This window comes from Neoarius graeffei, chromosome 16, assembly GCF_027579695.1.
Source record: "Neoarius graeffei isolate fNeoGra1 chromosome 16, fNeoGra1.pri, whole genome shotgun sequence".
In the NCBI taxonomy this organism is placed as follows: domain Eukaryota; kingdom Metazoa; phylum Chordata; class Actinopteri; order Siluriformes; family Ariidae; genus Neoarius; species Neoarius graeffei.
The window spans coordinates 37,458,299-37,602,477 of NC_083584.1; the positions used below are offsets into that span (position 1 = coordinate 37,458,299).

Here is a 144,179-nt window from a genome sequence, read left to right on the forward strand (position 1 = left end):
AACTGTCGCCTAGGACAGCATGAAGGATAAAATGGTAATCTGCTCTTACCAGCTGGCAGTGTCGTGACATTTTTACGAGCATGTCTACGAAGTTAAGTGGTTTGTCTAACAAAGGCAACATTTTAATAATATCTTTCAGGTCTGATGCAGAAGGCGGAGTGATTTTCAGCCCCCTGCCCTTCTGAACCCATACGCAAGCGGTATTCATGGGGGGAGGCGGCAGTGGAAGGGAACCTCTATCTGGTCCCACATCATCATCGTCATCCTCATCAGAGTCGTCAGTCTCGTTTTTTATTACCGGCATATTTGAGCTTACAGAGGGTTTTTTACCTACCTTGGGTTTCTCAGGTTTAGCACCTGTCTCAAGAGATGCAGGCAAAACAGGTTTTGCCTTGTCTTCAGGCTTAGGGCGTGGTACTGATTTTCTTTGTTCCTTAGTTTCTTTAATTCCGTGAAAATCGTCCCATATTGGTTTCATTCTGACCCATTCTAAATAGCCTTTAGTCATATAATCATAATCCCATTCTGGGTCGCCCAATCCCTCATATATTTGTCTATGTGCCGAGGCAAGATATTCTGGTTTAAAAGTTCCTGCGCGAGGATAAGTCAAAAACTGAGCCTGGGATTCAGTCCAGCCGGCCAAGTTGTCTAACCACGGACTGGTGTAGAATGCTAAACCACAGCGATTCATCCAATCCCGTGGGGTTTCCTCGGGGTCCGGTCTGGGCACCTTAACACAATTTCCCCTCATGGTGACACGAAAGGACCATCTCGAGATAAATTATTCCGTGGTAACTCACACGGACACCGCCGCACTAATCATCCCGTGGCAACTCTCACGGGGATACACTAATTATTCCGTGGTAACTCACACAGACACGTGCGCACTAATCATCCCGTGGCAACTCTCACGGGGATACACTAATTATTCTGTGGTAACTCACACAGACGCGCGCGCACTAATCATCCCGTGGCAACACTCACGGGGATAAATGGGTTTTCGGATACTACCAACCAGGCGGAAGTCCCTTAAAATAAAAGAGATTTCTTACCTGATCAGGAGTATCCCAGACAAGCCCCCAAAACTGTTAAGACAGAGATTCACCGTCTCTTCCTCTTGCGCCAACCAGAGCGATCACCCTCTCGCAGATCAGTCCCCTCGTGTCACCCAGAGCTCTGGGGCAAATCGTGAAACAGACAGGAACCCAGAATATAGTTTCACAGTCTTTATTCACAGCTTCGCAGAAAAGACAAAGACAACAGGAGATTTTATATGCAGGTGTGTGTGTGTGTGTGTGTGTGTGTGTGTGTGTGTGTGTGCAGACTGTGTGTGTGTGTGTGTGTGTGTGTGTGTGTGTGTGTGTGTGTGTGTGTGTGTGTGAGTGAAGAGACCTTGGTCTGAGCAGGTCACATCTTAATTACATCAATAATAAGCAAAATGTTCAGACTCATTTCTGATCAATAATAAGTAGAATGTTCTGATAGAATGTTCAGACAGATATCAAAGGCCATTTCCCACACATAGCCCACTCTTTATAGCACAGGACAATATGTTCTTATGATAGCAATGGAACACCAAGCAAAACACTGTCTCCAGCTGAACAGAGGGTCACAAAATAGATTAATGCCTTCCTGGTCAAGAATAAATCCTTACATAAATAAAAACAGAATGCAATGATGTGGAAGTTTCAAAATTCCATATTTTATTCAGAATAGAACATAGATGACATATCAAATGTTTAAACTGAGAAAATGTATCATTTAAAGAGAAAAATTAGGTGATTTTAAATTTCATGACAACAACACATCTCAAAAAAGTTGGGACAAGGCCATGTTTACCACTGTGAGACATCCCCTTTTCTCTTTACAACAGTCTGTAAACGTCTGGGGACTGAAGAGACAAGTTGCTCAAGTTTAGGGATAGGAATGTTAACCCATTCTTGTCTAATGTAGGATTCTAGTTGTTCAACTGTCTTAGGTCTTTTTTGTCATCGTGTTTTATGATGCGCCAAATGTTTTCTATGGGTGAAAGATCTGGACTGCAGGCTGGCCAGTTCAGTACCCGGACCCTTCTTCTACGCAGCCATGATGCTGTAATTGATGCAGTATGTGGTTTGGCATTGTCATGTTGGAAAATGCAAGGTCTTCCCTGAAAGAGGCATCGTCTGGATGGGAGCATATGTTGCTCTAGAACAGGGGTGGGCAAACTTTTTGGCTCAGGGGCCACATTGACTTTTGAAATTTGCCAGGTGGGCCGGGCCAGCACCAAATTCATACATATCAAACATAAACCAGAAAAGCTTTAGTGGTATTGTAAGGCCTTCATTGACAGAGACCCAAATGCAGATCAGATTGACATTTATTTTAGTTCTCAGTCAACAAAGGCAGAGCAGAAAAATGTTTGTAGTTCAATAGATTGGCACTGGATCCATCCAGAAAAGTAATACACACACACACACACACACACACACACACACACACACACACACACACACACACACGTGACAGTAAGAAAAGTAGCACACTTAATTCTGAAATTACATCTTTGAGCTGCCAGGATGAGTAGGATGCCAGTGTATTTGTATATTTGTATCATTTTATACATACAACTAAATTGCATATCATTAAATTGAACTAAATTACATATCAGTACATATCATTTTTGTACATTTCACTGAACTCGTAGATTTACACCTGAGTGTTTTTTTTTTTTAACCATCCACTTCCAGCCTGCCAGTACAACCAACCACCATTAGTAGGAGAGGTACCACACCATTCCAAAATGTTTGCAGTTCAACAGTTTGGGTACCACACCATGCCAACATGTTTGCAGTTCAATGGTTTGGCACTGGATCCATCCAGCCCACAAAATCAAACAAAACAGCTCAAGAAAGCAAAAAACTCCAAACTGGTTTTCAGGTTCAAAGTCACTCACTGAAATATTTCCAGTCCTCAAAAAATCAAAACACAGGTTCCAAACAGGTTTTCATATTCCAAAAGGCTACTCATAGATCAGAATAACCTCCACAGGCAAAAGTCCAGGAACAGATATAAGCAGAAGCAAGGTCAGCTGCTCATAATACACCTATAATAGCAGACAGGGACATAAATGTGGGGCGGAGCAGACACCCAAAAGCACATGGTACTTAAAAACAAACACCAGCACTACAGCAGCCACCCACGACAACAAAAATTACTAAGAGTTATACTTTTTATATTATTATGTCTGTAAACATATGACTACCATCTTATTACAGCTCCAACATAGTTTTAAAAAGAGAAAGTGTTAATACTCACATTCACTTTTAGTGGGAGCAGTGTTGTTGATCGCCCTTCTTTGCCAGCGCATCAAAGTCTGGTGTTAGTTTTGTTGTGGCAAGTCTCAGAACAGATCTGAGGTGTTCATCACCCAGCTGGGATCTGTGGGGTGCTTTGCTTATGTTCATCACACTGAAAGTTTGCTCACACACATACGTGGAGCCAAACAACACCAGCATCCTCTGCGCCATCATTAGGATGTTTGGAAATGTGTCTGCACTCAGTGAAGCATAAAACTCACGCAGTGTAACTGAGATGAACTTTTCTTTCAAGACGGGGCCACTCTGAAGATCAATGAGTTCTAGCTGTAACTCCTGTGACGCCGTTTCAGGGTTCTGTGTGAAGGGACATGACACCATCTGAAGCGACTTGTCAATTTTGTTGAAGTCAGAGACCCGACGACAGAATTCTTTATGCAGGTCGTCCAGTAATCCCGTGTATTTCTTCACATGTTGAGGGGCCTCTGTCAACGTAGCCAGTGTGGGGAAATGAGTGAATGACTTCTTTGACATTTGCTTTGAGAATAAATCAAGCTTGGTTTTGAAGGCTATGAAGTTTCGGTGCATTTCATGAACAAACTGCTCTTTCCCTTGTAGCTTCACGTTCAGGTCATTCATGTGAGTCAGTATGTCCACAGCAAAAGCGAAATCACAAAGCCAAGCTGTGTCACTCAGCTCAGGAAAGTTGTCAGAATTCCCATGCAGCTCCAAAAATGAGATGATCTCCTGTTTGAGCTCCCATACACGTTGGCATACCTTCCCCAAACTTAACCAGCGGACGTTGGAGTGGTACAGCAAATCCTGGTGATCGGCGTCAGTTTCTTCCAGAAACGCAATGAACTGATGATGCTGAAGTCCCCTCGCTCGAATGAAGTTGACAAGTTTGACAACTGGCTTCACTACGTGGTCAAGCTGCAGTACAGATTTACACAATGCTTCCTGGTGGATAATGCAATGAAGGAAAATAACTTCTTGCTCAGGATTATCCGCTTTTACTTTGTCCTGAATTCTTTTTAGCAGTCCTGTGTTTTTTCCCGTTAGGTTTGATGATCCGTCTGTGGTAACGTTGGTGAGCTTACTCCACGGTAGCTTGAGCCTGTCGATGACCCCCGACACACTGCCATACAGGTCCTCTCCTCGCGTTGTCCCTTTTAGCGATTTCATGGCCAAAAACTCTTCTGTAATCTCAAACTGGTCGTCAATCCCTCTGATGAAAACTAACAACTGAGTGGGGTCTCTCACGTCATTGCTCTCGTCGAAGGCCAGGGAATATAATGTGAATGACTCCACTTTCTTATTCAGCATGCTAGCCAAGTCATCATCAATCTGTTCAATGTGGCGAGTCACTGTCCTGCGTGATAAACTAATTTTTTCAAATTTGTCCTTGCTCTCAGGACACAAGATGGCTGCTGTCTCAATCATACATTCTTTAATAAACTCCCCTTCGGAGAAAGGCTTGCTGGATTTGGCCAATTTAAATGCGAGTAAATAACTTGCCTTTGTGCTTGATTCTTGAATGGCAGTTTGTCGGATGAAGGTGTTTTGCTGAGCCTGCAAACCAGCTAGCAACCGCTGAGCTGTATTCATCCGTTCTTGCGCTGACTGGTTGTTAGCATAATTAGCATGCTTGGAGGAAAAGTGCCGTTTGATGTTATATTCCTTTAAAACTGCAACGGTTTCTTTGCAAATAAGGCATACAGCCTTTGATTGGACTTCAGCAAAAAAAAAATTTAGTTGTCCATTCTTTATTGAACACCCTGCACTCACTGTCCACTTTAATTTTTTTAGGACCACTCATTGTAAAGTTTTATCCTGTGTTCTCGAGATCATCAGTGGCACGGGCGCCAGAATTACTTCCATGGCACGCGCTGCACCACTCTGCAAATGTAATCTCGCGTGAATACGACTGACTGGAAAGACGGATCTCTAGAACACCTGTCTACGTGATAACACTGAAGCTTATATATATTAAATATAGATCTGCTCAATCGCGTTTATATGATTGTCTTCCGCGGGCCGGATTAAAAACGCCAACGGGCCGGATGTGGCCTGCGGGCCGTAGTTTGCCCACCTCTACTCTAGAACCTGGATATACCTTTCAGCATTGATGGTGTCTTTCCAGATGTGTAAGCTGCCCATGCCACATGCACTAATGCAACCCCATACCATCAGAGATGCAGGCTTCTGAACTGAGCGCCGATAACAACTTAGGTCATCCTTCTCCTCTTTAGTCTGAATGACACAGCGTCCCTGATTTCCATAAAGGACTTCAAGTTTTGATTCGTCTGACCGCAGAACAGTTTTCCACTTTGCCACAGTCCATTTTAAATGAGCCTTGGCCCAGAGAAGACATCTGCGCTTCTGGATCATGTTTAGATACAGCTTCTTCTTTGAACTATAGAGTTTTAGCTGGCAACGGCGGATGGCACGGTGAATTGTGTTCACAGATAATGTTCTCTGGAAATATTCCTGAGCCCATTTTGTGATTTCCAATACAGAAGCATGCCTGTATGTGATGCAGTGCCGTCTAAGGGCCCGAAGATCACGGGCACCCAGTATGGTTTTCCGGCCTTGACCCTTACGCACAGAGATTCTTCCAGATTCTCTGAATCTTTTGATGATATTATGCACTGTAGATAATGATATGTTCAAACTCTTTGCAATTTTACACTGTCGAACTCCTTTCTGATATTGCTCCACTATTTGTCGGTGCAGAATTAGGGGGTTGGTGATCCTCTTCCCATCTTTACTTCTGAGAGCCGCTGCCACTCCAAGATGCTCTTTTTATACCCAGTCATGTTAATGACCTATTACCAATTGACCTAATGCAGTGGTTCCCAAACTTTCTCTGCTGGGCCCCCCTTTGGTAGATAAGAAAATTTTTGCGCCCCCCCCCAGACAAAAAGAGAAAAAAAAAGATAAACAGGACACACATACACATATTTTGTTTTCAGACTCCATTGCAGTTTATTAATACAAACCTCAACCTTTTTTGAACAAATAAAAGTAAACTGCCATAAACTACAGGTTGCAATATAATTATAAGTATAACTGTTTTCAAGCACCTTTACTGTGTAACAGGTTTCTTTTTTTAATATTCAACATTATCAATGCAGTTTTCAAACATTGCCTCTCTGCAAAAATGGGTTTTAAAACATGACCAACTCCCTGAGAAGAAAAAAACAAAAACCTAAAGATTTGTTGTGCAAAAATGACACCTTTAATCCTCGCATCTTTTCAGTGACTGGTGTGGGCCTGCTTCATGCTGCAGATCTTCTCAAATCTGGGTTGCAGTTTTGAGATTGCCACTCTGAGTTCATTTTCAATGTCCAGCTTTGATCTGTATTTTGTCTTGATGGAGGCCACAGCAGAAAAACCTATCTCACATAGGTAGGATGTGGCAAAAGGAAGAAGTATGGCCAGGGCTCTCTTACCTAGCAGTAGGTAATCTTTCTCCACTCTAATCCAAAATGCATCCAGTGTCTTTGACTGAAACAGCAGCCTCATTCAGTACGTTTACATGCACGTCCAAATCGAGCTGCTGTTGGTAATCGAGCAAAGGGTCCCAGCAGGGGTGGCAGAGAAATCCAATCCTACATGCACAAGTGAAATCGGGCTATTGTGCAAGGTGCATTGTGCACCCGAGCCACACGTGGCGCTACACGCCCCATCGTGTTGGTACACTTCCGGTTGTCGTCATGAAGAAGAGCTATAGTGTTGCCAGATACTGTTGACGTTTTCCAGCCCAAAACATGTTCAAATCTGCTAAAATGCACTTAAAACCCCCAATCTGGCAACACTAGCAGTTCCGTGTTCAAGCTGTTAGGCTTGCTCTAACAGACTATGGCTACAAACTGTCCGGCGCAGACCACTGTTTTGTAAGACAACTTATTTTGCACAATAATATTTTTCTAAAGTCCATTTTTTGCTTTCAAAAAATATATATTTTTTTGCTTACAATTTAACTCATGTCTTAATAAACACACAAAAAGTTCAATTGTTTTTATTGACATTCTTCAGATGTTGGACATATATATATATATATATATATATATATATATATATATATATATATATATATATATATACACACAAATACAATGACTTGTTTATGTACACAATTCACAGCTATGCAACAGCTGTACAGATGTATTTGGTGATACAGTAAGTGAGCTAAATTTTAACAGTGCAAACAATGCCACAAAAAGAAAAGATTCATGCCGTTGTCATGATTCGTTGTCATGCCGACCGAGGCTGTTGTGTTTCCCGCTTGTGGTCTCGTCGCTCGTCACTTCTGGAAGTAGCTTGACAAGTAGCTCGATAGGGTATACATGCACAAAGTAGCTCGGCAGAAATCGCATAAACTAGGTCGTGTAGCTCAATTCCGAGAAATCAAGTTCGGTTCAATTTCAGCCGAATTAAGGTGTATACATGGCATTTTGAACTTCGATTTCAGTCGAGCAACGGCAGAAATTCGATTCTCTCTATGTGCATGTAAACGTAGTGACAGTTGAATCAGAGGTGACATCAATGAACTGTTCCTCCTCTGAATTGTGCTGGAGTCAGCAGGTGGTGTTGCACTGAAGGGGTCACGGATCCAGTCATATTCTTTGGGATTCTGCATCAGGAAATATTTCTGGAAATGGTTCTGAAGGGCAGAGATGTGTGCTTTCATGCATGGGATCACTGTGTTCTGCAGTTTGTTGTCTTCAATGAATGATTTCAGGTTCTCAAATGAGTCCACATTTCCAACCTTCACTCGCTGCAGCCACATCTCAAGTTTTCTGGTGAATGATGATTTTATCTGCCAGATGTGGGAGGTGTGTATTTGTGCCCTGCAACTGCAAATTCACTTCATTGAGTTTCAGAAACATGTCACTGAGGTATGCAAGTTTCATGAGGAACTTGTTACAGTAAAATTTGTGGGCAAGATCATTGCCCTCTTCCTTCAAAAAGATGCGGATTTCATCTCGCAGTTCAAAGACCCTGGACAGCACCTTCCCACGTGACAGCCATCAGGACTCACTGTGTAACAGAACAGCTGTGTGGTTGGAGCCCATTTCCTCGCACAGTGCCGAAAAAATCCGGGCTTTGACAGGTCGTGTTTTGATGTAGTTGACGGTGGCAATAATGTCGGTCATTACATCATTCAGCTCGGGACTCAGCTGTTTAGATGCCAGTGCTTCGCGGTGTATCATGCAGTGCGTCCACTGCACATTGGGGGAGACGCGCTTGATGAGCGCTTGCAGCCCTGCCCGTTTCCCAGCCATAGCCTGCGCCCCGTCAGTGCAGATCCCCACACAGTCCTCCCATTTCAGGTTGGCCTCTTTCAAGTAAGAGTCAATGATTTTAAACAGTTCTGCTGTGGCTCTGCCAGTAACTTTTTTGCAGAAAAGCAATTCCTTCCTCATGTCATCTCCATCTATGAATCTGACGTAAGTAATTAATAAACAGTCTTTGTTACTGTCAGTGGCTTCATCCATCTGAAGAGAAAAGCGGCTGTCACGCACTTTGTCATTAAGCTGCTCCTCTATGTCCTTTGACATGTCATAAATGCACCTGCTGATGGTGTTGTTGGACAGAGGAATAGCCCTTAGTTTGCTGGCTGCAGTGTCATCAAGCATAGTTGATACCATGTCCATAGCACAGGGAAGTACTAATTCCTCCGCTATTGTGTGCAGCTTTTTACACTGTGCCACTCGGTAGGCAACTTTATATGAGGCGAGTTGAGCATTTGCCGGCACGGATGCAGCTTTAGTAAATAGGGACTGTTGAGCATGGCAGTTTACGAGTTTTTGTCTGAAAAACTCAACTGGCTTCTCTTTGTGCTCTGGATGTTTTGTCTCCAAGTGGCGTCTTAGCTTGTTCGGCTTCAAGCTGACACAAGCTAGCACTTTAAGACAGACAACACACTGTGGTCTCTCCTCATTACCCACTGTTGTACAGGTGAAGCCAAAGACAAGATATGTGTCATCATATTTTCTTGTCTTTGCCTTGGAATGAACTTGCTTTGGAAGCACATTTGGCGATGCTTCATCCTCTGATTTGCGTTTACGTGGGAGCCACGCGCCCCCCGCCAAAAACTTCTCCATGTTATGCTAGCAGTGTAATTTATTGATTCATTCATTAATTCATTCCATCCGCGCCCCCCACTTTGGGAACCACTGACCTAATGAATTGCAATTTGGTCCTCCAGCTGTTCCTTTTTTGTACCTTTAACTTTTCCAGCCTCTTATTGCCCCTGTCCCAACTTTTTTGAGATGTGTTGCTGTCATGAAATTTCAAATGAGCCAATATTTGGCAAGAAATTTCAAAATGTCTCACTTTTGACATTTGATATGTTGTCTATGTTCTATTGTGAATACAATATCAGTTTTTGAGATTTGTAAATTATTGCATTCCGTTTTTATTTACAATTTGTACTTTGTCCCAACTTTTTTGGAATCAGGGTTGTAGGTTGACGTGGGGCGGCCTTGGGGTGAAGCACCCTTGAGCAAAGTACCTGACCCCTGACTGCTCCCCGGGCGCTCTGGTGTGGCTGCCCACTGCTCTGAGTGTGTGCATGTGTTCACTGCTTCAGATGGGTTAAATGCAGAGGATGAATTTCACTGTGCTTTACGTGTGCATGTGACAAATAAAGGTTTCTTCTTCTAAAATGATCCATAACTGCTTATCCTGTGCAGGGTCACAGGCAAGCTGGAGCCTATCCCAGCTGACGATGGGCAAGAGGTGGGGTACACCCTGGACAAGTTGCCAGGTCATTGCAGGATTGACACACATAGAGACAAACAACCATTCACACTCACATTCACACCTATGGTCAATTTAGAGCCACCAATCAACCTAACCTGCATGTCTTTAGACTGTGGGGAAAACCGGAGTACCCAGAGGAAAGCCGCACAGACACGGGGAGAACATGCAAACTCCACACAAAAAGGCCCTCGTCGGCTGCTTGACTCAAACCCAGAACCTTCTTGCTGTGAGGTGACAGTCTTAACCACTACACCACCATGCCGACCCGTAAAACAAAATACATATGTTAATCCAATATTGCTGACAAAGGAATGCAGGTGTAAATTGACCTTTCCGCATCTAGCATTAACAGCAACAAAATTAGTACACAGCACAAGATGACACAAAAGATGCAGGCTGCATTAACAAGGGTTCTGCTTGTAGTAAGTAGCTTTGAAAATGCATCAATGTGGTTTAACAAAATGTCCTGACATTTTTCAGATTGAGATAACCACTGCCTTACCATCACATCTGTCTCTGATAAACAACCAACCTGACTATCAATGGCTGTTGCAAATGCTTCAAATTTAAAACATTTTTGTTTACCATTACTGGAGTATTATTTGCCCGTATTACATACACAACAATGTACTTTCTTTACAAAATGTAAATAAGATTCACAATTCAAATGCTATGATGATGATGATGATGATGATGATGATGGCTGATTCCCCATATCCTAGGATCACTGGGAAGAAAGTCTCTGATGGCATGTACTCTGATGGCTGTGAAGGCCAAGCCTTGAATGGCACACTCTTGTACACACAGGGCATCTTTGGGCAGGGGGGCTGCTAACAGCCAAAGCTTTCCTCTAACTGCATTTCTCCTCTGCTGCTTCTTCCCTTGCTGTTTCATAGGCCTCAGCTCATCGTTTTATGTTGCCGTCCATCTGTCTCTGTCACTGGTGATGTTCTCCCAGTTCTTATCTGGGAGACTGGAAGAAACCAGAGGTTTAAGCTGTGATACATGAAAGGTGGGGTGAACACGTCGCATGGTGAGTGGTAATGCCAGTCTAATGGAACATGGGTTGATTACCTTCTTGATGAGGAAGGGTCCAAGGAACCTGGGTGCCAGCTTGCAAGAGGCAGCCCTAAGTGGCAGGTGGCGTGTGGAGAGCATAACTCATTGACCCACTCGGTAGGTGGGTGCCTTGGAGCAACATTTGTCGGCCTGTTTCTTGGATGCGAGTGCAGAGTGAATGAGTCTTCTCCGGGCCAATGCCCACGTTCTCCTGCAGCGGTGTATAAAGGCCTGGGCTGATGGTATGGCGACCTCCTCCTCCTGGCTGGGGAACAGTGGTGGTTGGTACCTGTGGCAGAGGAAGGGAGAGTGTTGTGTGTATTCGATCCAAGGTAGGTACTTGCTCCAAGAACTGGCATCCCTGGACACCATGCACCTGACTGCAACCTTCAAAGCCTGGTTAGCCCGTTCTGCCTGGCCATTGGTCTGTGGGTGGAAGCCTGAGGAGAGACTACAGGTGGCCCCAATGAGTTTGCAGAAGGCTCTCCAGAACTGTGCAGTGAACTGAGGACCCCGGTCAGAAACTATGTCAGTAGGCAGACCATGTAGGCGGAAAACGTGGTGGATGAGTAGTTCTGCGGTCTCTTTAGCTGAGGGTGAGCTTGGGCAGAGGAATGAAATGGATGGTCTTAGAAAAACGGTCAGTGACAGTGAGGATGCATGTATTGCTACCTGAGTTGGGGAGTCCTGTGATGAAGTCCAGGGTGATGTGAGACCAAGGTCGATGCAGAGTAGGAAGGGGTCTTAGTAAGCCGGCAGGGGGTCGATTGGCTGTCTTGTTCCGGGAGCATGTGTCGCAGGCTGCCATGAACTCCTGGACATCCTCCTTGATGGATGGCCACCAAAAGCACTGCTGGATGAGAGCCAGGATTCAGGCGGCTCCCGGATGACAGGCCAGCTTGGAACCGTGACCCCACTGCAGCACCTGAGTTTGCACATGACAGGGAACAAACAGATGGTTATGAGGAATATTGTTGGCATTACCTTCACCAGGGTCCTGCTCCAGGGCCTTCTGCATGAGCGTCTCAACCTCTAGAATAGCGGCTCCCACCAGGCAGCGTGGAGGAAGGATAGTCTCGGGTGGCTTGGACTCCTCTTGGTGGGAAGAGAACATCCTGGACAGGGCATCGGGTTTTCCATTCTTGGAGCCTGGGCGGTAGGAGATCATGAAGTTGAATCGGGAGAAGAAGAGAGACCAACGGGCTTGACGAGAGTTGAGACGTTTGGCAGACCTGAGGTACTCCAGGTTTTTATGGTCGGTCCAGACTAGGAATGGGAGGTCAGACCCCTTGAGCCAGTGCCTCCACTCCTCCAAGGCTAGTTTCATGGCCAGTAGTTCTCGGTCGCCGATGTCGTAGTTTCGTTCGGCTGAGGATAGCTGGCAGGAGAAGAAGCAGCATGGGTGGACCCTGTTGTCGTTGGCCCTCTGGGATAGGATGGCTCTGACCCCTGACTCGAAGGAGTCGACTTCGACAATAAACTCCTTGGTAGAATCGGGTATGGTGAGAATGGGTGCTGTGGTAAACCTGTGCTTGAGACTGGAAAAGGCTTTCTCTGCTTCCTCCCCCGACTTGAACTTGGTCTTGGTCGAGGTCAGGGCTGAGAGAGGTCTGGCTACCATGCTGAAGTTGTGGATGAAATGCCTGTAAAAGTTGGCGAACCCCAGGAAGCACTGGAGCTCTCGTCTCGAAGATGGGGTGGGCCAGTCAGCGACTGCTTCCAGCTTGAGGGGGTCCATCTGAATCTTGGCTGGTGAAATGATGAACCCCAGGAATGAGACAGAGCCTTGGTGGAACTCACTCTTCTCTGCCTTTACGAACAGCTTATTCTCCAGCAGGCATTGAAGAACCTACCAGACGTGACCCCGATGTTCCTCCGGGGAGCGAGAGAAAATCAAGATATCATCCAGGTAAACAAAGACAAAAGTGTTAAGAAAGTACCTTAAGGGGTGTCGTGGCTCAGGTGGATAAGGTGCCATACCATAAACCCGGGGACCTAGGTTTGATTCTGGCCCGAGGTCATTTCCTGATCCCTCCCTGTCTGTCTGTCTCTCTCTCCCGCTCATTTCCTGTCTCTACACTGTCCTGTCCAATAAAGGTGGAAAACCCCCCCAAAAAAATCTTTAAAAAAAAGAAAGTCCCTCAAGACATCATTAACCAACGCCTGGAATACTGCGGGTGCATTAGTCAGGCCAAAAGGGACTATGAGGTACTCATAGTGGCCTGTGGTGGTGTTGAAGGCCGTCTTCCACTCATCCCCTTCCCTGATCCTAACTAGGTGATAGGCATTGCATAAGTCCAGTTTAGTGAACACCTTAGCTCCCTGGAGTAGTTCGAAGGCTGTGGTCATGAGCGGTAGTGGGTAGCGGTTCTTGATTGTGATGGCGTTGAGACCTCAATAGTCAGTCAATGCAGGGGCGGAGCGACTTGTCTTTCTTCTCCACGAAGAAGAATCCTGCCCCTTATGGGGAGGAGGAAGGGTGGATGATCCCAGCTGCCAGAGACTCCGCGATGTATTTCTCCATGGCTTGTGTCTCAGCGGGGGAAAGAGAGTAGAGACGTCCCTTGGGTGGCGCCATCCCTGGCAGGAGGTCGATACCGCAGTCATAGGGCCTATGAGGGGGAAGGGACACAGCTCGGGTCTTACTGAAGACAGGCTTGAGGTCCAGATATTCTGGAGGCACATGAGAAAGGTCGGGAAACTCGAGGGCTGAGGTGGTTTGGCGGGAGGCAGAGTGGAGTTCAGGCAGGCAGGAGGCCAGGCAGGAAGGACTCCAGCCTAAGATGGTGTGGTCAGTCCAGTTTAAGTGGGGGTTGTGCTGCATCAACCAGGGTAATCCAAGAATAACGGGAACATGAGGGCTGTTCATGACGTGAAGTTGTATAGTTTCAGAGTGATTGCCTGAAAACCTTAGGGTGAGCAGGGTGCTGAGGTGAGTGATGGTAGTCAAGCCAGTGCCACTGAGTGTCAGGACAGTGAGAGGGACCTCGAGGGCGAGTAACAGGATTCCGAGATCCTTGGCAGTGGTGGAGCAGATCAGGTTCCTGTCCACCCCTGAGTCAACGAGCACCTGAAGATGGTGATGCCGATTGTTGAGAGTGATGATGATGGGGAGCAACAGTCAGTCGGCAGGGGACTGGTTCCGAGCATTGCCCACCAGGGCCCCTCGATTCACTGGTGGCCTCATCCTTTTAGCAGGCAGGCTCGGCAGATGTGTCCCTGCTGACCGCAGTAGAAACAAGCCCCCGTGCTCCATTGACACAGTCATTCCTCCACTGACACCCATACCCGATCTACCTGCATGGGTTCAATGGACAAGGTGGGTGGTGGAGAGGGGTTGAAGTTGCGGCGGCTCCTCTCTCTCCTCCGTTGTTGGACCCATGCGTCAATACGATTGGCAAGGTCCATCAGGCTGGAGAGGTCTGATGGCAGTTCCCGCGAGACGAGTTCATCCTTGATGGCATAGGATAAGCCATGTAGGAATGTGTCGACCAGGGCACTCTCATTCCAACTACATGACGCTGCCAATGTCTGGAACTCTATGGCATAATTTGAGGTAGCTCGGGACCCCTGCAGCAGCTCCATGAGCTCTCTTGCTGCCTCCTGGCCAGACAGAGAGCAGTCGAATGTTCGCCTCATTTCCTCAGAGAATTCCTTGAAGCTGGAACAACAGGGTGCGTCGGTGTCCCAGACCGCCATCCCCCATTCCCTGGCCTTGCTAGTGAGGAGGGTGATGGTATAGGCTAACCGGGAGCATTCTGTGGGGAAAGCCAGAGGTTGAAGCTCCAAGATCAGCGAACACTGTGACAAAAAAGATCTGCAGGTACCTGGTTCTCCACTGTAGGGCTGAGGCGAAGGGAGTCTTGGTTCGTGGAGAGCAGCGGTGGCAGGAGGTGAAGAAAGAGACAGCTGGGCAGGGGTAGGCATGACTTGGGAGTGCTGGAGTTGTGTGGCTAGGAGGTTGAGTGAGTCGGACAGGGTGGCCAGGTTCTGGGTGATCTGCCTGAGTTCCTGTTGGTGGGTCCCGAGGAGGGCTCCTTGCTGCTGCATAGCCATTCTCAGATGGATAAGTTCTGCTGGATCCATGTTGGCCAGAACGTACTGTTGGGGTGGCAAGATGTGGTGAGTTAGGATCCAATAGCAGAACACAAACCAGAAAATCCAATGAATAAAAAATGATTTAATTAAAGTCCAGAAAGAGTCAACGAACAAAAATAGCAAAAATAATCCAGACAACAATGAGGTAGACAAAGACAAAGTGCTAATATGAAAAACCATGAAAAATAGTTCTGACAAAAAATGGAGACAAAAAACATAGTGCAAAAAACATGAAAAACTGACAAAACGTGAGTGCAAAGAACTGTGGCTAAGACTAGGCAAAACAGAGAGCAAAAATCCAGGGAGCAAAAAATGGCACAGAAATGACGTGAGAAACAGACAAGATGTTTTGGCAAAGTCCCCTTCTGAGGACGGCCTATTTATACACAGCAGAGCAGACCAGGAAGTGAATGCTGGCAAGATGGAAGTCCCGTCCTGGATCCAGATTGCGCTGAGCTGGGAGATAGTAAATCTCCGGAGTGGAAGTCCAAGGCGGATCATGACAGCTGTACAATCCTGAGGAGTTTAGGTGGGCAGCCCAATCTTGAGAGAATCTTCCAGAGCCCAATTGGCTGACCGTATCGAAGGCTTTGGTCAGATCTATGAATACTGCATATAACCCCAAGTTTTGCTCCCAGCATTTCTCCTGGATCTATCGCAAGATGATGATCATGTTGGTTGTTCCACGATTTGCTCTGAAGCCGCACTGGCTTTCTGGTAGATTTTCCTCTGCAACTGTAGGGATGAGTCTGTCCAGGATGACTCTAGCAAGTATCTTTCCTGCTATGGACAGCAGTGTCCATAGCAAGACACAGGGATGGTAACGGCATGATAATCACTTTCACTCTTTTGGTTTTGATTGGTTTCTCTTTCGCAGTGGGAATGGCCACCGTAAACAGGATAAAATCTGTCTGACATAGTTTTGGGCTATTTGGAGGTAAAATATTTTGCGAGATGGCATGCGGATTTTATGTGCTTCGGATGATTCAGGACAGTGATTCAATTCCAGTGAATCAATTCATGATTCAGTTCATGATTCAAGACAGCAATTCGGTTCAATCTTGAGAACTGTGACACTGATGATGAATGGTGCCTTTTTTTTAACTTTGATTTGATCAACTTGAGTAAGTGTAAATATTTATTTTATTTCTTATGAGCAGATTGGTTGATAATGTGTTATCTTAGACTGATGTTTGCAACATGGGGTCAGTGACCAGTCCACTGCAGCCCAGACAATCGGACAAACCAACGACTGTGCGTCACTACCAGTGCCAGAACAGCCCATGAAGGAGGCAACATGTCACTGACCATGCCTGACTGGCACAGCAGTGACTTAAAACTCACGCGTACTTAACAAGAGCTTATGATGAACGTTACATGACAGAACCACTGGCATCATACGTGATCTTTTGAAATAGCTAGTTATTAAAATTCACTACAGGTACACTTTAAGGGGAGGGGAGACCGAAACTTGGCTGGTAAATTGAGCACAACTCAGTAGACAGCAGTAATCGTATGGATTTTTCTAGATGTCCCCAAAGGATTACATATTTCAAAATCATCTATGTAAAGTTTGATAGAAATACTTGTTTCTTGCACCCCCCCAGGTTTATTGTCTTTGAAGTACTGACTGTCTTGACCTGATTTGTCTTCTTCATTAAACACCAACCTAGCTAAAAAATCTGACCGTCTGAATAAATTCTCTTGAATCTGTATATTCAGCTGGCTCAATTACAGGGAAATGATCCTTAAAATAGAGAGTCCTCCTGTGATCAGTGGACAGTGTACCTTTTGCTTCAGTAGTTAAAGCCAAACAAAACCCAAAGAATAAACTCTGTTTGCCGATCACAGCAAGTGCCCTGCATGTTTTAATTTAAAAAAAAAATTATAACAACAATTTATCCATTTTAAAAGTTCCAATATTGCTATGAATAGGCTTCCCTGGGCACGGATATTTGTACTGAAACTGGATATCCACTTGTGATGTAGCTTACACACTAGTACACCTTAGTAATACAGAGCCATCAAATATAGGCTTCTAATGAAAAAAAATCAATCCCAGGGTGCTGTAGTGCAGCTGCCCACTGCTCTGGATATGTGTGTGCTTGTGTGTGTGTTCACTTCTTCAGATGGGTTAAGTTGCCACACTCTCAGAGAGGGCCAAGAGACAGCTCAGGACAAGGTATGTAGAAAAGAACAGAGAAGTGAAAAGGAGGATAAAATCAGACAAAAGGAGATGGACAGAGAATATCACAAGTAAGGCAGAAGAAGCTGCAAAAAGCCAAGTGGAGAAGTGGAGAGACTCTGTGAAGGCCTTATGTGCCAAGACACATGAAGCAGATAGATAACAGGTAATAGTAATTTTTTTAAAATGTAGAAATGTTTAATTTCATTATTTTGAAGAGATATTTGTTCTACAGTATTTCTTTGCATGTGCTGTATAGTACTTTTTTAGGGTACAAGATTTTTGTACAGTACTGTACTTATAATACATACTAGCATGACATTCAACCAAAAGGGAAAAACAGGAGCCTTGATTCCAAAATAGATTAATCTTTATTACTGTAGTTTGTTCCAGATACTAGTTAGTGATAAGAACATGGTGTAGCCCTAGCCCCTTTTAGCAATAACACTTAGCAGATTACAGTGAAAGACTCTTTGCAGTGTTTTGAGTTGTTATCAGTGCAAAAATGTTTTGGTTGGCACAGTGGTTAGCACTGTCGCCTCACAACACAAAGGTTCTGGGTTTGAACCTCACAGCTGATGGGGGCCTTTCTGGGTGGAGTTAACATGTTCTCCTCATGTATGTGGGGTTGCACAAGCCAGTGCACACTTAGTTCTGGTCCCAAGCCCAGATAGATTGGGGAGGGTTGTGTCAGGAAGGGCATCCAGTGTAAAAACAAAACACCCCCCCCCCCCCAACCCCTATGCCAAATAAAATATGCAGATCATGATGATCTGCTGTGGCGACCGCAAATGAGAGTAGCTGGAAAAAGGTCAGTGCTAAAATGTTCATTGTTGTCATACTCTTAGAGTGAGTGTTCACACAAATTTACAAATTCATAATGAAATATAGCTTATATAATATGCTCGTAAGTGTACGAAGGTCACACTATTTATATCATATTTCAGAATCGTCTGTGTAACCGCTATCTAGTTGTTTAGCTCCCCAACTAACGAGTTGAACCTTCCGTGTAACATAGGTAGCTGTACCTACCTTGCAGTTATGCATTACTGACTAGACACATAGCTTCATATGGAACCTGAGAACAGCCATGCTTGCAATCATTTTTTAATTCCATTTTCTTGTAATAACGAGTTAATTATTTCATTATCTCGAGATAACAAAACTCATTTTATCATGATAATGAGTTAATGATTTCGTTATCTCAAAATAACAAAGCTCGTTTTCTCATGATAATGAGTTAATTATTTCAAGATAACAAAGCTTGATTTCTCTTGATAAATTAATTATTTCGGTATCACGAGAAAACAACAGGTTGTTTCCTCTTATTAGGCCTATTTATATTTATGAGAGATCTGGACAGCCATAACTTCATAAAACAAAATGAATATCCATCCATTATCTGTAGCCACTTATCCTGTTCTACAGGGTCGCAGGCAAGCTACAGCCTATCCCAGCTGACTATGGACGAGAGGCAGGGTACACCCTGGACAAGTTGCCAAGTCATCGCAGGACTGACACACAGAGACAAACAACCATTCACACTTACATTTACACCTACGATCAATTTAGAGCCACCAATTAGCCTAACCTGCATGTCTTTGGACTGTAGGGGAAACCAGAGCACCCAGAGGAAACCCACGCGGACACGGGGAGAACATGCAAACTCCACACAGAAAGGCCCCTGTCAGTCGCTGGGCTTGAACCCAGAACCTTCTTGCTGTGAGGCGACAGTGCTAACCACTACACCACCGTGCCACCCCACAAAATGAATAAATAAGTAATAAAATAATTAGTCATCATCATCATCATTTCCCTCTTGGCACGAGATCGGCCTAGCGGTGCGGTTGCTTGGAGCAGGAGAACCTCATCTCCAACATCCGCTCGAAGTCTTGTTTGTTCATCATAGTTTTTAGGGCCTGATGTTTGTCGACCCCAAGCAGTTCCTCAACCTTCTTCCAGTTCCTTCTCTTGTTGAACAAGACAACTTTCTGGATGGCATCGTTAGCGATTCTGCACACATGTGCTATATACTTCAGATACTGAATGTGGCAAAAATCATCAATAGGTTGTGATTGGGTAATTTGATGGAGCTTCGTATTGGAGATCTTGAAGGCCCAATCCAAATCTCCGTCAACTAGGGATACAGGGTCAGTTCTCTTCTTACATTAGCCTTTGGGTGGTGCGTTTTTCCTTGCATAGCCCCCAGCGATAATTTTTCGAATTCAGTTTCTGGAGTTTAGTACCTAATAGTTCCCCCATCTGCACACTGTACAATAGGTGGGACTGCACACAAGTAGTCAAGATCTTCATGCGAGTGTTGAGGTGGATTTCGCGGTCAGTCAGCATGTGCTTCAGCTCAAGCCATTTTTCAAACACCAATGCAATCCTGTGATGCAAAAACATCAATGACTTCCCAGTGTTGGTAATGAGATGGTCAAGATAGCGGAACTGCCTCACATTCTTTATTTCTACATTGTTTACCATCAGTAGGCTTGTTCTAGATTGTATGCTTTCGTCAACATTAAAGGCCATTGTCTCCGTCTTCTTATATGACATCTGTAGACCAAATCTCGAGAAAGTGTTGTCATATATCTCTAAGATCTTCTTTAGCTCGTCCAGGTTCTCAGAGAACACTGCAATATCGTCAGCGTACATGAGTTCTAATATTCTGGTCACACCATATGACGTCTTAGTGCGAAGTTCTCGGGGAGACACTTCATTCGGTGTAACAAACTTAAATAAATAAATTAGTGATTAGAAGAAGAAGAAGAAGAACTTTATTTATCACACATACACTTAAGCACAGTGAAATTCCTCTCTGCATTTAACCCATTTGAAGCAATGAACATACACATACCCACAGCAGTGGGGCAGCCATGCTACAGAGCCAGGGGAGCAGTTGGGGGTTAGATGCCTTGCTCAAGGGCACTTCAACCCAAAGGCGCATGTCTTTGGACTGTGGATGAAACCGGAGCACCCGGAGAAAACCCACGCAGACACAGGGAGAACATACAAACTCCACACAGAAAGGCCCTCGCCGGCGGCTGGGCTCGAACCGTTCTGCAATGAGGCAACAGTGCTAACCCCTACACCAACGTGCCGCCCAGTAATCATTAGTGATTAATAATAATTAATTCGTTATCACGAGAAAACAAGCTTTATCCCGAGATAACTAAATAATCGACTCGTGATCTCAAGAAAACGACATAAAAAAGTTATTGCAGTCATGGCCTTTCTCGGCTTCCATAGGCGGCATGGTGGTGTCGTGGTTAGCATGGTCGCCTCACAGCAAGAAGGTTCCGGGTTTGAACCCAGCGGCCGGCGAGGGCCTTTCTGTGTGGAGTTTGCATGTTCTCCCCATGTCAGTGTGGATTTCTTCCGGGTGCTCTGGTTTCCCCCACAGTCCAAATACATGCAGTTAGGTTGATGTGGGGCGGCCTTGGGCTGAGGTACCCTTGAGCAAGATACCTAACCCCTGACTTCTCCCTGGGCGCTGTGTGTGGCTGCCCACTGCTCTGTGTGTGTGCGTGTGTTCACTGCTTCAGATGGGTTAAATGCAGAGGATGAATTTCACTGTGCTTGAAGTGTGCATGTGACAAATAAAGGCTTCTTCTTCTTTCTTTCATATTTTCTGTAATCCCTGATGCTTTCTTGGTAGGAAAGAGATTGGGAATGAGCTGTAACAGAATCGATATATTTAGAAAATAAATCAGTTAACTAACACAGCTAATTATACAGTTCAGATTACACTAAAAGCACATTTATTAAATAAATAAAATTAAAATAGAATTAAATACCGAACTACTTTGAAACTCCGGACGTTACGCGTTTTAATCGGGGGATACAAACAAAATACTCACATTTAGGATTATGGGTGCTGAATATCTACTTATTCATCTGCAAACGGAATATTAAAGGAAAGATACTTCAGGATATCTGAAATAAACAGGGTTAGCTAAACTAGACATGTACATGAGAGGAAGTGGAGACAACACTCTGCACAGCTAAAAATAAATAAATAATTAAAAATAAAAAAAAGATCCAACAAAAAAATATATGTCACTTTTTGGATGATGGATGCCGAGATGCTCTGGGAATATTAGTCACTCAGAATGAAAACAAGATAGTTTTGTTTTCGGCTAGCCGTTTATCTGTTAGCTGAACTGGATTAGCTATGGTACGTTACCATAGCTACCCATTTAACAAGAAGGGCATGAAACAAGTATTTTAAATGGATATATCAATAAGTAGTATGTTGGATAAAGCTCTGTAATTAATAGCAAAAGTGTGGTTTTGTTTGGTTAAGACAGCGTGTTCACTCCAGTAAAATGTGTGTAATGATAAATATACTTAGTTAAAACATATCTGTTAGCCGCCCAAGCTAGCCACTCTACTTGCTAGTTCCTGTTTAGCATGCTACAGCTAGTAGCATCAAACTCCACAACTAAACAACACATAATCAGTGACAGTAATAACAAAATAATTTATTAAATACAGATAAATATACACGCAGTCCAATTTGACATGGATATTATAATGCTGGTAATTTTATTTATGTTTCTGATATTATTTAGCTCTTTTTGTGGTTAATCTGAACTGTCAACTGTACTTTAATGAATGTATTGGTATTTTAGAGCTACGAGCAGTTGGACGTCTACTTTTGCATATGAAAACTCTTCATCTGCTTTCTTAGACACAACGCTGCCTGTAGAAGAGTTATCAGAATATTTACATATACTCAGATAATTTGATCCTTTTCACTCTATAAATTGTATTATGAACGATTATCCCGCCCCAAGCCCAAAGATCGCAGCCAATCAGCGTGCCGGTGAGAGGTTGTGGAAGTGACGTCACACTCCGATCACCCTACCAGTGCGCGCGAGCTGGGGTAGTCAAAACGTCCGCACACCTCAGATCATTGTTTTTTCTTTCTGATGGCAAACCCCGCGAACTAAGAAACTGTCCGGGGAAAACTGACGCCCTTTGTCGGTTTGCAAGCTCGATAAAAAGTGTACGAGGTAAGGTATTAGTCGCTTGTCTCATTCATAGTCGCGTGCGCGTTTGTTTGCAAGTTGTTGAACTCGTGTAGTCAGGGCAGCAGAAAGCTAATGCTAAAGAGTGCGGCTAACACAGCTGGAGGAGGAGGAGGAGGGTCCGTGTAGGAGGAATCCACATGCAGTTAGCCGCTGTGGCTAATGTTAGCCTCGGACACTGGGGGGAAAGTGAGGAAGCGCTGATCGGGAGCCCGTGTGGGTCACAGCGACCATAAAAACTGAGATTTATTAAAGAGAGACTTTAAACTCAACACGACGATCCATCAAACTTTATATGATCGACCGAGCTCTAGGAGTGCACGTGCGCTTATCGTGACTAAACAGATAGGCAAAGTTTTATATAACATTTAAATGTGAAAAATATATAATTGTCAATATTAGCAAATATAAGCATTGAAATAAACTTGGGAACAAAATAGTCTGATTGCACTTTATTATTTAAAATTAACACATACGAATGAGCACCATTTTTTGGCCAGGCACATACTGTGTGTGTGTGTGTGTGTGTGTGTGTATATGGGTCCGTCTCAGAAACTGGTCTCTCATTTGGGACATTATGGTCAAAAAATAAATTTTCTAATTTTACTTTTTTTTTTTTGCATTTACCATGTTTCTTTTGTCATGTTTTAATAAGAATAAAGATAGTATCTTGCTGTATCTGGACTCCACTGTGGAAATTTTTTTTATTACAATTCAAATGCTTTTGTAAAATTGATTTACATATAAAATAACCAGGGGGGCATGGTGGTGTAGTGGTTAGCGCTGTCGCCTCACAGCAAGGGTTCGAGCCCCGTGGCCGGCGAGGGCCCTTCTGTGCGGAGTTTGCATGTTCTCCCTGTGTCCGCGTGGGTTTCCTCCAGGTGCTCCGGTTTCCCCCACAGTCCAAAGACATGCAGGTTAGGTTAACTGGTGACTCTAAATTGACCGTAGGTGTGAATGTGAGTGTGTCTATGTGTCAGCCCTGTGAATGACCTGGCGACTTGTCCAGGGTGTACCCTGCCTTTCGCCCGTAGTCAGCTGGGATAGGATCCAGCTTGCCTGCGACCCTGTAGACCAGGATAAAGCGGCTACAGATAATGAGATGAGATGAAGAATTAAAGCCCCTCCTTCACAGATGAGTGAAAATATTGAATAAATTTCCTCTTTTTGATTGCTTGGGTTAAAAATGCCAAGTTATGATGACTGAATTGATTATCCACTTAAATATGAATAATATGATACATTTTGGGTATTTGATATGGCAAAATAGGACACAATGGAAAAATCAAGAACACACCGGAAAGATGAGAAAAATGGCGGTGGTAAAAGAACAGCGACTGTACCAGCTGAAGGGCGCGCGGGTCTCTGCTGCGGCGCGCGAGCAACAGGACATCACTACCGCGCTGGACGGAGTGGGGGCGGGGCAAAATGACTGATCGTAGATTCTATCAAAAGTTTGATCTAAATTGACCATGGTTGCAAAATATTGGCCAAAAATACGCAAACACTACGAAATATGAAAGTAAGATGAAAAAGAAACATTCTATTGCCTTATACTGCAAGACTAAAACAAAATAAAACTGTCAAAACTCACCTTTTCAGTGATAAAGTCTGAACAGATCACCTGTGTAACAGAAAGACCGCAAATGGAAGCATGATCAACTTCTAACTGTTGGAGTGGAAAATTCCATTCTATACATGCAAATTGTTAATGTGTGTCCTTCTCCCCACACAAATAACACGCCAGGGCTCGACATTAATGGTTGTCCGCTTGTCCGGGACAAGTGATCCTTTATATCGGACAAGTTCATCGTCTCAGTTACTTGTCCAATTGGACAAGTGCCAAAATACACCGATATTCGGGTTACATATCAAATTTGTCAGTTTATTCACATGATTTCCGAAGCATCTCACTCGACATATTGTTTTGATGAATCGCCAGATGTTTCTCTTCGGAAAGAGCGATGTGCGCATGCGCAATATTCCACTTGCGAAACCGGCCAATACCGCTTCGTGTATTTGAGCTGAAAAGTAAACGGTCGTTTACCAGAACCTCCAGGATTTTGCGATGTTGCGATTTGCAACTTCAACGCAAATTCAACCAATTCCCGTGAATTCAGGGCGGTGTTGCAATTATATCCAATCACCGCAACTTTCCCGCAAATTTGACCAGTCGTTGGCGTCGTCTTGAGGTGACGTCGACAACCTACCTTCTGCCTTACTTCCATGTTTCCGTTCAAGAGAAGCAGCATGTGCGTGTCAGTGTTTTATATAGGCTTAAATTCTGTTACTGAAAGTGTTATGTTTACAGTGAAGGACTGTGTGCACTTTACATTATTTTTTACTTAATACAAGAAATTAATGGATGCCAACATTTTTGCCAAAATGGTATTTTATTTTCCATTGTTTAGGCAGCTTCAGCATCATACTGTGAGATTCTGTTCAAATTGTTTTTTTTTTCTTCTATGAAGCCTGAGCCATTTATTTTATTAGTTTATAATTAGTTTAATTTAGTCTTCAGGAGAGACTGCCTGCACACAGTACTAGTATTAATAGGTTTTTTTTTCTTACATGAAAGCTGAGGCATTTATATTATATTTTAAGGTAACTTCATGTTGTGCTGTGAGGTTCTATGCACTTTAACTTTTGAACCAACAGGTGCATTTGGATAAGTAAAGCCTATTTTTTCTGCATTTTTGTAGTCCTGGTAATCTTTTATATTGGTAAAGTTGTTTATAGGACCATTTCTCAGTGTCTTTGTTTTTTTAATCAATAGTTTTTCAGTAATAACTTAATATTTAACATATCACTCAATTTTAATCACAAAAAGAGAAAACTGCAACGATTTCTCGCAACTTTCACTTCCTCCCGCAATGTAATCACAACAAAAACCTAAAAAACACTGCAACTTTCATCGCAACCATTAAATACCATACAGGAGCCACAATTAATAATTAGACAACAACAATTAATCAGTGGAGAATATATATTCAAAGTTAATAATTTTAAAATGAAAATATACTGTATAATTTTACTTTTCTGGTTTTCAATTTCTCATAAATAAATTAATGATTGATGGAGTCCAATTTTTTTCTGCAGTGAATAGATTGTGTTAAAGTAATTCTGGTGAAATTAGTTTATTACAAATAGTTTTTGTGTTTTTTTTCTCAAATTTTTCTTCGGACAAGTCAACTTCACATTCGGACAAGTAAATTTCCTTTCAACTTGCCCAACAGGTCAAGTGGTTTCAAAAGTTAATGTAGAGCCCTGCACGCTACGGTTAAAAATGGACCACAATTCATTTTATAGCTCAGAAATTCATACAAGACCAGCTACCATCGTAACATATTCTGTAAGAAACATATTCTATACCTAACTTTCAGCTTTCGTTTTAAAAAACAAAATCGGAGATTTATAACTACATTTTTACATGGCGTAGTGATTTTAAGTTACTACTTTTGGTGAGGTAGTGACCTTGACACCGAGGCTTTCCGTTTAGATCAAAACACGATCGTATTGGTTTTGGGTATGCGGAAAATGGAGTTACAACAGTGATCAAGTATTTTGCATGAATTTTATTATGGTTATGATTATTCTGTGAGTGCACCAATCCCTAGGTGCATAAAATTACAACTTAAAATACAATTAGTGATAACTGTAGACTTTTCAGTGGACTACAACCTTGTAGCGCGTATAGAGTGTGGGTGGAGCACAGAGGACGGCAGGACAACGCTTTGAGGCAGATAAGGCTATTTATTTACACCACTTTTCAGTCGGAGTAAGCCCATACACAAACATATACACACACACACTCTCCGTCTGGTCCCAGGTTGCGCTCCCTCTGCTCTCTCTCAGCCTCCTTAAATAGGGAGCGGTTTACTGGGGAAAACACACACAAAACACAGGTTAATTACCGTCAGGTGTAGCGATTCTGCCACTCACCTTCCCTGGCTCCACCCTCCTGTCACAGACTGGCGCTTGACCACGCCCCCGCTGCCACATACCCCCACCGCCCGACTCAGGCCGTGGGGAGTCGGCCCGCAGCCGACTCCCCCCCCCCCCCCCTTGACGGGAGAGGAAGTCCGCCACGACCATCTGCGCCCCCGGCCTGTGGACCACCTTGAAGTTGAAGGGTTGGAGTGCCAGATACCAACGGGTGATCCGCGCGTTGGCATCCTTCATGCGGTGGAGCCACTGGAGGGGCGCGTGGTCCGAACAGAGGGTGAAAGAGCGCCCCAGCAGGTAGTAACGGAGGGCGAGGACCGCCCACTTGATCGCCAGGCACTCTTTCTCAATTGTGCTGTAGTGCCCCTCACGCACTGACAGCTTCCGGCTGATGTATAGGACTCGGCGATCCTCCCCCTCCACCTGCTGGGACAAAACGGCCCCCAGCCCTCTGTCCGACGCATCCGTCTGTAACAAAAAAGGGAGAGAGAAGTCAGGGGAGTGTAAAAGTGGCCCCCCACACAGTGCAGCCTTTACCTCAGAGAAAGCCCGCTGGCACTGCTCCGTCCACTGGACCGGATCTGGCGCCCCCTTTTTAGTGAGGTCAGTCAGCGGGCTGGTGACGTCCGAATAATTAGGTATAAACCTACGATAGTAGCCAGCCAGCCCCAGGAACTGTCTCACCCCCTTTTTGGTCTTGGGCCTCGGGCAGGCCGCAATCGCTGCTGTCTTATTAATTTGGGGACGCACCTGCCTGTTACCCAAGTGGAAGCCCAGATACCGTACTTCCACCTGCCCAATCGCACACTTCTTCGGGTTGGCAGTGAGCCCCGCCCGCCTCAGCGACCTAAGGACAGCCCTCAGGTGTTGCAGGTGCCGCTGCCAGTCATTACTATAAATGATGATGTCGTCTAGGTAAGCGGCCGCATAGGTGGCTTGGGGCCGGAGGACCCGGTCCATCAGCCGCTGAAACGTAGCGGGCGCCCCAAACAGCCCAAACGGAAGTGTGACGAACTGGTGTAAGCCGAACGGTGTGGAAAAGGCCATTTTTTCCTGGGATAATGGAGTCAAGGGGATCTGCCAATATCCCTTCGTCAAATCCAGTGTCGAGTAAAAGCGAGCCGTGCCTAGTCGATCGAGCAGCTCATCAATACGAGGCATTGGGTACGCGTCGAATTTAGACACCACGTTGACTTTTCTGTAGTCCACACAGAACCGGACCGAGCCGTCGGCCTTGGGAACCAAGACCACCGGGCTGCTCCAGTCACTGTGGGACTCCTCGACAATGCCCGTTTCGAGCATGGCCTGAAGTTCTTCCCGAACCACCTTTTTTTTGTGTTCGGGTAATCTATAAGGATGGCTACGCACTACCACCCCCGGGGGCGTCTCTATGTGGTGTTCTATAAGGTTAGTGCGACCGGGCAGGGGCGAGAACACATCCGAAAACTCGGCCTGCAACTGGGCGACCTCCGTGAGTTGGGTCGGGGAGAGGTGGTCTCCACAGGGGACCGGAGAGGTACGTGATGCCAATGTCCCTTTTTGGACCTCCGGCCCCAGCTCCGCCTTCTCCGGAACTACCGACACCAACGCCACGGGGACCTCCTCGTTCCAGAGTTTCAGCAGATTGAGGTGGTAGATCTGTAGTGCCCCCTCCCTGTCCGTTCGCCTAACCTCATAGTCGACGTCCCCGACTCGCCGTGTGACCTCAAAGGGTCCTTGCCACTTGGCGATTAATTTGGAGCTCGACGTGGGCAACAGGACGAGTACCTTATCTCCCGGAGTGAACTCTCTAAGGCGCGTGCCCTTGTTGTACAGGCGGGTTTGCCGTTCCTGGGCCTGCCGCAAATTCTCCTGAGTTAGGTGGGTGAGCGTGTGGAGTTTTGCGCGCAGATCTATAACGTACTGAATTTCGTTTTTGCTCTGTGAAGGTCCCTCCTCCCAATTTTCCCGCAGTACATCTAAGATGCCGCGCGGCTTATGCCCATATAATAATTCAAACGGGGAGAACCCCGTGGAGGCTTGGGGGACCTCTCGCACTGCAAACAGCAAGGGTTCGAGCCACTTATCCCAGTTACGTGCGTCCTCACTTACGAATTTTTTGATAATATTCTTGAGGGTGCGATTGAACCGTTCAACTAAACCGTCCGTCTGTGGGTGATAAACGCTGGTGCGGATCGGCTTAATACCCAGTAGCCCATACAGTTCGCTCAGTGTTCGTGACATAAACGAGGTGCCTTGGTCAGTCAGAATCTCTTTTGGGATTCCAACCCGGGAGATGACGTGGAAGAGGGCCTCTGCAATACTGCGTGCTGAGATATTGCGAAGAGGCACCGCTTCCGGGTATCGCGTTGCATAGTCCACCAGAACTAATATAAAGTGGTACCCTCGTGTTGACCGATCTAATGGCCCGACGAGATCCATCCCAATTCTTTCGAACGGGGTCTCGATTAATGGTAGGGGGCGCAAGGGCGCTTTTGGAATGGCCGCTGGATTTACTAACTGGCATTCGCGGCACGCCGTACACCACTTCCGGACATCGCCGCGAATCCCTGGCCAATAGAATCGGGCCATTATCCGGGCGAGTGTCTTTATCCTGCCCGAGGTGTCCAGCCATGGGATTAAAGTGAGCCGCCTGGAATACCAATTCCCGGCGGCTCTTTGGAATTAACAACTGGGTGACTCGCTCTTTTGTCTGAGTGTCCTGCGTCACTCGGTATAACCTATCTTTCAAAATGGAAAAATAGGGGAAGGACGGGGTGGCGTTCAGCTGGAGCGTTTGACCATCGATTACTCTCACTTGGTCAAACGCGTGTCGCAGAGTCTCGTCTCGCGATTGTTCCAGTGGGAAATCCGCGAGGGATTCCCCAGTAGAAAGAGGAGGGGCCGGGGGCTCCTCGCTCTGTCGCGGAGATGACGTAGACGGCTCTGCGACCGCAGCTCCAGCCAAAGCGACACCGGGACCTTCCCCTGTCAACCGGCAGGACCCACTCTTTACTAGGCATGCCATTAAACCCCGAAATCCCGGCCAATCAGTCCCCAAGATCAAAGAGTGGGTAAGGCGAGGATTAACCGCCACCTTCACTATCGATTTTTACCCTCTGAAATGTATGTGGACCGACACCAACGGGTAGCTGTGAATATCCCCGTGCGCACACAACACCTTCACCCCTTGTGCTCCCCCCAATGCCTCGTCTTGCACCAGGCTTTGGCGGATCGAGGTCTGATTGCAACCTGAATCCACCAACGCCTGATATGTAACCCCTTGTACACTTACCGGTATGTGATACGCTCCGGCCCGATCGAGGGCAGCTTCTGGCGCGTCGGGGATCCGCACCACCGCCCCCACCTCCATCGCTGCACACTGTTGCTGCAGGTGGCCCGGTTCCCTGCAGCGCCAGCAAACCGGCCCGGGCCTTCCCTCTGCAGCTGTGTTCTGGGGCTCACTCACCTGAGGGGGGGGAGAGACAGACACAGAAGGGAGAAACGGGAGGGCACCACGGGTGCGGCGGGCCCGCTGGGGTGGAGCCGGCCCCCGCCTCCGTGGTGGGGGAATGGGGCGAGGACGGGACACGGGAGGAGGGGGGGGAGAAAGAGAGAGAGAGAAGAGGAGAGAGAAGACGATGCCGTCAGTTGTCCTGCCGCCGGAACAGCCGCCAGATGATCCTCCGCCAGTCCTACGGCCTGATCCAGCGATGCCGGGCGGTGGCACTGGACCCACTCCGCGGTTCTGGCTGGTAAGCGGACGATGAACTGTTCCAGCGCCACCTGGTTGATGATTCCCTCGGCGTCGCGATCTTCGGCCCTCAGCCATCGCCAGCAGGCGTCCCGGAGCTGCTGGCCAAACGCAAACGGGCTGCCGACTTCCTCCATCCGCAGCGCGCGGAAGCGCTGATGCTGCTGCTCCGGCGTGCGCCCCACGTGCTGGAGGACGGCCCGGCGAAGGTTGGCGTAGGCCAGCCGGCGGTCGGCGGGGAGCTGTAGTGCGGCCAGTTGCGCCTCTCCTGTCAGGAGGAGGAGGAGGCGCGCCGCGCGCTGCTCCATCGGCCACCCCGAGGCTTCGGTGACCTGCTCGAACAAGGTGATGAAAGCCTCGGGGTCGTCCTGCGGGCCCATCTTGGTCAAGGTGAGGGGAGACGGGCCCGCGGCCGGGGCGCTGGTGGACCCCGTTCAAATTAAAACCATCACCATTCAAAACCGTATAGTTTATTGACTGTGAGTATATTTAGTGGGGTACCCCCACAGTATCCAGTTTCTGAGACAGACCTATATATATATATATATATATATATATATATATATATATATATATATATATATTAGTGCTGTCAAAAATGTCGCGTTATTAACGCGTTAACTTGACTCAATTTTAACGGCGATAATTTTTTTATCGCGAGATTAACGCTCTGTGACATGATGCCACGCCCCGCACAGCCAGAGTCCTCTGCCCTCCCCCGAAGAGCCACGGTGCTCGGCTTAAGTTTCGTTTTCCCATCGGCGGCTCCAGCCCCACTTTGCAGTGGCTGTGACAAGACGTGTTATGCTCTGCAATAAAAAAAAAAACATTGGTACAACCAGTTTTCGAACTATGCCGATATTTTCGGGGGGGGGGGTGTCCCTTATTTCCCTTGGGGGGAGGAGGGGGAGCTTGCGCTTGTCTCAGAGCGCGGCTCTCCATCGCGCACTCACTTCGGATATGCAAATGCTTCCCGTTACACACGATTGCTATGTCAATAAACATCATTTTGCCAGTATTTTATAGACCCCCCAACATTTCCCAAATCATGTTTTCAAGGGATCTCATGTCTGTTTCAGGGGATCTCAGATCCCCCGTGTACCCCCGTAGTTCGAACGGTGACAGCCCATTCACTTTTTTATGCTGATAAGAGAATTACAATGGTTTTTCATGTGACAAAAATGTGCGATTAAATTGCGATTAATCGCGAGTTAACTATGACAGTCGCGACATTAATCGCGATTAAATATTTTAATCGCTTGACAGCACTAATATATAATTTTTTATATATCATCTCATTATCTCTAGCCGCTTTATCCTTCTACAGGGTCGCAGGCAAGCTGGAGCCTATCCCAGCTGACTACGGGCGAAAGGCGGGGTACACCCTGGACAAGTCGCCAGGTCATCACAGGGCTGACACATAGACACAGACAACCATTCACATTCACACCTACGGTCAATTTAGGTGGGGTTTACATTAGACCGTATCAGCGGATCATCAGATTAACGTTTTTAAAACGATTAGCGTGCACACAGCAACGCCAATACACGATTCGCGTGCACACAGCAACACCAATACACGGATACGCTCGGCTCCGCAGGCATCCTGCGCTGCAAATCACTCCACCCTGAACAGCGAGTGCCCTCTGGAGGGTGCGCACTCCGGCCCTGTGCAGCTCACAGAGCGCGCGAGTGAAGTGCACGAGCAGTGATTCGGGACTGAGCCGCTGTGTGTGTGATCCTAGTGCATATCGGGCATGCGCGTCACTTACCACTTGCAAGTGGAAGGATGGCAAGCCTAAAGACAATCATAAGTACACAATGGGCAGTATTTGCATCAGTATTTGCAGTATTTTCATACTTTTATACTCTTTAATGAAAGGTGATACAAGGCGGAAGTCCGCGCCGTTTTTCAGCAGTCACGTCACATGACCAACGCCAGCGAATCAGGAAGGTGGATGTCACAGTGACGTTGTCCAATGACGACGCCAGCTAGAGCTCAGCACAGCGTATCCGCGTATTCTCAATGTTTACACAGCACCGGACCAGACACGATCTGGATTGAATACGTGGACCCTGGCGGATTCCCGTTTCCCGGCATTTCCATGCGTTTTAATGTAAACGGACAGTGCATCCGCGAAGAAAACGAGACAGATACGGTCTAATGTAAACTTGGCCTTAGAGTCACCAGTTAACCTAACCTGCATGTCTTTGGACTGTGGGGGAAACCGGAGCACCCGGAGGAAACCCACACGGACACGGGGAGAACATGCAAACTCCACACAGAAAGGCCCTCGCCGGCCACGGGGCTCGAACCCGGACCTTCTTGCTGTGAGGCGACAGCGCTAACCACTACACCACCGTGCCGCCCGCAGCAAAATATATAAGGAGAAAAATATAAGGCAGTGAAGGAGTAATGCAAAAGTACTAAGTATACAAAAAAGTATATAAAGAAATAAACTACAAATTTAGAGATAAAAAAAATTAACAAATTTGCATAAATTAACAGGTTTGCAGATATATACTAGTGCATCTCAAAAAATTAGAATACCATGAAAAAGTTCCTTTTTTCATAATTTAATTCAAAAAGGTAAACTTTCATATAATCTATATTCATTACATGTAAAGTGAAATATTTAAAGCCTTTTTTGTTTTAATTTTGATGATTATGGCTTTATAGCTCATGAAAATCAGAAATCCAGTATCTCAAATTATTAGAATATTCCCTAAGATCAATCAAAAAAAGGATTTACAATCCAGAAATGTCCAACTTCTGAAAAGTATATTCATTTATACACTCAATACTTGGTTGGGGCTCCCTTACCATGAATTACTGTATCAATGTGGTGTGGCATGGAGGTGATCAGTCTATGGCACTGCTGAGGTGTTTTTGAAGCCCAGGTTGTTTTGATAGCAACCTTCAGCGTATCTGTATTTTTGGGTTGGGTGTTTCTCATCTTCCTCTTGACAATACCTCATAGATTCTCTATGGGGTTCAGGTCAGGCAAGTTGGCTGGCCAATCAATCAAACACAGTAATATCATGGTCAGCAAACCATTTGGTAGTAGTTTTGGCACCGCTGGTAGGTGCTAAGTCCTGCTGGAAAAGGAAATCAGCATCTCCAAAAAGCTCGTCAGCAGATGGAAGCATGAAGTGCTCTAAAATCTCCTGGTAGATGGCTGTGTTGACTTTGGACTTGATAAAATACAGTGGACCAACACCAGCAGATGACATGGCACCCCAAATCATCACAGACTGTGGAAACTTCACACTGGGCTTCAAACACCTTGGATTCTGTGCCTCTCCACTCTTCCTCCAGACTCTAGAACCGTGATTTCCAAATTAAATGCAAAATGTACTTTCATCTGAAAAGAGGACTTTGGACCACTTGGCAACAGTCCATTTCTTTCTCTCCTTAGCCCAGATAAGACACTTCTGACATTGTCTCTGGCTCAGGAGTAGCTTGATATTAGGAATGCGAAAGTTGTATCCCCTTTCTTGAAGATGTCTGTTCGTGATGGGTCTTGATACACTGACACCAGCCTCAGTCCACTCCTTGTGAAGCTCTCCCAAGTTCTTGAATCAACTTTTCTTGACAATCCTCTCAAGACTGCGGCCATCCCTGTTGCTTGTGCACCTTTTCCAGCCACCCTTTTCAGCAATGACCTTTTGTGGCTTACCCTCCTTGTGGAGGGCATCAGTGATCATCTTCTGGACAACAGTCAAGTCAGCAGTCTTCCCCATGATTGTGGTTGTGTGTACTGAACTAGACCGAGAGATACACTGTGTTCATACTGTTTTACTCAAACTCGAAATGAAATATTCTAATAATTTGAGATGTTTTTTTTATGTTTTTGTACTGTATGCCATACTGATTAAAATTAAAATAGAAAAATGCTTGAAACATTTTAGTTTATGTGTAATGAGTCTATAATATATAACATTTTCACTTTCTTCAATAACTGATGGAAAATATTGAACTTTTTCACAATATTCTAATTTTTTGAGATGCACTAGTAGTTAACATAAGGGTATTACAAAGGTGGTATTGCATGTGTAAGTATTGCACAGGTATTATTACCAGTATTACCCAGATAGTATTGCACAAGTAAGTCGGTATATTGCACAAGAGCCATTTTAACAGTGTGTAACTAGCAGTTTGCTGTAAAGTAGTGATGCTGATGGTCAGTGCACATAGTATACGTTCAGAGGGGTTTCTATGGATGTAGAGGTGATCTGGACAGTATTGTTCATTATTGTGAGGAGTGACTGGTGCTGTGCTTGGTGAGGTGCCGGTTGTACAGTCTTTCAGCAGTAGGGAGGAATATGAATATATATATACACACACATACACATATATATATATATATGTGTGTGTGTGTATATATATATATATATATATATATATATATATATATATATTAGGGCTGAACGATCTATCGTTTTCGACCGAAAATCGCGATCTCAGACAACACGATTTTGGGATCATCAAAGCCGCGGTTTTTCTCAGTGCTCCTAAACGGACCCATGTTTTGTTTCGTCAATAAATTGTCCTCATTTTTTACACTACAGACAAAAAAAAAATTACGTTCAGGAAAGCCTTGTGGCACTGTCAAGTGTATGTGAGCATCAGGGTTTCCCACACTTGAAAGGGAAGGACTCGGACACAGGATTCCACTCGTCTTGTATTTTATTGGTTTTCAGTGGAACTGACGTTAGAATCAGAAGTAGAATCAGAGGTAGAATCAGAAGTAGAAGCTAGAAGCTTGGAGCTTGAAGCCGAAGCTAGAAGGTGAAAAACCTTTAAACATACAAACATAAAATAAATGTATGAATAAATGCCTGTTTTTCTACAACAAAGCATGTATGAATAAATGCTTGTTTTTCTATAACAAAACCCAAGTTAATTAGGCAACAATATATAAATATTTATGTATAAGGTAAATTAAGTATATTTTAACCATTTTTAATCATTCAGGTAATATGTTGCTGAACAAATATAAATGAACAGAAAACCAGTTTTAAACTAAGAACCATTTTAACCATTAGCCCTTTCACAGGCAGTTTGTTCATTTTAACTGAAGATATTTTACTACACGCCACTGAGAAAGAAAGTTTAAACCATTAAACCAATCACAGGTAAGGAACAAACATTTCTCATGCCCACGGATTACTGCGAGCGCAGCGTTTGCATATAAAAAAGTTCATTGGGTTTACCGGTAGCCTTTTTTGTCCTTTTTCCCTGATGTGCTGTAAAGTTTGTGTTAGTAGCGAATTCTCTTTGCAACTGCTGCGCTGCTGCTTCGTTACAAACCGAATGTCAATTCTGCCTATCGTTCTAGAACGACCGCTGCCCTGCTAACTAGCGTTGTGATTGGCTGCCCTGCTAACTAGCGTTGTGATTGGCTGCCTGTTCAGCGCAGCAATTCAGCGTAGCAGGAAGTGGCGGAGGCAACTGTCAATCATGTGAGCCTGCGTTCAGGCACTCCTTGTGGCAGGTCGCCGCAACAGGCACTCACTGTGAAAGAATTTTGTGAATATCTCCTTCCGTTTTCGTGTAAATCCCCGTTGTTTGGAGGGAGCACTGTGAGGAGAAACTGCGCTGTCTCTGTGTCTGAGCGCGCGGGTGGGGGAGGGGCTGCTCGCTCACTCTCACACACACAGGAGGGAGGGGCCCTGCAATAGTCAGTACGTTTACATGCACGTCCAAATCGAGCTGCTGTTGGTAATCGAGCAAAGGGTCCCAGCAGGGCTGCCAGAGAAATCCAATCCTACATGCACAAGTGAAATCGGGCTATTGTGCAAGGTGCATTGTGCACCCGAGCCACACGTGGTGCTACACGCCCCATCGTGTTGGTACACTTCCGGTTGTCGTCATGAAGAAGAGCTTATAGTGTTGCCAGATACTGCTGACGTTTTCCAGCCCAAAACATGTTCAAATCCGCTAAAATGCACTTAAAACCCCCAATCTGGCAACACTAGCAGTTCCGTGTTCAAGCTGTTAGGCTTTTTTTTTTTAGACTATGGCTACAAACTGTCCGGCGCAGACCACTGTTTTGTAAGACAACTTATTTTGCACAATAATATTTTTCTAAAGTCCATTTTTTGCTTACAAAAAAATATTTTTTTTTTGCTTACAATTTAACTTATGTATTAATAAACACACAAAAAGTTCAGTTGTTTTGTTTTTATTGACATTCTTCAGATGTTGGACATATAAACACACACACACACAAATACAATGACTTGTTTATGTACACAATTCACAGCTATGCAACAGCTGTACAGATGCATTTGGTGATACAGTAAGTGAGCTAAATTTTAACAGTGCAAACAATGCCACAAAAAGAAAAGATTCATGCCGTTGTCATGATTCGTTGTCATGCCGACCGAGGCTGTTGTGTTTCCCGCTTGTGGTCTCGTCACTCGTCACTTCCGGAAGTAGCTCGACAAGTAGCTCGATAGGGTATACATGCACAAAGTAGCTCGGCAGAAATCGCATAAACTAGGTCGTGTAGCTCGATTCCGAGAAATCAAGTTCGGTTCAATTTCAGCCGAATTAAGGTGTATACATGGCATTTTGAACTTCGATTTCAGTCGAGCAACGGCAGAAATTCGATTCTCTCTATGTGCATGTAAACGTAGTGACTGACTGCTACATCACTCTTATTTCCCACAGGGGAATTGTTGGCTCTAGTTATAATTTATAATGCTTATCTACATTCTTTTACAAAAGTGCAATATTTTGATGCTGCTGAGCCATTGATCAACCTTTTTTATGTCTGATATGTTGTAGATGGGAAAAGTAAAAGAAGCAAAAGTTTACTTAAGAAAGATGGCTCTCTTTTTATTATTTTAAGTTATTATAACTTGTTCCTCAGGCACTCAATGTTAATAAACAGGCCTACATTTGAAATCTGTTGACCTCAGTTTTCATTCTTGCATTAGCTTTATGGAATTCATTGTATTAATTAATTTGCACTGAAACTTGATTTAAAAAAAAAAATCGTGGTTGAAATCGAAATCGCAATATCTGCCAGAAAAATCGCAATTCAATTTTTTCTTAAAATCGTTCAGCCCTATATATATATATATATATATATATATATATATATATATATATATATATATATATATATATATATATTGTGTGTGTGTGTGTATATATGTATGTATGTATGTATGTGTGTGTATATGTGGTGAAAGTAAAAAGGAGGTTGAGCTGGGTTTGGAGAGATGGAAGTATGCATTGGAACAAAAAGGAATGAAGGTGAGCAGTAGCAAAACAGAATACATGTGCATCAATGAGAATGGGGATGAGAGTGTAGTGAAGATGCAAGGAGTAGACATAAAGAAAGTTGGTGAATTCAAGTACCTGGGGTCAACTGTGCAGGAAAAAGGGGGCTGTGATCGTGAGGTGAGAAAGACAGCGCAGGCAGGGTGGAGCAGTTTGAGAAGGATTTCGGGAGTCATTTGTGATAGGAAAGTCCCAGGAAAAGTGAAAGGTAAGATGTATAAGACAGTAGTGAGACCAGCTGTGATGTCTGGATTGGAGACCGTACCCTTAACGAAGAGACAGGAGGCAAAGTTGGAAGTGGCGGAGTTGAGGATGTTAAGGTTTGCGATGGGAGTGACGAGGTTGGACAGGTTAAGGAACGAGCACATCAGAGGGACAGCACATGTGGCGAGCTTGGGAATTAAGCTAAGAGAGATGAGACTGAGATGATACGGGAACACATCCTGAGAAGAGATGCAGAGCATGTTGGAAGGAGAATGTTGAGGATGGAGCTGCCAGGCACATGGAAACAAGGAAGGCCAAAGAGGAGATACATGGATGTGGTGAGAGAGGATATGAAAGTGGCAGGTGTGGTAGAGAAGGATGCGGAAGACAGGGAGCAATGGAGACGAAAGATCCGCTGTGGCAACCCCTAATTGGGAGCAGCCAAAAGAAGATGATGATGATATATTACACACACACGTAGTATGTGCCTGGCTGAAAAATGGTGCTCATTCGTGTGTGTGTTAATTTAAAATAATAAAGTACAATCAGACTAATATATAATTATATATTTGTGTGTGTGTGTGTGTGTGATCTCACACACAGTACTGTGCAAAAGTCTTAGATCCCCTATTTTTTTCATACAAACTTTTGTATTTTATGACTCCTACATTATTCAGTACAAAAACATTTTAGAGTTCCAAACATTTGTTTTCCAGCACAAAATTAAATGTTACAGAAAATAATGTTTGTATCTGAGCAGCATATTACATAAGAGAGCATTTTTCAGATTAAAAAAGAAAACATAATGAAGGCTACTGGGTTTTGCTGCAAAATTAAGAAGTGAGTGTGACAGTCAAAGTGTCCAGAAGAACTGTGGCTGCTTCTGTAAGATGCTCAGTAAAACCTACAGATCATTTCCTTATAAAACTGCACTTACTGTACCTGAGACTACTATTTTTTTTTTTTTAAAGGAAAGGCTTGTCTCACACCAAATATTGACTTTGTTTCATTTATTATGGCTTACTGGTGTTTATAGTTTTTTTTTTTAAATATTTAATTATATATAACACACAGACACACAATATTACATGGTGGCGCGAAGATATGAAGTTTATCTTTGAGTGGTGAATGTATACATCACGAGTGAGTGAAATATTTTTCAACATGCAAAGATAAACTGCATATCTTCACACAATCGTGTAATACTCTTTATCATAGAGATACAGCCACAAAAAAATGCAAGTTAATTAGAAGGATTTTAATTTTGAATCGGTTCACCATTTTGACAACGCACGTCGAATCAGTGGGAAAACACTGGGAGTGATGTAATCAGTATTCTCACAAGTGAAGATATTGGAAAATGCGTCACTCAGGTCTGGGATGTAGTTTGTCTGAAAAATTCAAGTTTTTCAACACAAGAAGATAAACTTCAGTATCTTCAAGACAATGTGTGATTTTATTTTTTATTATAATAGACACATTGACAAACAAAAAGTACTCACATTTATCAAAACAATTCATTAATATTCTCATGAGTGAGGATATTGGAAAATGTTACTCAGTGTCCTGGATGTAGTTCGTGTGAAAAGTATGAGTGGCGTGTTTCCCAGTAAAACACAGTGTTTGTTTTGTATAGTGGCCACTATACATGGTGGGTGTATCACTTCATGTGCGTCCCTTCTTTCCCTGGCGCACCCATTGCTCTGGAATAGGGTAAATCTGGACTCCTCAGAACACATGACCTATCACATTGCTTCAGGGTCCAATCTTTATGCTCCCTAGGAAAATTTTCTTCTGATTATTCTCACTAATAAGTGGTTTTCTTACATACACACAGTTGTTTAGTCCCAATCCTGTGAGTTCTCCTCACATTGCGCATGTGTAAATGCGCTTACGTTCACTATTAAACATGTTCCTGAGTTCTTCAGTCAAATTTGATTATACTCCTGCTCCAAAGGAGGGGGCTATAATGGTTTACGTCTGTCCGTATCTCAGTCCGTCCGAAACACCCTTTTTCTCAGCAACCACAAATCATAGCCACTTGGTACCAAACTTCAGCTTGGGGTTCTATACTGTGTATACCGTTTTCAGGTCTTTCACACATCGACTTCCTGTTTACCGACTGAAGGTATTTACAAAACATATAGCGTGGATTTTGATGCTATTTCAAGAAGCAAAATGCTATTTCAAAATGACAGTTTACCAGGATGCTATTTGAAATCCCTGGATAGAACACTGCTCTTTACTTACTTGTTTCAGGGTTAATTATTTATTGAAGTCAACATTCATAATAAGTGTCCTATTCCTTTGATTGCTTGCATTCTGATATAAGCGAGAGTGGCGATATACGCAAGTGAGCAGCAGCTCACAGTTGATCTTGTTTTTTTTTTTTTCTTTTTCTGAATTCACCAAGTATTTAAGTGATCACCGATCATGGTTAGTCAAGTTTTTTTTCCAATCACATTTCTTTCACAAAGCTGATCGTTCACCATTAGTCTTCCAGGTTTTAATAATGCGTCAGACAATTCTTAACCCAATTCCAGTAATTTCAGCAATCTCCTTAGTTGTTTTCTTTGCTTGCTGCAGGCCAGTAATTTGACCTTTCTGAAACACAGTAACCTCTTTTCCATGACCACGTCATACATCTTGTGACATGGGTGTTTCAGAAATGAAAAGCTACTCACTACATCAGTTATGATACATTAAGACTAAATGCAGTGAGAGTATCAAAATTCGTTCTGGTTGCCCTGCCAGCGATGCTGTCAAATTTTGTGGATGTTCTGTGACGTATGGGCAGCACGGTGGTGTAAGTGGTTAGCATGGTCGCCTCACAGCAAGAAGGTTCTGGGTTCGAGCCCAGTGGCCGGCAGGGGCCTTTCTGTGTGGAGATTGTATGTTCTCCCCGTGTCTACGTGGGTTTCCTCCAGGTGCTCCAGTTTCCCCCTCAGTCCAAATGGTTAGGTTAATATGGGATGGCCTTGGGCTGAGGTGCCCTTGAGCGAGGCACTGCACTCCCAACTGCTCCCCGGGCGCTGTTAGCATGGCTGCCCACTGCTCTGGGTATGTGTGTGTGCTCATTGCTCGCATGTGTGTGTTCACTGCTTCAGACGGGTTCAATGCAGAGAGGAATTTCACAAGTGTGTGATGAATAAAGTTGTGCTTGCTTTCTTTCTTGATGAAATAGACAGCTACAAGTTCATTCAGACTGCTTGGTCTTGCAAACTTTATTTAAAGGGGCCATAAAGCAAACAAATGTCAACCAGTATCTTTGTGCTGACTGATTAGTTAACCTTATGGAATCTTTCACTAACCCCATTTCCAGAAAAGTTGGGATATTTACCAAAATGCACTAAAAACAACCATCTGTGATTTGTTAATTCACATGAGCCTTTTATTTAACTGACAAAAGTATAAAGAAAAGATTTTCAATAGTTTTACTGACCAACTTAATTGTATTTTTTAAATATAAACAAAGTTAGAATTTGATGCCTGCAACACACTCAAAAAAGTTGGGACAGAGGCATTATTACCAGTGTGTTACATCCTTTCTTTTTAATAACACTTTTTAATCGTATGGGAACTGAGGATGCTAATTGTTACAGTTTTGCAATTGGAATTTTTGTGCTTTGTTGCTTGGGGTGAAGCTATGGCCTAACGGTTAGAGAAGCAGCTTTGGGACCAAAAGGTTGCCAGTTTGATTCCCTGAACCAGCAGAAATGGCTGAAGTGCCCTTGAGCAAGGCACCCCCCACCCCTCCCAGGCTGCTCTGGGTATGGTGTACATTGCTCTGGATAAGAGCGTCTAATAAATGCCATTAATGTAATGTAATGATACAAGACTTCAGCTGTTGTCACCGTTGTCTGATTCTCCTCTTCATGATGTGCCATACATTCTCAATAGGAGACAGCTTTGGATTGGCAGCAGGCCAGTCAAGCACACACACACTCTGTCTATGAAGCCATGTCTGTGTCTTGTAGCCTGTGCAGAATGAGGCCTGGCATTGTTCTGCTCAAATAAGCTTGGACTTCCCGGGAAGAGACATCACCTTGATGGCAACGTATGTCTCTCTAAAATCCCAATACACGCCTTCACATCGATGGTGCCTTCACACACATGCACCTCACCCATGCCATGGAGACTGATGCACCCCATACCATCACAGATGCTGGCTTTTGCACTTTTCTCTGATGATAAACTAGATGGTCCTGTTCAGCTTTTTTGCATGCAGAAAAGAGCAAAAAAAAGCTCTTTTTTGGGATGTATAAAAAGAGCATCCTAGAGAGGCTGAGTCCCTGAGGAGTAAAGATGAGGAGGGGTTCACCACTCTGTGAAAGACTGTGTGGGCAGAGTGCAACAATTTAAGACTAACGTTCCTCAGTGTAAAATTGCAAAGAATTTGGGGATCACATCATCTACAGTGCATAATATCATAAGATCCAGAGAATACAGAGAAATCTCTACACAAGGGACAAGGCCGAAAACCAACGTTGAACTAGGGATGGTGAAAACTAAAAAAAATCTTGGCCGACCACCGAGCCTCATTAGCCGGTTAAAGTCGGTTAACCTATGAGTTTAAAATTCTAACAGGGATGCAAACGGCGCGCCTTTTGGCGGATGCCGCCCTCTCCACGGCTGAATCGCGCAGATCCGACCTTCCTTTCCCAAGGGGGGGGCGTTGGAGCGTCCGACCACAACTTCTTCAAAGCAAATTCTGCATATAAGCAAATGCCGCCACAGTCCATGAAACACAGGAAGTACAAGCACGAGAAGAAAACAGCAAATCAGAAAGCCGCACACGCCCGCACCGAAGCCGCGCAAAATTTAACGTACAGTTTAATAAACTGATTGCGCAGCTTCTGCGCAAACGCGCGCAGCCCCCCCGATCCACTGCCCTCCTCCCACACCCCCCACGCCTCATGGACTGCAACGGCACCCGCCTATTTAGTAATTTTAATACAGAATCCACCTTGAAATTACAATCAGACACTCCAACGCCCCCCCCCCCAAAATAAAACGGATCTGTGCGATTCAAAAAAAAAAAAAGTCGGCATCTGCGCCTTTAGTTTGTGTGGAGAGATCTGATCTGCAATAACATGCATTGTTGGCTACAGACCGAAACATACTTTCAGAATGCACTGGCCAAGGCAGGACGAAACTCGATGTGCCTTCTAATAATAATAATTAAAAAAAAAAACAGAATAGTAATTTGTAAACTAAAAAGCCTGTGTCTACACTTTTCTTTCGCCGAGTGGCAGCTGGGCGGGACATGACTGAATGGGTGTTTCTGATTTGTCAGCTGTCTTTAACTGGGGCGGGAGGGTGGGACATGACTGAATGGGTGTTTCTGATTTGTCAGCTGTCGTCCTTACACCGCATAGCATGCCCCAAGCGTTTACAACACGGAATTCCAGGTTCTCCGCTCATCCCTACGTTGAACGGCCATGATCTTAGGTCCTCTGGTGTCGCTTACACAATTCTATAGTGGAAATCACTGCATGATCTCAGGAACACTTGCAAAAACCATTGTTTGTGAACACAGTATCCACAAATGCAAGTTAAAAGAATGGGACATTTCACTTTCAAAACTAATTGTTCCTGAATGTTTAAAGAGTGTTGTTCAAAGTAGAGGTGATGCAACACAGTGGTAAGCATGCCCCTGTCTCAACTTTTTTTGAATTGTGTTGTTGGCATCGAATTCAAAATGAGCATATATTTTTCAAAAAACAATCAACGTTATCAGTTTCAACATGTGATATTTTGTCTTTGTACTATTTTCAATTAAGTTATTTGCAAATCATCAGATTCTGTTATTTATTTATTTTTACACAGAGTCCCAAATTTTTTGGAAACAAAACTTTTGGCCTTATAGTGTATGACAGTTTAGTGTGTGACTATAACAATATGGCGACCAGAGACCATGGACTGTCACTGAAATTTGGCAGCTTGTGGCGATGAAGGGCGAAATAACCATTGATGACAGCAGGTACCAAGTTAAACTGATCTCAACCTTGAGGCGGCTACCAATGGGAGGGAAGGATATCGTTGACTGACAAGTGACGTCAACACTGAGTTATAAATAAATGTACAAGAGGGATACCTAGGCAACCAGAGCCTGAAATGTTCACTAGCGACCAGCTGTCAGCTAAAAAGCGATGGGTGACAAGTTGTTTCATACTGGTGTATCACATTACTACGATTGGCAAGCTCCATGGATTTTAAAGAGATGAAACACCTTATTCTGGATGTGATGCAGGGGAAATATACACATGCTTCTTGTTCCATTTGTATTTAAACGTTGTTGTCAACTACTTTTGAAACAAGCAATGCCGTAGGTTTGCTAACTAGACCAGAGAGGGTAAATAAGGTAAATATCTATGACTGTGTGAAAACTCTACCTTTCTGACCCAATGTCTCCAGCCCGGTAGTGAGTCTCTGGTCCAGTGAGCTGCCTTCAGTTAAATAATGTGCAAAAATTCATGTGATTTGATAAGCTGATAAAGAAGTCAACCTGGTTCATGTTTTGAAAACCAGAGTAGCTAAACTAAGGTCTATTATTCATGCTCGGTTACAGTATTTTTTAAACTACTCTGTTTACTCTTGTGAAATACAGACCATGGTCTACCACTTGATGACCTTTGGGCTAGTGTGTCAGTGTTAAGTGCAATTTACTTATGTTGTTTTTTGTGGGTTTTTTTTTTTTGAACAGTGTTTGTGTTTCGTCTCATATCTTAAAATGTTTTTTGTAGTTTTTATGGAACATGTCGGAGTCAGAATTTTACATGCAGTGTGAGGAGGAGGAACTTGCGCCATGTCAAAGTAACACGAATAGGATAAATCAGATGGAGAACATTAATCATGGTAAGCAACAGTAATACAGCTTGAAATGACTTTATTTTACATATGGGTGGAGAGCTGATATTGGAATACTGATTTAAGGTGTGTGGTCAAGACATGATGATGTTTAAACAAGTAAACATTGACTTTTAAATAAACTTGTCTGCTGATTTTAATATTAAAATATATAAATAACCAATTTATGTTTTTGATGTGAAAATTTTTCCAGTGCTTAATGGGCAGGTCTCAGTTTCACCAGAAACAACTGCGTCTCCTGTTCCCACTGCCCAGGCTCCTGCCATTAAGACAGCACTTCTGCCAGTTGTTCCCGGTACGTTTCCAAAGGAAAAAAATTCTGGTTAGGCAGTTTGAACATCTACATGTTATACAGTACCAGTCAAAAGTTTGGACACACCTACTCATTCACAGGATTTTCTGTATTTTGACTATTTTCTACATTGTAGAACAATACTGAAGACATCAAAGCTATGAAATAACATATGAAACATGTATGGAATTATGTTTAAAAAAAAAAGTAAATAAGTTTCATATTTTAGATTCTTCAAAGTAGCCACCATTGACCTTGATGACGCTTTGCACACTATTGGCATTATCTTAACCAGCTTCATAAGGGAGTCACCTGGAATGCTTTTCAATTAACAGCTGTGCCTTGTCAAAAGTTAATTAGTGCAATTTCTTGTCTTCTTAATGTGTTTGAGATCAAACAGTAAATAGTAAATACAACCCTGATTCCAAAAAAGTTGGGACAAAGTACAAATTGTAAATAAAAACGGAATGCAATAATTTACAAATCTCAAAAACTGATATTGTATTCACAATAGAACACAGACAACATATCAAATGTCAAAGTGAGACATTTTGAAATTTCATGCCAAATATTGGCTCATTTGAAATTTCATGACAGCAACACATCTCAAAAAAGTTGGGACAGGGGCAATAAGAGGCTGGAAAAGTTAAAGGTACAAAAAAGGAACAGCTGGAGGACCAAATTGCAACTCATTAGGTCAATTGGCAATAGGTCATTAACATGACTGGGTATAAAAAGAGCATCTTGGAGTGGCAGTGGCTCTCAGAAGTAAAGATGGGAAGAGGATCACCAATCCCCCTAATTCTGCGCCGACAAATAGTGGAGCAATATCAGAAAGGAGTTCGACAGTGTAAAATTGCAAAGAGTTTGGACATATCATCATCTACAGTGCATAATATCATCAAAAGATTCAGAGAATCTGGAAGAATCTCTGTGCGTAAGGGTCAAGGCCGGAAAACCATACTGGGTGCCCGTGATCTTCAGGCCCTTAGACGGCACTGCATCACATACAGGCATGCTTCTGTATTGGAAATCACAAAATGGGCTCAGGAATATTTCCAGAGAACATTATCTGTGACCACAATTCACCGTGCCATCCGCCATTGCCAGCTAAAACTCTGTAGTTCAAAGAAGCCGTATCTAAACATGATCCAGAAGCGCAGACATCTTCTCTGGGCCAAGGCTCATTTAAAATGGACTGTGGCAAAGTGGAAAACTGTTCTGTGGTCAGACGAATCAAAATTTGAAGTTCTTTATGGAAATCAGGGACGCCGTGTCATTCGGACTAAAGAGGAGAAGGACGACCCAAGTTGTTATCAGCGCTCAGTTCAGAAGCCTGCATCTCTGATGGTATGGGGTTGCATTAGTGCATGTGGCATGGGCAGCTTACACATCTGGAAAGACACCATCAATGCTGAAAGGTATATCCAGGTTCTAGAGCAACATATGCTCCCATCCGGACAACGTCTCTTTCAGGGAAGACCTTGCATTTTCCAACATGACAATGCCAAACCACATACTGCATCAATTACAGCATCATGGCTGCGTAGAAGAAGGGTCCGGGTGCTGAACTGGCCAGCCTGCAGTCCAGATCTTTCACCCATAGAAAACATTTGGCGCATCATAAAACGGAAGATACGACAAAAAAGACCTAAGACAGTTGAGCAACTAGAACCCTACATTAGACAAGAACGGGTTCCTATCCCTAAACTTGAGCAACTTGTCTCCTCAGTCCCCAGACGTTTACAGACTGTTGTAAAGAGAAAAGGGGATGTCTCACAGTGGTAAACATGGCCTTGTCCCAACTTTTTTGAAATGTGTTGTTGTCATGAAATTTAAAATCACCTAATTTTTCTCTTTAAATAATACATTTTCTCAGTTTAAACATTTGATATATCATCTACTATGTTCTATTCTGAATAAAATATGGAATTTTGAAACTTCCACATCATTGCATTCTGTTTTTATTTACAATTTGTACTTTGTCCCAACTTTTTTGGAATCGGGGTTGTAATAACAATACAGTAAATAGTCCTATTCCACAACTATAGTAATCCATATTACATCAAGAACCACTCAGCTAAGTAAAGAGAAACGACATCCATCATTACTTTGACATGAAGTATATTTTAATAATAATAATAGACAAAACATTGAATTCGAAGGTGTGTCCAAAATTTTGACTGGTACTGTATATGTAGTAGAAAAATGTTTGCTACCCAACATTTCCAGACAAGCAGAGCATTTGTGACAACTTGTTAGTAAGCTGTGTAAGCAAGTTTACACACCCACTGGTACACCTGCTCATTCATGCAATTATTCAATCAGCCAATCATGTGGCAGCAGTGCTCAGTTCAGTTAATGTTCACATCAAACATCAAAATGGGGAAAATGTGATCTTAGTAACTTTGACTGTGGTACGGTTTTTGGTACCAGATGGACTTGTCGGAGTATTTCAGAAACTCTCACAACACACACTAGCCTTTATGGTGATGATACACGGGGCAAGTTTTTGGGCAGTGTTGCTGGGCAATTGCGTTTTGACTCTTGAGATTGGGCAACATTGTTTCTTTCTGAATGGTTTTGATAATCTCTGGCAACTTTTTGAGATAAGCCAATCAGAGCGCGAGTATCGAGTCATGTGATCTCCGGTGAGGTTCGGATCAGAAATTTCAAACAAATATGGCGGCCGCTCAGTGTCAGTGGAGTGAAGAGATGGAGAGACTCCTCATCTGTTTTTACGCCGGTAAGTTGTTATTTTAATATTCTATATGGAGGAATTTACCTCACCAAAGCTCTAAAAAACAACAGACAGCTTGATTAAATGGTCACAGCAAAAATTAAGACATCGATTTTTTTTTTTTAGCTAACTGTAAACTGCCGTTGCTAACTGTTGTTGCCCATTGTTAGTTGCCCTGAAAAGTTGCCCTGTGTCTCACCTAGTTGCCCGTTGCCAGCAACATTGCTCGGCAACATTGCCCAAAAAGTTGCCCCGTGTATCATCACCATTACACAGAATAGTGCAAAAAAAAAAAATCTAGTGAATGGCAGTTGTGCTGGTGGAAACACCTTGTTGATGAGAGAGGAAAACAGAGAATGGCCAGACTGGTTCGAGCTGACAGGAAGGTTATGGTAACTGAAATAACCACTCTCTGCAACTGTGGCAAACAGAAAAGCATCTCAGAATGCACACATTGAACCTTGGGCCAGAAGGACTGCAACAACGGAAGGCCATATTGGGTTCCACACCTGTCAGCCAACAGCAGGACTCCCCAAAACTGGACAGAAATGTTTGGTCAATCTCTGTTTTACCATTTCAGTTGGTAGGGTCAGCATTTGGTGTCAACAGGATGAGTCTGTGGACAGTTGTTGGTGATTTAATGGTGTGGTAAATGTTTTCTTGGTGCACATTTACACTGGGGCGGCACAGTGGTGTAGTGGTTAGCACTTGTTGCCTCACGGCAAGAAGGTTTTGGGTTCGAGCCCAGCAGCTGACGGGGGCCTTTCTGTGTGGAGTTTGCACGTTCTCCCCATGTCTGCGTGGGTTTCCTCTGGGTGCTCCGGTTTCCTCCACAGTCCAAAGGCATGCAGGTTAGGCTAATTGGTGGCTCTAAATTGACCGTAGGTGTGAATGTGAGTGTGAATGGTTGTTTGTCTCTATATGTCAGCCCTGTGATGATCTGGCGATTTGTCCAGGGTATACCCTGCCTCTCGCCCATAGTCAGCTGGGATAGGCTCCAGCTTGCCCGTGACTCTGCACAGGATAAGCGGTTACGGATAATGGATGAATGGACGGACATTTACACTGAACAAAAATATAAATACAGCACCTAAGATTTATAAACATTTTATGTACTTATGGTTTGGAAGAATTTTATCTAAATATTTCATACATGTACAAAATCACAAACGTGCAACAAAATGCCGACACTTATCAAGAAATGTCTACCAGAATACCAGCTATAGTCAGTGATAGACAGATGGGGTCAGCTCATTCGCACAGAGTGAATGAGCTTATTGATTGAGGCTTGTGGAATGTTGTCCCATTCTTCCACAAGAGCTGTGCAGAGTTCACAGATACTCCTAGGGACAGGAACACGCTGACATACCTGACGGTCCAGAACGTTCCACAGATGCTCAATATGTCTGGTTAATAAGGAGGCTGCTGAAGAACAGAGATGTTTTCAAGCTTCCAAAAACTGTGTACAACATAGTGACACAAGAATTGCCCTCTCCCTGTCAACTTGTGACATCTGTGGCATTGTGATGTGCAACGGATCTGGAGGATATGGGGTAGCCTTTTATTGTCTCCAACATAAAGGTCTGTCCATGTACTGATGATACTGCACTGATACCAGTGTTTCAACTGGTCACACCTGTCTTTTGGGTGGATTATTTTGAATGGGACTTTTCTCATTACTGAGCAAATATAAACATATTTTGTTCATTTCAAACCTACAAACAATGCAAAAATGGTGCATGTGCAAAAATAACAATGAAACTCAACATTTCAATAAACAAAAGTTGTTGTTTTTTTATCCCCCTGTTTCTAAGGCGCTGCATTTATAATTTTGTTCTGTGTACATTTATGGTATTTGGAAGATGGCCTTATCCAGAGCAACTTACAGAAGTGCTTTGAAGTCTCTATCAATAAATATATCCTGATGCTGGGTCACTAGGTCATGGACTAAGAATACCATCAGTCTAAAAACTCTGTTAGGGAGGTAACATGGTAAGAAAAACTTTTTTTTTTTAAATTAAAGTACTAATTTGAGGACTTCAGGAAGAGGTAGGTCTTTAGACGTTGTGACTCAGCTGTTCGGACATCTAGGAGAAGTTCATTCCACTGTCTAGGTGCTACAACAGAGAAATGTCTTGATGCATGCCTTCCTTGTACCTTGAGAGATGGTGGGACCATTTGAGCAGTGCTAGAGGATAGGGAGGGGTAGGGTGTGATAAGTTCTTTGAGGTAAGTGGGTGCTGGTCCATTTTTGGCTTTGTAGGCAAGCGTCAGGGTTTTAAATCTGATTCAGACAGAAACAGGAAGCCAGTGGAGAGAGCATAGCTATGGGGTGGTGGGGGAGAACTTAGAAAGGTTGAAAACAAGTCATGCAGCTACATCCTGGATCAGTTTCAGAGGTTGATTGGCGCTCAGAATTGCAGTAGTCCAGTCTCAAAATGACGAGGGACTGAGTAAGCACCTGATTGACCTTTGTGGATAGAAATGGAGGAATCCTTCTCATGTTGTAAATAAGAAATCAACATGAGCATGTCAGATTAGCAAAGTGAAGGGGAAGAAGGTTTTCTTCATGTTACATTCTCACTCCTTGCTAAAAGGGTTGAACGATAGGTTCTACATTTGAAAAGAGTGATGACGTTCTCAAGTGTTTGATTTGGGTTTGATTTAACCTTAAATGTGACACTTATAATTTAATTCCAAAACGGCAGAATTTGTAACGGTATTAGCATATCTACATGCATAGTAATGACCCTCAACCCACAGTTTTAATCTTTATTGAAGGAAAAAAAATGCAGCATCCTGATTTGTGTAGGAACAAGTTCTGCGATTACAATCCATTACTTAGATTTGGTCTTATTCAGTGGTTTATTCAGCTTACTTGCATTTTATGAAGAAGAAGCCTTTATTTATCACATGCACACTCGAGCATTCATTCTCTGCATTTAAGCCATCTGAAGCAGTGAACACACACATGCGCACACACACAGCCAGAGCAGTGGGCAGCTATGCTACAGCACCCAGGGAGCAGTTGGGTGCCTTGCTCAAGGGCACTTCAGCCCAAGGCCACCCCATGTTAACCTAACCTACATTTCTTTGAACTGTGGGGGAAACCGGAGCACCCGGAGGAAACCCACACAGACACAGGGAGAACATGCAAACTCCACACAGAAAGGCCCCCATCGACCGCTGGGCTTGAACCAAGACCACCTTGCTATGAGGCAACAGTACTAACCACTACACCACGGTGCTGGAGAAACATGCTGTTGTAAATCTGATCTAGTGTGTTATTTTATTTATTTTTTTTTTTTTGTGAAATTATTTTCATGCTTTTAGGAGGACAAGAATTTCAAATTGCGATGCATGTAAATGTTGAAGGTTTGTCATTTGTTGAAACTAAAGTGTAAATTGTGGTGTCCTCTTTAGGTTCGGTTGTACCACAACCAATACTGGCAGGAGTTCTTCAGCCCATTCAGATTGCTGCAGGTGGCACCAAGGGGCAACCCATCTACATCGCTCCAAAGGTTTGCTGCATTTTTTTTTCGACTTTTTTTTTTTTGCCTCATTGGGCATGTTTTTAAAAGAAATGAGACATATTTTATTTAGATTGTAATCCCAAAATGTGTGAACAGTATATACCACCTCCAGGTCCTCATCAGGATCTTAGTCTTTCTGTTTGTCATATCATTATGGTAAATGGAGGGTGTTAAAGAAATATAGATCAGGGCTGCTACTTGTAGTGTGTGTTCCTTTGCATCAGATAAGACTTCCAGCTCTTTTCATAGTCTACAATTGCAGTCCTATAAATTAGCAGAACTTGTCATGAAGTGATTTTTAGTGCAGTTTATCTTGTAAGAATTTGCTCAGTTTGGAGTAATTTAAAATGGTACTTCGATTTAAGATCGTATTTCTTGTTTTTGTTCATTGCCATGTTTGTTTCTAGCTGTCTACAGGCACCCAACAGAACATTGCAACCCCACTTGGTTACATCCTGCCTACAGGACAAGCTGTCACGTTTCTGACTGCTAGTAAGGCTTAAAATGGTCTTTTGTCTGTCAGTGACTGTGTAGTAGATGTTATTAGAGGGCTGAACAAATGAAGCCATAATGTCCTGCAGCCACTAGAGGCCTCAAGGACAATTTAAACCAGTTTTTAACAACCCAAACTTAGAATGTTACATTTGAAATTGAACCTTTTTTAAAATTATTTATTTATTTGTTTATTTATTTATCCTCTGTGCAGAACTTTTGTGAGGAAAATACTATTTTACATTATGCATGGTTTTAAAGCACTGCAAGTTGGCCTAGTGGTTAGTATGTCCGCCTCTCAACCAGGAGATTGAGAGTTCTACTCATGGTCGGGTCATATCAAAGACCATCATAAAAATGGTACCTACTGCCGTCTGGCAAAGCACGCTGAAATACAGATGCAAGTGGGGAACAGCTCTTGCAGTTGCCAGAGGACTAGCCGCCTACTGTAACCCTAGCTGTATAATAGGCAAGAGGCCGAGGGCTATAGAAGCAGAGATTGGTGCTGCCCAGTGTGCCTTAAGGGCCTAGTTAGTACTGGGACAGGAGACTGCCTGGGAAGACCAGGTCCTAGCACAGGAGGGACTTTGATGGCTTTAAAGCTTTGTTAAAATATTTAAAGTGTACTGTAGCGTGAATAGCGTGTGGGTGGAGCACAGAGGACGGCAGCACAGAGATCAAGATCAACAGAAGGCTTTATTGCCGTACTTTTCAGTCTAACAATGTTAACCAACAGTCAGAGACACACATGCACACACACTGTTGTCTCCGCTGGGGAAAAAGCTCCCTTCCGCTCTCCCTCTCCCTCCTTAAGTAGGGCACGGTTTACTGGGGAAAACACACACAAAACACAGGTTAATTACCCTCAGGTGTAGCGATTCTGCCACTTACCTTCCCCGACTCCGCCCTCCTGTCACAGACCGGCACTTGACCACGCCCCTGCTGCCACATACCCCCACCGCCCGACTCAGGCCGGGCGCCCGTCCGGCCCGCAGCCAACTCCCCCCCCCCCCCCCCCCCCCCTTGACGGGAGAGGAAGTCCGCCACGACCATCTGCGCCCCCGGCCTGTGGACCACCTTGAAGTTGAAGGGTTGGAGTGCCAGATACCAACGGGTGATCCGCGCGTTGGCATCCTTCATGCGGTGGAGCCACTGGAGGGGCGCGTGGTCCGAACAGAGGGTGAAAGAGCGCCCCAGCAGGTAGTAACGGAGGGCGAGGACCGCCCACTTGATCGCCAGGCACTCTTTCTTGATTGTGCTGTAGCGCCCCTCACGCACTGACAGCTTTCGGCTGATGTATAGGACGGGGCGATCCTCTCCCTCCACCCGCTGGGACAAAACGGCTCCCAGCCCTCTGTCCGACGCATCCGTCTGCAACAAAAAAGGGAGAGAGAAGTCAGGGGAGTGCAAAAGTGGCCCCCCACACAGTGCAGCCTTTACCTCAGAGAAAGCCCGCTGGCACTGCTCCGTCCACTGGACCGGATCTGGCGCCCCCTTTTTAGTGAGGTCAGTCAGCGGGCTGGTGACGTCCGAATAATTAGGTATAAACCTACGATAATAGCCAGCCAGCCCCAGGAACTGTCTCACCCCCTTTTTGGTCTTGGGCCTCGGGCAGGCCGCAATCGCTGCTGTCTTATTAATTTGGGGACGCACCTGCCCGTTACCCAAGTGGAAGCCCAGATACCATACTTCCAACCGCCCAATCGCACACTTCTTCGGGTTGGCAGTGAGCCCTGCCCGCCTCAGCGACCTAAGGACGGCCCTCAGGTGTTGCAGGTGCCGCTGTCAGTCATTACTATAAATAATGATGTCGTCTAGGTAAGCGGCCGCGTAGGTGGCGTGGGGCTGGAGGACCCGGTCCATCAGCCGCTGAAACGTAGCGGGCGCCCCAAACAGCCCAAACGGAAGTGTGACGAACTGGTGTAAGCCGAACGGTGTGGAAAAGGCCGTTTTTTCCCGGGATAATGGAGTCAAGGGGATCTGCCAATATCCCTTCATCAAATCCAGTGTCGAGTAAAAGCGAGCCGTGCTTAGTCGATCGAGCAGCTCATCAATACGAGGCATTGGGTACGCGTCGAATTTAGACACCGCGTTGACTTTTCTATAGTCCACACAGAACCGGACCGAGCCGTCTGCCTTAGGAACCAAGACCACCGGGCTGCTCCAGTCACTGTGGGACTCCTCGATGATGCCCATTTCGAGCATGGCCTGAAGTTCTTCCCGAACCACCTTTTTTTTGTGTTCGGGTAATCTATAAGGACGGCTACGCACTACCACCCCCGGGGGCGTCTCTATGTGGTGTTCTATGAGGTTAGTGCGACCGGGCAGGGGCGAGAACACATCCGAAAACTTGGCCTGCAACTGGGCGACCTCCGTGAGTTGGGTCGGGGAGAGGTGGTCTCCACAGGGGACCGGAGAGGTACGAGATGCCAATGTCCCTTTTTGGACCTCCGGCCCCAGCTCCGCCTTCTCCGGAACTACCGACACCAACGCCACGGGGACCTCCTCGTTCCAGAGTTTTAGCAGATTGAGGTGGTAGATCTGTAGCGCCCCCTCCCTGTCCGTTCGCCTAACCTCATAGTTGACGTCCCCGACTCGCCGTGTGACCTCAAAGGGTCCTTGCCACTTGGCGATTAATTTGGAGCTCGACGTGGGCAACAGGACGAGTACCTTATCTCCCGGAGTGAACTCTCTAAGGCGCGTGCCCTTGTTGTACAGGCGGGTTTGCCGTTCCTGGGCCTGCCGCAAATTCTCCTGAGTTAGGTGGGTGAGCATGTGGAGTTTTGCGCGCAGGTCCATAACGTACTGAATCTCGTTTTTGCTCTGTGAAGGTCCCTCCTCCCAATTTTCCCGCAGTACATCTAAGATGCCGCGCGGCTTACGCCCATATAATAATTCAAACGGGGAGAACCCCGTGGAGGCTTGGGGGACCTCTCGCACTGCAAACAGCAAGGGTTCGAGCCACTTATCCCAGTTACGTGAGTCCTCACTTACGAATTTTTTGATAATATTCTTGAGGGTGCAATTGAACCGTTCAACTAAACCGTCCGTCTGTGGGTGATAAACGCTGGTGCGGATCGGCTTAATACCCAGTAGCCCATACAGTTCGCTCAGTGTTCGTGACATAAACGAGGTGCCCTGGTCAGTCAGAATCTCTTTCGGGATTCCAACCCGGGAGATGACATGGAAGAGGGCCTCTGCAATACTGCGTGCTGAGATATTGCGAAGAGGCACCGCTTCCGGGTATCGCGTTGCATAGTCCACCAGAACCAATATAAAGCGGTACCCTCGTGTTGACCGATCTAATGGCCCGACGAGATCCATCCCAATTCTTTCGAACGGGGTCTCGATTAATGGTAGGGGGCGCAAGGGCGCTTTTGGAATGGCCGCTGGATTTACTAACTGGCATTCGCGGCACGCCGTACACCACTTCCGGACATCGCCGTGAATCCCTGGCCAATAGAATCGGGCCATTATCCGGGCGAGTGTCTTATCCTGCCCGAGGTGTCCAGCCATGGGATTAAAGTGAGCCGCCTGGAATACCAATTCCCGGTGGCTCTTTGGAATTAACAACTGGGTGACTCGCTCTTTCGTCTGAGTGTCCTGCGTCACTCGGTATAACCTATCCTTCAAAATGGAAAAATAGGGGAAGGACGGGGTGGCGTTCGGCTGGAGCGTTTGACCATCGATTACTCTCACTTGGTCAAACGCGTGTCGCAGAGTCTCGTCTCGCGATTGTTCCAGTGGGAAATCCGCGAGGGATTCCCCAATAGAAAGAGGAGGGGCCGGGGGCTCCTCACTCTGTCGCGGAGATGACGTAGACGGCTCTGCGACCGCAGCTCCAGCCAAAGCTGGGTAAGGCGAGGATTAACCGCCGACTTCACTATTGATTTTTCCCCTCTGAAATGTATGTGGACCGACACCAACGGGTAGCTGTGAATATCCCCGTGCACACACAACACCTTCACCCCTTGTGCTCCCCCCAATGCCTCGTCTTGCACCAGGCTTTGGCGGATCGAGGTCTGATTGCAGCCTGAATCCACCAACGCCTGATATGTAGCCCCTTGTACACTTACCGGTATGCGATACGCTCCGGCCCGATCGAGGGCAGCCTCTGGCGCGTCGGGGATCCGCACCACCGCCCCCACCTCCATCGCTGCACATTGTTGCTGCAGGTGGCCCGGTTCCCCGCAGCGCCAGCAAACCGGCCCGGGCCTTCCCTCTGCAGCTGTGTTCTGAGGCTCACTCACCTGAGGGGGGGGAGAGACAGACACAGAAGGGAGAAACGGGAGGGCACCACGGGTGCGGTGGGCCCGCCTGGGGTGGAGCCGGCCACCGCCTCCGTGGTGGGGGAATGGGGCGAGGACGGGACACGGGAGGAGGGGGGGGGAGAAAGAGAGAGAGAAGAGGAGAGAGAAGACGATGTTGTTGGTTGTCCTGCCGCCGGAACAGCTGCCAGATGATCCTCCGCCAGTCCTACGGCCTGATCCAGCGACGCCGGGTGGTGGCACTGGACCCACTCCGCGGTTCCGGCTGGTAAGCGGGCGATGAACTGTTCCAGCGCCACCTGGTCGATGATTCCCTCGGCGTCGCGATCTTCGGCCCTCAGCCACCGCCAGCAGGCGTCCCGGAGCTGCTGGCCGAACGCGAACGGGCTGCCGACGTCCTCCATCCGCAGCGCGCGGAAGCGCTGGCGCTGCTGCTCCAGCGTGCGCCCCACGCGCTGGAGGACAGCCCGGCGAAGGTCGGCGTAGGCCAGCCGGCGATCGGCGGGGAGCTGTAGTGCGGCCAGCTGCGGCTCTCCCGTCAGGAGGGGGAGGAGGCGCGCCGCGCGCTGCTCCATCGGCCACCCCGAGGCTTCGGCGACCTGCTCGAACAACGTGATGAAAGCCTCGGGGTCATCCTGCGGGCCCATCTTGGTTAAGGTGAGGGGAGACGGGCCCGCGGCCGGGGCGCTGGTGGACCCCGCCGACGCGAGGAGACGCCGGAACGCCTCTCGATCTTCCTGCTGAGCCAGCACCAGGGCTTCGAAGCGGCGCTCCTGCTCCTTCCGGAGCGTGACGAGTGCCTGGTGCTGGCTCTGCTGAGCCGTGGCGAGGGCGTGGACCAAGTCCGCGAACGGGGAGGATTCCATGGGGCTGCAGGACTGATGCTCCACCGTCCCGGGTTTCGGCACCACTGTAGCGTGAATAGCGTGTGGGTGGAGCACAGAGGATGGCAGGACAGAGATCAAGATCAACAGAAGGCTTTATTGCCGTACTTTTCAGTCTAACAATGTTAACCAACAGTCAGAGACACGCACGCACACACACTGTCGTCTCCGCTGGGGAAAAAGCTCCCTTCCGCTCTCCCTCTCCCTCCTTAAGTAGGGCGCGGTTTACTGGGGAAAACACACACAAAACACAGGTTAATTACCCTCAGGTGTAGCAATTCTGCCACTTACCTTCCCCGATTCCGCCCTCCTGTCACAGACCGGCGCTTGACCACGCCCCCGCTGCCACATGTACCTGTAGTGAATTTTAATTACTAGCTATTTCAAAAAATCACGTATGATACCAGTGGTTCTGTCATGGAACGTTCATCATAAGCTCTTGTTAAGTACACACAAGTTTTTAAGTCACTGCTCCGCCAGTCAGGCATGGTTAGTGACATGTTGCCTCCTTCATGGGCTGTTCCAGCACCGGTAGTGATGCACAGTCATTGGTTTGTCTGATTGTCTGGGCTGCAGTGGACTGGTCACTGACCCTGTGTTGCAAACACCAGTCTAAGATAACACATTATCAACTGATCTGTTCATAAGAAATAGAATAAATATTTACACTTACTCAAGCTGATCTTTGGCTGGATCGAGTCGAAGTTTAAAAAAAAAAGGCACCATTCATCATCAGCGTCGCAGTTCTCAAGATTGAGCCAAATTGCTGTCCTGAATCATGAACTGAATCATGAATTGATTCACTGCTCTGAAATTGAATCACTGTCCTGAATCATAAAATGAATCATGAATTGAATTGCTGTCCTGAATCATCCGAAGCGCATAACATCCGCGTGCCATCTTGCAACAAGTTTTACCTCCAAATAGCCCAAACTGTGTCAGACAGATTTTATCCTGTTTACGGTGGGCATTCCCACCGCGAAAGAGAAACCAATTGAAACCGAAAGAGTGAAAGTGATTATCATGCCATTACTATCCCTGTGTCCAAAATCGCTCACTTGTTCACTACTCTCTATATAGGGAATTACTATATAGAGGACTATATAGTGAGCTCATTGGTAAAATGAAAAAATGCTTCCGGACACTAGTCCGTCGCGCTGGTATTTACATCATTATTGTGGCACAATTAAAACATGCCAGATCAGCCAGCTGGTGGGTTTTCAAAATAATAAATACATGCATGTATTTTTGTGATAAATGCATATTATACTGAGCATATTTCCCACATATTAATAAATACAAAGTACCTGCATCTTTCAGTTTTTTTAAATCGAGGCTGAATACTTTCTTCTTTGCCGCTACCTTTTATTAAATCAAATTTGAGACTTTTAATTTGATTTCTTTAAGCGTGACCGCAATCTAAAGTTTAAAGTCCTTCCCGCACCGTATGGCGCATTAGGCGGCCATACGTTTCTGTAGCCCTCGGCCTCTCGCCTATTGCACAGCTAGGGTTACAGTGGGGGGCTGGTCCTCTGGTAACCGCGAGAGTTTGACCGCAATGCATGATGGGATATACTGCTTGGTTACTGATAATGGGTTGTACAGTACTTTTCGTGATGCATTGTGGGATACTTTGAGTGCACTATATAGGGTGTAAAAATCCTCACTATCGTTTCGGACAGCACTACAAAATGGCGTCCTCACTATATAGTGCCCTATATACTGAGTAGGGAGCGATTTTGGACACAGGGTATGCGAATAGTCTTTTATGAATGCGGAAGTGGCCACTCAGCCTTCCGACTCAAGTGTGACCGAGTTAGGTGACAAGTTTTATGTTTAATTTAATTTAGGTCATTTAAATACTATAATATTATTTGGCAGTGGGCACATAGGCAAATGTTAAGTATAAAGTTTCTGTCAATATGTTTATCATGCTGGCGGCACGGTGGTTAGCACTGTTGCCTCATAGCAAGAAGATTCTGGGTTTGAGCCCAGCGGCTGATGGAGGCCTTTCTGTGTGGAGTTTGCATGTTCTCCCCGTGTCTGCATGGGTTTCCTCCGGGTGTTCCGGTTTCCCCCACAGTCCAGAGACATGTAGGTTAGGCTAATTGGTGGCTCTAAATTGACTGTAGGTGTGAGTGTGAATGGTTGTTTGGCTCTATGTGTCAGCCCTGTGATGATCTGGCGATTTGTCCAGGGTGTACCCCGCCTCTCACCCATAGTTAGCTGGGATAGGCTCCAGCTTGCCCACGACCCTGCACAGGATAAGCGGTTATGGATAATGAATGGATGGATGTTTATCATGCTTGTATGATGATAAACTCGCGAAGATATTTATCTCAATACATGATCTACTCATTTTAAACCTGTCAAGCTTCACCAGCGAAGCTTTCGACCCCAAAGTACAACCAAATCTACTTGCACATAATGCCATGGAATAATAGATATGTGCCATAAAATAAAGATCTATTACAAGTATTAGATTTATATTTATTCAACATGTTCTGAAGTTACTTGACTGGGAACTGGGAATCTTGACCCATAGAATACTGCTTGTTTACTCGCACTCGATAACCTGGAATCAACAACTGTACGCCACTTCCGACCAGCAATGGCTGCTCCCCGTGGTTCTGCCTCCACGGATAATTCACGGAATAAAATTGTCCACAAAAGTGCTTTTACGGGGGGGCGCTAGTGAGCCGTAATGGAGTAAGATGCACTTTTGTGAGCTCCTGCAGAATCTCAACTATTAACATATATGACATCTATGTTTGAAAATATAAACTAAATGTGGTAACTATGTAATTACCACCACTCAGCGAGGTCAGAGGGTTGCAGAACCGACGTTGATGGCAGCAAATCTCCAAAAATACAAATACAAAGGTCGGTCTAACATAAGGCCTAAAACCTCCTTGGCTAAAAGTCAGGGATGAGAATTTTCCGCCGATTGGCGGATTTCCGACTTTTTCAGACCAAAATGATCGTTTTTGAGATTGATGTAAATCCGTTGAGATTTTTTTTTTTTTTGGGGGGGGATGATTAACGATCTGTGGTCACCTTATAACGCAGACATCCCAAGTCTCCCAGAAGTTCCGGGAGTCTCCTGCATATTGATAGAAGCGAGCAAGAGCGTGCACGTGCAACATTAAGGTCTGCATCACGCATCTTAGAATGTGTGCGCGCGAGGGGGTGCGCGAGGGAGACCGTGTGCAGTGTTGCCAGATACTGCTGACGTTTTCCAGCCCAAAATATGCCAAAATCCACTTAAAACCACCCAATCTGGCAACACTGCCTGTGTGCCTGTTCATGTAGCGCATGCCAGACAAAGAGCATCTTGATTGGGTTACTCAGCAAAATAAGCCAATCAGCTTTCAGTGTGGGCGGGCTTTTATCTCTTTTCTCGAGGACCGGAGTTTTCAGTTGTATTGAGTCGGTGCAGCTTACAGGATCGGCATGGCAGAGAGAGCGCGCGCCCCAAAAAATGTATATCAATTACATATAAGTGTGTATCTTTTATAAATGGGGTTAGCTTATCTAATGCAGCATGTTGGGGAGAATCATAGTATCATATCCATATTTCTGATGAAATTTTAAGTATGATAGCATGTATAACTCTCCTACTTATTGCTCATTTCATAGGGGGACGGAATTGCTGGCATGTGCCGCGCAGGAGCGTCTGCCCAAATTTTTTAGGCCGAGATGAACTTATAGTTTTTGATTTAAAAAAAATTTCCAATATGTAATGCCCATTGTACATGCCTGTTCTTTAATTCAAAATCACCATCTCGATCTTCAGATTGACCATATGGTATATGTATTACATTACACAACATCCTGTCCAGATAAAACCTATTTAGTTCACACAACAGTTGAAAGGGAAGTGATGAGTGATGTTGAATGTTGCCTGCTTAATATGCAAGACCTCCTGCTACCATGATAACATCAGAAGAAAGCTTCAGAGAATTATATGATAGAACTTTTTTCTGGTTTGCACTTCATTTTAAAGGATTAGAGTATTCAAAGACATGAATAGCTAAAATGCAGAAATATAATACTGTAGAGCTCGTTTATATTAAAAGGTGCATTGATTTTTTTGAAATCAAATGTGAATTGATTAAAAACAAGTCTCTTGTACCATAATCATTTTCACCTGGGAGTCCACCAAGAAGGGGAATTTATTATCACATCTCTAGCCGCTTTATCCTTCTACAGGGTCGCAGGCAAGCTGGAGCCTATCCCAGCTGACTACGGGCGAAAGGCGGGGTACACCCTGGACAAGTCGCCAGGTCATCACAGGGCTGACACATAGACACAGACAACCATTCACACTCACATTCACACCTACGGTCAATTTAGAGTCACCAGTTAACCTAACCTGCATGTCTTTGGACTGTGGGGGAAACCGGAGCACCCGGAGGAAACCCACGCGGACACAGGGAGAACATGCAAACTCCACACAGAAAGGCCCTCGCCGGCCACGGGGCTCGAACCCGGACCCTCTTGCTGTGAGGCGACAGCGCTAACCACTACACCACTGTGCCGCCCAGGGGAATTTATTTCCAAATAAATTGCAAATTTTTGCTGATAAAATTAATGGTTTTGGGGTAAAAAAAAAAATAGCCAAAAATCATTAGCCCCCCCGGGCTCTGTCCCGGTTTTTTCAGACTTTTAAAATATTTTTCATTCCCATCCCTGAAAAGTCCAGACAAATCCGACCTGACCCCAAGTACAAGCATGGACACCGCAACAATCAAAGCTGACATCCTCTCCTCATTAAGAAGAGATATATCGTCAATTATTAGAGAAGAATTGAAGAGCGCACTGGTGGAGGATTTTGAATTGTTGAAGGACATAAAAGACGTGAAAACTGAGATAGCTAACAACACAACTGCTATCTGCACAAAGGTTGAGCATATGAAAGCTAATGTGAAGGCTGTCAAGGCCGGATTGTCAGCGTGGTTGGATGAAGTTGTATCGGTGTAAACTACTGTAACGGGCCTCAAGAAGCAAGTCAAAGATTTAAAAGAAAAGTGTGAGGACATGGAGGGCAGGATGAGGAGAGGAAACATTCGGATCACGGGTGTAGCTGAAGAGCCGGGGTCAAGCTCTCCCACCGCGGTCTCCAAACTCCTCAGAGAAGTGTTACACCTGGACGGAGAGGTATTAGTCCAACGCTCACACCGCAGCCTGACAAAAAGAAGACCCAGAGACAAGCCTCGTGTAATTATTGTGAAGCTACACAATGAGTGAGATGCCATGGATATCCTGAGGAAAGCCAGAGGCCAACTCAACTACAACGGAAACCCAATCGCTATATTCCCGGACTACACTGCTAATGTCGCCAGAGCCAGGGCGATGTTTACGGCCGGCAGAAAGATGCTTTGAGGGAAACCTGGGGTCCGCTACGGTCTGCTGTATCCGGCCAGGCTCCGCATCTCCAACAATGACGACAAGCGGGAGTTTGTGGATGCTACTAAGGCAATGGACTAATATAAAGAAACCCATCCTTCCAGCTGATAGACCGGAGCACTGAGCGACAGTATCCTTAACAGGCATCAGGTCTGAATATAAGAAAAAAAAAAACTCTGATATGCTAGGACTATGACCTTTATGGCAATGCAATAGGATGCAATCTATTGTGAGAAAGCGAGCTGATTAAAATGGTTAATATGAGCAATATGCTTAGGCATTTATCAACAGAATCTGGTCTGGTGGACATTTGGAGATGCAAACGCCCTAAAGGCAGAGACTTTACCTTTTTTTCGCATAGGCATTCCTCATACTCCAGAATAGACCTCTTTTTCACTCCTAAGGTAGAATCTTATAGAGTAGTTGACACAAAGATCCTCCCAATTACATTATCTGATCATGCTCCTCTTGTATTGTCATGGAACGTTGGCAACAGGCCATCAACTAAACAATGGCGATTAAATGCGTTGCTCCTTAATGATAGAGAATTCATTGCATTTATAAAAATTGAACTAAAAAATTATCTTGATACTAATACCTCGCCTGAAATATCACCCCTTACTCTATGGGACTGTGCAAAGACATATATTAGAGGCCGAATCATTTCCTTTACAAGCGCCAGGAAAAGAAAAAGGGAAGAAAAACAGCGAGAGCTAGAAGACAAAATAAGGCAGCTTGAGCAGCAACACAAAAGAAACCCAACCTCAAGCTTATTGAATAATCTTAAAGAGGCACGCAGGGACCTAAACAGCTTAATTAATGAAAAAATAGAGGGCAATTTAAGGTTGATTAACCAAAAATACTACGAAAATGGTAATAGGGCAAGCAGGTTACTAGCATTAAGACTTAAAAAACAACAATCATCTAATATAATACAGAAATTAAAGGATAATAATTCAACTCTCACAAAACCGGATGAAATATCACAGTCCTTTGCAGAACTTTATAAGACCTTGTACAAAAATACAGATACTTGCACAAATGATGAGGAATTGGTACAATTTTTAAGAGACATGAAATTAAAAGAGCTACCTGAATCTATGGCAAGAGAATTGGATGAACCAATCACGGACCTGGAAATACGTCAGATAATCTCCACACTGAAAAACAATAAAAGCCCCGGCCCAGACGGGTATATTAACGAATTTTATAAAGTTTTTATAGAGATTATATCACCTTTATTACTACACGCTTACCATCATGCATTACAATCTGGAACTATGGCCCCCTCTTGGAGAGAGGCTACTATTAGGGTGCATCAGTTGCCACCTAAAAATGAAAAGTTCCTCCGATCATGATGCATTTTTGTTTTTATGTTCCTTTTGGTAAGAAAACACACTGGGTGAAATATTTTGACAAAATTCAAAAGTTTAATGGTGGCACCAGGAGCTCAAAGTTATGGAAAAAGCTGCTATTTTATGACTTTTATGACAAAATTTCGATCACTTTTCATGAAACATTATGGCACCTTATAGAGTATACCAAATATCTTAGATACACATTTTTACTACATATTCTAAATATATTATCGAGCACAGTTTGAGTTTTAGCTGTTCATTGAATCATTGTTCAACTACTTTTAAACAATACAAATGTATTATGAATCACATTAATGCTTCTCAGTCCCTTGCAAAGGTTCTTAACATGATCTCTGGGTCACAAGAAATCAATAAATGGAGTCCAACATTGTGATTCAAACCTTACGCGAAAACAAAATAAGCGTTTTTTGGCAAAAAATGAACCTCATGGTGCCACCGTTAGACTTTTGAATATGGTCAAAAAATTTTACAGGATGTCTTTATTGGTGAAAAGGAACACCCAGACAAAAATGCATCAGATTTTATGAAAGTGAGGGCAACTGATGCACCCTAGCTACTATAGTGGTAATACATAAAGATGGCAAAGATCCCACCAAATGCCAATCATACAGGCCGGTCTCGTTATTGAATACAGATTTACGAATTTTAACAGCTATTCTGGCGAGACGGGTCAATAAACTTACTACAGAAATTATCCATCCCGATCAGACAGGGTTCATAAAGGGAAGATACTATGGGGACAACATCAGAAGGTTGTTAAATTTAATGACCCACCCAAAAGTTAAAGAAGAGGAGTCAATGATACTATCCTTAGATGCCATGAAAGCATTCGATCGAGTATCCTGGCAATACCTATTTCAAACTCTGAAACGATTCCAATTTGGCCCAAACTTCATCAAATGGATACAAACTCTATTCGAATCCACAATCCGCAGTTAAGGTGAATGAGTTTTTCTCAGACCGCTTCACCCTAGAACGTGGGTGTAGACAAGGTTGCTCACTATCTCCTTTGTTATTTGATATCACTATCGAACCACTAGCACAGCCGATTAGGGATGATGATAATATAAAGGGGGTTACGATAAATGGCGAACAGCATAAAATTTCAATGTATGCGGATGACATACTGCTGTATCTTTTACAAAACCTATAACAACAATACCATACTTAAAGGACATCATTTCCACGTATGGATACTTCTCGGGCTGCAAGTTGAACGTGGACAAAACAATGGCCATGGATATAGGTGGCAACATCTCAGATGCAACTAAATTGCATAGTGGGTTTAAATGGCCAGTAGATGGCATTAAATATCTGGGCATTCATATACCACCTTCATTAGAAAAACTGTATGATTTCAATTACAAAATTTTAATCCAAAACATTAGTAAGGACTTGGACCGATGGTCAATATTGCCCCTATCTCTACTGGGCCGCATCGAGAGTGTCTGTATGAATGTGCTGCCTAAATTACTATATCTGTTTCAAATGTTACCTATTGACATCCCCAAAACTACATTTGACAAATTGGACAAACTAATTTCAATATTTATCTGGCAGAGAAGGCGACCAAGAATCAGACTAAAAATGTTAGTTATCTAAAGCAAAGGGAGGGCTCAAACTACCTAATTTAAGATATTACTTTTGGGCTGGGGCGGCACGGTGGTGTAGTGGTTAGCGCTGTCGCCTCACAGCAAGAAGGTCCGGGTTCGAGCCCCGTGGCCGACAAGGGCCTTTCTGTGCGGAGTTTGCATGTTCTCCCCGTGTCCGCGTGGGTTTCCTCCGGGTGCTCCGGTTTCCCCCACAGTCCAAAGACATGCAGGTTAGGTTAACTGGTGACTCTAAATTGACTGTGAGTGTGAATGGTTGTCTGTGTCTGTGTCAGCCCTGTGATGACCTGGCGACTTGTCCAGGGTGTACCCCGCCTTTCGCCCGTAGTCAGCTGGGATGGGCTCCAGCTTGCCTGCGACCCTGTAGAAGGATAAAGCGGCTACAGATAATGAGATGAGACTTTTGGGCTGCGCAACTAAAACCATTAATAATATGGATTCAGGACCTATCGTATACATGCTGGCTCGATATTGAAAAGAGTTTATGTGAAAGGCCTTTACAGGGCTTGCCATTCCTAGATGTCCATTCAAATAAAATAAATATGGGGAAATGGACCAAAATCACGTTAAAAATATGGAAGACAATAAAATCTACATTTGGTCTGTCTAAAACAATTTCAGCACTTACAAATATTGGATATATAAATGATTTTGTGCCCTCTAAATCAGATACAGGTTTCAAAAAATGGGTGAAGTATGGACTCACCAACTTATATCAACTCCACGAGGCTGGCAACTTTAAATCATTTGCACAGCTATTGGAGGAATTTAAGCTACCAAACACAGATTTCTTCAGGTACTTACAGTTAAGGGATTTCTTATTAAAACACAAAGACTGGGTCAAAGTTGCTAACCCAACGCTAATTGAAGAATTATTGATGAAAGTACAAACAAGAAAGTGGGATAAAAAATTAATAAGCTATTGCTACCAAATATTCTTGGGCATAAATTTGAATAATACTGCACAGATTAAAGAGAGATGGAAATTGAAATTAACTCCAACATGTCACATGATATGTGGGAAGAAATATGTACTGAAGTACATTTGGTAACTAATTCGAATGTATGGAGGGAATTTAAATGGAAAGTAATCATGAGGTTCTTTCGGACACCTGAAATTATGGCTAAATTTAGCACTACACGCTCAAATATATGCTGGAGAAACTGTGGCCCACACATTGGCAATCAGATCCACATACTTTGGTTATGTCCGAAACTGGAAAAGTTCTGGGAGGAAGTGTTTGAAACACTTAATAAAGTATTTGGCGGAAATATTACAATGGACCTAATGGTGGCTCTACTAGGTCTATTACCAAGAGGCATTGAAGGAAGAGCCAAAAAATATCTTTTACAGATACTGCTAGCAACAGCAATTACAGTGCCTTGAAAAAGTATTCATACCCCTTGAACTTTTTCACATTTTTCCACCTTACAACCACAAACTTAAAAGTTTTTTATTGAGATTTGATGTGATAGACCAAAACAGAGTAGCACATAATTGTGAAGTGAAACGAAAATGATAAATGGTCTTCAAAATTTTAAACAAATAATCTGAAAAATGTGGTGTGCATTAGTATTCAGCCCCCTGTAGTCTGATACCTCTAAATACAATCCAGTGCAATCGATTGCCTTCAGAAGTCATCTAATTAGTTAATAGAGTCCTACTGTGTGTAATTTACTCTCAGCATAAATACACTTGTTCTGTGAAGGCCTCAGTGGTTTGTTAGAGAACACTGAAGAGCAAACAGCATCATGAAGACCAAAGAACTCACCAGACAGGTCAGGGATAAAGTTCTGGAGAAGTTTAAAGCAGGGTTAGGTTATAAAAAAATATCCCAAGCTCTGAACATCTCAAGAAGCACTGTTCAATCCATCATTCAAAAATGCAAAAAGTATGGCACAACTGCAAACCTACCAAGACATGGCCGTCCACCTAAACTGACAGAGCGAGCAAGGAGAGCACCGGTCAGAGAAGCAGCCAAGAGGCCCATGATCACTCTGGAGGAGCTGCAGAAATCCGCAGCTCAGGTGGGAGAATCTGTGCACAGGACAACTATAAGTCGTACACTCCACAAACCTGGCCTTTTTGGGAGAGTGGCAAGAAGAAAGCCATTGTTGAAAGACAGGCATAAGAAGTCCCGTTTGCAGTTTGCCAGAAGCCATGTAGGGGACACAGCAAACATGTGGAAGAAGGTGCTTTGGTCAGATGAGACCAAAGTTGAACTTTTTGGCCTAAATGCAAAGCGTTATGTGTGGCAGAAAACTAACACTGCTCATCACCCTGCACACACCATCCCCACTGTGAAACATGGTGGTGGCAGCATCATGCTATGAGGATGCTTTTCTTCAGCAGGGACAGGGAAGCTGGTCAGAGTTGATGGGAAGATGGATGGAGCTAAATACAGGGCAATCCTGGAAGAAAACCTGTTGGAGGCTGCAAAAGACTTGAGACTGGGAAGGAGATTCACCTTCCAGCAAGACAATGACCCTAAACATACAGCCAGAGCTACAATGGAATGGTTTAGATCAAAGAATATTCATGCGTTAGAATGGCCCAGTCAAAGTCCAGATCTAAATCCCATTGAGCATCTGTGGCAAGACTTGAAAATTGCTGTTCACAGACGCTCTCCATCCAATCTAGCTGAGCTTGAGCTATTTTGCAAAGAAGAATGGGCAAAGATTTCAGTGTCTAGATGTGCAAAGCTGGTAGAGACATACCACAAAAGACTTGCAGCTGTAATTGCAGCAAAAGGTGGCTCTACAAAGTATTGACGCAGGGGGGCTGAATACCAATGCACATCACATTTTTCAGATTTTTATTTGTTTAAAATTTTGAAGACCATTTATCATTTTCGTTTCACTTCACAATTATGTGCTACTCTGTGTTGGTCTACCACATCAAATCTCAATAAAAAAACTTTTAAGTTCGTGGTTGTAAGGTGGAAAAATGTGAAAAAGTTCAAGGGGTATGAATACTTTTTCAAGGCACTGTAAATGCATTACAGTAAGGTGGTTGAAGCCTGACCCTCCAACATATAATATGTGGATGGAAAAAATAAAGGAAATATATCAAATGGAACAAATAACATGTTCCCTGAGACTTCAAAAAGATATATTCACTAGAAGGTGGAGCCCTGCCATGGGTATACTGCTATAGTGAGGAACCCATACAATATGAATCCGATCTATATTATTAATCTGATTTTTTTTCTTTTATCTTATTTTGTTTTATTTTGTTTTCTATTTTTCTTTGTCATTATAGTCTCCATCTCCTTTGTTGTATCATAGTTGTTACCTTGTGTATTGAAAAACAGCAATTATGATGAATATGATTCTGTATATATTATTTTGAATGAAACTGAAATAAAAACTAAGTTTAAAAAAAAAAAAGGGCTTTTACGGTGTTTTTTTTTTTTTTGACTGAATGTGCTCGTCCTTTGTCTACAAGTAATACATAAAGCACGATTAATGTTGTAAGCATGACCAGTACTGGTATACTTTGTCATGTTTATTTTTTGTATTCTCTTTATTGCCTCTGATATCACATTCCTTTTTTTCCATGCTGAAGTAATTCTCTTTCCCAGCTCAGGCAGGCTCACTGATCTCCCCTCAGCTTGTGTCTCCATCAAGCACACTACAACCATCAACTGTTCAGATCCCAGTCACTATCATCCACAGCCCATCTGCAGTACAAACTGTCACCACAGTAGCCTCCAGTGGGATGCCTGCTGTGGGCACCTCACCGTCCAACAGTCTCCCTCACCCCTTTCCAGCTGCCTCAGGTATCATCTAACACTTACTTAAAATGTAGTAGCTAGTGATTTATCATATTTTATCTACATACGTTTTCACAAGGGTTTTGTTTGGCTTAGTAATACCATTTGTACATAAACAGGGGATAAGTGAAAATACAGGCAAGGGAAATTTTTACAACTTTTAATCTTGTCAAATATGCTTTCAAAACTACAATTTGTATGGATTTTTTTTGTGTGAAATGTATAAAAAAATCTTTATTGAGTCAGGGGGAAAATATACTGTAAAACATGTTTTTGAGTTGCTGAGAGTCACCATGAGGATCCTGTAATTCACAGGCAAAGCTATCGGGTTTGAATTGGCAGGAACTTTCAAACATTCACACCAAAGACTAACCCCAAATTTCCATTATGGCTTAAAACTGAGTTGCAGGTATCATAACAGGAAAAAAAACTTTCCCCTTCAGCACTTTTTGAACCAGATTGCTTGAGATGAGTCGCAAAGACACACTAAGTCCCACAGACTTTAATAATAGTAATAATAATAATGTCCCACAGACATGATGATGATAATAAGAATAAGAATAATACCCTTGTAATCCTAGTCATCATTGATAGTTTCAACATCATAAGCTGGAAAATGGAAGAACTTAAGAAACTAGACAGAAAAACGAGAAAGCTTTTGACTGTGGAGAAAATGCATCATCCAAAAGCCGATGTGGACAGGCTTTATCTTCCAAGGACAGCAGGAGGAAGGGACCTTACTCAAATCGAGACTACCTACAAAACAACCACAATTGGTCTCGATGCATACCTCAACAATAAAGATGATCATCTCCTCCTCAAACTAGCCAGAGACCATGAACAAACCAAGAAAACACTGTCAATATCCCACGAAGCTGCAAAATTCAGGAGAAAACTCAATACACCAGAGATTGAAACAAGCAAAAATGAGCCAATGACCAGCTGTGCTTGGAGAATAAAAGTAAAGGCAAAACATCAAGCCTTAGAACAACTTAAGAACAAATGGGAAGAAAAGCCTCTACATGGACTGTACCCAAAAAGAACCAAAGATAAAGCTGTAGATCAAGTCCAAACCTACAAATGGCTAAGAACAGCTGGCCTTAAATCAGAAACAGAAGGATTCAATATTGCTGCCCAAGATCAATGCATCAAGACAAATTACTATCAAAACAAGATTCTGAAAGATGGCACCAACCCAGCATGCAGAATTTGCAATCAGCATCAAGAGACAATAGACCACCTCGTCTCAGGCTGCCTGGAACTTGCCAAAACAGAGTACATTCAAAGGCACAACAAGGCAGCAGCATAACTCCATTGGGCAATTTGCAAGCACTAGAACATCAAAGTGCAAGACAAATACTACAAACACAAACCGTCAACAGTGACCGAAAATGAAGTAGATTCTATACTCTAGGACAGCGGTTCCCAAACTTTTTTGGCCGCGCACCCCCTTCTATACTCCAACCAGGTTGACGTACCCCCAGTTCCCCAGTTTCAAAAAACACACGTTTTCTTATAAGGGAAGCATCTTTAATCGTGCTAAATGATAACAAACATCGTTTGCCACACCTGCAGGAAACCACAAAAGTGGAAAAAAAAAAAAACACCAAAGCTTTCTTACAAAGGCAGCACGTCATGCTCGAATGAGAACATCGAATCACATTAACATATTATGCGCTCTCGTATTTGAATTAGATAGAATTTGATTGAAATGTAACAGTTTTAAAACGTTGCAACACGGTAAATGCGCAAATTCATTACAAAGGGAGCTCACATCGAGGCATGTAGTCTACCAGCCAGATATGGGGAAAATATATGATTTTCATCTGTGTTTAAAACACTAGCAACACAACCCTGTCATTACAAGGTTATGAAAATGAATTGAGAATGAATTTAATTTGCAAAATTTAACATATAATAACAGTAAAAATAGCAATGATAATTATGAACATATGCATTTTAAAGAGATACAACAATTAAGGAGCATATCAGGAACAGATAAAGAAGAGGATCCATCTGATTGTGAAGTGCAGCGCTGGCGGCTCAGTCTACAGCGAGAGAGAGAGAGACGGTGGGTGGGTCAGATGGAAATTCCTCCCTATCTGTTGGGGTTTCTCCTCCTTCATCCCTGATTTGTGGTGGCGCATTTAGTTTTGCCGATTTCAACCAGTTGAGCATCGCTAATGAATTAATGAAGCCACAAACTACTGCAGAACCGTTATGGCGTAGAAGAAGAGTTAAAAATCGCCATTACATTTTTTATCTTGCGCACCCCCTAGTGGCAGCTCGCGCATCCCCGGGGGTGCGCGCACCACACTTTGGGAAACGCTGCTCTAGGACATGCCGATCCAAACTGACAGAGATCATGGTGAACAGACCAGATATTGTAGTGAAAGACAAGGAGAGAACTTGTCTATCCCCACAGAAAGAAATGCCTCCTTGAAAACAACAGAAAAACTCTCCAAGTATAAAGACCGAGAAATAGAAGTGGAGAGAACGTGGGGCATGAGAACCACAATACCACCAGTGGTCATAGGTTCTCTTGGGCTTGTCAAGAAGGGGATGGAAAAGTACACCAGCAAAATCCCTGGGAACATCAGAATAGAAGAGCTTCAGAAGATCATCCTCCTTGGAACTGCTCACATACTCTGGAGGACCCTATCCATCAAGTAATCTATCATACCCTTATGATTGTCCCAAGTTCAAGGGATGAACTCGGCTCCATAAGAGAAAAAGAGCTGGACTTCAAGGATATTATTATTATTATTAGTAGTAGTAGTAGTATGTAATAATTCTACTGTGGAAGCAGGTGAAATTCTAAAATCGTACATGTTGGAGCCTTAAGTTCTTTGACACTTTTTAATTATGACCCTCACTTTTATATTTTATACTCTCTTATTGCTGCTACCATGGTCAACACTTTACAGACAATTATTGCCCTTGTTTTTTTGCTGAACACTCTTCTGCTGTCCTGTCTAGTTGATGTGATGTCTTGCATATTTATTGTCCTGTGTATTTACTGTATTATTACAACACCTCTAGCTTCAGAACTGCCATCAACATCATCTTCATCACCACCACCACCACCTCCTCCTCCTCCTCCTCCTCCTGCTGATCAAAAGCAGACCCTTTTGACACAGCCTGCAAATAATGTCCTAGCTCAGGATTTCACCAAAACTCCCTCTCAGGTCCCAGCTCAGGACACCTCTGTAAAGACTCGAGCCCGAACCCGGAAATCTGCATTTTCCCCCAAAGGTCAGTTATTAATTAGTATGTGGGTGGAGCACATAACAATGCCACTAATGCTTTTTTTTTAAATTATTTCTCCTTTATTTATGCATGCTTATACCTTGCTTATAAGAGATCAAGTTATATGGAAGCTTTCAAAAGACCAAAAAATATTTTATCTCCATTAATGGCTATATAGTTTTTAGGGGTTTTATGAGGACTTCCTGATTTAAATAAAGGCTAAATTAAAAAATAGTGTTTTGCCTCATTCAGGTATTTATGAGCGTGAATTGAATGTGCTTATATTTTGCAGTATTTCAGAATGTTTTCAAGGCACCACAGTTCTGTTCTCGCTGTAATGTGGCCTACAAAGTTGTTCATGCGCTTCGTGGCTACATGTGTGTAAGTTTCATTTCTCACACACAAAACACACTGTCAGTCCACACTCACATTAGTTTGTTTGCTTGTTGTATTAGCCTACCACTAAGTCTGCATCCATCAGTTGTGGACAAATCATAAATGTGCATTTACCCAGTCATTAGTGAGTTAGTTAAGTACAATAAAACAGACTAGTGCATGGGTATTGAAATATCAGATAAATTGTTTGAGGCACCAGTATTCGATCACTGAAATCACTATTCGTGTACTCCTTGTGGACTTTTATGTCCACATGAACTCAGTGAGAACATTTTAAAAATAAAAGGCACATCTTGAAATATTTTGATATTATATTTACTACAGGTGAAAGAGTTGGGATAGGCTCCAGCTTGTCTGTGACCCTGTAGAACAGGGTGGCTAGAGATGATGAGATGAGATTATATTTACTTTCATGCAAGTCATTAAATATCATTAATTATTATACACACGTGACACTTTTTTGATGAAATAAAAACATGCATTCTATTCCCTTCTAGCAGGTTTCATTCATTTGGTTTGATAGCATGCAGTATTGTTAGCATATTGTTTATCCTACATGTATTACATCACTCTGCCCAATGGAGAATGAGCATTGAATATGGTTTACGATATTGCATGGTTGTCAAGACAACATGATGTCACACGTCGGAGACGTAAAACTTCCACGCTAGTGAATGACTGTGACAATTTGTAAACTAACATGGCTGCCAGGTTTGCTTTGTTAAATACGGAAGATTTTGAGAGAATTTTGAAAGAGAAAGACACACTGAACATCTGAAAGGCTACCAAAACTTTATTATGTATTCTTCATGCATGAGCAGCCCCCCATTCTTAACTTTTTTGTAAAATCTATAATTGTTCCATCAAGTATGTATGTATGTATAATAATTAATAATAATATTAGCTGGCTTTTTTGTGGTATATCAGATATATTCCATCCAGCTAGCATGATATTGAACAAGTTGAAGACTAGTTCATTATCATGCTAGCTGAATGGCATATATCTGATATACCACAAAAAAGCCAGCTAATATTATTTAAATATGATGCTCAGGGGCAAAAAGAAAGATAATACATGTGTTATTTACCAGCTGGGAGGTCCGTATGGTGAAATACTGACCTCGGCCTTGAATACTGACCTCGGCCCAGAGGGCCTCGGTCAGTACTTTCAAGACCTCGGTCACGGTATTTCACCATACGGACCAACCTTAAGCTGGTAAATAATATATATATATTTTTTTCTTTACCAAATTCTAACAGAAAATGAGAGCACCCGAAAGGGAAAACCGAGCCAAGGCAAGCCTCCATTTTGAATCCTCATTCACATCTGTCATGCAAATTGCTTCCTCCTCGGTATACAAGTGCACTTCCATGGCAGGAAAAAAACCTAAATTTTGCTGCCTATGTAGTCCCCTATTTATACAAAATTGAGTCATTCAGGATTCAGCCATGTTTTTGCTCGGCGTTAGCAACAGTTACAGGTTTTTAGCTTTTTCCTGAAATGTTTTCTTTTATTTCTTCTTCCTCAGGGTAGTAAAACTCGCTTTCACTGTGAAGACTGTTATCACTATCCATGATGTAAAATTAATGCTATTCTCCTGAGAATTGCGAAAATAAATGTTGACAAAAATTGCTACTATGTTTGTTGTTGTGAATGAGTGAGTCGCCAGAGGTCTGTAACCGGGGTCCGTATCGTAGGATATGGACCCGCTTGCCAGCCAGTCAGAGCGCAGGATTTGATGGATACCGGACCGCGAAAAAAATTAATTTCCATTAATGTTCAGTACAGTCATGTTTACAGATTAAGCTCCATTCAAACCTGGCATTAGTATACATCTTGAGTGATCGGTTCAGTAAGTGGACAGCTGATACGCATAGTATTTAGTATAGTATTTGTCAATCCTGTGAATCCTGTCTCCTGCCTGTACAGGCAGTTTCAGATGTTTTAATTGTGTTGTCTGATAATGTAACTTATAAGAGACGAGACAACAAACAAAACTATGAAAAGCAGCTGCTTTCGTCTCTGTTACGGAACGGTCTTTATCCATGAGCCTAGCAGTGGAGAGCTCTGCTGTTCATTCCTATTTCCAAACAGTCTTGCAATGATTACATATGTTCCAGCTAAAGCAATGACATACTTGATTAGTTGCTCTTTTATTGCTGTCTGGGATGCATCAAGACCCATTGGACTTCGCACTACAAATGTGATCTGGCTATATGTGTTCCAGACCACCTCCGAATGTGGTTTGAGGTTTTGAATCAAAATGCGACTTTTGAGATGGCTTTAACCTAGTTCACACCTGTATTGTGCTGACCACTTTGTGATCCCTTCACCCAGGATGCGTTTTAATGCAAGGTGTGAACGGAGTCTTATTCCAGAAGTGACCACACATGGAGCACTGAAGTTATGTCTCATCCACTGGTTTAGTCTCATCTCATCTCATTATCTCTAGCCGCTTTATCCTGTTCTACAGGGTCGCAGGCAAGCTGGAGCCTATCCCAGCTGACTACGGGCGAAAGGCGGGGTACACCCTGGACAAGTCGCCAGGTCATCACAGGGCTGACACATAGACACAGACAACCATTCACACTCACATTCACACCTACGGTCAATTTAGAGTCACCAGTTAACCTAACCTGCATGTCTTTGGACTGTGGGGGAAACCGGAGCACCCGGAGGAAACCCACGCGGACACGGGGAGAACATGCAAACTCCACACAGAAAGGCCCTCGCCGGCCCCGGGGCTCGAACCCGGACCTTCTTGCTGTGAGGCGACAGCGCTAACCACTACACCACCGTGCCACCCCACTGGTTTAGTAAATATAACAAATATTTGTGCCAACCTTAAGATTATTATAAACATGAGTAAATCCAGTGAGATTTTCAGTCCTACATTCTGTGATGGTTAGAACCAACACTAGATTGCACTGTTAGTCATACCACAGGCTGAAATCTTATGCTGATGATATTCTCTCGTTGCTGCACTGGTTGCTCCTCTATGCCATTTTTTTTTTCCAGCATGACTACAGTGCATGATGGTATATATCGCTTGGTTAGCGACCATTGGTTGTACACTACTTTTTGTGATGCATTGTGGGATACTTTGAGTGCACTATATAGGGTGTAATAATGCTTTCTATACATTCGGACAGTACTACAAAATGGTGACCTCACTATAGTTCACTATTCCGGACACGGGGAACATCTGTAATTTGTGGAGAACATGTGCATGTCAGATTGGTCACTGCATACATTTGTTGAAGCTCTTATTTGATTATTAGTGCTACGTTTCGTTGTTCTCTTATTTAGTGTGCGTGCAGCTAAGCAGCAGAATGTGTAAACTCTAGCCTTTCGCTGACTGCAAATGATTGTCAACCAAAGAAGGTCATAAATGATTGATTAATATACATAGTAAGTGGTCCTACAATTTTATCACTGTGTTTTGTTTCAGCACTGTAATCCAGAGCTCATAAACAGCGTCCATGCATTGGCCACTAGACCCAGAAAACGGGTCAAGCGGGTTAAGCGTAGTAATAACCCAAAGCAATCCGTACCCCACACGCATAAGAGCACTATTTCCTCCCCTTCCTTCTCAACCTCTACAAGCAGCCAACATCCAGCAGCCTCTCCTCCTTCTTCTTGTTTGAAACACATCACCACATCTGAGATACCAGAGGGAATGCTTAGCCCTGGCACTGGTGACTATGACGCAAACGGCAAGCTTATCATGCTAGTGGAAGACTTCTACTACGGGAAGGACCCTGGAAGACCTGTCCTGACAGAGGATAACCAGGTGGCTGTTATGATGAAATGCCATCTCTGTGACAAGAAGCTGAAGAACAACATCAAGTAAGATGGCTTGGGATTTGGGGAAGAAAAATTTAAAAAGGGGATTTTTGCATTTGGGCTGTAGACTGTATGGTCTACAGTACAGTAGCAGATTGCTATATGAGTGATTCCACGCTTATGGGTACTGAAATGGGGACATGAACTTATTCACCTAAAACCATTTCTTTTTTTACCATCAGGTCACAAAACATGTAATCTTTAATGAATGATATGTTAAAAGATAACTTTAATTTTCTGAGATGTAATAAAAACATATTTATATGCCAAAGTCAAGCCTATGAGTTCCAAAATGATGTCTGTTACGTTACTTCTGTTACGATTGTCCATCTCGTGTCTGTTACAAATTAATTACAATCTAGCTATATACCATGTTAATCTTATTGAAAGAATGTGTATGTTTATTCTACTACACATGTTTATTAATTATATTTGCTAAAACATCACCTTCCTATGTTTCAAAAAGTAATTCTACATTGTTAAAATTGAGAATATACATGTCCACAACACTTCTGTTACGTTCTGACTTTGGCATATAAATATGTTTTTATTACATCTCAGAAAATTAAAGTTATCTTTTAACATATCATTCATTAAAGATTACATGTTTTGTGACCTGATGGTAAAAAAAAGAAATGGTTTTAGGTGAATTTTTAAAAATAAGTTCATGTCCCCATTTCAGTACCCATAAGCGTGGAATCACTCATATGTAAGGAATAAAACCTAACAGGACATTCTGGAGGAAAACAGTCAACGGTGGGGTAATTACTATTACCACCACAAAGTTGCTTATTTTCAAATAACCTCACATTTGGAAGTGTTTCATTCCTTTTATACCACTACAGTTTGCAATAAGTTAAGGTGCAGAATGATTGATTACATTAATACAAACCTGTGATTTTGAATTCCATTTGGAACTATTCTCAGAGCTGCGTTGTTAAATTTAATCACCTTCTGACCGGTCGCATTCAAGAAATCGGCGTCATTGTGGTCTAATGCATATTATAGTAAAGGTTGTTTGACTGGTTTATTACCTCCCTGCAGACTGATGAACCACATGAAGCACCATATGGACATGGAGCTACAGAGAGGTGATGGGAAATGCCACACTATGTGCCAGCATTGCTTCCGTGACTTCAGCACACCCTTCTCCTTGCAATGCCACCTTGAGACCGTTCACAGCCAAGTTGAGTCTGCATGTGAGTCCCATTTCAGTTTATACAGATAGGCTTGGACCTGACACTTTTTGTATGAAGAGTACTAAAAAGTTATCATTCCTCTTTCGACAGCACTCTGCAAGATCTGCGAGTTGTCCTATGACAGCACTCCCCTCTTTTTGAATCATATGAAACACTCTCACAAGCCTGGTGAAATGCCCTACATATGTCAGGTAACCATCATCTGGTTAAAGATTTCTTAAGTCTCCTTTTACCAAAATGAATATTGTTCTTTGACATTGACATGGAGTCTGAAATTGAAGGTGGAGTATTTATTTATTTATTTATTTTTAAGGTTTGCAATTTCCGTTCCTCTTTCTACAATGATGTTATAATTCACTTCCGTGAGCTCCACAAGGACACAGTCAATCTTCTGTGCCCTTACTGCCTCAAAGTGTTCAAGTCTTGCAACAGCTATCAGCTCCACTACAACAAGCACCAGGTAAACAATACTGGAGAGAACAAGTGAAGATAAGATAAAGAAGATAAGCTAAACAAGAGAAGATAGATGACTTGTTCCATTGTGTTCTGTTTATTAATTGTTTACAATTAATAAACTCTTGCCTCACATAATGACCTCTCCTGGTTCTAATATAGTGGTACAATCTATTTCAACCTAGCAAGCAATAGATAACTAGCGTCACTGCAATGAATGTAGTGAAAAATTTAAGGGTAGGGGTGGCATTTACCGTACCTTCTGTGGCCTGTCAGCTCAAGCTAACATTAGAACAGGTTAAAATAATTCCAACTGAGATTCCAGCTTCAGAGTTATTAAATGTGTTTTGAGTTGTAAGCGAAATGATATAACTACTGTAATGAAATACATCAATGCTGGTATTAAGATCAACCAAGTGACATTTTGTTTATAAAAAAAAATCTGTATTTTATGGGTTGACAAAGGCCCAAAACACCATCTACTGGTTAAAATCATCCAGAGCCTTGCAAGGCTGATGCTGATGTAGAGTCAATTGTTTGTTTGGTACTTTTCTGTGATGAAATTTTAATTAAAAAAAAGAAGAAGAAGAATGTTAATGCTGTCTAATTAAAGGTGGGTGGCCCACCTCCCCAAGCCCCACCCTTGAGTGGGAGTCTGTGATACTGCACTCCTTTTCAGATATATGCTGATCAAGACTCAAAATTCAACTCCTGCCTCACATATCCATGTCATCCCCCCCTTTCAGCCCCTTGCCCACTTTTTAGCTTTTTTCTTCTTCAAAATTATGCAGTGGGTGGAGTTATCTTCCGAGCTGGGATTGAAGTTAAACTTTAAATAATCATAAATTCTTGCTATAGAAAGATATGATTTTGAATCATCTACAAGTATTGTTTGCCTTTTATATGAGGCAGCCATGGCCTGAAGATTAGATAAGCTGCCTTGGGGCCCAAAAGTTTGCCGGTTTGATTCTCCGGACCAGCAGGAAAAATGTGGTGGGGTGGAAAGTGAATCAGTGGCTGAAATGCCATTGAGCAAGGCACCTAACTCCCAGGTGCTGTAGCAGAGCTGCCCACTGCTTTGGGTGTGTGTGCTCATTGCTCACTTGCGTGCGCTCATTGCTCACTTGTGTGCGCTCATTGCTCACTTGTGTGCGTGTGCATGTGTTCACCGCTTCAGATGGGTTAAATGCAGAGGAGGAACTTTGCTATGCTCTAGTGTACATGTGACAAAATAAAGGCTTCCATTTCTTCTTCTTGTATAAAGTTAATGATCTCGTTACTGGAATGTCTACTGAATCAGGCTGTACTTCTGAACAGCCTGTCAGTCTGTAAGTTATGGAAAAAGGCTCTTGTAAAGATCAACAGCTTTCATGGTCATATTTTTCATTTCTGTATCTTATTTATTATATGTTAATTAGATGCAAGTGAAAATCAGTTAATAGCAGTTGCTTCTCGAGAAGCAACATGGTTCTGCTTTTCAGTGGAATTGAAGTCCAATTTTCTCCCTCTTTGTGTTTGGGGATTAAAAAAATGAAAATGCAAACATTTTACAACTGGTTTAGATACATGCAACAGCAAAACACGTTTTGGCTTAGACAAGCTTATCGACACACATGCTGTTAGATTTCGTCAGAAGAATTCAGTGGAGCGAGTCACATATTTATTGTGTTTATAATTCTGAAAAATTGTAACATACAGATGTCATGGTTTGCTCTCTCATTGTGTCAGTGTAGCTGCATTAGTAGCTTGTATCGGAAATGAGTGTTTGCCTGCCAGGTTGTCGGATGTTTTTGTAAACATGGGGTAAATTGCATGTCTATTGAACTTTAATCTGGTGTCTTTTATATATGGCTCTTTCTGTATCCAGAAAAAGTCAGTGTTGTATTGTGGCAAGTGCCGACTTCAGTTCCTTTACGCAAAGGAGAAGGCAGAGCACAAGCGTTTATTTCACCAGACCCATCTCAAACCTGTGCAGCTGCTGGGGCTTAAGCCTGGTACTAAGGTAAGCATGGGACACACATTCTAACCAGAATGCCTTCATCTTTGTTGTATCCCTCCCCCTGATACTTTGAATAATTTTAACATCTTACATTATTACAATGGTTAACAATATCTTGGTGTGTGTGTGTGTTTTTCATAATTATCAGCTCACTCACCAATACAAGATGGACGCTTCATTTTAAAGTTAATAAAAAGCAGTTGTTTGTGTTGAAGCTGACAAATTTCTATACCAGTTGTTTATCTGCCTTTCAGATAACCATCCGGGCTTATTCAGTGACTAAGGTAAACGACAACACTAACTTCCGTAAACCTAGTATAAAGAGTGAAAGCTCTTCGCCATCCTCAGTTCCTGCACCTCAGGGTGGTGTCCAGAGAATCACACCTACAAAGAGGAAGCCTGTTGAGAGCATGTTGGAAATCATGACCAAGTTTCAGAAACAGTGGTGAGTGAGAGTAATGATATCTTCTGTGCATCAAAGGTGACTAAATCATCATAAATGTAAGTCAGTGTTTTAGCTTTACTAATTATATTACAGTAGAAAGGCTTTAACATTCAGAATGCCCATTTTGAAGGGTTTTTTTCTTTTTTTAGATAGTATAAGGATTGTTTACAGAAGGACACTCGCGAGCAAATTATTAAGTACATTCTTAGTGCAGCAGTAATACTGACATGATGATGGCATGTTAGTGGTTGTTGCAGTGATATTAGTGGATCAGGTACTGCAGCATTATTGCACTGCAAAAAATGATATCTTAGCAAGTGAAAATATCTTGAAAATAGTTGAAACGATCCAGCATTTCCTATTAGAAGAGTACAAGACACCAATTCTGAGATTATTAAACCTAGTTCTAGATTGCAACCAACTTATTCTAAGATGTCTTATCAAGTAAAAATATCTGTCCATGCAGCAAGATAATTTCACTAGCATTAAGTAATTTTCTCCTCAAATTCAGTTTTCAATTTTTTGCAGTGTGTGATTTTATGAACATATTTATGTCATTGCTGAGTCCACCAATCAAAAATATCCAAACAGCAGTGGACTATGGTCAAAAGTTGAGATGAGGTGATGGTCTAGAGGACTAACTGTACTTCTACAAGGTGAACCAATAGGGTGGGTAGGTGTGTGTCAAAAAGTATTTACAAAACCTCCCAACATTGCAGCTACATACGATGGACTCGTATCAGCACAGTGCCTGCTGCAGTGTCAGTGCCACTGTTGTTCTGAGTACGGTCAAGAGCCCAAATAATATCTCTGAGAAACAGTTCCTTTCAACTGATGTACAGAGCAGAGGGGGCTGACAAATTGCACATAGCAACGGGGGGGGAGGAATCAAGTGAAAGCTCTGACGTTTGCCCAGTGTCATATTTTGGTTACCTGGAAACTTGGAGGCTAATGTAATTTAACCCTGAAATATTACAACCTAATATGTCCTGGGAGAGGAAGATTCTGTGTAGCCATAGTTTTCATCCCCTCTTGAGAATACCTTTGATGCTGAAGCTTTATTTTGCATGACATGTTATGCATTAGGGCGGCACGGTGGTGTAGTGGTTAGCGCTGTCGCCTCACAGCAAGAAGGTCTGGGTTCGAGCCCCGTGGCCGACGAGGGTCTTTCTGTGTGGAGTTTGCATGTTCTCCGCGTGGGTTTCCCCCACAGTCCAAAGACATGCAGGTTAGGTTAACTGGCAACTCTAAATTGACCGTAGGTGTGAATGTGAGTGTGAATGGTTGTCTGTGTCTATGTGTCAGCCCTGTGATGACCTGGCGACTTGTCCAGGGTGTACCCCGCCTTTCGCCCGTAGTCGGCTGGGATAGGCTCCAGCTTGCCTGCGACCCTGTAGAACAGGATAAAACGGCTAGAGATGATGAGATGAGATGTTATGCATTATTAGTTGTGTGACAGTTGACACTGCGCTGTCATGTATTTCGTTCAGGTTCATCATCATTCCCACATCTCTGCATTTTCTCTGGGGGAAAAGGTTATCCTTTGTGAAAGTTTTACTAGTTATTCAACTAGTAAAAGAGTTGACTGTGTACGTACAGAGCAGCAGTATGTTGCTCCACCATGAACTATATGAAGCAACTGGAATTAGTTACATTTAAACATATAGATCAAGTAAAATTGCTTTGCGACGTTGCCTTTGATCAGTCGACTTAAGAAACTAGTAACCACCTTCTCAGAAGCCTACTAGCTGTTAATTACACCTACTAAACTTGTGCACCAGGCAGCTTACAGTTAAAAAACAAATAGCCCAGACACACCAGATTGGTGATTTTGTCCATTCTTGACCTACAAGCAACACTGTAGAAGAAGAAGAAGCCTTTATTTGTCACATGCACACTCAAGCACAGTGAAATTCATTCTCTGCATTTAACCCATCTGAAGCGGTGAGCACCCACACATACCCAGAGCAGTGGGCAGCCATACTACAGCGCCTGGGGAGCAGTTAGGGGTTCGGTACCTTGCTCAAGGGCACTTCAGCCCAAGGCCACCCCATGTTAACCTAACTGCATGTCTTTGAACTGTGGGGGAAACCAGAGCACCCGGAGGAAACCCACGCAGACACGGGGAGAACATGCAAACTCCACACAGAAAGGCCTCTGTCAGCCGCTGGGCTTGAACCCAGAACCTTGCTGTGAGGCGACAGTGCTAACCACTACACCACCATGGGAGATGAATCTGATAAAGTGGCCATTGAAATGTTATCTTGCAGGAATGTTGAAGCTGAAAACACAATTTTTCTTCTTCTTTTTATTTATTTATTTATTTTTACGAAAATTGCTCTTGAATGCCGTGATCTTAACACAACCTCTTTCTTCTGTTTTCTAGCGAGCCATCAAGAAGTTGGTTCTGTATAGAATGTAACTTTGCGATTCCAGATTTTTCCACTCACTTCCCCACGTTTGTGCACTGCTCCTTGTGCCATTATAGCACCTGCTGCTCCAGAGCATATGCTAACCACATGATCAGGTCCGTGTGTGAATAAGTAATGCGAATTGTTAGACACCATAAGCAAAGTTTTTTTATAAGAATTTCTGAATATAAATTATATCATCATTGTAACCTTTGTCATTACTACAAAAGTTTCACTAAGTGTTAATGTTTCTGTTTGCAGTAATCACGTTCCTCGCAAAACCACCACTAAATACCTGAACTTGTACAAGCCCTGTCCAAAGTAAGTGGCCTGATTTTTAGTCTCTCTGGTTTACTATAAGCAGTTTGGTAGAAGTGGTTGACAATCTAATGATTATGATTTTCTGACAGGTTGGGTAAACTAAGCTGCAGTGCTTGTGATTATTCCACTGAGATTGGAGACCTCATGGCCACGCATCTGACTAAGAATCCAAGCCACGCCTTCAGCCACTGCAAATTCAATGGTGAGAGTGAAGGTAAATAGCTTCACACGTTAAATCTCCTGGATCTTTCAGAAAAAAATGTAATTAATAGGAAATAAGAATGCAATCAGTAGCTAAGTTTAAATGCTGCCTAATGCAGTGTTAATGGTCTGACTGATAGCTTAATCAGACTGAACAAACATGGATGTATACACTTTAATCAGAACAGAGTAGATTGAGAAGCAAATACAAATGAAATTTCTATCAGATCAAATGAAGTGGATATAATCCATAATTGTCATGTAATTCCTGGAATCCAGTTACTTTCACAGTCTGTGTCTTTTTATGTATGTTCTGTGCATGTGTGTTTCCATTACAGTGGTGCTTGAAAGTTTGTGAACCCTTTAGAATTTTCTATATTTCTGCATAAATATGACCTAAAACATCATCAGATTTTCACACAAGTCCTAAAAGTAGATAAAGAGAACCCAGTTAAACAAATGAGACAAAAAATATTATACTTGGTCATTTATTGAGGAAAATGATACAATATTACATATCTGTGAGTGGCAAAAGTATGTGAACCTCTAGGATTAGCAGTTAATTTGAAGGTGAAATTAGAGTCAGGTGTTTTCAATCAATGGGATGACAATCAGGTGTGAGTGGGCACCCTGTTTTATTTAAAGAACAGGGATCTATCAAAGTCTGATCTTCACAACACAGGTTTGTGGAAGTGTATCATGGCACGAACAAAGGAGATTTCTGAGGACCTCAGGAAAAGCGTTGTTGATGCTCATCAGGCTGGAAAAGGTTAGAAAACCATCTCTAAAGAGTTTTGACTCCACCAATCCACAGACAGACAGATTGTGTACAAATGGAGGAAATTCAAGACCATTGTTACCCTCCCCAGGAGTGGTTGACCAACAAAGATCACTCCAAGAGCAAGGCGTGTAATAGTCGGCGAAGTCACAAAGGACCCCAGGGTAACTTCTAAGCAACTGAAGGCCTCTCTCACATTGGCTAATGTTAATGTTCATGAGTCCACCATCAAGAGAACACTGAACAACAATGGTGTGCATGGCAGGGTTGCAAGGAGAAAGCCACTGCTCTCCAAAAAGAGCATTGCTGCTCATCTGCAGTTTGCTGAAGATCACATGGACAAGTCAGAAGGCTATTGGAAAAATGTTTTGTGGACAGATGAGACCAAAATAGAACTTTTTGGTTTAAATGTGAAGCATTATGTTTGGAGAAAGGAAAACACTGCATTCCAGCATAAGAACCTTATCCCATCTGTGAAACATGGTGGTGGTAGTATCATGGTTTGGGCCTGTTTTGCTGCATCTGGGCCAGGACGGCTTGCCATTATTGATGGAACAATGAATTCTGAATTATACCAGCGAATTCTAAAAGAAAATGTCAGGACATCTGTCCATGAACTGAATCTCAAGAGAAGGTGGGTCATGCACCAAGATAACGACCCTAAGCACACAAGTCGTTCTACCAAAGAATGGTTAAAGAAGAATAAAGTTAATGTTTTGGAATGGCCAAGTCAAAGTCCTGACCTTAATCCAATGGAAATGTTGTGGAAGGACCTGAAGCGAGCAGTTCATGTGAGGAAACCCACCAACATCCCAGAGTTGAAGTTGTTCTGTATGGAGGAATGGGCTAAAATTCCTCCAGGCTGGTGTGCAGGACTGATCAACAGTTACTGGAAACATTTAGTTGCAGTTATTGCTGCACAAGGGGGTCACACCAGATACTGAAAGCAAAGGTTCACATACTTTTGCCACTCACAGGCATGTAATATTGGATCATTTTCCTCAATAAATAAATGACCAAGTATAATATTTTTGTCTCATTTGTTTAACCGGGTTCTCTTTATCTACTTTTAGGACTTGTGTGAAAATCTGATGTTTTAGGTCATATTTATGCAGAAATATAGAAAATTCTAAAGGGTTCACAAACTTTCAAGCACCACTGTATGTAGTGCAAAAAAAAACGTCATGTTACACATGTTCATGCTATAGATGATAATATAGATAAGAATAATTACAAGGTTGGGATGGGGTGTGAGGTACATCCAGTTAATATTTGGATTACTTCTGACAAAATGTGTCTTGTTGTACAAGTGATGATTGAACACCCATAAACATGTTGAAATAACTAGTTATACTCGGACCATTTTCTCAAATTTAATGTTACGGTACACACTGGGGTTGCACAAAGCCAGTGCATACGTAGGGCCGGGTCCAAGCCTGGACGGATTGGGGAGGGTTGCGTCAGGAAGGGCATCCGGTGTAAAACCTATGCCAAATCAAATATGCGGAACAGATCTGCTGTGGCAACCCCTAACAGGAGCAGGCAAAAGAAGAAGGAGCTTACAGAACACACACATTTGGATTGTATTACATGTAAAATACACATAAACAGATCTTCTGAATGCTGAGCTTCAGGCACATGCACCACAGTTAATTGATCTCTTCAGTAGTAATAATTATTCAGATGGACAAAAATCTTTGTGTGTAAATGATGACAAATCATTTATTTATTTTTTGTTATTCCACTTTTTCCAGATGGATTTTCTCGTGGCTATAAAAGGTAATTTGATTACATTATATTACATTACAGGTATTTAGCAGACGCTCTTATCCAGAGCGACATACAACATACCCAGGGCAGCCTGGGGAGCAGTTGGGGTTAGGTGCCTTGCTCATGGGCACTTCAGCCATTCCTGCTGGTTCAGGGAATCGAACCTGTGACCTTATCTACAATCAGTGGAGCACTTTTCAAAATAATAAAGAATAACATGATACAATGGAATACAGCATATTGTTTGGGTATTAAAATAATTTTTCTTGGACCTTAATTTTCTTTAAACTGCAGCATTGGTGAAATAAGCAGAATAGAAGCAGCGGAGCCCCGAAGCAATAGAAACCCTTTAACTTTGAGATGCTGCACATCACAGAACAGATTAACCTGTTTGTAGCATTAAAAGAAAGTGTCAGCAAAGAAATGTCGTCGTCTAAGAAACTCTTTCAACTTTTTGTGAAATATGGATTTATAAGATCCTACATGAGAATTCTGTGATTTGAGATATTGAGCTATAACACTTTTACCCATCAGGGGAAAAAAAATCATCTAGGATGCATATTTATTACCTCTTTAAGAGATTTACATTGATGCATAGCTCACAATAATCAGATTTTTTAAAAGAGATTTTCAGTGAAATTTCACGAGTTTCAATACAATGAGGAGCATTTTTTTTTTAAGTGGAATTTTATCCAAAATATATTTTTGCCCACATGTCCAAACCACGGCGTGGCGGTGTAGTGGTTACCGCTGTCGCCTCACAGCAAGAAGGTCCGGGTTCGAGCCCCGTGGCCGGCGAGGGCCTTTCTGTGTGGAGTTTGCATGTTCTCCCCGTGTCCGCGTGGGTTTCCTCCGGGTGCTCCGGTTTCCCCCACAGTCCAAAGACATGCAGGTTAGGTTAACTGGTGACTCTAAATTGACCGTAGGTGTGAATGTGAGTGTGAATGGTTGTCTGTGTCTATGTGTCAGCCCTGTGATGACCTGGCGACTTGTCCAGGGTGTACCCCGCCTTTCGCCCGTAGTCAGCTGGGATAGGCTCCAGCTTGCCTGCGACCCTGTAGAAGGATAAAGCGGCTAGAGATAATGAGATGAGATATTTTTGCCCACATGTCCAAACCACGGCGTGGCGGTGTAGTGGTTACCGCTGTCGCCTCACAGCAAGAAGGTCCGGGTTCGAGCCCCGTGGCCGGCGAGGGCCTTTCTGTGCGGAGTTTGCATGTTCTCCCCGTGTCCGCGTGGGTTTCCTCCAGGTGCTCCGGTTTCCCCCACAGTCCAAAGACATGCAGGTTAGGTTAACTGGTGACTCTAAATTGACCGTAGGTGTGAATGTGAGTGTGAATGGTTGTCTGTGTCTATGTGTCAGCCCTGTGATGACCTGGCGACTTGTCCAGGGTGTACCCCGCCTTTCGCCCGTAGTCAGCTGGGATAGGCTCCAGCTTGCCTGCGACCCTGTAGAACAGGATAAAGTGGCTAGAGATGATGAGATGAGATGTCCAAACCAGTTGGGTGGTAAAATTCTAAAGGCTCAGAGCTGCATTTTTGCTTTGAAAGCAACTGTGTGGGCATGCCATTGTTGAAAACTCAGGGTTTCACTTAGTGTTGCTCATGCTGGGGCCAGGATGCATCATTGTACTTTGTGCTTTAAAAAGTGGTCACGTAGTAATAAATAAATAAAATCTGACGTGTATAAAATCAAGATGCATCAGTGATCGTTTTATAATCACAACGTAGCAGCATACGTTGAAATGGAATTGAGGGGGCCTAAAGTTTCTCACCCCTAATTTTGTACCCTTAATCAGTAGCAGATTGCTTTATAATCTGAAATTTATTATCAAGGTCTTGATTTGTCAGTGAAAGTTGTATGTGTTCTTTGATATGTGGTATTGACCGTTATAGTGATGGGTCATAAATCGATAAGCAACGTGCAACCATGTATAGCTGTGGTGTGTGGGGTTTTTTTTGTGTCTTGTTAATCTTAGCTTCTTTTTTTAAGGTTTGTCTTCATACCAAGTGACCGGATTCAGCAGGGCCAGGGGCTTATCACACAGAAGCAAAAAATACAGGTTGATCAGAATTCACTTCCACAAGCCACTAATCCTGTTCCCCTTTCCAACCACTGCATAAACCTCCCTGATAGCTCTGCACACACCCCATCTATTCCCTCTGAAGTACAGCCTGTCGTTGAAAGTACTGTGCCTGATGAAAATTGTGGAACACAGCCAAAGGATGTAACACTACAGCAAATAACACTTTCTAGTGGAACTCCCACTCAAGCCGGAGCTCCGGCTGAAGGATCGCTTACTGTAGCACAGCTGAAGATTGTTCTGTACGCCCTGTGCTTTGGCGTTCCTCAGGCAGCCAGCCAGTTTGATAGTGAGCCAAAGGAAGTACAATCCTTGTTACTTAAGCGTCAACTTCAGCTCGGGCCACCAAAGAGCAGAGAAGGGTTAATTCCTCGATCAAGTGATCGGTTAGCTGAGTGGGTATTGTGCCAGCGTGAGCAGCAGCTTCCTGTAGATGAAATCAGTCTTTTTTCCAAGGCTGCTCAGTTCATGAGTGCTGATGGTGGGCCAGGCATCTCTTGTAGTTGGGCTGTGGACTTTCTGATAAGCCATGATTTATCTCTGCAGTCATTGGCCACATCCCGCCGACTGCTACCCCATAAAGTTCAGGAACGTCTGCTCACTTTTACTTCTGTTATAAATAAGCAGGTCACCTCGCACTGCTTGGGTCAGTCAGACATTGCTGCTATGGATGAGCTTTCCATTTTCATAGACATGGAGCAACTTGATCCTGCCTCAGCTGATTCTTCTTCCATCATGTCTGCTTTTAAGTTGGTTGGTGAAAAGGATCCTCTTCTAGACGTTGTACTTGCCTCCCTAGCTGATGGCACTATCTTACCTACCATAGTGTTTCTTAGAGGAGAGCCTCTAAGCCCAGATGCACCACCCTTGCCAGACATCATCTTGGAGGCCAAGCCAGAGGGCTTTTCTGATGATGAAAGACTCCAGCTATGGTTTGACAAAGTGTGGTATCGGCATGTGAACCCCGAGTCTGGAGGCAAGAGGTTGCTGGTTATGGACCCATATCAGGGTCACCTAAGTCACAAGTTTTTAGCATTGCTTACCAGTGCAAACACGTTGCCAGGCATTATCCCTCATGCATGTTCCTGTCGCCTGCAGCCTTTTGAGGCCTGTGTTGGTCTAGTGCTCCGAGAGTTCCTGCAAGCTCGATGGAGTCAGCATGTGACTGAATCGCCACAAGACCTGATTGGTGCGGTGCCTGCTGACCTAGCTCTTTTGTTCTCAGCCTGGCTCCTTGAAATGCTCGACATCCTAGCAGAAAGGCCAGAATTTCTTCAGCGCTCTTTTGAACCAGTATTGACTTCTAATTCAGAATTGGCACCAGGAGGATTTGCTGAGTTGGTGCAGAATCTGACTGAAGCCCTCTTGGTGAGCACAGTTCAGGACCAAGAATCCAATGAACCAGAGGCTGAAGACAAAGGCAACATGTCATCTGTTGTTTCTCCAAGCCTGTTGCCTTCACCACCCAATCCCCAAGCTCTGTAGAAAATCTTTGAGGAAGATCTTAACTCTTTCCATGGATTTAGAGATGCAGAAATTAGGATTTCTTAAAAGTAAAATCAACAAAATATCGATCCTCCAGGTTGTTTTTATGCTAAGCTTTTTCAGTACAGTGTACTCTGACCATTTTTCTTTTTAATAGGAAAGTAACATTTGCTCAGTAGCATATTGATCATGTCTTAATGTTTCCTGACTGTTCTGTTCATTTTACATACACTGCCCTAGCCTCATTCTGTCAGTCACCAGTGATGGAAAAGAATTTGTTGGGTTAAGAGTATGTCGTGTAGATGTCTGGAGGTGCACGGTTTAAGATTTTTCCATTATTTCTACCATTCCTTACACAATCCCATGTTTGTAGTAGTTTCCCATAGTTAGCAAGGGTCTTCTCAGACACTTCTGCAGAAACACTGGAACAAGTTCTGCAGCAATGATGTTGGTATAATGTACCTACATTTGTTTGCATGACTTGTTTTTATCATCTACATAATGTATAAAAGTCCCAAGAACATCTTAGTGCACCTTTAAAATGTCTCAAAATACTTACTGTAGCCATGTACAGATTAATATATTGTTTACTTTGACTGCTGAACTGTTTTATAGTTCAGCCAGTGTGTTACTATTTCCTTGAGTACTATGACTGCTGTGAATTGTGCACATTGCATATGAGCAAAAAAGAAAGAAAAAAAAAGTCTCCATGTACAAACATTAGATTATCTACTGTATTTAGGGCTGTTTTGTTTATAATTCAAGGGCTGTCCTTTGATATTACATAAACCTCATTTCTAAACATTTTCTAAAAGGGACATTTTTTATTTTGTAATCAATAAATGCATTGTTAATGTACATTTGTATTTTTATTTTATAATTCCTTGATACTCTTCTTAATGGTAACTCATTTCATGGAATTGATGTATCTGCAAGGCAATACTATAGAATAAAAATTTTATGGGTGTATTTTACACTTTCAAATTTACATGATGCTGACCATAACAGAACTTATGAGTTTGCTTAAGTGCAGATGACGGTGGTACCACTGACAGTACAGTGTCCTGGTAGGACAACAGATGGGTCCATCTTGTCATAGTGCATTTTATAAGTGATAATTGCAAACTTGAACAGAGGTTTAAACACACATGCATTCACACTTTATTTTATTTCTGGGTAACAAATACAAATGTAAGACATACTAATTTTGATATTGCAATTCTCTTGTGGTACAAATAATCCACTGATGAAAGAAATCCAGACAAGCAAAAGGAGCCTTCATTCAAAGCCACTGCAACAAGAAATTAATACACATGATCACTGAAGGCAAATTTATCAAAATTCTACTTCTCATTTTATTAAATATAGGAATGCATTTTTGATAGCTATTTTGTCACTGCTATAGCAAGTTGACTGTTTGAAATACGCTTTGTAATCTCAGTCCATAAACGAGATTCGTTGAGACCTGTGCGAAACGTTGTAGGATGGAAGTAAAACGTACAGCGGAAATCAAAGTGACCAACCCTGTGTCCGAAATCGCTCACTCATGCTTTCAGACACTAGCCTGTTGCGCTGGTATTTACGTCATTACTGTCGTACAATTAAAATGTGCGATTTCAGCCGGCTGGTGGGTTTTCAAAATAATAAACACATGGATATATTTTTGTGATAAAGCATATTATACTGAGTGCATTTCCCACATTTTTTAAATTTTTTTTTAGCTTCGCCATTACAACACACAAAAAATAAAAAGGTATAAAATTTAACACACTTATAAAAACAAACACAGGCTGGGTGACCACAACAGCAAAAGCCAATTACTGTGGACCCATAATATTAACAAAAAAACATATAATATTCAAATTACTGGCAGTATGATACAGGGCGTGCAAGGCTACACGCTAGGTTACATTTAAGGCATATCGATTTAAAGGTGCGAGGATTGTCACAATCATAGTTATTTAAAGCACAAAAATAATAATTAAGCATTACGCATTTAAAAGAGCTAAGATTGTCCATATTCAAGTTCAGTTCCTCAGCAAGAGTGTTCCAAATTCTAGTAGCCCTGACTACAAATGATTTTTGATAAGTAGATGTTTTACATTTCCGAACATTATACTTTATTACATTACTATTTGAGGACCTTGTAGGTCTAGTAAACCAAAAAGCAGGCAGAACAAAGGAAGATACATTTGTAAGACCATGTGTCATCTTAAAAAAAAAAAAACATATCTAAATACTCATGCCAATAGGTAATGGGAATAAGATGTAACGCTTTTAACCTATCACTATATGGTATGTCTCTGTACATTTAAATGGTAACTTAAGAATATATTTAGTTGCACGCCTTTGAGTGCGTTCTATTCTAATGATAAGAGCTATAAATTGTGGTGCCCAGATTTGGGTAGCATAACCAAAGAGAGGTCTAACTAATGTAAGGTATACAATCTTCCTAATATGAACTGACTGAATAAATCTTGTATTTCTCTTAATATAGCCCAACAGCCTATTAGCACAAGAGGTTTGCTCTAAAACTTGCTGGTTCCACGTGATGTTACTTTACACAGTTACCCCCAGATCCCTCTCGGTGGTCACTGTCTCTAAGGGATTGTTCTTAACATAGTACGATGACTTGATGGGCTTGATCTTCCTGGTGATAGTTTGATGCTTGCACTTGCTCTCATTGAACATGAGGCCAGATTCGTTCGACCACGCGCCTAGGCGATCCAGATCTAATTGGAGAGCATCGACATCCGCAAGACCTTTGATTTCCCGGTAAAGCTTCGTGTCGTCGGCAAACATGGCTACATGGCTTGTTGTAACTGCATCTGGAAGATCATTTACGTAAATCAGAAACAGAGCCGGGCCTAGAACAGAACCCTGAGGCACTCCGGAAGAGACTTGAAGAGGATCTGACATGGCACCAAGCACAGTAACACGCTGACAACGGTCGGACAGGCAAGATTGAAACCACTGAAAAAGACTTCCACCAAACCCGAACTGGTGTAGCTTGAGCAACAAACGGCGATGACAGACCTTATCAAACGCCTTCGACATATCCATATATACAACATCAATCTGCCTCCCATTATCCAGCATTGAGCCAATATGGTCAAGCACTTCTAAAAGGTTAGAAGTGCAAGATTTACCCTTTATAAACCCATGTTGGCATGACTTGATGACCTCGTGCAGATGGTCCTTAAAGCTGTTAAGCACACATCTCTCCAACACTTTAGAAACCAACGACAGCAAGGATATTGGGCGATAGTTTTCAACCTGCTCAGCCTCACCTCTCTTGAACACTGGAACCACATTAGCCTCCTTCCATTCCTGTGGAATGGTTCCAGATCCCAGAGACTTATTAAACAGCTTGCAGAGAGATGGTGCAATCTCAGTGGCTGTTTCCCTAAGCAGCCTAGCTGGAACGCCATCTGGCCCTGTAGCTTTGGTAACATTGAGACTCTTTAATATTAACTGCACTTCGCTGGTTGTAAGACTTAACTCAGACATAATGGAAGGTCCTGGTGGAACTGGATAGTCATCTGACTGGTCCTCATGAGTAAAGACAGATGCGAAATACGAGTTAAACAGATTAGCAATTCCTTGCGGGTCCTCAGCTGTTGGTCTGGATGACTGTTGTAGACCGAGGTCATTGATTGTATTTGACCCAGCTGGTGCAGAAACAAAATTCGGGAGAGTATGAGATTTGGAGCTGTGCTTCAAGATAGACCAAAGATGCTTAGGATTAGCAATACTGTTTGACTCTAGAGAGGCAAAAAACTGTTCACGACGCTCTCGGAGCATGCGCTTTATCTCAGATCGTAGTACCCTGAACTTCTCCTTGAGGTAATTTGTAGGTGACTTCTTCAGCTTTTGCCTAACAGAATTATTCTTTCTGATCAAGTTCAGAATAGTTCCATTGATCCATGGCACAGGATTACGACCCTTAAGCATCTTAGACGGAATGAAATCAGACACAGCAGCAAGGAAAGCATCTTTCCACTGCTTCCAGTCAGAATTTATATCATCACTGTTTATATATGAAGAAAGATTACCGCATTGGCTCGAATATAAGACAGTGTTTTTGTTGTAAAAAATAGCTCTTAAAAGGGGGGGGTCGTCTTAAATTCGCAGACTAGACAAAATGCTGCCAAAAACGATAGGCCCTATTTTACAACGAGTGTTTACACTTAAATTACTGAATCGGCCACCGTCCCTCACAACAATGCAGCACTGAAAAATGGAGAAGTCAAGAGATTTCCTTGAACAGAGTGGTTCGAAGGCTAGTCAAATTAACCTACAGCTTAGACGGAGTTATGACGCCAATTTCAAAATTTTGGTAGTGAATGCAGCCGAATCATCAAATAACTCTCAAGCTGCCAAAAAATATGGGGTTACGGAGTGCAATGTTCGTCGGTGGCGAACCCAGAAAGAATGTCTTAAAAACACTAACAGTAAAAGAAAATCTTTCCGTGGGCCTCAACACGGCCGTTTTCAGGAAATTGATAGGAGAGTCTGAATATGTGATGGAAAAATGTAAAGATGGAATGCCCATAACCAGAGCCATAATGCAGCTGAAGGCTTTGGAGATCGCTAAGGAGCTGAATATACCCACAGAGGAGTTCAAAGCTAGTCTTGGGTGGTGTAAAAGAATGATGCGGCGCAATGGACTGTCACTTTGTCGCAGAACAAGCCTTGCCCAGCGCTTGCCCTCAGACTTCGAGGAGAAGTTGCTGTCTTTTCAGCGACGTTATCAAACTAAGAAAAATGCACTTCTACCCACTCGACCAGATAGGCAATGCCGATCAAACCCCAGTGTTTTGCCGACGGAACTAAACTCCCACCATACGTGATTCTGAAGCGCAAGACTGTCCCCAAAGAGTCCTTACCAGCTGGCATTATCGTGCGTGCACAGGAGAGAGGCTGGATGGACACTGATCTGGTGGTAGACTGGCTCAAGGTTGTGTGGGGCAGGTGACCTGGTGCGCTTTTGAAAAAGAGGAACATGCTCGTTCTGGATGCCTTCCGTGGCCATCTGACGGAGCCAGTAAAAACTGAAGTGGGCAAAATGAATGGCGATCTCGTGATCATTCCGGGGGGGATGACGAGCCAGCTGCAGGTTTTGGATGTTGTCGTCAACAAGCCATTCAAGGACAATCTTCGCAAGAGGTACACAGAGTGGCTCCTGTCAGGTAACCACGCACTAACACCGACTGGGAAAATTCAAAAGCCTGTGGTGCGTCTGCTATGTGAATGGATCCTCCAAGCATGGGATTCAATTTCACCAGAGAGCATCAGTCATGGGTTTAAAAAATGCTGTATATCAAACGCACTGGATGGAAGCAAGGATGACATTGTGTGGGAGGGACTGGTGGAACATGAAAGTGAGGACAGTGAGAGTGAGCAAAGTGAGGCTGAGGATCTCTGTGCTGAGTAGCTGTAATTTAGCAAACTACTCTTTCCATTGTTTCAGTTGTTTATTATTGTAAACCTTAATGCATTGTTTAAAGCATTTGCACTGTTCTGCAAATTTATTCCATATACCCGTAGGCTATGGGAAGTTATGCATTGACATTCTGAAGTTTATGAACTTTCAATCTAAACCTGACAAATTTGTTGAATTAATGCAATTTAAATGTTTTAATTTGGCTTGTCTAGTAGCCTGCAGTTTAGCCTCTTTTTTTACTTCTATGAAAAGTGTTCACGGAAATGAGACTGAAATGACCTCTATTTAAATATGAAAAACAAAAGCCTCTAATTTTAAACAGAATTTTGAAATAAATACGCTTTATATGAATTAACATTTGGTCTTCAAAAAACTTTTTCCCCAAAGATGAACTTGGAAGGGGGGGGGGTCGTCTTACATTCAGGGTCATCTTATATTCGGGACAATATGGTAATTGCTAACAATGCTGCGCGAAGACCTTCAAAAGCCACCTTATCGTAGTCAAAAACAGATCTATGAACTTTAGCAGGCGCCTTTAAAAAGGTATTGTATTCAAAGAGAACTGTGCAATGATCTGTGAAGAGCCCCGATTGTTCAATTAATCAATTACATTAATCAATACAAAGTACCTGCATCTTTCAGTTCTTTTAAAATCCAGGCTGAATACTTTCTTCTTTGCTGCTGCCTTTTATTAAATCAAATTTGAGACTTGATTTCTTTCAGCGTGACTGCAATGCATGATGGGATATATTGCTTTGGTTAGTGACCATCGTTGTACACTACTTTTCATGATGCATTGTGGGATACTTTGAGTGCGCTATATAGAGTGTAAATAATCCTCACTAAGGTTTCGGACAGCACTACAAAATGGCGTCCCCACTATATAGTGCCCTATATAGTGAGTAGGGAGCGATTTCGGACACGGCAACATTGTCAAAAGACGGGCGCGCCCTCTTTCGAATGCTGATGTAATCAAGCCGGACGTTTTGTTTGCTTTGATAGCAATCAGGAAAGTCTGAAAAAAGTAGGCAGTAATCGTCATTTAAACTAGTTTTTGTGCGATATTTCGTTTGGAAAACAGTTTTCAAAATGGCGGTACAGACACTTCACGTTTTGAAGTCTCACACAAGTCTCGTGAAGATCGCGCGGATAAGTGACGCCTGCCGTGGACCAAACGAGCTAAATTCAACATGGCTAAAAACCGAATAGGCCGATAAGTATAATATTTAATTGCAATTAGTTGCCAATATGAATCACGATATAAGATTACTAAAACGTAACTGAATAACACGTTAATTAAGAAATAAAGCAAGTTTAAAAATGACTTCAGTACCCCTTTAATTTGGATATTGCTAAACTTTGCTGACCCTGTGGCTACTACAAAAACCCTAAAACACTTACAGAATAATACATCATGTAACCCACCTGACCATATGGGCAATTTCCCAGTTCGTTTCTGATGACAGTGGTCCAAGAATCTCAACTCCTCCTTCAGTTACAATGGCAATCTCATGCTAAAGCAAAACAGAAATAATGTAGCATAGCATTATGTGTTCTGAAGAAACAAAGATTTAATGCAATTATATAAAATGTTTCTTGTATATTTATTAATGAAGATAAGGAACAGTTCTCACTCTGTTGTAAGAACGAGCATCTCGGTAATACAGCACTTTGAGACATCGCTCTATCAGTGCTCGTGCCTCTTCCTTGGAAATTTCTACTTTGTTCTCAAGCACCTCTCTCATCAAGGGCTGAAAAGAAACAGGCATACAGAATAACAATTATGAAGCAATTCACATATCTGAAACAAAATGCGTTTGGCATTGGGGGTGGAATAAATAACAAGAAGTCCTAAATAAAAAGTTGACCAGACTAATGCTTACCTGAGCCAAATATGCACCAAATCCTGTGGCTACTGCTGGAGCCTCATATGCAACACCTAGCTTGTCTACATAGCCCAGGAAGCTACAAAATACAAACAGGTTTTGTGACAAAGAAAAAAATATCCATTAATTCTCAGTAAGTAGTAGTTTGACTAGAAATTTTTTGGCTCATACTGTTAATCAAACTCCATCACTCGTTTGTGATAATGTCTTAAAGCCTTCAAATTCCTCTGATTGACCTTGGAGAGACAATCATAGCTTCCTTTACACAAAGTATGTGCAAAAGCCAGTATTTTTGCCAACCTCAGCACTTCAGTAAAACTACAGAATCCAGATATATACACTTTTATTGAAGTCATAGTTTACTATTATTATAAATTCCACTATATTTTCAACCTAATCTCTCCCCACCACATCTGTAGTCTATGTGCACATGGTGTCTGTTCTTCTCTAATTACAGGAAATCATGAGGCAATTAATGTCTGTGGTAGTCATAGACATGCTACAGATGTAGCAGATAGCAATTTGGTTAAAAAAAAAAGCCAAAATAATCAATCATTCTATTATTAAACATTATAGTACAGCTATAATTAGTAAAAATCCAAGCTACAGTACTGTAATGCTGTTTGCTTAACAAGGAATCTGAAATCCACTCTAGTCATAGAAAACATTCTTTGAACACTAACCTTTCTCCATTGTAAAATCCACCAATAACGACTGTGTTCCAAAGTGGGTTCATTCTGCTGCGGCGATTGTACATGACCCGAGTAAGCCAGGAGTGGATGGCTTTGGGACTGTAGCTGTGACCATCTCCAAGAAGTTCCTCATCAATCCTAAACATTCAGCACAGAAAAGAAAGCTTTTTGCTTCATAGCAACATACATGCATTACTTAATGCGAGTTTTCTTGAAGTCAAACTGATCTCCTGACATTTGTCTTGTCGTCGTTTTTCTGATTTCCTCCCAAATCCCAAAAACCATGCCAGTAAATGGACTGGCTGTGTTATATTGCTCCTAGGTGTGAATGCATGCTGTCCTGTGATGGATCAGTGTCCCATCCAGGGTGTATTCCTGTTTTAGGTCCAGCGTTTCCAGGATACACTCTGGATCCACCAGGACCCTGACCAGGATAAAGCAGTTACTAAAGAGGAAAGACTGACCCTGCAATCAACACAATGGAATAAAGAGCTCACGCTGTATGAAAGAAATGCAGAGGATAGGTTGATTGGCACCAACATGCGTCTGTATGATTTTTCCTTAATAGTGCAGTTGAAGGCTCAATTCTGATTGATCAAAAGGTGATTAATTTTCTCCGATAGTAGGACCAGCTCTAATTCTAATCACAATTTATTTTACTTTTTCTTTAGTAACAACTTAGACAAGGAATTTTATGATGAGCACGCCATAAAAATTCATTTAAAGAAAAAACTATATATGGATTTAAAAAAAAAAGATTGATATTTTTAATTTTTCTATGAGATGTTTATTTTGCATTTTTGGAAGGAATCTCCAGTGTCAGGGTTTTGTATCAGTCAGTTAAGTTTTTCAACCCAGGAACATAGTTTCATTGTAACATCATTTTTTTTTTTATCTTATAAACTTGGAAAAGGGGGGAAAAATGAAGCTGCTGAAGGAAGGACTGTTTATAGCTGCTGTAATGCAAGTGAAAACAGGAACCAACTTGTTTTGTGGGTGGTCTATGACAAAAAAATTATAACTGCAGATTAAAAAGTATAATGTGTCATACTTTATTAATCAATTTTTAATAGTAAAAATAACGGTTGGCAAATTGCTGTAGTATAAGAGGAATAAAATACTTTGAGATATACTGTTCTAGGAAACTAAATCAACTTCAGGGTGGTACCCAGTGACTGATCATTTTCCTACAACAGTGTGCTTTATTCCTTCTCTTATAACGAGCTGATTCTGAACCTTTGGGAGCCATAAGCGACATCTTACTTCATCCGCTCCAAACTTTTAAATAGCAATAAGTAGAACTGGGTAGTGTTTCACATACAGCGTGAGTACCGCTTTGGTCAACCCAAATATCTTTGCATGCCTTGGCTGTACATGATTCAAAGGTGTAGTGCAAGTTGTCACTAAAAGAGTTTAAATATCATATGGTGCATTTCTTAACATGACTTGCACAGACTTTCCTAGAGGATTTAGAATAATCCGGTCACAACTCCATGCAAACACTTACACCATCTGTTCAATGACTTGTTTGAGGTACTGGTAATCTGCGTAGTCCCCTGAAGCTCCAAGGATTGTGTTGTCATTGACTTTCATGAGGCGAGAGATGTTGCGGAAACGGGCCAGTGAGCCATAAGAGCCAAGCATGTCAGCAGCAATGATGACACCCCCTGTAAACTTCACCCCAAGCACCGATGTCCCTGTCACCATGGGATTACTGGGAATTGGGGGGGGGGGGGGGGGGGGGAGTTAAAGACAAAATACACTTGGTGTTGGTCATATTATAACAACATGAATACCTACATCAGGATTATTAGTAGAGTATTTTTTTTTTTAAATGAGCTGTAGAAATAGTGATTAGTGTTAAAGTACAATATTTTGGACAGGAAAACTTATGGGAAATCTTACTTATATAATTAATAACTCATATTTAATTAATAAACCAAAGTCTAACTTCTTTTTAGATGTCGTGTCTAAGAGCTAAGCTACACTACAAGCTGAAAAAAGGACTGTTATTAATAATAACCAACAGTAAAGTAAAATTATCCTAATGTTTCCTTTCTGCACTGAACAAATGCGTGTAAAAAGATGTGTTTGTGGTTTTTTTTTTGTTTGTTTATTTATTTTTCCCCCTCTCTAAATAACGTAGCCACCTAGCAGTTAGCTCGTTAGCTACCCGAGCGGTTTCCTCCATGATGATACAGCACTGTTAGCCAAACTGAAACTAATACACGGCTAACTCGCTAGCTAACGAAATCTTGTGTTATTCAACGTGAAAGACACAAAATAGGAATTTTATGGCTTACAGTGTGTGTCGTATGGGTCCACATCCAGGAACCGAACTATTACCGGTACCTGGAAATGAATAAAATTGCCCAGGTGTTGGTCCATTCTCCCAGAAATTTAACTTCAGTCCACTCGCCTCCATGTTGAACAAAGCCGGAAATGACGCAAAACCTCGCTTCCGGGTTAATCTGGGTTCAAATAACAAATCAAAAGAAGAAGCTTGGTTTTTATTATTATTATTATTATTATTATAGTTGGATTAATTATATTTTTATTCTATTATAACTTTTTCAGCATTTAAAATTTTCATGTATTATATTAAGCTACGAGAGATGAGACTGAGATGGTATGGGCACATCCTGAGAAGAGATGCAGAGCATGTTGGAAGGAGAATGTTGAGGATGGAGCTGCCAGGCACACGAAAACGAGGAAGGCCAAAGAGGAGATACATGGATGTAGTGAGAGAGGACATGAAAGTGGCAGGTGTGGTAGAGAAGGATGCGGAAGATCGGCTGTGGTGACCCCTAATCGGGAGCAGCCAAAAGAAGAAGAAGAAGATGTATTATATTTTGTATGACAGTTAAAATGCTTTACAGTTAACAGTTACAAGGATGCAGCCTTGATGTCGCACACAGAAGATGGCCTGCAACAGCTCGTTAGTCGCCTTTCCCACGCCTGCAAGGAGTTTGGACTGACCATCAGTCTGAAGAAGACGAAAATCATGGCGTAGGGCACAGATCATCCTCCAGCTATCACCATCAATGGGTACAACCTGGAAGCTGTTGAAAACTTCACTTACCTTGGGTTCATCATCTCCAGCTCGCTTACCACTGAGACAGAAGTGAACAGCAGGACTGCCAAGGCTGCATCAATTATGGCGAAACTGAACCAGAGAGTCTGGAGTAACCCCAGCCTCACTGAGAAGGCACGTCTACCAGGCCTGCGTGCTAAGCACACTCCTCTACAGCAGTGAGGCATGGACTCAACAGCTTCCATCTGAGGTGCCTGCGATGCATTGTACACATCTGGTGGCAGGACAAAGTGTCCAATACTGAGGTCCTGGAGCGAGCCAACATGAACAGCATGTTTGCCATTCTCAGAGAGAGGCGCCTACACTGGCTTGGCCATGTCAGGCGAATGGAACCTGGGCGCATCCCCAAAGATCTCCTGTATGGTGAACTCGCAGAAGGCTCACGACCAATTGGACGCCCACGCCTGCACTACAAGGATGTCTGCAAGAAGGACATGAAACTGTGCAACATCAACGTCGCCACGTGGGAGAACCTCGCAGAAGACCATCCAGCCTGGCGCCTTGCTGTGAGAGAGGGCATACAGACAGCAGAGGAGGCAAGAAACACAGCCCTTGCTCAGAAGAGAGCCAAGCACAAGGAGAAGCAAAGTCAGCCGCAGCAGCCGTCAAATTTCAAGTGCAGCAAGTGCAATAGAGACTGCCACTTGCGAGTTGGACTGCATAGCCACTTGCAGAAATGCAACTAGAACCGCTTTTGGATGCTACTCCATCGTCTCATGAAGGCGGAAGGATGCCGAGGAATTATTATAGGTGGATTAATTTTATTTTTATTCTATTATAACTTTTTCAGCATTTAAAATTTTAATGTATTATATTTTGTCTCATCTCATCTCATTATCTCTAGCCGCTTTATCCTGTTCTACAGGGTCGCAGGCAAGCTGGAGCCTATCCCAGCTGACTACGGGCGAAAGGCAGGGTACACCCTGGACAAGTCGCCAGGTCATCACAGGGCTGACACATAGACAGACAACCATTCACACTCACACCTACAGTCAATTTAGAGTCACCAGTTAACCTAACCTGCATGTCTTTGGACCGTGGGGGAAACCGGAGCACCCGGAGGAAACTCACGCAGACACGGGGAGAACATGCAAACTCCGCACAGAAAGGCCCTCCCCGGCCACGGGGCTCAAACCCGGAGCGCTAACCACTACACCACCATGCCACCCACCTGTAGAAAGTATACAATTTAAAATACAAAAAATCCCAAACATTTAAAATATGCAAGTGAGGCAATAGATCATTTAATAAGTTTTTACAGTCTATGAAACACATGCTAATAATAATAATAATAATAATAATAATAATAATAATGTTACATTTATATAGCGCCTTTCTCAAACTCAAGGTTGCTTTATATAGGTCAGAGAAAACACCAAAAAACAACAACAACAACAACAACAAGAAAAAAAGAGTTGCTAAAGAGTGGTGAGTTTATGCACTGGTGGAGAAATGTTCATGAAACAGAAAGGTTTTGAGATGAGATTTGAAGAAAGGAAGAGAAGAGCAGTCACAGAGGGGTTGTGGAAGGGAATTCCAGAGCTTGGGGGCCATGGCACTGAAGGACCTGCCACCTAGGGTAGAGCGTCTAGTGCGAGGAACAGCAAGGAGATTATAGCTAGAGGATCTGAGAGAGCAGGATGGAGTATAAGAGGTCAGGAGATCACAGATGTAAGAAGGAGCAAAGTTATGGAGAGCTTTGAAGGTGAGTAGTACAACCCCGATTCCAAAAAAGTTGGGACAAAGTACAAATTGTAAATAAAAACGGAATGCAATGATGTGGAAGTTTCAAAATTCCATATTTTATTCAGAATAGAACATAGATGACATATCAAATGTTTAAACTGAGAAAATGTATCATTTAAAGAGAAAAATTAGGCGATTTTAAATTTCATGACAACAATACATCTCAAAAAAGTTGGGACAAGGCCATGTTTACCACTGTGAGACATCCCCTTTTCTCTTTACAACAGTCTGTAAACGTCTGGGGACTGAGGAGACAAGTTGCTCAAGTTTAGGGATAGGAATGTTAACCCATTCTTGTCTAATGTAGGATTCTAGCTGCTCAACTGTCTTAGGTCTTTTTTGTCGTATCTTCCGTTTTATGATGCGCCAAATGTTTTCTATGGGTGAAAGATCTGGACTGCAGGCTGGCCAGTTCAGTACCCGGACCCTTCTTCTACGCAGCCATGATGCTGTAATTGATGCAGTATGTGGTTTGGCATTGTCATGTTGGAAAATGCAAGGTCTTCCCTGAAAGAGACATTGTCTGGATGGGAGCATATGTTGCTCTAGAACCTGGATATACCTTTCAGCATTGATGGTGTCTTTCCAGATGTGTAAGCTGCCCATGCCACACGCACTAATGCAACCCCATACCATCAGAGATGCAGGCTTCTGAACTGAGCGCTGATAACAACTTGGGTCGTCCTTCTCCTCTTTACTCCGAATGACACGGCGTCCCTGATTTCCATAAAAAACTTCAAATTTTGATTCGTCTGACCACAGAACAGTTTTCCACTTTGCCACAGTCCATTTTAAATGAGCCTTGGCCCAGAGAAGACGTTTGCGCTTCTGGATCATGTTTAGATATGGCTTCTTCTTTGAACTATAGAGTTTTAGCTGGCAACGGCGGATGGCACGGTGAATTGTGTTCACAGATAATGTTCTCTGGAAATATTCCTGAGCCCATTTTGTGATTTCCAATACAGAAGCATGCCTGTATGTGATGCAGTGCCGTCTAAGAGCCCGAAGATCACGGGCACCCAGTATGGTTTTCCGGCCTTGACCCTTACACACAGAGATTCTTCCAGATTCTCTGAATCTTTTGATGATAGTATGCACTGTAGATGATGATGATATGTTCAAACTCTTTGCAATTTTACACTGTCAAACTCCTTTCTGATATTGCTCCACTATTTGACGGCACAGAATTGGGGGGGTTGGTGAGCCTCTTCCCATCTTTACTTCTGAGAGCTGCTGCCACTCCAAGATGCTCTTTTTATACCCAGTCATGTTAATGACCTATTGCCAATTGACCTAATGAGTTGCAATTTGGTCCTCCAGCTGTTCCTTTTTTGTACCTTTAACTTTTCCAGCCTCTTAGGCCAAGTTTACATTAGACCGTATCTGTCTCGTTTTCTTCGCGGATGCACTGTCCGTTTACATTAAAACGCCTGGAAACGCCGGGAAATGGGATTCCGCCAGGGTCCACGTATTCAATCCAGATCGTGTCTGGTCCGGTGCTGTGTAAACATTGAGAATACGCGGATACGCTGTGCTGAGCTCTAGTTGGCGTCGTCATTGGACAACGTCACTGTGACATCCACCTTCCTGATTCGCTGGCGTTGGTCATGTGACGCAACTGCTGAAAAATGGCGCGGACTTCCGCCTTGTATCACCTTTCATTAAAGAGTATAAAAGTATGAAAATACTGCAAATACTGATGCAAATACTGCCCATTGTGTAGTTATGATTGTCTTTAGGCTTGCCATCCTTCCACTTGCAAGTGGTAAGTGACGCGCATGCCCGACATGCACTGAGATCACACACACAGCGGCTCAGTCCCAAATCACTGCTCGTGCGCTCTGTGAGCTGCGCAGGGCCGGAGTGCGCACCCTCCAGAGGGCACTCGCTGTTCAGGGCGGAGTGATTTGGAGCGCAGGATGCCTGCGGAGCCGAGCGTATCCGTGTATTGGCGTTGCTGTGTGCACGCGAATCGTGTATTGGCGTTGCTGCGTGCACACTAATCGTTTTAAAAACGTTAATCTGATGATCCGCTGATACGGTCTAATGTAAACCCCATCTTATTGCCCCTGTCCCAACTTTTTTGAGATGTGTTGCGGTCATGAAATTTCAAATGAGCCAATATTTGGCATGAAATTTCAAAATGTCTCACTTTTGACATTTGATATGCTGTCTATGTTCTATTGTGAATACAATATCAGTTTTTGAGATTTGTAAATTATTGCATTCTGTTTTTATTTACAATTTGTACTTTATCCCAACTTTTTTGGAATCGGGGTTGTATGATTTTATATTTAATTCTAGACAGAACAGGTAGCCAGTGAAGCTGAGAAAGAATGGGGGTGATCTGAGCAGATGGTTTGGTATGGGTGAGGAGTCTTGCTGCAGAGTTCTGAATGTATTGTAATATTTGAAGGGATTTAGTACTGTACAATAAAGACATGATTAAGCCCTGACAGAACAGCTGGGCTCATCCTGGCTAGAATGAATCAGATAATGACTAAGAGTAATGAGAGGCACCCCCTTCATTTTCTATACCACTTAACCATTGCAGGTCATGGGTGGGTGTGAAAAGGCAGCCCTGCCTTTCCACAAACGTGTCAGACTTTTGCGCTACAATTTAGTCTGCTAATGTTATCTGGCAGGCATTAACACGGACACCTGCACACACACACACGCACACACAAATATTGGACTCTCAATCGCGGAGCCGGCAACCGCATTTGGAGTTCTTTGCAGCACTAAACATTTCAAGAACTTTTAGTACTCACCCAATGGACTAATCAGCACAGCGCTCGGTGAGGTACCCGCCGAGATTGCTCCATACTCCCATTCCATTCCGTTTAACACATTGCATACACAAACACAAACACTCACACTTCCTGGTGCACAAACTTTCTTTCCCCTGGAAAACACGAGCTGTGGGAACTGGGATGTTTTATTTCCCAAATAGCCAATCAGAGACATTTATGACTGTAGGGATGAAAGTAAAATGATTATGGGTTAAATGTGCATTTGGGATGCCATAATGATGATTTGATGTGATGTATGTTTTATACCAAGAATATATTTTTCTTAATAGTAATGTAGAATGTACATGCATGTATTTTAACAGGGATTTAGAGTAGTATAATTTTGTTGTCTCACCTTTTTTGTTTTGTCAGAATGGTTTCAACCACTTCAGTTAATTAGGTAATTTTTAAATTAGGCAGTGTATAAAAACAGCAGTTTTCTCAGTCTGGGTGTGGGAGCTTAGGAGAAAGATTGGTATTGGAGACTGTCTGTTGAAAGCTGGTTTTTTGTGATTATTGTAGAGTTATAGGTAGTTTTATTTGACAACCATTGTGTTGATTTTTTTTTCTTTTTTGTTTATTTTTGAAAAGTTTTTTTTGTTATTGCACTGTAGAGTACTGCAAATAAATCTGCTCCGCCGCATTTGCACTGTACGTTCCCGTTGTGCTTCCTTTTCTTCAGTTTGGTGACCACCCTGCAGTGAAGGCTGAGCTGGACGGCTCAGCTACTTCACATTTGGTGTCAGAAGTGGGATTGTGGCGCCGACATTGAGACAGAGGCCAACAAGACGGGCACAGGTACGGAGTAAGATGACATACAGGAAGATGAAGAGTGATTTTCCTGGGTCAGCTACCAGCTGAGGAGGAGGCCGAAGGAGCCGTAGGACGAGAGCCACAAGCACACTCTGATGACGGCAGACAACCAGAAGCATTTGACCTCTCAGCCCTGTATAGTCTGCTGAAGCAGTCCATGCAGACACAGGAGCAAGAGATGCTTAAGCAAGAGCAGAGGTGGCACAGCATTCAAATCCAGCTGAACAACGTCTGTGACGAGTTGGAGGCCGACCGCAGGAGTGGCAGCGGAGGACAACAGCACTGGGGAGAAGGGGCTAGGCCAGCACCAGTTCCTGCAGCAGCGACAGCAGTACCATCTCCCGTGATGCCATCCTGGTCACCACCTCCTGTACCACCTGCAGCAGCGACAGCAGTATCACCAGCACCAGTGTATCCAGCTCCATCAGCAGCACCACCCGCAGCACCATCAGCACCCCCTGGGATGCCGGTGAGGCCTCCGTCAGCTCCTCTAGTCTTTCCACCATCCCTGTGTCCCGATCCAGCAGCCCCAGCACCAGCGACATGGACTCGAGTAGCAGTGCCTAGGCTAGAGGACGGTGATGATGTGGAGCAGTATATGACCACCTTTGAACGTCTAGCTACAGCCTACAGGTGGCCTCCAGCTGAGTGGGCCACATTCCTTGTGCCATACTTGACTGGCAAGGCTCGGGCTGCCTATGTCGCTATGGACCCGTACGAGGCAGCGGATTACTACAAGGTCAAGGAGGCCATCTTGGCCAAGTACGAAATCAGCGCTGAGAGCTACCGGTCACGATTCAGGGAGCCGGACGTTCAACCTGGTGAGACTCCAAAAGAGTTTTACAACCGTCTGAAGGACCTGTACCAAAAATGGATACGGCCAGCTGAGCACACCGTTGAGGAGATTGGTGAGATCCTCATCTTGGAGCAGTTTTTACGTTCTCTTGCTCCAGAGTTGAGGGTGTGGGTCAAAGAGCACAACCCCAACACCGGCCTGAAGGCAGCAGACCTGGTGGATGCCTTCCTGGCAGCCCGCCGAGGACCAAAGGACTTCCGGTTCCATGGCAGCAGCAGAGCACCTCAGAAGGGTAAGTCTGGGGGAAATGGGAGTGGAGTTGGTTCTGGTCCGGGGAGTAGTATTCAGAGTAGGGGTCCATCCCACAGACAGTACTCACCACAACACCATCCTCAGTCTAAACCTTTTGACACATCCACCAACATACCTGCTAACATACATACTGTTTGTCATTTTTGTGGTAAACCTGGTCATTGGGCGAGAGTTTGTCCGGTGAAGAAAGTGAAAGGGGCTAGTACAGTTTCTGGGCCTAGACCTATGACTGAGACCATGCATGCCAGCAGATTGCCAGTAATGGAGGTCACGGTAAATGATAAATCGGCGATGGCTCTCCTGGACACAGGCAGCACCCACACCCTGGTGCGACCCTACCTGGTTCAGCAGCCTGATGCCATGACGGGCAGAAAATTGAGAGTGGTATGTGTGAATGGTGATGAGCACGAGTACCCCATAGCACTAGTGTCCTTAAAAGTGCAAGACCAAATGTTCCACTTAGAAGCTGGTGTGGTTAAAAGTCTAAATCATCCTGTGGTCTTAGGCCAGGATGTGTGGATTCTGCCAGACCTGGTGCAGGCTACTCTACCAGTGAGTTGCGTTGCTACCAGGCCACAGGCTAAAAAGACTCAGGCTGAGGAGTTAGCCGCTAAGGACTTAAGTGAAATGCCATTCAGTGGAGAAATTATTCCGTCCCCTGTAAAAGTAAGAACCCGGAAGACACGCCGACAGCGTAGATATGACAAACTGGTTGGTACAGTTAAAGTCCTGTCTGCTGGAGAGCTAGAGGCCGTTCCTGAGGCAGGGGAGGATGTATGGAAAGTGCCTGAGAACTTGAAAGAGTTGCAGGAAAAGGATGACACCCTGAAAGAGCTTTTCAGCAAAGTGGTGGAGGTTGATGGTGTGAGCACAGGCCAGAAGAAGTCTTTGCTGGGAGAGTTTTACTTTGTGCGTGATGGCTTGTTGTATCATCAGCCTGAGGGTGGCAGTGTAGAGCAGCTGGTGATACCCCATTGTCTGAGGCAGAAGATTTTGTGTTTGGGCCATGATATTCCTTGGTCTGCTCATTTGGGAAGTGTAAAGACTCTAGAAAGAATCTCTGACAGATTTTACTGGCCGGGGTTGTATACTGATGTACAGAAACACTGCAAAACATGCTCCACCTGCCAGCTATGCAGCAAACACAGTCAAGCCATATTCACTTCAGCCACTTCCATTGATAGAGGTCCCATTTACCAGAATAGGTATGGACATTGTAGGACCCTTGCAACGCACACAGTTAGGCTACCAGTACATTTTGGTCATTTGTGATTATGCCACCCGCTATCCTGAAGCATTCCCCCTACGTAAAGTCACTGCTAGATCCATTGCCCTTGCACTATTACAGTTGTTTTCGAGGGTAGGGATTCCCCAAGAAATACTCACTGATCAGGGAACCGCCTTCCTGTCAAACACCTTAAAACAAGTTTATGGGCTATTGGGTATTAGAGGGATCAGGACCACTCCTTACCATCCTCAGACTGATGGCCTCGTGGAGAGGTACAACCAGACGTTGAAAGGCATGCTGAGGAAGTTTGTCTCGGCCAATGGAAAAGACTGGGACCGCTGGCTGCCGTACCTGATGTTTGCCTACCGGGAAGTCCCTCAGGCATCCACGGGGTTTTCGCCATTTGAGCTACTGTATGGCCGGCAGGTGCGTGGACCTCTTGACCTGCTGAAGGATGTCTGGGAGTCACCCAAGTCCACCACCTCCAGTGTGATCTCCTATGTAATGGCCATGAGGGAGAAGATGGAGGAGATGGCCAGCCTGGTGCGCGACAACCTCCAGCGTGCCCAGGAGACTCAGATCACCTGGTACGACCGGAGTGCACGTCGAAGAACTTTTCAGCCAGGCCAGAAAGTCCTTCTTCTCCTGCCCACTGAGGAAAACAAGTTGCTGGCTAAGTGGCAGGGACCCTACTGCATCACCAGGCAGTTGGGACCAACCACGTACGAGCTGGAAATGCCAGAGAGAAGGAAACGGCGGCAGGCGTTCCACGTCAACCTCCTCAAAGAGTGGCACGAACGGGAGACGCCACTCAGTCCACAGCTGTTGGTGCAGGCTGTGAAGGAAGAAGAGGACACCCCAGAACAGTTCTTCCCCATAGACCAACCAGCTGGGACATTGGATCTTGCTCACCTAACTCCTCAGCAGCAGCAAGAACTACGGGCCATTGTCCCTGAAGGCCTGTTCAGTGACCAACCGGGGTACACATCAGTGGCCGAGCACTCCATCCGTCTTAAGGAGTCTACACCCGCCAGGCAACGGATGTATAGAGTCCCAGAGCGCTTGTTACCTGCTCTCCAGGAGGAGCTGCAGGTGATGCAGAGACTGGGGGTGATTGAGCGTTCGGAGAGTGCCTGGAGCAGTCCGGTGGTTCTGGTGCCAAAGAAAGATGGCACCATGCACTTCTGCATTGACTTTCGGCAGGTGAACGCTCAGTCACACTTCGACGCCTACCCCATGCCCAGACTGGAGGACCTTATCGAGCGTCTGGGGGGTGCCCACTACATCACCACGCTGGACCTGAGCAAGGGCTACTGGCAGGTGCCGCTGGCTAAAGAGGCGAGACCGTATACGGCCTTTAGGACACCTCAGGGCCTGTTTCAGTTTACCGTGATGCCCTTTGGCCTACAGGGGGCGCCTGCTACCTTCCAGCGTCTGATGGACCGTGTGCTGGATGGCACCGCCAGTTTCGCGGGGGCCTATCTGGATGACATTATAGTCTACAGCAGCAGTTGGGCAGAGCATGTGCAGCACCTGGCTAAAGTGTTGCGTCGCATTCACGAGGCGGGGCTGACCATTCAGCCCAACAAGTGTGCGTTTGTTCAGCAGGAGGTACGCTACCTGGGACACATTGTTGGATGTGGGGTGATCAAGCCTCAGCAGGACAAGATCGAGGCTATCCGGGACTGCTTGCGACCAGAGACCAAGAAGGGGGTTCGATCCTTCTTGGGGCTTGCGGGGTGGTACCGGAGGTTTGTCCCTAACTTTGCCACCAGAGCTGCACCCCTCACAGATCTCACCAGAAAGGCTGGCTCTGTCCGAGTCAGATGGGAGGAGCAGCATGACAAGGCCTTCAGAGACCTGAAGGAGGCTCTCTGCAGTGGGCCAGTGCTGCAGAGTCCGGACTTCAAGCAGCCGATGACTGTCCAGACTGATGCCTCAGGGGTCGGTCTGGGGGCAGTTCTGCTTCAAGGGGAAGGAGATCAGCAGCGCCCTGTGGCTTATATCAGCCGCAAACTCTTTCCCAGAGAGACCAGGTACTCAGCTGTTGAGCTAGAGTGCCTTGCTGTTAAATGGGCCCTTGACGCTTTTCGTTACTACCTTTTAGGTAGACAATTTGTTTTAGAGACTGACCACCGGGCCTTGAAGTGGCTTGGGCAGATGAAGGACACAAATGCCCGTATCACCCGATGGTTTTTGGCTTTGCAGCCCTACAGTTTCCAGGTCCGCTATCGGGCGGGCAAGCAGAACACAGTGGCGGATTACTTGTCTCGCCACCCCAGTGGCGAGTCTCCAGAGGAAGGGGGAAATGTGAAAAGGCAGCCCTGCCTTTCCACAAACGTGTCAGACTTTTGCGCTACAATTTAGTCTGCTAATGTTATCTGGCAGGCATTAACACGGACACCTGCACACACACACACGCACACACAAATATTGGACTCTCAATCGCGGAGCCGGCAACCGCATTTGGAGTTCTTTGCAGCACTAAACATTTCAAGAACTTTTAGTACTCACCCAATGGACTAATCAGCACAGCGCTCGGTGAGGTACCCGCCGAGATTGCTCCATACTCCCATTCCATTCCGTTTAACACATTGCATACACAAACACAAACACTCACACTTCCTGGTGCACAAACTTTCTTTCCCCTGGAAAACACGAGCTGTGGGAACTGGGATGTTTTATTTCCCAAATAGCCAATCAGAGACATTTATGACTGTAGGGATGAAAGTAAAATGATTATGGGTTAAATGTGCATTTGGGATGCCATAATGATGATTTGATGTGATGTATGTTTTATACCAAGAATATATTTTTCTTAATAGTAATGTAGAATGTACATGCATGTATTTTAACAGGGATTTAGAGTAGTATAATTTTGTTGTCTCACCTTTTTTGTTTTGTCAGAATGGTTTCAACCACTTCAGTTAATTAGGTAATTTTTAAATTAGGCAGTGTATAAAAACAGCAGTTTTCTCAGTCTGGGTGTGGGAGCTTAGGAGAAAGATTGGTATTGGAGACTGTCTGTTGAAAGCTGGTTTTTTGTGATTATTGTAGAGTTATAGGTAGTTTTATTTGACAACCATTGTGTTGATTTTTTTTTCTTTTTTGTTTATTTTTGAAAAGTTTTTTTTGTTATTGCACTGTAGAGTACTGCAAATAAATCTGCTCCGCCGCATTTGCACCGTACGTTCCCGTTGTGCTTCCTTTTCTTCAGTTTGGTGACCACCCTGCAGTGAAGGCTGAGCTGGACGGCTCAGCTACTTCACAGTGGGCTGAAGCCAATCCAAGCTGACATTGGGCAAGAGGTGGGGTACACCCTGAACAGGTTGCCAATCTGCATGTATTTGGACTGTGAAAGGAAACTGGAGCACCCAGAAGAAACCCACACAGGCATGAGGAAAACATGCAAAGTCCACACAGAAAGGCCCCAGTCAACAGGCAAGTTCAAACCCGAATACCTTATCATCGGGAATGCTAGAAGTCTGATAGCAAATGAGCAGTCAGAATCAGAATTACTTTATTAATCCCCGGAGGGAAATTCAAATTTGCAACCAAGCTCCTGAATCAAGGAAGAAGTAAACATGTCTAAAAATAGAAGATAAAATAGTCTTTAAAAAAAGAATGAATAAAAATAAAATAAATTTAAATAAGTTCAATAACTTAAGTAAAAGCAAAATGAAGTGATTTTATATACAATGATTCCTATATACATATATTGCACCTGAGTTAAGGATACATGGTAAGAAGTGTACCAGTTATACAGTGGCATTGTACAGCTTGACAGCAACAGGTAGGAATGATTTCCTGTGTCTCTCAGTTGTGCAGCGTGGAAGAATCAGCCATTACTGAATGTGCTCCTATGGCTGATCAGCTCCTCATATAGAGGGTGCAGAAGGACAGTCTAAGATTGTTTGTTTGTTTTTATTTTGGACAGTGTCCTCTTCTCCAACACCATTGTCAGAGAGTCCAGTTCCACGCCTACAACATGGCCGGCCTTCCTGATGATCTTATTGAGTCTGTTAGTATCCTTCACCTTCAAGCTGCTGCCCCAGCAGACAACAGCATTGTGAGGGAACCGATCAGTGAGGCATAAGGACACAAGGAGGTTTAGTTCAAAGTAAAGGGTTTTTATTACCCAGAAAATGATCAAAGATAAATAAAAGCCACAAACTGAAAATTAGGCCTATAAAATAAATCAACAAAAGTATGAAGACATAAGACACAAAACTAACGTGACTTTAACTAAACAAAGACTGACTTGACACAATGAGACAAAAGGGAAGATATATCGGCTTGGCCAAACCAAAAGACACAAAAAGGGGATAAACTAAATACATAAGCTTAAATCATAACACAGAACAAAGCAACTAAGGCCAAATTCCCCCCTCAGGCACACGGGAGATATAGTACGGCCCAATTCGTCGGCGCCGAGACTTAGGTTTTCTCAGCCCTCAGCCACGCCTTTGCCCAAACAGGAAGGGACCGCCCCCAACACTCAACCAGGTAACTCAAGACAAAAAAACACATGATTAGTGCCAAACAAATAATATAACCTTACAGTGTTAAAATGTGTGCACCCATATAAAACAATGTAAGGCTAAAGAAAGTAAACTAATAAAATAAATAAATCAAACAAAATGTGAACTGAGTTATTTGAGCATGATAGCACATGTGACTGCAAACAACAAAATGTGCAGCAAATCTATAATGTACCAAAAGAAATTAATAATATGCATTGGAAGAGTGAGGGCGGATGTTACCATGTGTGGCTGGAGCTATCACACACTCCCCTCCTTCAGGACTCTCGCTGGTACTGCGAGAGAGATAGTCAGCTGTCAGATTTTCTTTGCCTGGGATGTGCCGGATACAGAAGCGGAATGGTTGGAGAGCCAGGTACCATCGGGTAATTCTTCCATTGGCATCTTTCATCTTCTCCATCCACTGGAGCGCCTTATGATCCGTCTCCAGCGTAAACTCTCTACCAAGGAGATAATAGCGAAAGGAATCAAGGGCCCACTTTATAGCCAGCGCCTCCTTTTCTATCGTTGAATACCGGACCTCCCGGGGAAACAGCTTCCTACTAATGTAGGCGATTGAATGGCGATCCTCTGGGGGCCCCTGGAGAAGCACGGCTCCCAAGCCTCTGTCAGAAGCATCAGTCTGCAAGATGAAGGCATCATTGAAATCAGGACTAAACAACACTGGCTGCTTACTCAATGACTGACGGAGATCATGAAACGCTGCCACCGCTTCCTCCGTCCATTGAACTTGATTTGGGTTCCGGGTCCCGGTCATGTCGGTGAGAAGCGCTGCCCTGATGGAGAACTGAGGGATAAAGCGATGGTAGAAGCCAGCCATCCCAAGAAAGGAGCGGAGCTGCTTCCTTGTCTGTGGTAGAGGACATGACTCAATGGCTTGGACCTTACTGACCTGTGGTCTTATTGATCCATTCCCCACCGTATGGCCCAGGTATTCTGTCTCAGACGCTGCAAAGACGCACTTGGCCGGATTGACCGTCAGCCCAGCGGAGCGGAGACGTCCCAAAACAAGGCTCAGATGTTCCAGGTGCTGGTCCCAGCTGTTACTGTAAAGGACTATGTCATCTAAATATGCAGCTGCAAAATCAGAAAAATCACAGAGCACCTGGTCCATCAGCCTCTGGAAACTGGCTGCGGCACCATGGAGCCCAAATGGAAGTACAGTGAACTGAAACAGCCCCCACGGAGTCCGGAAAGCTGTTAGCTCCCGTGACTGCTGAGACAGAGGGACCTGCCAGTAGCCCTTACAAAGATCGATGGTAGTCAAGAATTTTGCTTTGCCCAGACGTTCTAACAGGTCATCAATCCTTGGCGTCGGATAAGAATCGAATTGGGAAACAGAGTTGAGATACCTGAAGTCGATGCAGAATCTTATGCTGCCGTCCTTTTTCGGCACAAGGACTACTGGGTTGCACCATTCACTTCTGGAAGGCTCTATGACACCCTGGGAGAGCATGACATCCACCTCCCCCTTCAGTGCGGTCAACAGGCGCTCTGGGATCCTATAACTGAGACGTTTTGCAGAAGCACCTTCTTTAAGAACAATATTATGGACAACAAGATCAGTTCTCCCTGGTCTCTCCTGGAACACCTCAGGACTGCAGATCGCCCTCACCTGGAGCTGTTGACCCTCTGGGAGGTGGCTAAGATCGAAATTCACCAGATCACCAGCAGGGGGTAAGTACTGATCGTCTACCTCCTCTTCCTCCAGTATACTTCTAACCAGCATTACATCTGTTCTCTTTTCAGGTCTCTGTACCCACTCCTTCAGGAGGTTCACGTGTAACACCCTACAATGGTGTGACTGACCTGGAGTGGAGATCTGATATGTCGTTGGCCCAAGTTTCTTCTGCACCTCAAATGGGCCTTGCCATTTTGCTAGCAGCTTGCTATCACTGCTTGGGAGGAGCACCAACACCTTCTGGCCAGGGCTGAAGGATCTTTGGCGGGCCTTCTGGTCATACCAGCCCTTCTGTTGCTGCTGGGCTTCCGCCATATGTACCTGGGCGAGCTCACTCATCTTCTGCAAACGCTCCCGCATCTGGACAACATAGGACACAACATTAACAGCCTTCTCTCTCCCCTGGTCACCCTCCCAGATCTCCCTCAACAAAGACAGAGGCCCTCGGACCTCATGCCCATAGAGAAGTTCAAAAGGAGAGAAACCCGTTGAAGCTTGGGGAACTTCACGGTACGCGAACAAGAGGTATGGCAGCCAGAGGTCCCAATCAGTACCACTGCTGCTGACAAACTTCCTCAGCATCTGCTTCAAGGTCTTATTGAAGCGTTCTGTCAGCCCATCACTTTGCGGGTGGTATGGCGTAGTTCTCAGGCTCCTGATTCCCAGCAAATGATAGACCTGTTTTAAGAGAGTCGACATAAAATTAGTTCCACGATCAGTAAGAATTTCTCGCGGAAAACCCATTCTAGAGAAGAACTGCACCAGACAAAAAGCAACTGATCTGGCTTTTATAGACTTCAATGGGAAAACTTCTGGGTACTTGGTCGCATAGTCTATTATGACCAGCATGTATCGGTTTCCAGCTTTACTTTTCTCAACAGGACCAACAATATCCATTCCAAGGCGTTCAAATGGCGTACTGATAATGGGGAGCGGTTGGAGTGGAGCTCTGGGCGGGAGATTAGAAGATGTTATTTGACATTCTGGACAACTTTTGCAGTACTGGGCAACATCTCTGTATAGACTGGGCCAGTGAAAATGACGTTTAATGCGAGCTGTGGTTTTATGCTTACCCAGGTGGCCAGCCCAGGGAACGGCATGCCCAAGCTGCAATATGATGTCTCTAGCTGCTTGGGGGACCACAAGCTGCAACACTGACCCCTGCTGGCGGTAGAGGATACCCTTCTGGAGAATGTACGCCTCCTTGTTCCCATCCGGATCAGCTCCTTGTTCCTCCTCACTGATTTTCTGAAAAAGAGGAGCTAAAGAATTATCACCTTTCTGCATGTCAATGATCTCGACTGGTATCTGAAATCCTAGAGGTGATTCAGGTTCAACATTAGTTGGAAATTCCAGCACTGTGTGAAGAAATTTCTCCCGTCTTCTCTGCCTACGAGTCTTACGAGACTTCCCGGGTTTTGTCTCCAACTCATGATTGTAAAATGGCAGGGTGCTGAGGATCTCCTGATGCTCATTAGACTTCTTAACTTGCCCTCTAGTGACAGCGGCACAACACTTCAGGTTCTTGTCCGATTCCAACAAATCAAGCAACACTGGGAGATCTCGGCCTAGTACGACAGGGTAAGGCAAATTATCAGCAACCACAACATTCAATAGATAGGTTTGATCTTCAACTCTAATGTACATCTCGGCTGTGGAATAGCACTTCTCGTCTCCATGCACACAGCAAATCGGCACAGCGTCATTGGTACTGACAATATAAGGAGGCACAAATTTCCTGTGCACCAGGGTCTGACCACTCCCAGTATCAATTAAGGCTTTAAGAACAGTCCCGTTAACTTCGACATCAATCATCTTAGCATCTTGCTCATTAATATGAACTGAGTTGACACTAGGCCGTGGCACCACACACATATTGTGAGACCTTGCTGTGTTTTTAGGACACATAGGCTTAGTGTGGCCCTCAACTCCACATAGGTAACAGATGGGTTTCTTACCGGCTGGCTTTTGTGGCTTGGGCATGGATTGACTCTCTCCTATGAGTGGCTTACCCCCACTGGCCTCTAGCTTCGGATAGTACTGCTGGATGGTTTTACGGCTGTCTCTTGTTGTCTTCCATGAATTGTGGCTCCACGGCTGCCCCTTCTTTCGTGCCGCCACAAAGACATCAGCCAACCTAGCAGCCTCCATTGCCGAAGCAGGGTCGTGCTCTTTAATCCAGACCTGAAGCTCAGGGGACACCATTCTCAAATACTGCTCCAATATGATCATTTCACTCACATCATGAATTGTTTTACCTTTTGGCTGGATCCACTTTCCATAGAGCTCCTTAAGCCTCACATACAGCTCCTTAGGACTTTCATCAGGATTCACCTCTAGGGAACGGAATCTTTGTCTATAGGTCTCAGGGTTAATGTCATATTTAGAGAGAATAGCTGTTTTAACTTTGTCATATTCAAGAGAGTCATCAATGTCCATATGCACATAAGCACTTCTAGCCTTACCAGTTAACAAAGGCATCAAGTGAAAAACCCAATCTACTTTTGGCCATCGGCAAACTACAGCAATACGTTCAAATGTAATGAGAAAATGTTCAATATCGTCATTTTCAGTTAATTTTTCTAATTTAGGCCCATGACGTGGACGAACCTGACCTGTTGCAGTCGTAGTTGCATCAGCAATAAATGTGGACTCAACCTGAGCTTGCAAGTGAGGTCTGCTGGACGGAACCTCAAGATCTGGATCAGAGTCAGTTGGTAATGGGGATGTTCGAGCTTGTACCTCTAGCTGCAGCATCTGAAACTGGTGCTGAAGTGCTTTAAACCTTTGTTCTTGTCTTGCAACCATCTCCCTCTGCTTCTCATCTCGAGCCTCCTGCTGCCCCATGTGTGCACGGAGAATGCCCGCCAGGTCCGCAAGGGTTGGTTCTCTACCTCCATCTTCGGCCTCTTCCCGTTCTGATTCTCCAGGTCTTCCCACATCGCCATCTGCTGACTTTTCCTGGGCCGCTTGGCTTGCAGCTGCTTCTTGTTCTTTTGTTCTTGTTCTTCCAGAACGAATCATTCTCTTTTTGTTGGGGAATTTTTTTTTTTCAAAAAAAAACAAAGAAAAAAAAACTCCTGTGTCCGTCACTGGAAGATCCCACTTCTGACACCAGTTGTGAGGGAACCGATCAGTGAGGCATAAGGACACAAGGAGGTTTAGTTCAAAGTAAAGGGTTTTTATTACCCAGAAAATGATCAAAGATAAATAAAAGCCACAAACTGAAAATTAGGCCTATAAAATAAATCAACAAAAGTATGAAGACATAAGACACAAAACTAACGTGACTTTAACTAAACAAAGACTGACTTGACACAATGAGACAAAAGGGAAGATATATCGGCTTGGCCAAACCAAAAGACACAAAAAGGGGATAAACTAAATACATAAGCTTAAATCATAACACAGAACAAAGCAACTAAGGCCAAATTCCCCCCTCAGGCACACGGGAGATATAGTACGGCCCAATTCGTCGGCGCCGAGACTTAGGTTTTCTCAGCCCTCAGCCACGCCTTTGCCCAAACAGGAAGGGACCGCCCCCAACACTCAACCAGGTAACTCAAGACAAAAAAACACATGATTAGTGCCAAACAAATAATATAACCTTACAGTGTTAAAATGTGTGCACCCATATAAAACAATGTAAGGCTAAAGAAAGTAAACTAATAAAATAAATAAATCAAACAAAATGTGAACTGAGTTATTTGAGCATGATAGCACATGTGACTGCAAACAACAAAATGTGCAGCAAATCTATAATGTACCAAAAGAAATTAATAATATGCATTGGAAGAGTGAGGGCGGATGTTACCATGTGTGGCTGGAGCTATCACAAGCATATAGGATGGCGCTGGCCACCACAGACTCATAGAACATCCGCAGCATCATTCGGCAGATATTGAAGGACCTTAGCCGTCTCAGAAAATAGAGATGGCTCTGGCCCTTTTTGTATACAGTGTCCACGTTTTTGACCAGTCCAGTTTATTGTCCAAGTACACCCCCAGGTACTTATATTCCTCCACCACGTCCACACTGACCCCTTGGATGTGAACAGGGTTCACCGGAGCCCTGATTCTCTTCAGATTGACCACCAAAGTGTAAAGGATACATCAATTATGACATCAATTACATCAATTCATTAAAAACAAAACCAGATGTTATATGCATACAGGAAACATGGCTCAAACCAGGTCTAGACTTTAATATTAAAGGATATCATAGCATACGCAAAGATAGGGTCAATGGAAATGGTGGAGGATGTGCAACATTTATCAGACAAGGTATGAAATACAGACAGCTAATGACAGTACAAGAGTTAGAAATAGTAGTGATTGAAGTATGGACTAGAAAAGGAAGTATGAAAATTATAAACTTCTATAACCCATGTAAACAGTTAGAGAAAGGAAAATTAGAATCAATTTTGGAGCACTGGAGAGGGAAAGTAGTCTGGTGTGGAGACTTCAATGTGCACAGCACAATATGGGGGAACCAAGAAGACCCAAATGGAGACATTATAGAAGAAATAATGGAGGAAAAGGAATTGGTGTGTTTAAATGATGGTTCAGGCACAAGGGTGAATGTGGAGAGAGGTACAGAACCAGCAATCAATATCACACTGGTTTCACAATCGCTGGCTGGAAAAAGTAGACGGAAGGCACTGAAAGAAAGTACTCTAGGAAGTGATCACTACCCAATATTTGTTAATATAGGAATAGAATATGATATAAAACAGGATGAAAGAGAAAGAAGATGGAAATTTGAGGAAGATGATTGGAGTAAGTTAAAAGCATTATGTGAGGAGAAACTGAAAGTTGTAAATATAAATCAATCAATTACTGTAATGACTTGAATTCTGAAATCAGTGGAATTATAATAGGAGCGGCAAAAGCATCTATCCCAAAAAGAAGTGGTAATAGAAAGGAAAAGTTAGTTCCATGGTGGACACAAGAATGCACTAAGGCAAAACAAAGCTGAAATAAGGCTTCCAAAGTTTTGAAAAAAAAAAACCCCACTGAGTATTCAAAATTTGATTGACTACAAGAGAAAGCAGGCAGTTGTGAGGAGTATAATAAAGCGGACTAAAAGAGAGTATTGGAAGAAATACTGTGAATCACTAGGTAGAAATACACCATTAGATAGAGTATGGGGTATGATTAAAAGAATGCCTGGGAATAGGAAAGAATATGGATATCTGATAATGAAAGATGGTAGTGATATAATAATAGACAATAAGAACAAAGCAGAATTATTAGCAAGGACATAGTACAGATCATTTGAGAGATGCGGAAAAAAGAGGGAGGGAAGGGACAATAGCTAAAAACATAGAAGCATTTCAGGATGAAAAGGAATATGGAAACACTATGTTTTCAATGACAGAATTGAATAAGGCAGCATGGTGGTGTAGTGGTTAGCGCTGTCGCCTCACAGCAAGAAGGTCCAGGTTCGAGCCCCGTGGCCGGCGAGGGCCTTTCTGGGTGGAGTTTGCATGTTCTCCCCGTGTCCGCGTGGGTTTCCTCCGGGTGCTCCGGTTTCCCCCACAGTCCAAAGACATGCAGGTTAGGTTAACTGGTGACTCTAAATTGACCGTGAGTGTGAATGGTTGTCTGTGTTTGTGTCAGCCCTGTGATGACCTGGCGACTTGTCCAGGGTGTACCCTGCCTTTCGCCTGTAGTCAGCTGGGATAGGCTCCAGCTTGCCTGCGAGGAGGTAGAGGTAACCCAGCGCAAGCAAGTGGCCGTCCGCTCCTGCAGCCATGAAGGCGCTGGTCACGCACCCGCTTGTCACACTGGGGGTGAAAATGGCGACCGCGGAAAGTTGAAGAAGGAATGCAAGGAATGCGAGAGCGTCTCCCAGCAGTGACCTTCAGGGGGAAATGTTGTCTCAGCAACGGCCTTAACCGAGGCCGGTGCTGTCTCAGGGAGCCGAATGTTGATCAGATATAAATTGTTTGGTCTTTCCAGACGCAGTCTTTGCTTGTCCATATCTGTCCATTCTGTTCAAATTGGTCTCCGAAAAACTTATTCCTTGCAAAGCCGAAAGCTTCTCCAAGATAACAACCATATTGTGGTTCAAGTACTGAATATCCACAGTCTGAGTGCCAACAGCTTTGCTCACCACTTCAATCATATCAGGCAGCTTTGTGGGGCTTTGAACAGCTGTCACCATTGTCTGATTTCCTCAATATACCAGGGCAATGCCTAATCCAATCAGCAAAAGTCCTGTAATCATGGTTCCGAATAGGTAGATATCGTCAATGTCCTCCACAGAAAGAATCACCAGGCACACGACTCACCACCGCTCCCACGCATCCATCGCGTAACCAGCCGCAAACGTTCCAGCAGGACAGGCAGGTTCCCCCGAACCCAGGCTTCTTGTCGAGAAAACTGTGTCAATTTCGTTAGGAGACCAGTTTATCAATTCCATGCTTTTTTAGTTTAGAAAGTAATGCGGGGAGAGTCTCTTCAAAAAGTACAGCAGATGAGACAAGACAAAGAAGCACAAGTAGGGAAAAAAGGAGGGAGAGGGAGAGCAGAGAGAATGCAACTGCCTCCCGTGGAAGCACGGAGAGAAAACGATAGAGAATAAGGTCAATGAGATTGGAATAGCTGACAAAATGGTAAGTCCCATTGTGCCACTCTGTGTTGTCCCACCATAGATTCGAGAAGAAGCAAGGGTTGATTTAAATCTGCTAAAGAAGGAGAAAGGGGAAAATATAAGCAAAAATGAAGTTGGTAAATACATCAAAGAAAGTTATCCAGAGGCAGCACGGTGGTGTAGTGGTTAGCGCTGTCGCCTCACAGTAAGAAGGTCCTGGGTTCGAGCCCAGCGGCTGGCGAGGGCCTTTCTGTGTTGGTTTCCTCTGGGTGCTCCAGTTTCCCCCACAGTCCAAAGATGTGCAAGTTAGGTTAATTGATGACTCAAAATTGACCATAGGTGTGAATGGTTGTTTGTGTCAGCCCTGTGATACATATGCATGTAGGGGTGTACCCCACCTCTTGCCCATAGTCAGCTGGGATGGGCTCCAGCTTGCCTACAACCCTATAGAACAGGATAAGTGGCTACAGATAATGGACGAACAGTCATCCAGAATATGTAAAAGTATTTACAGATGCATCTAAAACATTGGACAATAGAGGAGGAATAGTGTTTTTATCATTCCAGAAGTAAATGTCATGTTGAATAAAAGGGTTAGTGATAATTTAGCAGTATATACAGGGGAACTGTTAGCTATTCTTCTTACTCTAAGCTCGGTAGAGGAAGTAAAACCAATCAAAATTTTGATAGGTTCTGATTCCAGTAGTGCACTAAAAAGTATTAAATACATGCAGTCAAATACAAGACAAGACATAGTACTAGACATAACTCTAACAATATTCGGAATTAAAAGAGCAGGAGGGGAAGTTAAATTCATGTGGATTCCTGCACATATTGGTGTGGAGGGAAATGAGCTGGCAGACAGATATGCAAAAGGAGCAACAAGAAAAAGAAAAATAAGTATGGTTGTAAAATATAGTAAGGTGGAGGTTAAAAGCATAGTCAAAAGAGAAATAAGAAAGAAATGGCAGGAAGAGTGGGATAGAGGAAATAAATATATGTTATTTACCAGCTGGGAGGTCCGGATCGTGAAATACCGTGACCGAGGTCTTGAAAGTACTGGCCGAGGCCCTCTGGGCCGAGGTCAGTATTTAAGGCCGAGGTCATGGTATTTCACCATATAGACTGACCTTAAGCTGCTAAATAATATATTTATTTTTTTCTTTACCAAATTCTAATAGAAAATGAGAGCGCCCAAAAGGGAAAACCGAGGTGAGCCGCCATTTTGAATCCTCATTCACGGCTGTAATGCAAATTGCTTCCTCCTCGGTATACAAGTGCACTTCCATGGCGGAAAAAAAAAACATTTTGCCGCCTATGGAGTCCTCTATTTATACAAAATTGAGTCATTCAGGATTCAGCCATGTTTTTGCTCAGCGTTAGCAAGTTAGAGGTTTTTAGCTTTCTCCTGAAATGTTTTCTTTTATTTCTTCTTCCTCAGGTTAGTAAAACTCGCTTTCGCTGTGAACACTGTCATTATCACTATCCATGATGTAAAATTAATGCTATTCTCCTGAGAAATGCTGGCAAAAATTTATAAGATTTTTGATAATCTTATAAATAAACCTTATAAAAAAAAAAGATAAATGTTGACAAAAAATGCTACTATGTTTGTTGTTGTTGTGAATAAGCGAGTCACCGGAGGTCCATAACCAGGGTCCGTAACTGGGGTCCGTGTCGTAGGATACGGACCCACTCACCAGCCAATCAGATTACAGGATTTGATGGAAACTGGACCGCGAAAAAAATAGAAGAAGAAGGAGGGAGCAAAGTGAAAGAGGAAGAAGGAGGGAGCAAAGTGAAGGAGGAAAAGAAGGAGGGAGCAAAGTGAAGGAGGAAGAGAAAGAGGGAGCAAAGTGAGGGAAAAAAGAGAAGGAGGGAGCAAAGTGAAGGAAGAAAAGAGAAGGAGGAAGAAGGAGGGAGCAAAGTGAAGGAAGAAAAGAGAAGGAGGGAGCAAAGTGAAGGAAGAAAAGAGAAGGAGGGAGCAAAGTGAAGGAAGAAAAGAGAAGGAGGGAGCAAAGTGAAGGAAGAAAAGAGAAGGAGGGAGCAAAGTGAAGGAAGAAAAGAGGAGGAGGGAGCAAAGTGAAGGAAGATAAGAGAAGGAGAGCAAAGTGAAGGAAGAAGAAGGGAGCAAAGTGAAGGAAGAAAGAGGAGAGAGCAAAGTGAAGGAAGGAAAGAAGAAGAGAGAAAGATAGGAAGTGAGAGACAAGTAAAGTGAAGGAGGGAAGGAAAGGAAGGATGTAGGGAGAGATGGAGGAAGTAAGAGAGGGAAGGAAATGAAAGGGAGTGTGTGAGAGGGAGGAGGTCATGAAGGAGTGATTGTGTGAGGGCATTTGTAATAAATATAACGGTGGATTGTGATTTCTGCCGCTCTAAAAAATAATCATGGACCCCCACTGAAAACCTCTCTCTCATACTACTGTGAAGTTATTGAACTGTTATTAATAAAGAAAAAAAAACATGGCTGAGCATGGAGAAAATGTATCATTTTCCAATAATGGTGCATAAACTTTGCTTTATTCTCGTCAGGAACGGCGAGCTGAGGTGAAGTGAGGACCCAATAGCAGACTCAGAAAACAGGCAGTGTAAAGAGAAAACTTCTTTAATGAAGTAAATGGCAGAAAGGCAAAAAGGTACAGTAGGGCTCAGGCAAAAATCGGTAGTCAAAAAACAGGCCAGGAGGTCAAAAACACAGAGGAGCAGGTACGGTAGACACAATCAGGGACAAAAAAAACCTTCACAAAAACTGATGAATACAGGGACAAGGGAAATCCAGGCAGAGGTAGCAAAAGACACAATTCAAAAGGCAGGCAAAAACAGGGACAAAAAACTGGACAGAAAAACGACAAAAAAAACAAGGAGAAATTCAGGCAGGGGGAATCAAGAAGACACAATACCAATGAGCTGTAGCATGGCAAGGAAAGTCCACAAGAGACAGTCTAGCCCAGGGGTCACCTGTTAGGACTGGGACTGTTTTGGCCTCTAGAGGCCGCTGTTATTTCCTTTTCTTGTCATGTTTGTTTTGGCCTCTAGAGGCCGCCACTGTTCCTGTGTTTTGTGTTTGTGTTGATTGCCTGTTTGTCTTCATTATCGTCACCTGTGTTCAATTTATTTTGTGTATTTATACTTTCTCTGTTTGGTCCCTAGTCACGGAGTCTTTATGCTATGCTGTTAGTGCTAGTTCCCTCTGTCCCATGTACCTTGCCTGTGTCTTAGCTTTCTTGGTTTTTGTTGCTTTCTTTTGGACTTTGTGGATTTTTGTTTTGACCTTTGGATCTTCTGAGCGTTTGAGTTTTTGCCTCTTCTTTTTTGAGTTGGATTTTGGACATTAAACCTTGGGATATTTTTATTTTTGTATATCTTCTGAGCTGGGGCGGCACGGTGGTGTAGTGGTTAGCGCTGTCACCTCACAGCAAGAAGGTCCGGGTTCGAGCCCTGTGGCCAGCGAGGGCCTTTCTGTGCAGAGTTTGCATGTTCTCCCCGTGTCCGTGTGGGTTTCCTCCGGGTGCTCCGGTTTCCCCCACAGTCCAAAGACATGCAGGTTAGGTTAATTGGTGACTCTAAATTGACCGTAGGTGTGAGTGTGAATGGTTGTCTGTGTCTATGTGTCAGCCCTGTGATGACCTGGCGACTTGTCCAGGGTGTACCCTGCCTTTCGCCCGTAGTCAGCTGGGATAGGCTCCAGCTTGCCTGCGACCCTGTAGAAGGATAAAGCGGCTAGAGATAATGAGATGAGATGAGATATCTTCTGAGCTTTTGGATTATTCTTTTTGTTTTTCCCCTGGATTGTATATATTGTAAATAAACTGTTTTTGATACTCTACTTTCGCCTCACGCCTCTGCACTTGAGTCATCCCCCTGGTGGCCTAGTGGGGGTTTGCTGGATTATCACACCAGCGAACCGGGTTCGAATCCCAGCAAAACCCTAACAGAAAGACTCTGTCATGACCGACTCAGCAGAGGCTGCTTCAGCTGTCTACCCGGCCAACCTTCAGGGAATTATGGCAGCTTTAACATGCTTCGGAGCGACCATGGACACTCATGGACAAATGCTTGCAAGCCAATGTGAGGCCCTTGCTCGCCACGAGGTACTGCTTCAGCAAATTGGGAAAACCCTGGCACAGCTGACTCCTCTGCCCGCATCTCCTGATCCGGCTCCTGCTCCAGTGCCTCCTGCCACGCTGTCTCCTTCACCTCGCGAACCCAGCCTTCCTGCACCACAGAGGTATGACGGCAAGCACGGTGAGTGCCGGGAGTTCCTTACTCAGTGCCAATTCACCTTTGAGCTCCAGCCTACCACCTACACTACGGATCGCTGCAAGATTGCCTTTGTGATAACCTTGTTAGCTGGTAAGGCACGAGCGTGGGCAACAGCTATCTGGCAGAGATGGGGACCCCGAGTGCTCTGATTTCGAACTGTTTACTGAAGAGATGCTTCGGGTCTTCGATCAGGCGGACATCAGTACAGACGCAGCCAGAAAGCTCATGTCTATCCGGCAAGGAGGAAGCGTCGCAGACTACGCCATATCGTTTCGGACGCTCGCAGCAGTCAGCGGATGGAACGAGGCTGCCCTGGTTTCAGCCTTTCACCATGGTTTGTCTGACCCCATCAAAGATGGCCTGGCCTCTATCGGACGCCCAAGTGACCTCGAAACTCTGATCTCACATGCTATTCGTCTTGACAACAGGATTAGAGAACGCTGGCAAGTCCTGAGCCTCCCCGGCCTCACTGCCTCAACATGGAGCCCGTCTACCTCCTCCAGTGACTGTCCAGAACCCATGCAAGTGGGCCATACTTGCCTCTCCACATCTGAGAGGGAGCGCAGAAGGAGGGACAAGTGCTGCATCTACTGTGGCAAGCCTGGCCACTTCCGAGCATCATGTCCCGAGCTCTCGGGAAAAGGACCGCCCCATCCAGCCGAGGGAGGGTTGTGACGGGGCCTACCCTCTCTCCTGAACTCCCTGGCCAAGGAGTCTACATCCCGGTCTCCATCTCCTGGGGTGAGTCCGTCCACTCTTGCCAGGCCTTGTTAGACTCCGGGGCGGCTGGAAACTTTATGGATGTCCACTTCGCCCAAAGTATCAATGTCCCGACTGCGCCTCTTGAAGTCCCACTGTCTGTGTCTGCCCTGGATGGCCAAGCGTTAGGTGATGGAAGAGTCACCCAAGTTACTTCTCCAGTCTTTCTCCAGTCTCAAGGTCACAAGGAAGAGATATCCCTGCATCTTATTCATTCACCAGAGTTCCCAGTAATTCTAGGCCTTCCTTGGCTTACCCACCACAACCCTCGTATAGACTGGGTAACAAGCCAGGTTGTGGAATGGGGCCCTGCGTGCCATGCCTCTTGTCTGCTCTCTAGCTCTCCTGTGTCTCCTGCCGAGCCCCCTGATCTCACCAAGCTATCTCAAATTCCCACAGAGTACTGGGATTTGAAGGAGGTATTTAGCAAAAGCAGGGCCGCCATTCTTCCTCCGCACCGGGCCTACAACTGTGCCATCGACTTGCTCCCTGGGACTACCCCTCCTCGGGGCAGACTGTTCTCCCTCTCTCAGCCAGAACGCAAGGCCATGGAGGAATACCTCAAGGACTCCCTGGTCTCTGGGTTCATTCGACCCTCCACCTCACCTGCTGGTGCCGGCTTCTTCTTTGTCGGCAAGAAGGATGGGGGGCTCCGACCATGTATTGACTACAGGGGCCTGAACAAGATCACTGTGCGCAACCGCTATCCCCTTCTGCTGATGTCCACAGCTTTCGACCTGCTCCAAGGCGCCACCGTCTTCACCAAGTTGGTCTTACGGAACGCATAGCACCTTATCCGTATCCAACAGGGAGACGAATGGAAGACTGCCTTTAACACCCCGTCAGGGCACTACGAGTACCAGGTGATGCCCTTCGGACTCACCAACGCAGCAGCTGTTTTTCAGGCCCTTATCAACGACATCTTGAGGGACATGATCAATCAACATGTTTTCATCTACCTTGATGACATCTTAATATTCTCTAAGACCTTGCAGGAGCACCGCCACCATGTCCGCCAGGTTCTCCAGAGGCTGCTACGGAACAATCTGTTTGCAAAGGCCCGGAAGTGCGAGTTTCATGTCCCCGAGGTCTCCTTCTTGGGATTTATCGTACGAACGGGACAACTCCAAATGGACCCAGCCAAGACCCTGGCCGTCCAGGACTGGCCCACTCCCAAGTCCATCAAGGAGGTACAGCGGTTCTTAGGTTTCGCTAACTTTTACCGCAAGTTCGTCAGGAACTTCAGTTCCATAGCAGCACCCATGTCAGATCTCACCAAAAGGACTGGTGGATCTTATGTCTGGTCTCCTCAGGCAGAAAAGGTGTTTAAAGACCTCAAGCGCCGCTTCTGCACGGCACCCATCCTGGTCCTCCTGGACAATTCTCAACCATTCATTGTCGAGGTGGACGCCTCGGACAGCAGTGTCGGTGCAGTTCTATCCCAACACTCAGAGGGTAAGCTGCACCCCTGCACATACTTCTCCCACCGCCTGAGCCCTGCAGAGTCCCGGTATGATGTGGGGGATTGGGAACTGCTTGCGGTGAAACTGGCCCTTGAGGAGTGGAGGCACTGGCTGGAAGGAGCGCAACATCCATTCCTGGTTTGGACGGACCACAAGAACCTGGAGTACCTCCAACAAGCCAAGAGGCTGAACCCACGACAGGCTAGGTGGGCTTTGTTTTTCAGCCGGTTCAATTTCACCCTATCATACCGCCCGGGCTCTAAGAACACCAAACCGGACACGCTCTCCAGGCTGTTCTCGCCCAACAACAGGGAGAGTGAGGTTGGGCCTATTATCCCTGTGTCCCGGATTGTGTCCCCTGTCCACTGGGGTATTGAGGAGACCGTTCAACAAGCTCAACGCCAGGACCCTGGTCCTGGGACGGGGCCACCGGGCCTCCTGTACGTCCCTCGTCAAGCCCGGGCCAAGGTTCTCCAGTGGGGTCACTCTTCCCCTCTCACCACCCACCCGGGAGCTCGGAGGACCCTGGACTTCTTGAAGAGACGCTTCTGGTGGCCTACCATGGAGAAAGAAGTGAGGTCATTCATCCTGTCCTACGATATCTGCACCAGAACCAAGAACCCACGACAGCGTCCCCAGGGTCTCCTGCATCCTCTGCCTATTCCCCGGCGTCCCTGGTCCCATGTGGCGGTCGACTTCATTACAGGCCTGCCAGACTCACAAGGTAACATTGTCATCTTGGTAATAGTCGACAGATTCTCTAAGGCCTGCCTCTTCATACCACTGTGCAAGCTCCCTTCTGCCCTTGACACAGCTAAATTAATATTTAATCATGTCTTCCGAGTCTTTGGTCTCCCACAGGACATCATCTCAGACTGGGGGCCCCAGTTCTCCTCCCGAGTGTGGCAAGGGTTTTGCAAGCTCATCAGAGCCACTGCCAGCCTCTCCTCTGGGTTCCACCCCCAGTCCAATGGCCAGACGGAGAGGCTCAACCAGGACCTGGAAACCACCCTACAAGGCCTGGCTATGGATAACCCGACATCGTGGAGCACCTGGCTGCCTTGGGCAGAGTACGCCCACAACACCCTGCAGTCATCGGCCACCAAGCTGTCGCCGTTCCAGTGCCAATTCGGGTTCCAGCCACCTCTGTTCCCAGACCAGGAGGAGGACGCTGGGGTGCCCTGGGTCAACCAATATGTGAGACGGTGTCGCAAGACCTGGAGCAAGGTCAGGAGGACCCTCATCCAGACCTCCAGAACCAACCAGACTCAGGCCAACTGCCATAGAAGGCCTGCCCACGGTTTCCACCCTGGGCAGCGGGTTTGGCTGTCCGCCAAGGACCTTCCGCTATGGGTGGAGAACCGCAAGCTTGCTCCTCGCTACATTGGCCCCTTCAAAGTTGTGTGCAGGGTGAACCCTGTCTCCTACCGGCTCCAGTTACCACGAACGCTAAGGATCAACCCCACATTCCATGTTTCCCTGTTGCGGCCCGTATTGTCATCCACGTATGCCCCTGCCCCTAGGAATCCCCCGCCCCCCCGCATCTTCCAGGGTCAGACTGTGTTCACTGTGCATCACCTGCTTGACTCCCACCGGGTCCACGGTGAGCTCCAATATTTAGTGAACTGGGAGGGCTATGGCCCTGAGGAGCGCTGCTGGGTCCCAGCTCGGGACATATTAGATAAAGAACTTTGTCGGGACTTCCATTCGGCCCATCCGGATCGCCCTGGGAACGTCAGGAGACGCTCCTGGGGGGGGGGGGGGTCCTGTTAGGACTGGGACTGTTTTGGCCTCTAGAGGCCGCTGTTATTTCCTTTTCTTGTCATGTTTGTTTTGGCCTCTAGAGGCCACCACTGTTCCTGTGTTTTGTGTTTGTGTTGATTGCCTGTTTGTCTTCATTATCGTCACCTGTGTTCAATTTATTTTGTGTATTTATACTCTCTGTTTGGTCCCTAGTCACGGAGTCTTTATGCTATGCTGTTAGTGCTAGTTCTCTCTGTCCCATGTACCTTGCCTGTGTCTTAGCTTTCTTGGTTTTTGTTGCTTTCTTTTGGACTTTGTGGATTTTTGTTTTGACCTTTGGATCTTCTGAGCGTTTGAGTTTTTGCCTCTTCTTTTCTGAGTTGGATTTTGGACATTAAACCTTGGGATATTTTTATTTTTGTATATCTTCTGAGCTTTTGGATTATTCTTTTTGTTTTTCCCCTGGATTGTATATATTGTAAATAAACTGTTTTTGATACTCTACTTTCGCCTCACGCCTCTGCACTTGAGTCATCCCCCTGGTGGCCTAGTGGGGGTTTGCTGGATTATCACACCAGCGAACCAGGTTTGAATCCCAGCAAAACCCTAACATCACCAAACTTTTTTCTCTGGGGGCCACATTGTCGTTCCTGACTGTGATGGGGGGCCAGGGTCGGGTCAGCTATATAACATAGAATTGTATGACCCAGACAAATATGACCACCAGCAGGCCTCATTGTGTAGTAGAGATTACTAGCCTGACACAGCCATCCACACTACTATATCCACACTACTATATCAACACTTGATTCCTGGCACATATTTATCTTTACTAGTGGTTTGCAAAAGTAGTAATCGAGTCTTCACACTTTGTTTTAATTTGAAATACCACAGATATTCCATTTATTTATTTTCTAATAAAAATAACATCAAAGCTGTCAAGGTAATAAACATCTGCCTAGTTGAGGTGATTGACACTGGCAAAGGTGAGTGGAAATTATAAATTGTAGGTAGGCCTGTTGATATTTTTAATAATATTAATAATAATTGTTTGCAGCACTTAATAAAGGTCAAATAAATAGGCCTATAAAATAAATAAATTTAAAAAAAACAGTGAAATTATAATAATATGAGCAATAGATCAATAGATCACAGCAGTTGTGCTGCGTCCTGCACGTCATTGCTCTCATCCATGGCCAAAGCAAAAAACTCGAATTCTGACGCTTTCTCATTCAGCTGGTCATACACGTTGTCCCCCAAATCTTCAGTTCGCCTGGTCATAGTAGGTGCAGAGAGACTCACCGCGTTGAGCGCATCCTTCTTGTCGGGACACACCTCCTCGGCCACAGCAAGCATGCATACTTTAACAAAGTCCCCATCAGTAAACGGCTTTCCATGGGTAGCTAGTAGGTGAGCTACTTTATAGCAAGCTCAGACAGCAGCCTGGTTGATCTGGGTTTGGAGAAGGAATACATTCTGTTGTGCAGCCAGTCCGCATTTCATCCTCCGAATCCTGTCTTCTCTTGTTTGCCCTCGCAAACTAGCATACTCTTTGTGGCAAGTTTCGTAGTGACGACACAGATTATATTCTTTGAAAACCGACACACTTTTCTTTACATACAAGACAAACTGCACGGTCCTTACACTGAACGAAAAAATAATCGGTGGTCCACTGTTCTTTAAAAACTCTGCACTCTCTGTCAGCTTTTCGCTGACCGCTAGCCATTTTGCTGTCCTGAACACTGACAGTTCTCTGCGCGTGCGCTGCCTGTCACTGCTTGATTGCGAGCATATGACGAAAATTCGGAAAATATGAATAGTTCATTTTATAACTAAATATCGATTTTAATTGATAAAATCAACAAAATACAAGATGCAGGCATGTTGTTATTTGCCAAAAAGCAATTTAAAAAAATAGGCCATGACCACTTTTGGGGATTGCCTCATAGGGCCGGTTCAAGTGGTGGGGGCAGAGGGGCTGGGGGGGCCGGTCAAAGGGGGGTGGCAGGCCGGAGTTGGCCCACGGGCCGTAGTTTGATGACCCCTGGTCTAGCCAATGGAGTAGCTCCAAACAGTTCTTAAAAAGCCCTGGCTGATGGGAGGGGAGTGGTAGCAGGTGTGGGAGTGCCGCTTCTGGAAATGGCCTTCAGCAAGACAGGACTGAATTCCTGTCCTGGAGCTGGCATGGAAGTCCCACAATCCCACAGTCAAATACAAGACAAGACATAGTACTAGACATAACTCTAACAATATTTGGAATTAAAAGAGCAGGAGGGGAAGTTAAATTCATGTGGATTCCTGCACATATTGGTGTGGAGGGAAATGAGCTGGCAGACAGATATGCAAAAAGAGCAACAAGAAAAAGAATTAAAGCCGCTAGCGGCCTTGACGGGCCCTCACACGTGTGGTTCCGCAACGCAAGACATTCCGCCACCCAACAAACAGTCACGTCATATATTCATCAAATGTTCAAAGGTGATGTGCATGTTGCAAATGCCATGACTGCTTGATGGATGAGAGATAGACAGACAAAGACAGTAAGTGTGTGTGTGTGTGTGTATGTTTTGGTGGTGTAAAAATGTACATTTGTCTCATCTCATTATCTCTAGCCGCTTTATCCTTCTACAGGGCCACAGGCAAGCTGGAGCCTATCCCAGCTGACTATGGGCGAAAGGCGGGGTACACCCTGGACAAGTCGCCAGGTCATCACAGGGCTGACACATAGACACAGACAACCATTCACACTCACATTCACACCTACGGTCAATTTAGAGTCACCAGTTAACCTAACCTGCATGTCTTTGGACTGTGGGGGAAACCGGAGCACCCGGAGGAAACCCACGCGGACACGGGGAGAACATGCAAACTCCACACAGAAAGGCCCTCGCCGGGGCTCGAACCCAGGACCTTCTTGCTGCGAGGCGACAGTGCTAACCACTACACCACCGTGCCGCCCCATGTACATTTGTATATGTACAAAACTATACATGTCTCCACCTTATCTCCATCTCATGCTGTAATCTTATGTCATCTTAGCTTTCCTGTGTCTGCGTGTGTGTGTGTGTGTGTGTACATGCATAGTTTGCATATGTCTGCAACAAAATGCACAATGATGGCAGTAATAACAATACATTATTCATTCACAAAGAAAATTGGTGTCCTTAAAGGTTGGATTTTTCCTCATTTTTCAATTAAGACATTATATTATGATCAATTCCCAAAAGATGATTCTTTTAATTCCTCGTTTTAGTCAACTTTAGCATGTGCATGTAAAGTTCTGGTTTCAACTGTAAATCCATCAATTATTATTCTTATTTATTTTTGCAATGTCCTACTTGGCCAGATGGTGGCGCTGTCCTAGGCATGTGGATTACACATGGGAACATCATCACAATCATGACACAATATTTTGTAAAGTTTTCAATCAATCAGTTAAGGCAATGCCAATTTCTGGCATATTTTCTGCTTGGCCAGGTGGTGGCGCTATAATAGGCAGGTCCATTGAGTGTCTATATATCATTATAATCATAACATCTATTAAACTAAGAAGTTTCTGACCATACATTCAATGCACTGTGCCTTTTTGACACATTTCCTATATATGTGGCAAGATACTAAAATCATAAGGCCATTTCAAGAAATTACAAGATATCAGAAATCCCTTTGCAATTTAACATCAGCAACATCTCATCATCACGTATGCCAAATTTCACATGAATCTGATGAACCGTTTAGAAGGAGTATCTTGAAACTGATCATGTGTCAAAACACACATATTCAAAACGCTATTCTTTCCTTGGCCAGTTGGTGGCGCTATACCAGAAAGGCATATTGGGCGTCTACATGTTATCATAATCACGTTATCTACTAACCTGAGAAGTTTCAGACAAATCCTTAACTATACTATGACTTTTTGACATATTTCTTGTTTATGTGGCAAGATATTAAAATTCATAATATTGCCATTTCAACATATCAAAAATCCCTTTGCAATTTAACATCAGCAACATCTTGGCATCAGGTATACCAAGTTTGACATGAATCTGATGAACCATCTAGGAGGAGTATATTAAAATTGACGATGTGTCCAAATGCATATAAGCCCAATTACCTCATGTCCTGTTGGGTGTGGCTAAGGCCATGTATATAGGAAAGTTGTTTGTCTTGGGGAGCCCTACATACATAACGAATTTGGTGTGTGTAGCTGAAACTATATGCCGATCAGGGGACTCCATGACATTAGGGGGCGCTATGGAGTTCCTGAGCCACACCCGGGGCCAAATCTCTGTGGCTGAGTAGCGGTTACAATGACTGATGTGTGTACCAAATTTTGTTCATTTTGAACCATGGGAACCAGCTCAAAAAAGGCCAAATGAGGCAGGAAAAAAGGGAATAATAATAATCCTTCCAAATACAATAGGGCTTTGCACTGACTGGTGCGCAAGGCCGATGCGGCCCCGCGCACCTTGGAGCTCGGGCCCTAAAAATTAGTATGGTTGTAAAATATAGTAAGGTGGAGGTTAAAAGCATAGTCAAAAGAGAAATAAGAAAGAAATGGCAGGAAGAATGGCCATCCAAGATGGCGCCGCAGACGGCTGCCACGGGACTTTGCTCTCTTGTGCTTTCTATGTTTTTGTGTAATTGTTGTGTTAATTCTTCTCCGTGCTTCACGAAATGCTACGCTGAGGTTTTTTTTTAATGCCTACACATTCCGGTCCTGATAGGAGCGAAATGTGTGGGTGTTTTTTCCTCTCATCTCTCTCATCTCTCATTTCTTAGCCTCTCCCTTCCTGACAAGCCTCTCTCCTGCTTTGCTTCTGCGGACTCGTCTTGTCTGAGAGACCCTTCCTGCACTGTTCTCCGAATCGAAATTATGGATTTGATCAACTGGTCACTTCACGCAATTGACACAATCTTCTCGACGAGAAGTCTGGTTCGGGGGAACCTGCCTGTCCTGCCGGAACGTTTGCAGCCGGATACACCATGGATGCCTGGGAGAAGTGGCGTGTGGTGTGCTTGGCGATTCTTTCCGTGGAGGACATTGAGGATATTTACCTATTCGGAACCATGATCACAGGATTTTTGCTGATTGGACTTGGCATTGCTCTGGTGTATCGAGGAAATTAGTTAACGGTGGCAGCTGTTCAAAGCCCCACTAAGCTGCCGACATGATTGAGGCGGTGGGCAGAGCTGTCGGCACTCGGACTGTGGCTATTCAGAACTTGAGTCGCAACATTGATAACATCACGGAGAAGTTGATGGCTTTGCAAAGAGAAATGGATCATTTTGGTGGCCAGAATGGACAAGCGGGATAAGCGAAAAAGGACACATCTACCCATTTTAAGTCTAAACAAATTCCAATCTTATCTTGGCTCTCCAGCCAGCACTGCCTTCAAGGCCGTCGCTGTAGAAATGCGATTCTCCCCCTGGAGTTCACTGCAGTGAGACTCTGTGTGTGTGTGTGTGTGTGTGTGTGTGTGTTTTTTTTCCCTATACTTTCTTTCTGTCTGTACTATGAAAGCTAAGTCAAACCGGAGTCAAATTCCTCATGTGTTACATACCTGGCAATAAAGTGCTTCTGATTCTGATTCTGATAGAGGAAATAAATTATTTACCAGCTGGGAGGTCCGGATCGTGAAATATCGTGACCGAGGTCTTGAAAGTACTGGCTGAGGCCCTCTGGGCCGAGGTCACGGTATTTCACCATATAGACTGACCTTAAGCTGGTAAATAATATATTTATTTTTTTCTTTACCAAATCCTAACAGAAAATGAGAGCGCCCGAAAGGGAAAACCGAGGTGAGCCGCCATTTTGAATCCTCATTCATGGCTGTAATGCAAATTGCTTCCTCCTCGGTATACAAGTGCACTTCCATGGCAGAAAAAAAAATACATTTTGCCGCCTATGGAGTCCTCTATTTATACAAAATTGAGTCATTCAGGATTCAGCCATGTTTTTGCTCGGCGTTAGCAAGTTAGAGGTTTTTAACTTTCTCTCAAAATGTTTTCTTTATTTCTTCTTCCTCAGGGTAGTAAAACTTGCTTTCACTGTGAACACTGTCGTTATCACTATCCATGCTGTAAAATTAATGCTATTCTCCTGAGAAATGCTGGCAAAAATTTACAAGATTTTTGATAATCTTATAAATAAACCTTATAAAAAAATAATAAATCTTATTTAAAAAAAAGATAAATGTTGACAAAAAATGCTACTATGTTTGTTGTTGTTGTGAACGAGCGAGTCACCAGAGGTCCATAACCAGGGTCCATATCATAGGATACAGACCCACTCGCCAGCCAATCAGAGCGCAGGATTTGATGGAAACTGGACCGCGAAAAAAATAAGGGTTGATATTACTACAGCATTCAAAAGAAAGTAGGAGAAATGAGAGGAAGAAATAGAAAGGAGGAAGAAATGATATCAAGGATGAGGTTTGGTCACACTGGGCTGAACAGTACATTAAACATAATGGATAAGCATGTTAATGGAAGATGTGAACATTGTGGACTACAGGAAACGGTGGTGCATGTGATGTTGGATTGTCCTAAATCTCAACAAGAGAGACAGACACTTAAAAGGACACTTCAAAGGAATCCTATGACACTAGATATCAGAGAGATGCTGCAGATGAGGTCAGATAATGCAGGATATACGGCTATTTTTAGGTTTTTAAATGATACAGGAATTATTAGGAGAATTTAGTACAATAGTGTAATAAACGTTCTGGTTCACACTGCAGTCCAGAAGGTGGCGGTAATGCACCTAAAAGCTGTTTGCCAACCACCATCTCATCTCATTATCTCTAGCCGGTTTATCCTGTTCTACAGGGTCGCAGGCAAGCTGGAGCCTATCCCAGCTGACTACGGGCGAAAGGCGGGGTACACCCTGGCTGACTACGGGCGAAAGGCGGGGTACACCCTGGACAAGTCGCCAGGTCATCACAGGGCTGACACATAGACACAGACAACCATTCACACTCACATTCACACCTACGGTCAATTTAGAGTCACCAGTTAACCTAACCTGCATGTCTTTGGACTGTGGGGGAAACCGGAGCACCCAGAGGAAACCCACGTGGACACAGGGAGAACATGCAAACTCCACACAGAAAGGCCCTCGCCGGCCACGGGGATCGAACCCGGGCCTTCTTGCTGTGAGGCGACAGCGCCAACCACTAACATGCCGCCACCAACCACCATAAACCAATAAAAAAGAAAAAGAAGAAGCAGAAACAGCCTTCCACTCCCTTCTTTCACTTCCCTCCCTCTCCCACGCCCTATCTTACCTCCTCCCTTCCTCTCGATCTCTTTCACGCACACTTAAGCACCAGGCAAACAGTTATGGATTCATAACACACGAGACTTTTCCCCTAATTTCCAACTACATTTTAGCTTTAAGTATGAGGATGTGCTAGTGGCTGTGTGAAGCTTTGTTTCCTTTTTTAATTTTATTTGAATAGCTGGTTATTTGTCGTTGTTGTATAACATATTGTATAACATATTGTATAACATATTGTATAACATGTATAACATATTGTATAACATATTGTATAACATATTGTATAACATGTTTAACCTTCAGAATTGATGACTTTGGCTAATGTTTTATGCTGCTTTGGAGTTTTTTTTTATTTTTCATTTTTTAAACAAAAATATTGAACTGCACAGACAGACCTTCCTGCAGTGTCCAGCTTCGTGGCACCAAAGGAAATAGGTTTCTGTAAAGGGCAACATCTAACTTCTGATGTCATTTAAACCTGACTGGTTGAAATTAATTTATGGGAATACAGACTGTCCCAAGTCTCCCCGCTCTCCCCTACGCTCAGTTCCTTGGGTCTGACTTTACCAAGTCAAGTTGGTCTGAATAAACAGCTTTTACCCCGTCTGTTCCCCGCCTTCCTGGCATTCACACTGAAACACTTGGCTCTCGGGGAGGGTTTGAGTTGGATCTGGCTTTGAACTGAGTTCCTGCAAACGGAGAAATGAATTTCGATCAGGTCTTGGAGGAGGTCGATGGATTTGGGAGATATCAGAAGAATCTGTATGTGCTGATTTGTCTTCCACAAATATTTCTTGCCTTTCATATGATGGCAAGCGTCTTCACAGGCTACACTCCAGCACATCACTGCCAGAACTCGACTTATGAACACTGGGACTTCAACATGTCTGTAAACTACAGTCACTCGTGTAGCATCCAGAACCGGACTGAGGAGGACCTCTGTCCCCACGGATGGGTCTACAGCCGAGAATTAATCTACAGCAGCACTGTCACTGAGGTACACACACACACACACACACACACACACACACACACACACACACACACCATGGAGAAGGAGATTTTCGTTTTAAAGTGAATTTGAATATATTGGGGCAGGTTTTGAATCTTCAGTCTGTCCAGGGGTGCAGATCCGATGTCAGGATTGGGGGGGGGGGGGGGGGGGGGGGGGGGACACAAAAGTGATTTTTTTTTTGCCCGTATATGCAACTCATACCATGCAACCATAAATCACAGGACTCGCCACATCATTCAAAAAGTACTGCACAGGGAATCATTTGTCTGAAAATGCATTTGTTTGTACAATTTTGAATAATTTAGGGGATTTTTATTGGGGGGGACAATTCATGTTTTTCAGAAATTGGGGGGGGGGGGGGGATGTCCCCCCGTCCCCCCCGGGATCTGCACCCATGAGTCTGTCTAAGCTTTTGATCCTTTTGTCTAAACCAGGATTTTAGTGGTGGTACTGTTTCTACTTAATCCGTTCAAATTTAGAAAAGACTGGTTATGGATATGTAAAATAGTTTCTAAACCCATGTGAATTTTATTATTGTAGTAAGAATAGAATGATGAGCCATCATCTCATTTTAAAATATGGACTCAGTTTACATGGTCTGAAGAATAAGAATGCTATACTGACTTTGATTTTATTGATGTCATGAATAACTTGACAAATGTATCAGGTTTTTAAACTTGTCATTGAGGATTAAAATAAAAACCTAAAATATGTGCAGAAATGCAAATAAAACTTAGTAAAGCTGAGATGTCCACTATGATGGAGATTTTCTCAGAGATTTTCCCCGTCACTGTTTAAAAGAAACATTTATACCACTGCGGGATTTCTGTAAAGCTGCTTCGTGACAATGTCCACTGTTAGAAATGCTATATAAATAAAGTTGAATTTAATTGAATTGCATTCAAGATTGTGATTTTTCAGAAGGTGATTCATTTTCTATAACAGCAGTTAGTTGTTGTTGTAAAGCAAATTGTAGATTTATGTTAATTCTCTTGTTCTATGGCATTTATCAGTTCTTTAACAATTTACACAGGGGCATGTATGATCATGCTGCACATTAACAGATTGTTATGAAACTTTCTGCGAGGAGAAAGTCATGGGGGGGGGATTACACCCTCGTACAATTCTATGTTCTCTCTTTCTGTCTGTCCTTCCCAACTTGTATAAATAATAACCTCAGATGACAGCAAAAGAACACAACAGATTTTAACATGTAGTCTTTTGTTTTCCAAAAAGTAAACCAACATTTAGAAACCAAGTGGCCTATACCTTGTAATTCAGTAGCATGTGGAAGCGCCTAGCAACAATAACTTGAAGTAAATGTTTTCTGTAGGAGTTTCAGTTTTTCGCATTGTTTTGGAGAAAGTTTGGCCGACACTGCAAAAAACTGAAAACTGAATTTGAGGAGAAAATTCCTTAATACTTGCCAGCCCTGCGATAACCTGGCGACTTGTCCAGGGTGTACCCCGCCTTTCACCCATAGTCAGCTGGGATAGGCTCCAGCTTGCCTGCAACCCTGTAGAACAGGATAAGTGGATACAGATAATGGATGGATGGATGGATGAATTCCTTAATACTAGTGAAATTATCTTACTCCATGGACAGATAATTTTACTTGACAAGACATCTTGCAATAAGTTGGTTACAATCTAGAATTAGTTTTAATAATCTCAGAGTTGGTGTCTTGTAGTCTTCTAATAGGAGATGCTAGATCGTTTCAACTATATTCACGATATTCTAACTTAAGATATCATTTTTGCAGTGTAGAAGAATCCAAGACACCGACTCTGAGATTATTAAAACTAGTTCTAGATTGTAACCAACTTATTCCAAGATGTCTTGTTAGGTAAAATTATCTGTCCATGCAGCAAGATAATTCCTTAATACTAGTGAAATTTTCTCCTCAAATTCAGTTTTCAGTTTTTTGCAGTGCACTCTTCATTCTCAGAAAATAAAGTACATTATTGTACCTTTAAGGGTACAATACTTGTCACTGGGGCAGTACCCTTTAAGGTACTTATTTGTACCCTTTGTATACTGCTTGGGAACATATATGTATCTTCTTGGCCCTAAAACAGTACACATAGTTACCTTGAGGTCCAATAATGAGCCCTAGGGGATACAGTAGTGTAGATTGTACCATAAGGGACAGAAATGGACTCCTACACTGTAAACCCGAATAAGTTGAGTTTGCTTAAAAAAATTGAGGAAAGTGGTTGCCTTAAAAAAAAAAAGTAATTATTAATGATTGAATTGAGTACCTTAAACTTACCAGAAGATTGTAAGTTTAAGGTACTCAATTCAATCATTAATAATTACTTATTTTTTTTAAGGCAACCACTTTCCTCAATTTTTTTAAGCAAACTCAACTTATTCGGGTTTACAGTGTACTGTACCCCCATTTCTGACAGTGTTCTGACAACATTGGTTCAGCTATCTATCTATCTATCTATCTATCTATCTATCTATCTATCTATCTATCTATCTATCTATCTATCTATCTATCTATCTATCTATCTATTTTTGCTGCCACCCAAGGGTATTTGTTTGTTTTATAGAAGTTGCCTCAATTTTTATTGAGGCTCTGATAAATAAAAACATGGACTTGAAGGAGGCTATACTTTCTTTTTCCCATGACTGTATTTATTTTAAATTTTAGGAGTCTCCAGAGTCAGTCTTTGTGGCAGTCAGAGGTAAAGCTATTCCTTTTCTGACACAGGAAATCTTCAGGAGAGGGAATGAGTATTTTATAACTGTTACAACAGAAGCAAAAATTAGTTATTCTTGGTTTGCAGATGTTCCACAACATTAAATGTAACTATAAATGGATAAATAGTATAATGTTTTTGTTCTCTAATAATATTGTTAGCATTGGCAAATTGCTGTTGCATAAGACAAATAAAACACTCCAGAATGTGCTTTTACTGGCAAATCTAGTTCAGGGTGGTAATGGTCTTTGGGGAAATGCCTCAAAACTGTGGGGATTGTACACACACACACACACACACACACACACCTTTTGCAATCTTTCTAAAATAAAAACCGTCTCTCTGGATTTGTAAATAGTACTGTGTTTCAAAGTTCTTCACAAATACAATAATGGGAGTAATCACGATGCATAAAGGAGCTACTGAAGTTATTTTGTGGATGAAATCTAACTATTAAGGAGTTAATTTTTTTTATCTCTGTATGTGTGTGATAGTGGGATCTTGTCTGTGACAGGGCAACTCTAAATAGTCTTGGTTCTTCCCTGTATATGCTGGGATTGCTTGTGGGAGCTATTGTGTTTGGATCTATGGCCGACAGGTATGTTTGAATTGCATGCATTCTGCATTGTGAAGTCACATTATAGTACATGTTTGAACAAAGCCTGAATGGTAATCAAGGTTCAGTCCAAATTCTCTATAATTGATGTGTAGTTTTTGATTAATGTATGACTTTAATAAGTGTTATGAAGCTGAGAGACAGATGAAAGTGAACTGATTCTGTTAAAACCAACCATGGGAGACAAGCAAGGGCTATGCATTACTCAGAAATGTGAAACAGGTTAAATGTCAGACAGTCAGCCAACAGGATTAAGCTAGACAACACTAAATTGGTAAAATCTCTCTCTCTTTCACTCTCACTCTCTTGTGCACACATTCTTGCAGTATTGAATAATTAATCAGTTAATTTGTATTATAAATGTCAGATGTGCAGAGGTATATTTTTCTACACGCACAATATACAAATTGTATTTGTGTTCCGCTTAGCCATAAATTAGTTTGATGACCATTGTTTGATCAGGGACGGATACAGACCAATGCACTTGGATCGGTCAGAAAAATATGTGCACCACTTGGCATCGGTTACGGGGCATTTGTTTACTTTGCTGCTAGCCGGCTACACGGGCTATAGACATGCTCAACCAACACACCAATGGTTCAGGATCCGACCACCTGTGGCAAGTGGTAATGCTTACCTGACCTAGTTACCTGTATTCTCACAATGCTTTGTATAGTGTGACCTGAGACAAAGAATCAAGGTCAAACCAAGAAAATGCTCCAGAAAGAGGTTGAAATTCAAAATTCGCCACAAATAACAGGCCAAGCCTAGCTGTTTCGAAAGGTCTCGGGGAGAGGGAGGTGCCTGTAAAGTTTGGTGGGGCTAGAACTTTCAGTGGCCGAGTTGTGAATTTTTAAATCCGAGCGGCTGGAGCCAGGGCTCATATTAAAGTTTTCGGCAAGTCGCGCTCACTTGGGGGTTTCGGGGGTGAATAATGGGCTGAGCTGCCGTCGTAGCAGGCCAAGCCTAGCTGCTTTGAAAGGTCTTGGGGAGAGGGAGGTGCCTGTAAAGTTTGGTGGGGCTAGGACTTTCGGTGGCCGAGTTATGAATTTTTAAATCCCCGCGCACATGAGCGACTGGAGCCAGGGCTCATATTAAAGTTTTTGGTGAGTCACGCTCACGTGGGGGTTTCAGAGGTGAATAACGGGCTGAGCCACGGTCGTAGCGGGTTGTGGCTGCCCTCTTTGTAAAGGGCTCATCGTGCTCTGTGCCCCTGTGAAAATCCATAGCCATCTGGTAAAATTAGTGAAAATATGTCTGCAAATGTGCATCTGTCAGATTCTTGGGATGGATCCGTCCCTGGTTTGATACCCCAAACACTATTCCATTAAAGACACCTTTGTGCTAATTCTTAAATGTCAATGTAACGTCACATTCATGAAAACACTACATTTTGTCTATCCATCATATACACACTTTATTCTTCTGTAAAATCAGACACACATTTGATCACAAACCATTCCCCATGTTGGCAGCTTTTCTCAGCTAATACTACTAGAAATCTTAGTCATTTGATCCTGGCTTGTAGTTCTGAAGACATTACAGTCCAGGAACCTTCCTAGATTGGATCTTGGAAATCTTGGATTTTAGTCACAGCTGCAGGTTCCTTCTTCTTGCCCAATTCTGCTGACCATTACTATTTTTCTGTTTCGTTTTCAGGTTTGGAAGGAGGTTTGTCCTGCTCTTGTCACTTGCCTTACAGACAATGTTTGGGGTGGCTGCTGCCTTTGCTCCGAACTACCTGGTATATGTGGCTCTTCGCTTCATCATCGGAACCTCTATCTCCGGCATCATCATCAATGCTTTTGTGTTGGGTGAATAACCGTACAATTTCAGAATTTCATTTGGTTCATCGATCATCATGATTTTGCTTGATTTGGCTAGTTTGTAGTGTGTAGAGTATAAAATCCCTTAATCTCATCTCGGACAACCATTTCCAACTGATCTGTAGGTACAGAATGGACATCTCCAAAGAGACGCATGCTAGCTGGAATCTTAACGGATTATTTCTTTGGGTTTGGTTATATGCTTCTGGCTGGTGTGGCTTATTTTATTCGAAGCTGGAGGAATCTGCAACTTGCCATCTCGGCACCAGGTTTCCTCTTTATTGTCTACATCTGGTGAGAGAATATACACACACATACAAATGCACACCCATATTTGCAGAATATAAATTCTACTTTTTTGGTGTGCTGGTTATGTCTCACTTTGGATAGTAAATACTAAAAATGGTAACACAACTGGTGAAATAACTGAGTAAAATTAGCAAGATTGTTATAGAATAGAATGGACAACAAAAAACACACACTTCTAAAGCAAAGGATCGATGTGCTCATTTCATGCCCAGCAAACTTGCACTCAGTGCAAACTAGCCTATTAACATGAGAGAATTTCACAACTGAAATATTCCACAAAACATATAAACAATAGGGTAAGTCAGGGCTTTTCAAAGTGTGGGGTGCGCTTCCCCTGGGGGGCACCAGAGTTCTTCAGGGGGGCGCAACGTGAGGAAACATAAACCAGAATAAGTTACTATTGCGGACATTTAGCGAACTTCAGCTAGCCTTTGCCAGAGACAAAAGGGATCGATTTTTAGTACCTAAAGCTACAGTGAGTGAGGAGACAGAGTCTGGGCCAAGCAAAAAAACAGACCCTCCAGGATTTCGCGATGTTGTGATTTGCAAATTCAACCAATCCCCGCGAATTCAGGGCGGTGTTGCAATTATATCCAATCACCGCAACCTTCCCGCAAATTTGACCAATCGTTGGCGTCGTCTTGAGGTAACATCGACAAACTACCTTCCGCCTTACTTCCGTGTATACGTTCAAGAGAAGCAGCATGCGCGCAGTGTTGCCAGATTGGGCGGTTTTAATGCATTTTGGTGGGTTTTGAACATATTTTGGACTGGAAAACATCAGCAGTATCTGGCAACACTGCATGTGCGAGACAATGTTTATATAGGCTTAAATTCTGTTACTGAAAGTGTGTTATGTTTATAGTGAAGGACTGTATGCACTTTACATTATTTTTTACTTAATACAAGAAATTAATGGATGCCAACATTTTTGCCAAAATGGTATTTTATTTTCCATTGTTTAGACAGCTTCAGCATCATACTGTGAGATTCTGTTCAAATTGTTTTTTTCTTCTATGAAGCCTGAGCCATTTATTTTATTAGTTTATAATTATTGTT

General features: G+C 43.7%; 3 protein-coding genes across 3 annotated transcripts in view; 2 read left to right on the forward strand and 1 right to left on the reverse strand.

Moving 5' to 3' along the window:
- Positions 1-22,306: 22,306 nt before the first annotated feature.
- On the forward strand, positions 22,307-90,331 carry pogza (pogo transposable element derived with ZNF domain a). Its single transcript, XM_060942880.1, has 19 exons — positions 22,307-22,433; positions 44,374-44,485; positions 44,691-44,792; positions 50,953-51,050; positions 51,470-51,554; positions 68,689-68,886; positions 71,923-72,135; positions 72,422-72,510; positions 75,978-76,375; positions 77,417-77,571; positions 77,662-77,762; positions 77,885-78,031; positions 79,892-80,026; positions 80,278-80,468; positions 82,855-82,995; positions 83,141-83,200; positions 83,290-83,402; positions 85,934-85,958; positions 87,943-90,331. Exons 2-19 carry the CDS (start codon positions 44,386-44,388, stop codon positions 89,516-89,518), a joined length of 3,927 nt encoding a protein of 1,308 aa, XP_060798863.1. The 5' UTR covers positions 22,307-22,433; positions 44,374-44,385; the 3' UTR covers positions 89,519-90,331.
- A 324-nt stretch (positions 90,332-90,655) lies between these two features.
- psmb4 (proteasome 20S subunit beta 4) lies at positions 90,656-99,998 on the reverse strand. The gene is made up of 7 exons (XM_060942882.1): positions 99,846-99,998; positions 99,050-99,256; positions 97,534-97,680; positions 96,848-96,929; positions 96,599-96,715; positions 96,390-96,478; positions 90,656-90,809 (listed from the first exon to the last, which is right to left on the reverse strand). The coding sequence occupies exons 1-7, from the start codon at positions 99,965-99,967 to the stop codon at positions 90,797-90,799; spliced, it is 777 nt and encodes a 258-aa protein (XP_060798865.1). The 5' UTR covers positions 99,968-99,998; the 3' UTR covers positions 90,656-90,796.
- Positions 99,999-137,036: 37,038 nt separating this feature from the next.
- The window catches only part of si:dkey-166k12.1 (organic cation transporter protein), a 13,990-nt gene continuing 6,847 nt past the window's right edge, over positions 137,037-144,179 (forward strand). Inside the window, exons 1-4 of the mRNA XM_060942881.1 lie at positions 137,037-137,643; positions 140,864-140,967; positions 142,645-142,799; positions 142,937-143,105. Of these exons, the coding sequence (XP_060798864.1) occupies positions 137,350-137,643; positions 140,864-140,967; positions 142,645-142,799; positions 142,937-143,105 (722 nt within the window). The 5' untranslated portion in view covers positions 137,037-137,349. The remainder of the gene's footprint in view (positions 137,644-140,863; positions 140,968-142,644; positions 142,800-142,936; positions 143,106-144,179) is intronic.

Bases quoted from the DNA above. Each gene is read 5' to 3' on its own strand.
- psmb4 (XM_060942882.1), bottom strand. From the start codon at position 99,967: ATGGAGGCGAGTGGACTGAAGTTAAATTTCTGGGAGAATGGACCAACA. The intron at 99,257-99,845 runs GTAAGCCATAAA...CCCAATTCCCAG, and splicing joins GGACCCATACGACACACACT to TAATCCCATGGTGACAGGGA. The intron at 96,479-96,598 runs GTGAGAACTGTT...GTTTTGCTTTAG, and splicing joins ATGCTCGTTCTTACAACAGA to CATGAGATTGCCATTGTAAC.
- pogza (XM_060942880.1), top strand. From the start codon at position 44,386: ATGTCGGAGTCAGAATTTTACATGCAGTGTGAGGAGGAGGAACTTGCG. The intron at 68,887-71,922 runs GTATCATCTAAC...CAACACCTCTAG, and splicing joins CCCCTTTCCAGCTGCCTCAG to CTTCAGAACTGCCATCAACA. The intron at 83,201-83,289 runs GTAAGTGGCCTG...ATTTTCTGACAG, and splicing joins TTGTACAAGCCCTGTCCAAA to GTTGGGTAAACTAAGCTGCA.